General features: G+C 40.4%; 7 protein-coding genes and 1 long non-coding RNA gene across 8 annotated transcripts; 5 read left to right on the forward strand and 3 right to left on the reverse strand.

Annotated features, from left to right (window-relative positions):
- The first annotated feature begins 3,106 nt into the window (after positions 1-3,106).
- On the forward strand, positions 3,107-23,089 carry tbc1d25 (TBC1 domain family, member 25). Its single transcript, XM_006804306.3, has 7 exons — positions 3,107-3,269; positions 16,162-16,271; positions 16,362-16,516; positions 16,785-16,912; positions 17,000-17,188; positions 17,959-18,234; positions 18,980-23,089. Exons 1-7 carry the CDS (start codon positions 3,225-3,227, stop codon positions 20,675-20,677), a joined length of 2,601 nt encoding a protein of 866 aa, XP_006804369.3. The 5' UTR covers positions 3,107-3,224; the 3' UTR covers positions 20,678-23,089.
- A 2,248-nt stretch (positions 23,090-25,337) lies between these two features.
- Positions 25,338-31,487, forward strand: ndufb11 (NADH:ubiquinone oxidoreductase subunit B11). Its single transcript, XM_006804305.3, has 3 exons — positions 25,338-25,571; positions 26,789-26,919; positions 31,064-31,487. Exons 1-3 carry the CDS (start codon positions 25,398-25,400, stop codon positions 31,191-31,193), a joined length of 435 nt encoding a protein of 144 aa, XP_006804368.2. The 5' UTR covers positions 25,338-25,397; the 3' UTR covers positions 31,194-31,487.
- A 2,321-nt stretch (positions 31,488-33,808) lies between these two features.
- rtel1 (regulator of telomere elongation helicase 1) lies at positions 33,809-73,090 on the forward strand. Its single transcript, XM_006804304.2, has 32 exons — positions 33,809-34,120; positions 37,637-37,832; positions 42,667-42,760; positions 43,440-43,521; positions 45,810-45,870; positions 47,805-47,880; positions 51,412-51,496; positions 51,627-51,692; positions 53,006-53,162; positions 53,425-53,463; positions 53,541-53,616; positions 55,196-55,293; positions 55,408-55,463; positions 55,661-55,732; positions 55,906-55,987; positions 56,156-56,288; positions 57,068-57,181; positions 60,182-60,222; positions 62,238-62,323; positions 64,727-64,804; positions 64,953-65,030; positions 66,364-66,510; positions 66,601-66,716; positions 66,878-67,001; positions 67,473-67,638; positions 67,935-68,092; positions 68,209-68,304; positions 68,676-68,886; positions 69,929-70,066; positions 72,010-72,198; positions 72,291-72,419; positions 72,793-73,090. Exons 1-32 carry the CDS (start codon positions 34,019-34,021, stop codon positions 72,861-72,863), a joined length of 3,417 nt encoding a protein of 1,138 aa, XP_006804367.2. The 5' UTR covers positions 33,809-34,018; the 3' UTR covers positions 72,864-73,090.
- Positions 58,524-64,028, reverse strand: LOC148096960 (uncharacterized). The gene is made up of 3 exons (XR_015717020.1): positions 63,919-64,028; positions 62,208-62,348; positions 58,524-58,977 (listed from the first exon to the last, which is right to left on the reverse strand). It is a non-coding gene; the product is annotated as an uncharacterized LOC148096960 (long non-coding RNA).
- A 9,113-nt stretch (positions 73,091-82,203) lies between the features above and the next one.
- Positions 82,204-90,046, forward strand: icmt (isoprenylcysteine carboxyl methyltransferase). Its single transcript, XM_006804303.3, has 5 exons — positions 82,204-82,446; positions 83,988-84,076; positions 84,223-84,392; positions 85,049-85,266; positions 87,841-90,046. The coding sequence occupies exons 1-5, from the start codon at positions 82,228-82,230 to the stop codon at positions 88,018-88,020; spliced, it is 876 nt and encodes a 291-aa protein (XP_006804366.1). The 5' UTR covers positions 82,204-82,227; the 3' UTR covers positions 88,021-90,046.
- Positions 90,047-94,844: 4,798 nt separating this feature from the next.
- LOC102779970 (troponin C, slow skeletal and cardiac muscles-like) lies at positions 94,845-97,876 on the reverse strand. Its single transcript, XM_006804302.3, has 6 exons — positions 97,726-97,876; positions 97,029-97,059; positions 96,034-96,180; positions 95,790-95,904; positions 95,435-95,571; positions 94,845-95,045 (listed from the first exon to the last, which is right to left on the reverse strand). Exons 1-6 carry the CDS (start codon positions 97,747-97,749, stop codon positions 95,014-95,016), a joined length of 486 nt encoding a protein of 161 aa, XP_006804365.1. The 5' UTR covers positions 97,750-97,876; the 3' UTR covers positions 94,845-95,013.
- Positions 97,877-102,988: 5,112 nt separating this feature from the next.
- Positions 102,989-108,062, forward strand: LOC102779685 (large ribosomal subunit protein eL22). The gene is made up of 4 exons (XM_006804301.3): positions 102,989-103,096; positions 103,923-104,030; positions 105,365-105,489; positions 107,868-108,062. Exons 1-4 carry the CDS (start codon positions 103,085-103,087, stop codon positions 108,010-108,012), a joined length of 390 nt encoding a protein of 129 aa, XP_006804364.1. The 5' UTR covers positions 102,989-103,084; the 3' UTR covers positions 108,013-108,062.
- Positions 108,063-112,532: 4,470 nt separating this feature from the next.
- Positions 112,533-129,243, reverse strand: rcc2 (regulator of chromosome condensation 2). Its single transcript, XM_006804299.3, has 13 exons — positions 129,098-129,243; positions 127,837-128,058; positions 127,340-127,433; positions 122,814-122,957; positions 122,608-122,739; positions 122,273-122,361; positions 119,950-120,064; positions 119,128-119,294; positions 118,819-118,999; positions 118,019-118,124; positions 116,860-116,932; positions 114,570-114,647; positions 112,533-114,240 (listed from the first exon to the last, which is right to left on the reverse strand). Exons 2-13 carry the CDS (start codon positions 128,035-128,037, stop codon positions 114,136-114,138), a joined length of 1,485 nt encoding a protein of 494 aa, XP_006804362.1. The 5' UTR covers positions 128,038-128,058; positions 129,098-129,243; the 3' UTR covers positions 112,533-114,135.
- Between the last annotated feature and the right edge of the window lie 3,003 nt (positions 129,244-132,246).

The following is a 132,246-nucleotide window of genomic DNA, read 5'->3' on the forward strand; positions in this document are numbered from 1 at the left end:
GTTCTCATCCTGGTTGCAAATGGAATGCAAGTGTCAACCAAGAAAGGACAGTGCCGTTTCATCCTGTAACCAGCCACAACCTGCCCATAAGTACACCTCTCCACTCACAACAATATTACATGGGACAAATGCATCCGATCCTGTACAGGCAGCACAACCCATCATAATGACTAAGGCAAGATGTGCATATTGCTGCTCACCTGAACACCACATTAGCAAGTGCCCTGAGTTCATTAACAAGACAAAGGATGAGAAAATACACTGGATAAAGAGAAACAAACGGTGCTGGTGTTGTGCTAGAACTCATCAGGCTGCGAAGTGTGATCTGAGGAAAGCATGTGCCACCTGCATGGGAAGACATCTACAGATCCTATGTGAGGTGAATCAGAGACATAGAACTGAAGTTAATCCTGTAGTTAGGACACTGTACTCTGATAAACCTAGTGACTGTCCTAGTGTACTATTAAAAGTTGTGAAAGTGCTCCTGCGTAATGGCAAAAGAACCCTGGAAACATATTCAGTACTTGACGATGGCTCCCAACGTACCATGCTTCTCAGCATCTCCACCTAACTGGGAAAGCTGAAAAATTATCACTCAAAACTGTCCATCAAGAAGTTGAAACTATTCAAGGTTCTTCTGTAAGTTTCCAGATTTCTCCTATTGCACATCCAGAGAAAATTTACACAATTAATAATGCCTTCGCTACAAGTCACTTAGCACTTTCAGAACACACCTACCCCGTATCCTCTCTTCAACGGAGATACAAGCATCTTCAAGGTATCCCATTAACCTTTATTAGCAAAGCAGCTCCACTACTGCTCATAGGCTCTGATCATACCCACCTTATTACGCCTATTGCACCAGTTAGACATGGGCCATTTGGATCTCCTGCAGCAGTCAAAACCCGCTTAGGATGGACACTCCAAGGTCCAATCACAGACTTCCAACCCCAGAGCAGTTCCACGCATGCCCAATGTTTGTTCACATCTTCCAGTTCAGGTTCAGGAGAACCACTCCAGCACATCCTTGTGTCTGCTGATGGCTCTGAATTCATTCAGCCACCTCATACTCTACCATCAGCAGAGTATGAGGTGCCCCCAGCACCTGCAAAACTGCCCGATGGTCTGCAGGTCTGGGCCTGCAGCTGCATCCCACGCGGTTGGCATTTGGACCTGGTTTGCTGCCACTGCTGGCTACATGGTCGGCCCCCTGAACTATCTGGCCTGCGTTGTCGACCTCTAGGTCGACCCCCTAAACGTATATTAGACCCGTAGCATGTCTGATTCCTCTACCCTTGCTTCATGAAAAAGAGCATCTCTAATCCTTTGAACATATTTCTCAGTAGAAATATGGGGGCGGCTGTTGTAAAGGCTCACCTTTCAGCACATTCACTTCACCAAATGCACCTTGTTTCTTTTCCTCACCTTTGATTGGGTGTGGTGCTTGGCCTTAATTGCACTCACCTGTCACTTGTTATATAAGGACTGCACTCACCTACCCCCCCACTCTTTCTTCACTCTCACATGGAGCGGCAGCTGAGGTGAGTATCTCTTTGAGTCTCCTGAGTTCATGTATCGTTTCAAGTTACTTAAATCATACTTTGTCCTTTTTAGAGATAGCAGTCCATGTGTCTTTCCTTCCTTTATCCATTATTCAATAAAACGACAAAACCTGTAAAGGATTGACTGCTTATTCTCATTCTAATCTGATGAGCCCATGATGATGACTACTTAAACCCTGAACCTTCCTTCCTCCAAAACATCTGTATTTAAATAGACTTTGTGTCACATCATACTAAACCAGTTCCCAGGGGCAAGAGGGACTTAAGAAATTAATAAGTTGTATTTGGGGAACTCCTGACTGAGGTTTCCCTGAGTCAAATCACCAAGAACAATGACTAAGGAGTCCCTGTTTCTCTGCTCTACACAGCATTTGCTGAGCAAGCAAGCACTGGGCTTGAGGTTACATGTACACACAGACCAGAATAAATTAATAAAACTTTGCAGTGAATGAAAAAAAATATTCCAGATGACTGTCACCAAAGGAGTTGCTAACAGGGAGTCATATGATTGTTGGGTTCTCTGTTGTATTACTGTAGGGTCTGCCTTACAATACAAAGCACCTTTGGCGACTGTTGTTATGATTTGGTGCTGTATAAATAAAAATGAAACTGAACTGAAAGCAGTGTTTCTGAATAACACTGAGCATCTTCTTCGGTGTTATTCAGTCCCATCTCTGTAGAGTCCTCCAGCAGCTCCTAGAAAACAAGTTGGATACGTAAAGGTAGCATGTGTCAATTTCATGCTGACAATTTTTCCATACTTGGCTACATCTCTAAGAAGAGTCAAATCAGAGCCAACCCAGCTAAGGTCCAAGTAGTTCTGGATTGGCCAGAGCTAACCACTTGAAAACATCTTCAGCGCTGCCTCGGCTTCTATGCCTTTTATGTTGCTTCAGTTGTCCAGTCTTAGAATATACATTGGCCACACATGTCAAAATTCACCTGTCATCCAGCCAAAGTTCAAGTTGCTACAATGTTGTCATATACAGACAACACTGTAGCAACATTTACCCATAATGTGAATCCTTAGACCCGTGTTTCCCAACTTTACATGAACATATAGAAACTATACAGGTATATTAAAGAAAGGAAAATAATATAATAATAATAATAATAAAAGTCTCAGAGACGTCTGAGTGGCTGTCTGCCTGTGCCACCTGTCTTCAAAACAAAACTTCTCCCACTCTCCCAGCTGGTCTGCTGCATCATACCTGGAAGTGCCACTGGTCCCATATTGCACTGGATTTTGCTACCTGACTGCCTCCATCTGCAGGTAACACTGTCGTTCTCACAACTGACCATTTTTCACACGCTGTGTACTTCATTATTCTCCCTAAGTTCCTCTCTGGCCATGAAACCACCCACATCGGTTTACTTAGAAATAACTCAGGAAGTAAAAGTTATCAGCAATATTTTATTATCTTAAACAAACGCATTTGTATGATATTCCGTTGCATACTCCATACCAGTTGGTGGCGGTAATGCACCAATTCGTTGTTTGTCAACAGCTATTGAACACAAAGAAGAAGAAAAAGAATCAGCAGAATATCGTCAAGCATAGGAACTCGGCTGGTGCCACTTCCATCATGTCAGGATAGAAAAGCAAACAAACAGCAGACAAAGCTCGGTCGAACCATCCTTTTCCGAAACGGAGTCTTTACGATGGAAGGCGAGGAGGAGAGGGGTGTTGTTCGTGTCAAAGTCAAGGTGGGAGAATGATGGTTTCTTTGACTTCCACATAGGCTGCCAAAGACTGCTAACAGCGAGCAATCATATTATCGCATATGTTAAATTGGCTGTTTAGACAGACACGCTCCCGCGTTAATGTTAAACGTCGAAAATATGCACTCCGTAAACTGGATGTTTAGCAGTGTGCCATAACAGAGGGGGCCTCTTCTATTTATTTGGGGGTTTTTGGTAGCATTGCTTCTTCTCGATGCCGATCAGTCATTGTCCCTGTCAGTTTACACTGAGTAAACCTGTAACATACACCTGACACGGTTATCGGTCATAACACGTTGACAATATCCAATGCAAACATCGGGCTGTCACAGAGGTGAGCTGACGTCACTTGCCTGCCCAGAAAATGTGTGCGTATTGTGCCTGTAGGTATCCCCGGCGGTGTTTGTTTCCCCTGCGTCGGGAGCACGTCCGGTTGACTCCGCCTCCATTACAAACAGCGAGACGTGGAAGTAGCGATGTTTACTTTACTGCAAAACTGAAAGATGACTGTCGTTACGTTACCGTTCAGTTTGTGCGTTACAAACAGAAAATGATACATTTATTTTTCATAAACAATTCATTCATTTATAAAGAAATGTACACTGTATACCCTGCATCATTTAATTATACTGTTAAATTAATGGCTTTTTTGTGACACGTTAATGTTGTCATTAAGCCAAAAGAAATTCATAATACTGTTATAGTTGCATAAATAAAAGTAGGGTAGAATGTGTAGAAACTAAAAAGCTAGTTTCTACACATTATTTCTATCACATTATTGGATATCAAAAAGGTTTAATATTCGAATGTACATTTGAACAAAATGTATTCAAATATTGAACCAAATAATAATGTTGATTGATATAAAAACCAGAAAAAAAATTTCTTCATCCTTCAAGCTCGAGTCCTCTACCAGAGTCTTGGGAGCTCAAGGGTCCTGCACAGTATCTTTGTTGTTCCTAGTACTGCGCTCTGCTGGACACCACTACTGTATCCGGTTGGTCAGCCATCACCAGTTTATCTGTCTGTATCTGGAAGTCCCACAGAATCTTAACTCGGTCATGCTCAACCATGTATCCAATTTTGACCTCGTGACGTCCAGGACATACTCAGCACAGATGTTCCTGTATACTATGCCGGCCACTTGGTTATGGCGTTCCATGTTTGCCCTGCTTGCTAGCATCTTTACACAGCCTGCACCTGGGGTCTTGTCTGGTGTGACAGACCCCAGCCTCTTATGTGCTCAGTGCTTGTTCCTGTGCTGCCATGATTAGTGTCTATGTGCTGTCACTCCAGCTTTGTCCAGCCACTGGTAGGATTTCTAGCCACTTCGTCTATCTGCCGGTGGTACATACAGGGGCCTTTCCTTCATGATGGTTCTTCTTGCTCCTCTTCTTTCTTGGGTTTCTGCTGCCTGAGCTATTCACTAAGCACACAGTCAGTTGTGGTCATCTTCCTGATGTACTCATGGATGCTTGTTGCCTCATCCTGGACGGTGGTTCAGACACTCACTTGCCCTCTGCCTCCTTCCTTCCGCTTAGTGTACAATCTCATGGTGCTGGATTTGGGTTGAAACCCTCCACACATGGTAAGGAGATTGATGTAATCTCTCCAGCATGTTTTGGGTTTGCCTCGGTGCCTCTGTCTGGTGGGCCGTGCCCAGAACACCTCACCCAGAAGGCGCCGAGGAGGCATCCTAATCAGATACCCAAACCACCTCAACTGGTCGTGCTCCTTTTCCAGCTGAGGACCACAACCTCAGATTTGGAGGTGCTAGTTCTCATTCTCGCTGCTTCACACTTGGCTCCAAACTGCTTTAGTGCAAACTGGAGGCAACCACCAAGGCCACATCATCTGCAAACAGCAGAAGTGAGTCTCACTGTTTTTCCCATGTGAGCGCTGACGTTTTCCAGTAGGATGACAGAAACACCAGATGGATCACCCTAAAGTATCCCACTTAGTGACCCCAAGAAGGCTGGCTAGTCTGAACTGTCCATTGGCGCATAAGCACAGATGACAGTCAGGAACTAGGGATGCACCGATACCACTTTTTTGGAAACGAGTACGAGTACTTGCACTGTATGAGTACTTAATAAAAACATGATTTAAATTTACAGGTAACAGCTTTAGTCCTATAATTTAACAAAAAACAAACAAACAAGGGACTGGTTTGGAATTAAGAACATTTATTTAAAATGAAAAGCATGTTGTATGCAACATATTACAGAATAAATAATTATGAAAAAAAAATTTAAACAGTGACAGTGCAACTCAAGTATTGTTTTTAGTTTATTGTAAACTCTACCGCTTTGGACAACACAAGGGACATTAATAAACATCTTTGCTATTTAGTGCACAATATTTGAATAAACTAACAACATCCACCAACATAGAACTGTGGCAGTCAGTGCAACTGAGGTAGGTATTAACATCAAGTCTAACATGACTCACTTAATGGAGAGAAAAAGTGAGTGGCAGGGTGTTTTTTTTTTTTTTTTTTTTTTTTTTTTTTTTTTTTTTTTAAGAAAAGTAGCTTTTCTGCATTATCAGCAGTCAGACTGTTTCTGTTTTCATCAATAATGTGCGACACTGAGCTAAAAAGCCTTTCACTTTTGTTACGGATTCAAATATTGGGGATGGATACAAGAGGAAAACCAAAAATAACCACACTGGTCCGGCCGGGTCAAGTCAAACGATGATTTAATGAACACACGCGTGGGAGATGGACACCATACAGCAGACAGCATCAAATCTCAAAATGGTGGAGCCTTGATCAAACTCTTATAGCCTCTAGTGGCCCCCACCTAATCATAAAAGCCTAAACATTCACATTCTTTCTCACACAGCGCCTAAGCTACGACCTTGGCTCCCTGTTTATCTGCTCCTGCTAAGATGGGGCAGTATGCTCTGTTCTCTTCTAACCAGACAAATAAGGCGATGACTTTCTGCAAACAGTATTTCTTATAACTCAGCAGTATAATGCATCATAAAACAATATCATTCATTCACAATAAATCAACAGTCTCATGTAATGCAAATCAGTTTACCAAATGTAATCGTTATCACCTTCTTCTAATTCAGGAGAATAATACAAACTAAAACTACATAATAATTCACAATCTTTAATTAGGGGTCTAACATGGCATAAAATAATATCATAATCCGACAATTCCCCCTGATGAGCTCTTTAGACATAAAGAGCTCACTTCCACCCTGCAATCCAGTGTTGCCGGGTTCATTTCTTCTTACTCCTGAGGCCCTTTGTCCCCCTGTTGGGTAAACTATATGTTAGATGACCTCTGTGTTTGCGCAGTTCAGATGCAAGAAAAACTTTTATTACAACAACAACAGTAGGTACAGATGATACTCCCATCACTCCCCAGTTCTCCCACAGCTTTATTTCGGTGCTACCTTATACCCTCCAAACGTACTCAGACTAGAACCTCTGTCCGAGGAGCTTTTAACCTTTATTTTATGGCTGTAGGCACCAGTGTCTTCCAGTCGGGTGATCCTCTGCTCTTGTTTCCTTCAACATCAGGGGTTAGACAACCCTTCAGTCGTTGCACAGATCAGGGGATTATTCTGTCCCGCTTTCAAACAATGATCTGTGTATTCTGGGATCACAGCTGTGTTCCCCAGGAAAAGGAACAGAAAGGTGTTCTCCTTATGACCAACAGCCTCTCGAACGTCGTTGGTCTGGTGTTCCTGGATTTCCGCCAACCCCTTCATGGTTATTGCTGTGTTTATGGGATCCATCCTTTTGAGGTGACTAACTGGAGCCCAAAATGCCATGACATTTGAACCCAGTTGATGTTTCCGCAGTCACCGTATCTGTCTCTGCTGCGAAGGATCCTCGTATATCTGTGACCTCGTCTGGTGTCTGTTCCTTTCTCTGTAAGAGACAGAAAACCAAAACACCTCTCTTCCCAGCTCTAACAATCTAATGTTGCTGTCTACTGATCTTTTGGTGGTTCAGAATTGGTTTAGAATATTCAGAATGTCCCAAGGACTTATCCTAATTTAGTGTATGTGTGTGTAAGCGTGTTTGCATTTAGCCCGCTGCACTGGCATTTCCTACACTTTATCAGTGCGGACTATCGCCGAACGAAGCTTATGACCTTCAAAAGACCGAGTGCCAACTCATTATAAGCACATTTGCAAGATATATATATAAAAATGATTAAAACCACTCATTCTAATAAAAGACATCAAAAACAAATCAGCCATTTCTAATTCTAACATGTGTCAATTCAACGAAGCTAGAAAATTAAAAGAACAGGTTAGTGACCTCATATCTTAGAAAGTATCAGACTTTCTCCTGTCCAGTGTCGTTGCTCCAGTCTTGTTATCCTGTGTTAGAGAATGAAATCAATTTACTTGTCAAGTTAGATCTGTTTAACTCCTGGCTCCGCCCAGAGCCTGCGTCTTCACAATTGTCTACAAACAAAACCTGTATTAATATGAACTTCACTTCAACATAAACTTGTTGACTACTTTTGACACCTGTAGATAGAAGATTAACATGAAGTTATAACAATCACTGTAATACAAATGTTAATATGATATAAATGTTCAATGCAATGCTTGTTATATGATTCTGATGTAACAATAATGCTGATGCTACAATAACAGTAAAACACACCCTTTTTATCCCTTACTGACCACAGCAGGGGCATCTATGTTTTGATTCAGCCATGAATCCAGCTCACCTGATTCATCACTGAGCCCCACCGGCACTGGCATCTGACAGGGTGGTGCTGCATATTCTTCCTTTAATGTCACTATTTTCAATCTGCTAATTAGAGTGCTTAAACGTCCACTACAAGTCAATACAACTGTGAATGTGGCCAATTATCAATCTATTACCAATCAATAACAAACGACAGCTTTTATTTTATGCATGCTTTTAGTCAACCACTCACCCAGAGGATCTCCAATCCCAGAAAATTCCTTCTCCTCATTTAATGAGTCTGTCCTCCTTTCATGCCCTGGTAACTGGTCCATCCAGAGCCATAACATCTTGAAATATACATACAACAAGCCAAACCACACCTTGGTCACACCAACCCTTTTCCGCCCTGAAGATGTCCAACGCCATCTTAGTCTGGACTGTCAAAGGTGACTTTAACGCTGACTGTTCCGACAATCCATTTTATAACATTTCCTGGTCAGATTAGCCAATCTCTGCACACTGGAATAAACATAATCAACATGATCAACATTTTTCCTGTGTGTGATTTCACCATCTTATTGATTCCAACGCTCCATCCTTATGTGGTTTGCTACATTATGTTTATCTAGAACTCCACTCTGTCTCTAAATGTTTGAAGAATTTTTCATATTTGGGGTCAAGTTTTAAGAATTTGACCATACGTGAAATTAATGATGTTATCACCCCCATCGGGGCTTACCTTCCCCACTTCTGATGATATTCCTCCCTATTCTTTGCAAGTACCCCCTTTGGGTGGCGAGAAACTGTTGGTGTGGTCAAGTGGGTGCTGTAAAAACAAAAGCTCAGGACAGAACAGTTATCAGTCACGTACTTCATACAAAATTAGCATATATTGAATTTCATATTGATCCTCTGAGTGTAATGGTACATTTTAATTTGAATTTATCAAAGCTAAACACAATAATTTTTCTTTATTTAATGCTCTTGTTCTTGTGCAGCACCACATCTCAGCACATGCCCCTGTCGGTTCTATCCTACTTTTCTAAATTATTGACTATTTCAATGGAGAACCTAAATGACGTGGACCAGTGTTTGTCATTACATATCTCTATTTTGAATGTGACAAGTCTATCATTCCCCTGTTATTCATAGACATCAATAGAGTTTTTTTTGCTTTTTTTCTATCAAAATTAATTGACTTTTTACAGTGGCCTGCTATGGTTAATAATAACATGTTCAGTCATGAATGAAATCAAAGCTTCTCTCCATTTTAGCATTTAACATTCCCAACAATATAATGTGATACATTAATCGAAACACAGCTAATAAAACACAATTTTCTTGATGGAAACATCAGTAGCTCAAAATTAGCAACCAAAGGGTTAAGTCTGCAGTTCACACTCATGTGAAGCTACAGCCTCCCCCTTTAGTCTCTGTCATCCTTCTACTCCTGCAAAAACAAAACAAAGCGAGACAAAACATCCACCCTTCTTTTACAGGCTGGGTGAATTGTTTGTGGACATTTACTAATCCTAAAGTCAGTATCGTTTTTGTCTCAGTATCAAGTCAGTTAAAACTTTTAGTCGTCAGTCCATCACAGTCCAGTCACATGCATACATTCACACACATTCATACCAGATATTGCTGATAATGGAGTCTCACATGCAACCTATTCGAGGCTCCATCACCAGCAAGATGACGTCATCATTTTAAAGGAAAAACAGTTCCTTGTTTTTTTTTTTTAACTGGATTGACTCGCTGCAATCCTTTTAGGCTCAGGACTTCTCATGTGATCAATGTCCCATATAAGTGAATTTCTCCAGAGCCCATTATAATCATGGAGAAAAATACTTTGCAACTGTTTTCAGTAAGAATATTTTATAGCGCTTTAAAGTTCAATCTCTCAGGCCTGGATTAAAGAGCTGATTTGTTAAATCAGGAACTCACAAAATACCAAAATATCACCACCGGTGGATCACTCCTCTCAGATGTTCTTATTTCAGTGCACTGTAACAAAAGCAAAAACAAACGTAACCAATAAACTACTCATATAATAACAAATACTGGGGCCCGTTGGAAACATGTCCAAGCATAAAACCATCTTTCTCTCTCTTAGAGAGAGAAAACAATCCAAACCTCACTGATAAAATCAACCTAGTTTTAAGCAAAACCCAAAATCAACCAAAACTTCACCAGAAAGTTTTTCTCCGTCCCGGGACAATATTGTGTAGGAATACAGGTACCGTAACTTCTTTTGCACTGACAAAAACATGTTGGACTTATTTGATTCAATAGTGGACACTAGTTGCACACAAATGTTTTGCTTTGGTAGAAACTTAAACAACTGAGTTAAATCAACACAACCTTTTCATATTCAGTAAACCTGTGCATTTTGAGTTCATATTACACGATTAAGACATGTTCAGATGGAGTAAGTTGAGCTCCTGGAATATTTTAATCCTTCACAATTCTGTCATTTTTTCAACACTATTCACTAACTTTTATCCAAATTCTACTTGGTCCCTTAAATACTACATGTTGTCTTCATATTGCCTACGGTTCAACAAAGTCTAAATTCTGGTTACCATAAAAATTGAATGGGTCTACAACAACTACCATCCTCCTATCTTTATCCTGATTGCAGGAGGGCTGGGAAATAACCCTGAAGTGATAGGTTACGAGGCAGGGTGCACCCCAAACAGGTCACCAGTCTGTCACATAGAAACAAACAACCATTTACACTTACATTCACAGATAATTTAGAATCATCAATTAACCTAGCTCTAACAGCTGCATGACTTTTCACTGTGGCAGGAAACCAGAATACCCAGAGAGAAACCACTGCAAACTAACCAGACTGTGGACTTGCACCCAGGACCTTCTTACTGTGGAGCAACAGCACTCACCAGCATGCCAACAATGTAGGAAATACAGGGAAGCTATGATTTCCTGTTGAATTTTGTACAGATCTTTAAAGCCTGAGGGAATTGTGTTAAATACACGTGGGATGCTTATGTAAATCCAAGGGCTGGCCCCCTTTTCTTCTTTTTATTTTATATTTTATTTTTCAGTGTGTTCCTCCTTCAATTAAATCTCAATCACAAACATGTGACTCTCCGAAATAAGGCTCACACCGTTAATTCATCATTTTCACTCTGTACCACTGCTCCTTATCAGGCTGTGCGAAGCACAGTAAACAATTCAGTCGAGGCCTTGAGCCATAAACAGACATCACTCACAGACATTGTTTTCATAACCAAACTGCTTTAGACCCTGTCCCCTAAATCTGCACAAATGCCCTCTGGGTGACATGAAATGCATTTAACCAATTAACAATCAATGGCTTCTTGTTGTTGTAACAGATTCTGTATTTGGACGTTTGTGTGCAGCATTTTGCGTATCAGCATAGCATTTGTTAGTAAAGCATTCTTCATTGCATCAGCGTGTGTGTATCACTCTTCATTGCACAAACATGTGTATGTGTGTGTGGATCACTTCTCAGTGAATTGAATCAGCATTTTGATTTGTGTGCGTGTGTGTGTGTCATTTCTCAGTCAATCAACGAGTGCATATGTGTTCATATGTGTGTTTCTCTTGCTTCTGAGTCAGTGTATGTAGATGTGTGTGTTTGTGTTCATCACTTTCCTGTTCTGGTGTTCTGGGTAAACCATGGCCTGAAGCCCCTGGGGTCCTGCCCTCCTCCTTTTCAGTCTGTTTGGGTCCATTGGTGCTGCTGCCCAAAGTTCTGTCCATACTGGTTCTGACCCCAATTGAGGCAGTCCTTTTCTCCAGTGTCCTGCATCTTCTTCTTGTCCAGCTCCTCCTTAACTTGACCCTTTTTGCTTCTGTAGCTCCTTCAGGGTTTGCTCCTGCTGTTGGAGCTTCTCGTCAGGTTTGGCAACCTCCTGCTCCAGCAAGCTCCGGCCTGATTTAAAGTCCTGTATCTGGGACTCTAAGCCTGACTGATGGGTTCGATTAGCAGCCAGCTCCTCCTGAGCCATGCTCCGTTTCTGCTCTGATGTCTTGAGCTCTCACTGAGGGCAGAAACCTCAGAGTCTTTTCCGTACACGTCAGATTGAAGTTTATTGATGTTTTCCTTGCTTTGCTCCACGGCCTTCTGCAGCTCTGCTGTTCGGCTCTTCTCAGAGGTCAGCTCCTGACCGAGCCCCGACACCTGTGCCTTCAGCTTATGTTCTTCTGCTGCTTTTGTCCAATCTGAGGTGCCTTCTGACCTCAGTTACTCCTCGTGTCTCTGGCACGCCCTTTTTGCTGCCCGATCCTCCGTGTTGGTCCGTCACTGTCCTGCACAGTTTTAATGCAGAGTTGTTAAGGTCAGCATTCTTTTGCTCGGCCTCACTTTTCATCTGGGCTTAATAGGCGTCTCGTCACAGCTCTGTCAGCTGAAGCTGTCTGGAAATCTCCCCCGTGTAGTGAAACGGACCTTGGATTTAACGTTCTCCGTCTCCGCTGCATGAGATCGTTTTCCTGCAGCACTGTTGACATTCTCAGGCTGTTGTTGTGGGTCCAGCTGCTGTAGCATTTGGTCAGGGTCACATCAAAGATGGTAGAGGGGAGAGCAAAGATGGTAGAAGGGAGAGCAGGAGTCCAGGTCAGCCTCGGCTTTCCGGGCCGACAAAGCAGCCTGTAATTAAGCATAAAGAGAAAAAACAAAAACAAAACAAAAACAGACGAACAGGAAAATGATGTTGTTTTGGCTGTGTTATTCAGAGAGGGGCCAGGCCCTGTGTCAGCCTTCTCCCCCCCTTTTTTTTGTTTTTTCTCACTATATAATCAACTCCTAACCCACCAAGTTGACAGGACAACACAGGTACATGTTAAAATTCTTAAGATCATGTTTAATAATTCAAAAAGGAATTTTATTTCATTCAGTAATCACTTGTATTAATCAATCAGAGGAAAACATGTCACAATTTGACTCTTTTAACCACTAAATTTGTTGTTTCATCACTGGTTGGTTATACCAGTGTCTGTCTTTTTGAAGTCAAGTTGTTGTCCTGCAACCCAGAGAGTTTATTTGTTAGTAGTGGATAGACTTTATCATTTAACATCAGGTGTATGTTAAGTTTCGCTGCTTTAACCTTGCTGGAAACTCTTCACGTGTTCATGAATGTAAGCTGTTTCTTCATTGCGTGTGTGTGCGTTTGTGGGTGGGTTATTTTAACTTTTTTCTCAAACAAGGCATTTCTCTAATTGTGTGTGTTTTTAATTTTGTTTCCCAAATTTTGATTTCCCACCTTAAATAACAGCATTCCATGTCTTCAGCCAGGAATTAGAGCTTGCTTGTGAGATTCAGGGACACATGGTGCCAAAAACAATTCAGTGAAAAACTTGCCTGAAAATTTCCAGTGATGGTAGCCGATAACTGGAGGAGAAGATGTCCTTTAAGCTTCTTTTTCGGGTAGGGACAAAGTGAGAGGTCAAGCTGTAAAATTTTGAGCCAGAGCTTGGCCTGTCTGTCGTCCCAATTTTGTTAATCTATCCTTTTGCTGCTGTACTCAGGTCTCCTGGTTGAGAGAAATCCACCTGTATTAAGAGACTAAACATTCATTTACTATTTTTCTTAAAACATTCATTTGGTTCATCTGCCTAGATTTTACTCTCTCTCTTGGTGCATAGTTCACACAGTCAGGCAGTTGCCTTTTATGGGCATGCAAATTTCCGGTCACTTACCCCCAGCAGCTGCAAAGCCGTCTCTCCCATATCAAAACTCAGCCAAACATCAAACATTCACCGTAGTCATTCAAAACTTTATTTGTAATATTATAATCAGCAAAATCAGCGTTTTAATTACAGGCATGTATCATTGTTTGCAAATCATACTTATAAAACTCAATAACACGCTAAACAGGAAGTCCTCTGTGGGCTTCACAGCAGCCACCTCATTTGCATGTTCACATACTATCTAAAAATAGCTCGCAGCGCTGCAGCGCGCTGTCATCACACACAGCCTCGTTTCACACTCAACTCTCTATCTTATTTTACAAAGACGTCTTATATTTACAATCACTCTCAGGTCTGAAAGTTTTAGCGCCTACACAATTTTGACAAATTTAAGATAACGGGTCCAACCGAAGAAAGTCCAACTTTTTTGTAATCAATTAACCAGTATCAGACTCTAACTGTATCTGGCCTCATCTCTAGAGTCCCTAACTCAATTTAAAGTGTCCAAAAAAGCGCAGATAAGGAGCCTCTAACTCCTAGCTTGTTCCAGGATGCCCTGTACCCCACAGTCAAGCCAACTGAACTAACCCTGTTCGCCGACAGGTCAAGGTCGCGCGTCCGCGGCCAGGAGGGAGCGTAACCTCCGGGCTATGCGCCTCTTAGTGGACTCTAACCACCGTTCTAACAAAATTTATAATACTTTTAAACAACAGACAACACCCAAAAACAAGAGTATGACTGAGGCAGATGCAACGTTATGGACAATGGAGACTCTAACTCGCAACATGGCCAACACAGATGCAATCCTTAGACCAATGGAGACTCTAACTCACAAAATGACCAATTCCCTATCCAACTACCTGAGACTCTAACCCAGTATTATTACTTGTAACCTTACTTCAAATTTCAACACTCATGAGATTTTTCATCAAAATCAAAACAGACACTCACCGGCAACTTTTACTGAATAGACATTTAATTTCATCGTCCAATTCAGCACACTTCGGATCAAATCAACAGGCCTGTGCCTACCTCTTTTTTAAAGGCGCCTGTCCACTCAGTTCGATTGCCGGATAATGTCTGCCCGTCTGACCACCTCGGACCGTCCAAGCCTCCAAAACTTCCATCCCAATACCACAGGACGAGCCCCCAAAACTGTTACGGATTCAAATATTGGGGATGGATACAAGAGGAAAACCAAAAATAACCACACTGGTCCGGCCGGGTCAAGTCAAACGATGATTTAATGAACACACGCGTGGGAGATGGACACCATAAAGCAGACAGCATCAAATCTCAAAATGGTGGAGCCTTGATCAAACTCTTATAGCCTCTAGTGGCCCCCACCTAATCATAAAAGCCTAAACATTCACATTCTTTCTCACACAGCGCCTAAGCTACGACCTTGGCTCCCTGTTTATCTGCTCCTGCTAAGATGGGGCAGTATGCTCTGTTCTCTTCTAACCAGACAAATAAGGTGATGACTTTCTGCAAACAGTATTTCTTATAACTCAGCAGTATAATGCATCATAAAACAATATCATTCATTCACAATAAATCAACAGTCTCATGTAATGCAAATCAGTTTACCAAATGTAATCGTTATCACCTTCTTCTAATTCAGGAGAATAATACAAACTAAAACTACATAATAATTCACAATCTTTAATTAGGGGTCTAACATGGCATAAAATAATATCATAATCCGACACTTTCCACACTGCTACATGGGGCTGAGAGGTATTTACTTGTCTGTTTCTCTGTTTAGAAGTCTCACTAGCACAGTCACAGCTGGGATGACATCAGAGGCTAGTGCGTCGTACCTGCTCACTTTTTTAGTTAGTTCCTCAAAGGGGGCGAGGATGGCAACAGTCGTCTCCATAAGAGCCCATTGGTGAGCGGTGAGATAGTCAGGGAGTTCATGCTCGGACACCCCCAGCACTCACTTTTGCTCAATGAGGGACTGGAGCATGTAATACGTGCTGTTCCAGCGCATCTGTACGTCCTGCTGCAGTCTCTTTATTGGCTGGTTGAGCTGTCCCTGAATGTCCTCAAGGCGGGAGTAGGCTAAGGTGGAATGTTTAAAATGCCCAACTATTTTCCATCCCACTGCTATAGCATCAGCTATGCTCCTCTGTGCTAATAAGCATGGGTAAATAAGCGTGGGTAAACTCTTTGTACTCGTTGTCGTGTTGGGATTTTGGTGCTTGATTAAATTACTTGTGTTAAATGCGCTACCTTTTGAGCCTCCTCTGGACAATTATTCCATTAATTTTATGTGTTTTGTATGCTTTACATTCAAATAGACAAATTATTATGTATTTTGTTTTATAATAATTTTACAGTTATGGTCTAGTAACAATGCATTGTTTTTTATTTTATTATAGGGTGGTATAGTATCCCATTGACTTTGTTTGTGTCTCTTATTCTCTTACCATGGTTTAACCACACCAAGAATGTTTGTATGTTTACTTGTTTGTCAGTGATGAGATTGTAATATGATTTTTATTTATTTTTTCCTAGAAATGTGATGGGGCACTTCCTGTGGAGTTTCGCTCCTTTGCTGTTGATCCCCAGATAACATCGCTGGAGGTTTTGCAGCACATACTTATCAGAGCCTTTGATTTGAATGGGTAAGAATGGTCAGAATAGCCAAACAGACTTATAAACAGAAGTGCCCAAAGAATTTATCTAACATTGTTTAAATATCTTTCTTGAATTAGGAAGAGAAACTTCAATGTTGGTTACTTGTCTCGCGATCGCAGCGGGGCTGAAATGTATCTGTCTCTGGTCTCTGACTGGGATTTGGATGTTGCGTTTGTCAGTGCAGCCAGACCATTTCTGCAGCTCAAGATGGATATAAAACCTTCTGAGGACAGTAAGAACACCAGCAACTTAAATCAAGACTGAAAGCAAAAATGTTATCGATTTCTAATTTATGATATAAATTTTAAAGATCAAAACTACAGTCTGTGGTAGAACATTTTGTTGCCCATCAAATCCAAACTTTTAAAAGTCTGTTTGCAGAAGAGAAATGATTACAACAAAGAATACCTCTTTCAGATTGAAACCAGGCATCAAAACGTGACACAGGAAGGACTAAAACACTGTTGCTGTTAAATCTGCTTGTCATTATTTCACTGCAGGCCCTGTTTTGGAAGACTGGGACATCATAAGCCCCAAAGACGTGATTGGCTCTGAGCAGCTTCTCACAGAGAAGACTAGATCCTTGGCATCTGCAGCTCTTCCCTTCACCCAGTCTCTACTGTCCCAGGTTCCTTTACCTTTCCTCACTCTGTTTAACCTAACCACACTCTCTGAGCCACATTTTTGCTTATGCACCTGTTTCTATTCTGTTTAGGTGGGCCGGACCCTGTCGAAGGTCCAGCAGGCCTTCAGCTGGTCTTATGGGGAGGAGATCAAGCCTTTCAAGCCCCCTCTAAGTGACGCTGAGTTTCACAGTTACCTTAACGGACAGGGACAGTTGACCCGGCCTGAGGAACTCAGACTGCGAATCTACCATGGGGGTGTGGAGCCGTCGCTGCGGAAGGTTTAGCACCTGTGTTTGATTAATATTGTATATGAGCACCTTGTACGCTCTAAACAAAATAATCTGGTTATTATTTAAACTGAACAAATTCTCGTGCTAATTCTAGCTATCCTGCTATCCTAGCTCTCCCTCTTGGCTGAGAGTTTTAACAATCAGCCAGCTTGCAACCAGATTTGAACTGTGTTAGGAGAAAAACCTCAGGAAAGCAAAGAATCACGGGCCCAGAGTTAATTCATGTACATGGACGATTCCTGAGCACGGATCTGTCAACTACAGAGTCAGTGCAGGAATGCGCGCCAGGCATCTGCTCAAACTTTATTATATACTGTCTTACTCACGTAACACTCATGGGTGGAGTACAAGTTAGGAAAACACAACTTCTTATCTGGTGATTGCATACGAGGCTGCACAGGCTGCAGCCTTGCAAGACAAAGATGGACAAGTTGATTAACGATCTTGTAGTAGGTTAAAACAATACATGTGGGTGTTGTCTAAACTTGAGCAACTTCCTCATGTGGTCACTTTGTTCCAGTTAAAGAAATGCTGACACGCTATGTACAGGCATTTCTGTGAAATTCAAATAAGCTAAACATAAGCAATTATAAAAGTAAAATCTTTTAACAAACTGATACGTTCAGTCATTTGCGATTTTTTTTGATGAAAAGATGGAACTTGAAGGACAATTAAGAACATATATGTGCAATTATAGAATTTGTGTTTTATGACTTACATTTCTCAAGGATTAACTCCTCTGTTGTCCTCTGGGTTAGGTGGTTTGGCGTTACCTCCTGAATGTCTATCCAGATGGACTTAGCGGACAAGAGAGAATGGACTACATGAAGAGGAAGACGAGAGAGTATGACCAGCTAAAGAGAGAGTGGACAACCCGGGTTAGTCATGAGGACCTTGAATTTATCCGTGGAAATGTTCTCAAAGACGTCCTGAGGACGGATCGAGCTCATCCATACTATGCAGGCTCTGAGGATAGTCCACATTTGACTGCCCTCACAGATCTGCTCACCACATTTGCCATCACTCATCCACAGGTTTGTATTGGTGCATTATCTGGAACGCAAATCTTCTCTTGCAGTCTGAATCTCTTAACCCTCTGTATCGACAGAAACGCCAGAACAAACAAATAGAAGAGCATGTAAACACAAATGACATAAACACAAAGCACAGATTCCCTGTTTGCAGAGTCACACAGTGACATTCCGGAATGTATGTAACATTGAAAGCTGGCATCTCGCAGATTCCAAAACTGCAAGTTTCATCACGCTCCGACCAAAATTCACTGAACCAGCAGCAAAAGAAAACCAGACCACGCTTCGAGTTTGAAAAATAGTAGCATGAATTTTGTCTTACCTTTGCTGTCTTTCATCTAAAACCTATTTTGTCACTGTTAAAGTTCATTAACTAAATAACTCCATCTGCTACAATGCCTCAGAGCAGTTTTCCATCAAAAGAAAATCACAATTTTCTGCCCGTTACAGAGTTTACTGTCTGATAGTGACGGCACGTATGAGAAGAAAAGGAACAAACCAAGACAAAATAACAAGGCTGATATTTTTCTTTAAGAAAAGACTGATTTGCATGACTTTAGCTTTTCTAATGGTTTGCTCAAAGCAATCCAGTTTTGATTCCTTTAAAAGTATTTTAATGTCGGCTGTTTTAAGGAAGAAAGACCACAGTCTTAAATGATACATTTGATGATTGTGACGTGATATAGAAATGCGTTCTTTGTGCAAACTGTCATTTTTGTAACATTTTGCCATTGTGTTGTTTTTCCAGATATCTTACTGTCAAGGCATGAGTGACATTGCCTCCCCAATACTTGCAGTAATGGACAACGAGGCACACGCCTTCATTTGCTTTTGTGGCATCATGAAACGCTTAGAAGGAAACTTCCGGCCAGACGGGCAGCTCATGTCTGTTAAGTTCCAGCATCTGAAGCTCCTCCTGCAGTACTCCGATCCTGAATTCTACTCTTACCTAGTGTCCCGAGGAGCTGACGACCTCTTCTTCTGCTACCGTTGGCTTCTTCTGGAGCTTAAACGAGAGTTTGCGTTTGATGATGCTCTAAGGATGCTGGAAGTTACTTGGAGCTCTCTGCCCCCAGATCCTCCTGAAACTGAAGTGGAGCTTCTGGGGCCACCTCTGGAAGCCGACGAAACAATGTTCAGCAACTTTGAGGACAAGACGGTTGAGGACTACTTTCAAGATAAGGAACAAAAAGAGAAGCAGCGTCGACGGCACATGCTGCGACCTTCAAGAGAAGAAGCAGACATGAACATAAATGCCATCGCTGACGAAATGGACAGGCAAAGCGAGAGATCGGACAAAGCAAATCTGGGTGACGAGTGTGATATCCCTCAGGTAACCATGGCAAAGACAGATTTGAAAGGTGCTCCCTTTGAGAGGCAGACTAGTTTTGGGGAGTTTAAATATTATACTGCCCGAAATGAAGACAGCTTTGATATGGAGGAGGGTGAACAGCATCCTCCATGTCAACAGGGTGTGGTGGTTTCAGAGTCGATAACGAGCATCCAGAGGCGCCAATCCACAACTGACACTGAGGAGGACACGGGAGAGCAAACACCACTGTTTAAAAATTTTGATAATGATGTTTCTCCACCTCTTTTCCCAAGCAGCCAACCCGTCTGGAAAACTGGCTCTGTCTCTCCCATGTCTTCAGTGTCACCATCGAGTTGGCCTGGTGTTTCTCCAGACTCTCCTCCAAAGTCCACATCACCATACGTGAGCAACGAAAGTGAGGCCTTACCAAGAACTGGCCTAAACGTGTCAGCTTCTTCTACTCAGTTGCCCAGCAGTACACACATCAGTTCACCCACAACCCCCACTGCACGGACATCCGTCAGCTCTCTTTCTACTGCTCAAAACAGATCCCTGCTGTCTTCACCCATTTTGTCCTTTGGAAGAGGAACATCTTTGTCTGGTTCCAGGTTGTACTCAAACAGTCTCCTCTCACCTGGCAACAAATCCCCCAGCAGCGCTGCTAATACACCCAGTTCTCTAAAAGCCGAGACCACTGGCATCAAGCCGTGCTCCTTGCCACCTCCTCAAGAGTTTGGTAAAGGCAACCCCTTCATGCTGTTCCTGTGCTTGTCCATCCTGTTGGAGCACAGAGACCATATCATCAAGAACAGTTTGGATTACAATGAGCTAGCCATGCACTTTGATCGCCTTGTGCGACGCCACAACCTGAGCAGGGTGCTGCAAAGAGCCAAGGCCCTGTTTGCAGAGTACTTGCAAAGTGAGGTGTGGGACTCAGAAGAAGGGGATGAGGTTAGCTCAGACTCTCCAACAACAGCTACTGCTACTCAGCACTCCCCTTCTTCAGCCATCTCTGCTAAGCCCATTTACAGCCCTTTAGCATCTCCACAGTTGTCATCTCCAAACTCAACCTATAATTTGGCAAACACCATTCCTTCTCTGATAGCTCAAAATTCCTTTTCCACCAGTTCCTGATTCTGTTTTACATCACTGGCCTCCTTTTCCAGACTGCTTAGTGGATTCAGCTCTTTTAATTCTGTCTCTAATTAAATACATATATTCCTTAAGGTCAGTGTAATATTTTTCATTTTTCTTGCTTGTTCTCTGGAAGTCGGGATAAAGAACCTAACAAGCCTTTTTTCCATTGGGGTTGCTGATTCTTGAAGCTCAGTAATTTGGGAATCTGATATTTGACCCCGAGCCTGTCTGAATCATGCACTTGGTGCATTTAACCTGTGTTGCCACTTTTATCATGTTTGTTTACAATCTGATTTCCTCTCCAGGAAGCCATGGAAGTATCTTAATTAAAACGCGGGAGTTAAATTATTTAAAAACATAATGGGATGGTGGTTTCTTGAAATCATGAGTCAAGTCTTTGCTTTCACTCATCCCGAGTGCACGAACCACTGAATAATTGCAGAATTTGTATGTTTTGTTTTGTTTTTTGTTTGTTTGCTTGTTTATTGTTTTGTTTTTTTAATAACCTCAAGTGTGACTTGTTACTCATAAAATAACATGCTTGATAGGGATGTGACCCTGTGACCCCAATAATTTAATCCGATAATCTAAATTCTTTTAGTTTGGATATTTTAAATAAGTCTGTGTGCGTGAACAAGGAGCCACTCGCTGACTATTTAGTTGGCATGTTGTTTCATTTCTTTGTATCTTCAAAGCAAACATGCAGAAAGGCATTTCCAGTGACATTCACTGTGCTCGGGAGCACATGGTGCACCATCCAGGACTCATTTCTGCCTGAAATTGCTTCCTGTTGAAAGTAGGTTGTCCTCTAAAACACTCACTTGAGGCAACTAGTTGTGAACCTGGTGCCATACAAATAATATTGAATTGAACACATACTTGGCAATATTTGACACATAACACGACCATAACTGCATACTTATTGGCCAGTAGTTCCTCATAGAGTAGTTATGGTCCAGATGAACTGGTTTACTTATTACAAACATATAGCTGCTGCGTATGGTCGAGTCTCTGCTCTTTAGACGTTTTCCAGTCAATTTCTAGTTCTTTCTAATTCATCTTGGAGTTGTAAGACTAGCTCACCATAACCACAACCTACCCTATACTGGAGCAGACAGTGTGAAAGCGTAGGTTCTGATGTTGAAACTGAGATGGGGCCACTGTCTCTGATCCAACCTCTGCTAAGCCGCTGTTAAAACAAACAGTTGTGACGTCTCTTTAAAACATGTTAGCCCAGGACAAAAACTGGCTGCCATGCTGTGAACATCAGTGTGGTTTCAGTCTACTTTGTACAAATGCCTTTTTATTAAGAGACCTTGTGCTGGGGTCACAAATTAAAACTACATCAGTAGTAAAGTAAGTACTGCACACTGTAAATGTGTTTATTGAGTAATGTTTCATTTTAGCACTTTGCTTATTGCTCTTTTCCAAAGACAGTGTTTTATGAATGTATAGCTCGCATCTTCTTTTGTCCTTTTTGGGGGGAAACTTTAAGATCTGTGGTGACCTCACAGAGTGAACCCGACTAACAGCAATCAATCAAAAAGCAGCTGAAAGCTGTCAGGACACGCCCAGGACGATTGGCCCTATTTTGTTGTTTTCGGGTTTTTTTGAGTTGATTCACAGATTTGTTGATCACATTAGATATGTGCCTGTGAAATCAAAGCTGCATTGTGCTAGCTCTGACATAAACTCCACTTTAACAAAGCTTACATTCATCATTTTCTGTTATTGTTTGTGTCAAAGCAGTTATGCTCATGCTGTGGTTATAATAGGTGGTGATGATGTTCTGGTCTTATTTTTTACCAGCTCAACATAGGTGAAGGGAGGCAAAATACATATTTATGTTTTAGGCCATGACACTGTCAATAAACTGGGCAGCTGGAGAAATGCTTACTCTGGATGGGTTTTGGCCCCGGTCACATGAATCCATCCTTAGATCACATGCTCAACGTTCCAGACTTCAGCTCAGTTGTGTGCCAGCTCTTAGGGATATGAAGGCACAACTACAAATTTTGGGAGTAGATCTTAAAACATTCTTTTTCTTAGCATGGTTTACCTTACCTATTCTTACTTTTTAAGGGATAGATATTCTGCAAACACAGTACTCATGCAAAAGGTAACGCTTATTTGAGAAATACCTTCTGAGGACTATTTCTATTTAAACAGAATTTGAAGTGACTGATATCGTTGGAGAAGCTCGTATGGTTATGATTCTGGTGTTCTGTTTTGCCTCCTTTTGTATGTCAGTATTTAATATCAAAATAAACCAATCTGAAATAACTGTACTCACTAGACTGTGAGCTAGCAATATGTACATTTATTTAAAAAGATTTATCTCAAGTTATCTATGTAAACAAAAGTTAAAACACAATGTTACTGATTGTATATTGGACACAAATAAATATTCAGTGCAGCTGATTGCATGGAGGATGATTGTTTTGAAGTGATTCATGAAGGCTACAAAAGTCCAAGTGTAGAATTTGAAATACAATCCTGTTCTCAAAACTGCGTCAATTTTAATTTTACTTGGGTGGATCTAGTACTACTTTGTTAATTGATTTAAAGCAATTAAGCATTTTAAGTTGTTAGTCTACCTGATGCACACCTGAGGTTCACGCCTGATTATAAATTCTGCTTCACACTCACCATCTGATGACAAAGTTGAGTTGTAGACACAGTAGGGTTGAATTCGATGTCAGCACATCCGTTGCAGCTGTAACAGCATCAGCTCTTCTCGGAAGGCTTTCTACAACGTTTAAGAGTGTAATTATGTCAATTCTGACCATTGTTCCGAAAGCACATTTATTAAATCGGACACTGACGTTGGACCAGAAGGCCTGGCCTATTCATCCCAAAGGTGTTCTGTCGGGTTGAGGCCAGGACTCTGGCGTGGAAGAGCTTGACTAGTCAGAACAAACTCCCTCATATATGTCTTTGACTTTGATTTGTACATTGATGCACAGTCATGTTGGCACAGGAGGGGCCGTCTCCAAACTGTTCCTACAAAGGTGAGAGCATGAAATTGTCCAAAATGCCTTGGTATACTGACGCATTAAGAGTTCCTTTGACTGGAACAAAGGTGACTAACTCCTGAAAAATGACCCTGCACTGTAATCTTCCCTCTACCAAACTTTACACTTGGCACAATACAGTCACACTGGTACCATTCATCTGGGAACTGGTAAATCCAGACCTGTCTGTCCATTTGCCAGACAGAGAAGCACTGCTCAAGAGTACAGTGGCAGCGTGTTTTACAACACTGCATCTGGCAGTTTGCATTAAGGTTTGGATGCAGCTGCTCAGCCATGGAAATCCATTCCATAAAGCTCTGTGTGTGCTGAGCTAATCTGAAGGCCAGGCGAAGTTTGCAGGTGTGTATCCATTTACTCTACAGAAAAGCTCCGAGTTGCTGTCAATCCCAGTTGCTTCACTGTTATATTACCTGTATCAGTTGACTGTGGAATTTTTAATGAGGAAATTTAACATCTGGAATTGTTACACAGGTGGCATCCCGTGTAACAGGGTACCACTCTGAGCTCTTGAGAGCAACCCGCTCTGTCACAAGGAGCAGTTTGCAGACTTAGGTCCTTGCTTTTATACACCAATGAAGTGATTGGAAAACCTGAATTCAATGATTTGGATGAGTGTGTGAATTATTTTGGCAACAGCATCATTTATATTGCTCATGTTATGTTTGAGCAGGGGTAGCTTGTCGGCTATCACGATTGGCTGTCTACCTGCAGAGAGTGTTGTCAGTGGAGGGAGTGTGCAAAATAATCAGTCCACCGCGTCTGTGGGCTGCACTTCCTGTTGTTGTAGCCAATTGTAGACATAAGCAAAGTTGTAACTTACAAAAGAGTTGAAGTGAAATCAAGTGGAGGACTACACAGGAGCACATTTGCAGTGGTTGAAAGCCTCGTACATGGACCCTATGACAATGACAGATTTGCAGGATCATAAACCTTTAATACTTATTTTATGCTTGAACGTGGATAGTACAAAGGTAGCCTGTGGGCACTCACAGACTGATAAAAACGTAATACATCCGGTCTTTAGGCTACTCGTAATTGTTTTTGTCTGTCCATCAGCAAACTGCTGAGAAGATCAAAGTTATAACTTACAAACAGCTCAAGTAAAACGGAATTTTAAAACAATAAAAAAAAAAAAAGGTCATTGCAGCTACTATCTGTTATTTCCATTCTTTATTTTTCATCATTTATGATTATTTTTACATTTCAACTCCCTTCCCCGTTCAGTGTCACACAGTCAGCATTTTACTGACCAATAAATGATCTGCATCCAGCAACATGAATGCAAAACTGTTGAAAGCATGACAAAATCAAAGCTGAAGAAATGTTTTAATCTTGGGATTTATCAAAGAACATTTAAAAAAAAAAAAAACAACAACAAGCAGAGGACAAGGCTGTAGTGATAGATGTAGCTGTACTGAATGTCAGCAGCGTCAGGAAGAAGGAACACGAGAAGCTGGAGAAGAACCAAGAGCTGAGAGGAGAACAGGGAGAGCTGTGGAGCGTGAAGGTAACAGTAAGGGGTATGATATGTAACAGCCAATTTGTGTCATTTCGGTCCACACTCCATCACAGTTGGTGGCGGTAATGCAGCGTTTCGGTATTTGGTAACCGTAAACAAAAGAAGAAGAGTTGAAACCGTAGTTTCCGGTTCCGGGCTAACAGTATCCTTCAGAAGTGGCAAAATGTTGACCCGAATTTCGCGGTTTGGGCTGACTTTGCCCCGGTTACTTTATAATCCACCAGCCCGGTTGGTCTCCCAGTCTAAAGCGAACAGTGCTACAGGCTCGACCGCGGTGACGGAGCTCCACCCCGAGTTCCAGCATTCTGGTCACGGTGAGGTCAGCCCGTATGTCAAGGTGAGTTCTGCTCGATCAGATTTGAGGACAGCATGCTAATGTTATTTTTACACAGTAAAGGGCTTTACACACCGGACGCGTTCACTTCTGTGCGTTTAAATTATTCTCGGACATCCCCATTAATGCAGCCGTTCACACCGACCGCGTATTTTCACTGGACGAATTTACGGCATTTATTTTTTTCCCAACCAGGCTCGATTTTTGCGGTTCTTCAGATCCAAATAAACCGATCTGACCAATCAGATCGGTTTATTTTGCAACAAGTGCGCTAAGAGCTCAAATTGCGCACCAGTTCTCAATATACAATAGTATCGCAATGATTAAAAATAAAAATTAATTGATTAAAAAATACTATTTTTACCGCACACATACAGCTAGCCTGCTCTGGGTCAGTCGGTTCTCTGAAATGATTTGTCTGCTTCCTCAGATGTGCCCCCAGCTCTGCTAACAAGAGTTTAAACTGCCCGTGAGATCTGATCAGGTGTTCGTTTTGTTTCTGTTTGTTTGGTTTTTTTAAGCAGTGTATTTTGTGTGAGGACCATTGAATCTTACAAGGCCGCTTTAAACCTGGAGATGCAAACAATCTTAGCTATCTTCACAACAGAGAAAGGAAACAGGAACAATACAAAGATACAGATTGTACAAATATTAACATGCGTTAACATTAACATATAAAGATGCAAACATAACCCACCTGAGGTCTATACAGTACTGATCAGTACGATTAGTCTGAATTTGAAGGTTTTAAGGGAGAAAGAGCCGCACTGAGCTGCTAGAGCAACAGATGTACACGAAGCATCTTAATTTAAAATAAAACACGAATATGCTTATCAGAAAAACAATTAATATTTCACAAATGTGTAAATATCACAAACTGTCCATAATATTAGACTGATTTTAAAAGCTGCTTTAAGCTATTCTCTGTCAGAAGAGGTCACCTGATAATGCAGGAAAATGTCTGTGGGACATTTAAGCCTTTGCAAATTCTTCAGTTTATTCCTCAGGTTCAACTTTCCTCTGGCTTGTAGTCAGTTGTCTAGATGTAGTCAGATAAGGCGGTTTTAAGTCAGGTTCTCCTGAATAAAACAAAGAACTTTAGTTGTTCTGTTAACATACAAATCATATCAGAAAGTGTAGACAAGCCAGTATCATCCTTCCAGTACTGACTGAAAACATGTTGGATACTTAAACTGGTCCCCTTTTGTGGGTTTTTTCAGAATCCGGAATACCATGGCTTCTCCAGCGATCCAGTGGAGGATGAGTGGAATATGAAAGTGGGCTTCTTCTTCGGCATTTCAGTTGCTCTTGTCATTGGAGGAACTTTTATCCACTATTTACCCGACCATGGGTGAGTTCTCAATTTATGTTTTCATATCAGCTCATTTATACGGTGGCTAGGCTTAGGACTTAGCTATGGTTCTTTGTCAAAGGACAGAGTGAAAATGTCAGATGTCTTGTCCTAAGTTAAAATACACTACTTGTCAAAAGTTTCAGAACACCACAACTTTCTTTTTATTAAAAATTATGCAGTTTAATGTCTCATTGCACTCTGAAATGAAAGCATGGTACAAATAAGTAATTGGAGTTTAAAAAACAAAAACAAAAACAAGTCATGGAATCAGTTTATAGACCAAAATTCTAAACCTTTACTCATCAAAGTAGCACCTGATATAACAGCTGAACACACCCGCTGCATTCTTTCTACAATAGAAATCACATATTCTCCAGAAAGTTCTTCCCATATTCCCATCTTCCTTTTTTCCCAACATAGTTCTGGCACTTCTTGGACTTATGTTTTGGGTCATTATCTTGCTGTAGGATGTATTGCACTGCAGAATGCTGTTGTAGCTGTTTTGGTTCAGGGAGCCTCTCACTCTGTACAAGTCATCGACCCTGGATCCAGCAAACAGCCCCAGACCATCACACTTCCTCCTCCATGTTTGACAGACAATGCCACACACTGTGGAACCATCCGTTACCCACTAAACAGCAAAGATCCTGTGTGATGAACCGAAGATTTCAAATGTTGATCCATCAGTCCATAATACCTTCTACCTTCTTCCAGTCTTCAGTAGTCCAATGGTGGTGTTTCATGTCCCAGCCAAGCCTCTTTGTCTTATTCTGACGTCTGGCTTTCTTGCTGCAACTCGTCCTGTCAAACCTGCAGCTCAAAGTCTTCTCTTCACAGTTGAAACTGAGACTTTCTTACTACGACCACTGTTAAGCTGCTTGAAGCTGTTGTCCTGTGAGCCGCCTATCACACAGCTGTTAACTTGGCCTCTGATTCAGTCGTGTCTTTGGGTCTGCAGACCTCTTCCTGTCACAGTTTGTTTCTGAGCCTTTGGATGCTGAAGGAAACTGTACTCACTGACACCTTGACTTTCTTTGCAGTTTCTCTGTAGGACAGACCGACATTTATATGATGGTCTGTCTCTGTTCCATTGTTAATCACCTTTTTCTTGTCATTTGTGTACCATCACACTGCTTTCTGCAGTACAACACTGTTCAACTGATGCTGACGAGGGTATGGTACCACAGTGTGTTCCAACACTTCTTTAATGCAAAACAGAGGGGGAAGTAATCCAGAAAAGTTGGAACAGCTGTAGAAATTAGTAGCACCAGCTTTCAAGGCTTGATCAAGCTCCATTGTTGCAGAACAGATTAAATTGTTAATCCGTTTTTGTATAATTTTGAAATGTACATGATATTTCAGTTTTAGGTAACCTTACTATTTTTTTCCCTTTTTTTTAACCTCTGGCAGTTCACCGCTTTGTACCATTTCAAGCTATTTGAAATGGTTTAATTGGACTTGAATTGCAATAAATAACTGGAAAAATTGGGGTGTTCTAAAACTATGCGTGTGTGCATGCGTGTGTGCGTTATGTGTGTACACGGATTCTCTGTCACCACACCACCAACAACGGCAGGCTCCCAGCACACAATTTCAAAGCCCCTGCTGACCCTGACCTCTCAGCATAGGTTGAACATGGGATATAATTCAGTTTTACTAGAGTAAAAATAAAATCAGATTAACACCTGATTTGAATGTGAACCATTGACCCAGTAATGGCCAAGAAAAAGACTAAAGGCAGTGAGGTGTCCTTTCAATGTAAAGGTTTGATCAATAATGGTCGGCACCACCAAGACTTATATCCAAGTTTATTTGTATGCACTTGTATGTTACTGATATATTAAGTGTGATTATATTTCAGTATAGTGGTGTGCAATTCTTTACCAGTTTGTACCAGTTCCTACTTGGAAAGTCCACTGGTGTCTGCTCAGATCTGCAAACACTTTAAACAATATTCTTTTAGTTCTTATCCTTAGAAATGTGTTTTTTGTTTTGTTTTCATGTTTTTATTTTTAGTTAAGCGTCATGGTCAAAGGACGCTATAAACTAGTAGTGCAGGGCGATATAACCAAAAATATTTATCTATTTATAGATAATTATACCGGTATTACCGTGAACGGTATGATATGGCCCAGCCCTACAAACTAGTCACCAGTTCTTGAAATTGTCCCCATTTTGGCCTCATCAGAGTACCTTGTGATTAAGAACACTATAAATGCTGCAAAGTGAGCCGTCATTTCTGAGCCGTGGTTAAGCCAGCCGCTTACATTTTCTCACCAGGGTGGAAATTGGCACCTGCCACTGGCCAAATGTGGGTAAATTTCTGAAGTGGTGTGTAAATGTGAACAATGCACAAGCCACTGTGGTGGGTTTCACAGGAGGCTGTTGCTAGCATCAGCCTTGAAGAAGTGCAGGAGGGATGCAGTCCCTACAAGAGAGTGAGGAAGATGAAGGTGAAATTTACGTAAGAAAATCGACAATTCAGGCAAAATGAGTGGCTGCTTTGAACATGAGGCACCCTCAGTATCTAAAGTGTAGCAATTAATCCCCACATGGTTAAAAATACAACTGCTTAGATCATCTGTGTTTTTGTCTCGTAGTTTGTGTGTGAGCACCCGTGTGTACACTTGTGAGCGTGAGCGCGCTTGTATTCAAAAGGTTCCTTCATGTAATGATCTGCTAGAGGGTGTGGGGAGCCATACCCTGGAGGACGGGGCTATGTGGGGAGCCATAGCCCCGTCCTCCAGGGCATGAAGCAGGTATGGAGGAGATCCAGGCTCCAGACATCCAGAGGCCCTCAGAACACAGGAGACCAAGGAAGACCAACGCTTATATTAATAAGCAATACTTAGGAGCACAGCAGACGCTAACTGAATATCAAGTTAATAACACTTTATTTTTTTAAACAGTGACTTGAGATTAAGAAACTTAAATTTTACAGTTGGAATATTTTTAAAATGTAAATAGAATGAAAGTATTTGCAAAACTCTTTAGAATTGCCTCACATACTAGATTTAAAGAATAACATGAGGCTTGCAGACAGCAGCGTTTGTAATTGTAAATTCATGAAGGAAATTATCCCGCCTCCTTTTCCAATCAGTTATTGTCATTAATAACACAGTAATTTAAACTGTGGCTCTACTGAAGCAAGGTGCGAGCAGCATTATAGTGCATTAGTGACTTTGCATTATATCCATTCAAACAGCATAAATCAAAAGTAGCATCTATGTAACCAGATCAGTAATTTTCACCCACTGGTTTTTTTTTTTTAAATTATCTTTAAAAGAAGTTTGTTTCCATCTTTAGCATTAACGGTTTTCTTGCATATTTTACAAAGTGCTGCTTTGTTGGAGGCAGCTGAAGCAGCTTCCTTTTTAGGTACTAGCTCGTCGTAGGCTGGCACATGGCTCTTACTCTCTGACATGCTCAGGTTTGTTTCTATTTTACACTAGAGAACAATAATGCAAAACTTTACAATAGTAATGACATCACTATGACATTTTTATATTGCATAAAAACTTAGACTGATATTATTGTGGACAATATGATATAGGCACAGCCCTCGTCTATGGTACATCACTAAAACATCCAGACGGTCTGGACAAATCTCATTGTTCTTTGTTCTGCTGGAGATTTTGTAAATGTTCTTGTTCCTGTTGTTGTCAGAGTTTGTCCATAACAAACACAATGTCCGAATCTGAGTGTGTTCTTAGGTTGTCCATGAGACTTGTGCATTTATGTCGCAGGTTGATCGATTGATTTTTGTATCACTGGATCTGCGGCGTGTGTTCTAGACACTCACGTAAAGAGAGAGGGTGAGCTCTTAGTTGATGACTGCCCGGTGGTGAGCTGGATAGGTTGGTGGGGGAGGATCCAAGACAGGCCTGGTGCAACTTAACAGCTTCACTTAAACCATGCAAAGAAAAGATCCAAAAATGTACCTGTCAACTCTGATTTAACATGGATGGATGAAAGTTGTCCTGTTGACCAAACATCACAATTTAATATTCTTTCTGGAATTCATGAAGGTCTAAGTGGAATAATGAAATGTTTCCACCTAAACTTGAGTTAATTATTGTTTAATTATAGGTTTCATTCTGATTTTCTCACCGTCCATATCTGGTGTATTTTTGTGTTCCAGCATGCGGCAGTGGGCCAGAAGAGAGGCCGAACATTTGATTCGGCAGCGCGAGGCCGATGGTGGCCCTCTCATAGAGGAGAACTACTATGACACAAACAAAATCATTCTTCCCACAGCTGGAGGACAGTAACGTGTCCACTGTAATACCTGATTATTGTATTTCACTGATAAAAATAAAATACATGTGTGTGTTGAATTTTGTTGTTATTTTTTTGTGGACAGTGATGACGTACAGTGGCATTTTACTCAAAGCCCTGCTTGTGTCGTGAATGTTGATTTAGATGTCAGCCAGTCGTCACCTCTGTTTTTGTAATGGGATTGTTATGTACTGTAAGTATTGTAAGATGGTGACAGAAATCTTACAGTAGGAGGTGTAAGACATATTAATCCGAGCCAATAAAAACATAGAATATGTTTGACCGTACCTGTCAACTGTCAGCCTCTTCTATTTAAAAAATACACTGTAACTTCAGACCCCACATATACGTAACCATAATAACTGTGTACTTCTATGTTACATGACTTGTATAAAGCTCCTAGCTTGATATAATTCTGAAAATGAAAGACAATGAGGGAATATAATAAGTACTCTGAAACTTTTTTACAAACAAACCACTCATCCTAAAACACATTGATGAGAGTAATAGCACTACTACACATATTACACAAGTCATAGTTACTGTTGGGACCAAGTAGTGTTAATTATATTAATATTAATGAAAGACCTGAAATAAAACTCCAAAACTGTATTCATGAAATAAACTAGAACTTACAGCTAGACTTTCATAATCTGCATCTTATACAGTTTGTTCACTCCACAGACACGCAGAGTGAACTAACTAACAATGTCAAGCCTTTGTATTTTCCCCAAACACTAAGGATTTGAAAGAAAAGCTCTTTCCATGATGACTTTGTAGTCACTTTGGTGTACTAGTGAGTTACACGATTTGTATAAAAGTCTTATTGAGATTAAAATCTCTTTGCCAAGAGGGCAACAGAAGTCACAACATAGTATAACACATAACAATATTCAGTACAGACAAGTGAATCAACGCAATAGCAAACATTCAACATGGTTACAGAAGAGTGATTCTCTCGCTCCTTTAACATGGACCTAAACTCCCCCACTGTGGCGGCCCAACACTCCCACGTTTTGTTTAAACATAAGTACTGAGTGTGTAATCCATGTTTTGGATAAATACATTTGACAGCACGTTTAAATCTTTACACAAAGTAGCTATGTAGCCGTCACTCACATCACAGAGCCGTTGGTATTATGGTTTGTTTTTGATTAGTAAATTATCATAGTGAATTTCATCAGTCTGTTAGTTAAACGCGGATTCTGAAATTAAGTTAAAAAAATATGCTGGCCAAGTTTTGGGGGGATTGTTGAGAGGAGAGGAGAGAAGATGAGTTCAGCAGATTGGTGAGACACCGGAAGAGCAGAAAGATGAAGAAGGTGTGAGAACACCTGCTTTAAGGGGAAAATTTAGTTTTGTCTGCTTTCAACAGAAAATGTCATTTGCAGCATTAAGTGACTTCATCCTCACTACAATCTGTTACTTACATATGCGCCGCCATAAAGAATATGTTTATACTATAAAAAGAGACGCCCATAAAACTCATTCATTAATTACAGGCGATCTATTTCTTAACAATTTTCATGACAGATGTGTGTTTTTTTTCTTATGCAGGTTCACTATGACCAAAACTCCAGACTCCCAGTAAAACATCACGCCAGTGTCACAAGATAAAGTTCAGGAAAGTTTCTGCATAGTTCAGAGGCTGCTCAGCAGAGGATGAAGATGTGCGTGAAATGGACTGTTACGATTGGTCAGAATTATCCCATGAAAATGTTAACTTTTTTATAAAGAAGGAAAACACATGTAGTCTTTTCATTTAAATGTATATTTTTAAGTTAATTAAAATCAAAGCTAACGCTATGCCAGCTTCTCGCTTCGCTTGACAGTGTGTAAAACCAACCTGATGACATGAACTTCCAGAAAACCTAAAAGTCAAACAAACACATTCAACGTTTCAGGGCTGTGAGCACAAACGAAGCCGTCTGAGCCCAAAAACAGCTGTAAATCAGTGTGGTCGTTACAGTGAACACCGCAGACTTTTCTCTGTTTGTTTTACTATATAAATTGATTTATTGTGAGCAGCAGGAATATTAACAGATGGAGAAATTTGCTGAAGCACATCGATCACTATAGTCACAGATCTGTCTTTAACAGTCTCATTATTTTTTTCCCTTGTTTGTATGAAAACATCTGCTAATCACAATTACTGACAGTCTGATATAATAAGTAGCTTTGTTTGGAATTGTGCAGGGCATGTCTGCATCATTGTTTCACAGAAAGGTATTTTCAAGATGTAGTGATAGCCAAATTGGCCAGTAGATGTCACTGTGGAGATGGGTTTCAGATTATTTCAAAGCCTCGCTCATTTCATTTGCGGCACTTTTAGGTACAACACCGGCATCGACACGCGTTTTGTAGTCTTCTGCACGTTGTAGTTTCAGCGTGGCAGACATCAATACTTTGGAGACTGTAAAAAGTCGTTGCGATTCTCAGTGCACCGCTTTTCTCCTTATGAGTTATCCTACCCATTTTCCCCTGACCTGCTCACTTTTTCCATCGAAGGCGAGAAAAGTGGTTTAGAAAATTAAAGGTTGCTGTTGAAGTGTTCAGGATTCCGTGACCCTTTGAACGCACCAGTCGTCAGCGTCACAGTGCGCATGGGCAAGTTAACTGAAAGCTGGCGCGAAACAACAAGAGTTGGGAACTCCTTTCTACTGAGCCTAAACGAGCCAATGTTAAAAGTACATTATACCACAGTTCAGCCACTTAAACGGGTCAAACAGTAGAAGTGACTACAGCGCTAGAAGAAGTACCTCTAAACAAGAACAACTACACTTGTCTATGCTGCTGCCGACTGACGCCAGATGACAGAATGCCTTCACTGACTCTTAGCGGAGTGACTGTAAATTTCCCCTTTTCTCCCTACGAATGTCAGAAGGCATACATGAACAAAGTGATCGAATGTCTTCAGAAGGTAAGAATCGACTGTCTTGTGTATGTCTGTTAATAGAAACGAGCTGCAAAGGGCAGTATACTGAGTAGCCACAGCTATGCGGCCACCATGCTCACCGTTTGCCGCATGACAGAAGTGATCTCACATCTGCTCGCGTAAAACGTCGCTTCCCAGAAAGCACAACGGCGTATTGCCGACATATATCTGCTGTGTCTGTGGGGATAGGCGCCGTTTCCTCTTTGGGAACAGGTCGTTTAGTGCTGCTTTGCCTGCGTTTCAGGTGGCAGTCGCATCTACGTATCTTAGCATTGCTTTAGCGACTTCCTCCTGCTCTCTGTGCCATACTCATACAGGCTGATCTTCTCACTCAGGTCGTGGTGTAATGTGTGCATTAAAATACAGCAAGCATTCCTATATTCTTTAATAATAGAACATTATGTGTTATGTTTCCCCCTGTTGTGTCAGTACACTAAGCAGGAATTATAAAGAGCCAGACAGATACACACGTTAGCTGTTTACATTCCGTCTTCTTCTCTTTATTATCCTATTCCTGAAGAAGTTACACACACACACATAACATGGCGTGGTGCCCACTACTGGCGTTAGCTTTTATAACACACAATATACTTCGGCTCATACATAATATTATGAATTAAGCAAAAAAGCACGTGGATACTTAGTTCCTTTCTAAAATTCAGTGTAGGCTACTGCAAACATCTGCTTAGGAATGAAAAGTGACCCAGGCACATGTATGACCTGTTTTTGAAACCTCAAAACACACTGAAGATGACAGAAAGACAACATATCCTTAATAAAGGTGAAAGTAATGGTTTTGCATCTTGATTTATTTTCAACATATACATTCATGCATTAATATTTCACAGCAAGACTGTGACTGAAGAGGATTCTGATGCAGCACATTTAAAAAGAAAGTAATCGAGTGCAGCTGAATGCACAGATATCTTTCAGGACTGTACAAATACACAAAATGAATGAATTTTATATATAGCAGCTAAGCAAAGTTTTCTAACAGGGCGCCATCTGCAACAGGACATAATCATTAGGTGATCGTGGCTCAAGAGTTGGGAGTTCGCCTTGTAATCGGAAGGTTGCCGGTTTAAGCCCTGGTCTCGGTCGTTGTGTCCTTGGGCAAGACACTTCACCCGTTGCCTACTGGTGGTGGTCAGAGGGCCCGGTGGCGCCAGTGTCCGGCAGCCTCGCCTCTGTCAGTGCGCGCCAGGGTGACTGTGGCTACAATGTAGCTGCCATTACCAGAATGGGTGAATGACTGGATGTGTCAAGCGCTTTGGGTCCTTAGGGACTAGTAAAGCACTATACAAATACAGGCCATTTACCATTAGCTAATGTTAGTAAACTCTCCGTAGTTTTTCAGACAAACACGTTAATATGATATGAAAATTCACATTATTTTATGTAGATGACTGTTCATCTTCTGTGTCTTCTATTTTCAAACTGTTAGCTTCATTCAAAATTCACGCTCTATTTTCAAGACACACTAAATCCCCAGGAGGGATTGCCCAGAGAGTTAAAAAGCATTGGTGAAATGGGGGTAAATGATGTTGGCAGTATGTCGCTGTGCTATACTGGATGGAGTATGATTTATCGAATACGTTCCTATGTAATGCTGATGTTGCAGTGATGTGCACCACTGGATTTTTGTAACCTCTTCCATTGTGTTGCTACAGTTACAGCTGGGTTGAAGAAATGAGTGTACAATCATATTGGTTTTTTAGTTCAAGTTCAGTTTTATTCATACAGCACTAAATCACAACAACAGTCACCTCAAGGTGCTTTATATTGTAAGGTAGACCCTACAATAATACAACAGAGAAAAACCCAACAATCATATGACCCCCTATGAGCAAGCACTTTGGCAACAGTGGGAAGGAAAAACTCCCCTTTAACAGGAAGAAACCTCCGGCAGAACCAGGCTCAGGGAGGGGCGGGGCCATCTGCTGCGACCGGTTGGGGTGAGAGAAGGAAGACAGGATAAAAGACATGCTGTGGAAGAGAGACAGAGATTAATAATAATTCATAATTAACAGCAGAGTGCCTAACACCACTCTTCACAGTGAGTCAAAAGGGGTGAGAGATGCTGAAACACAGTGCATCATGGGAAGTTCCCAGCAGCCTAAATCTATTGAAGCATAACTAAGAATGGATTCAGGATCACGTGACCTAAAGTCAAAAGTCAAATTTATTTATATAGCACATTTAAAACAACAACCGTTGACCAAGGTGCTGTACAATTAAGATAATTAAAAGAAATAAAAACATAGGGAGATATGATAAGAGTTAAGAAAGAGAATCATGAAATTAGAAGATTTGAGTGAGAAAGAAGATAAATAAAAGTAATACAAACTCATTCTGATTTAAAAGCCAAGGAATAAAAGTGTGTTTTCAGACGGGTTTTAAAAGTGTCCAATGTTGGGGAGGTCCTGATGTGAAGGGGCAGTTCGTTCCACAGTTTTGGAGCAGTCACAGCAAAGGCCCGATCTCCTCTGCTTTAATCTGGACCTCAGGACAGCCAGGAGCAATTGATCCGCAGACCTCAGTGATCTTGCAGGAATGTACCAGTTTAAAAGATCAGAAAGGCATGAGGGTGACCTAGCCCTGACAAAAAAGGAACCTGACTTTTTAACAGTGGCACCAAAAGGCAGCACACACAATAATGTGTTTCACAGTGTGTTGTTTCACGTAAACAAGACACTGATTTTCAGCATGCCTCCATAGTAAAAGAGATCGGTGATAAACTGACTTGCTTATGGTCCAGATCTGTTTTAATACTTGATGGGGAAAAAAGATATGACAAAGGAGGCTTCATGTCATGGGCCTGTCCTTACAATTTCTGTATAGTTTCTATGTAAAAATAAATAAATAAAATAAATAGCACTCTGGTGATCTGTCTGGGGTGTACTCTGGCTCTTGACTGCTGACAAACAGCTGAAATAGCCCCCATGTTAAGTTGAGAACGGATTTTAAAATCAATCTTGAATGTTTTTGAATGATAACATATTACCCGAGCAGGGCATTTTGCTCTGACAGTGAAACCTTACTTGTGCTTCTTAGTCTAAATTTACCAGGCTCTTCTATTATTGAACTACCTCTAAGTTTGGGTTCTGTAGCCAGACGCCTTCCCTGCTTTTAACATTGGGCTTCAAACCATCCTCTTTGAACTGGATCAGGTGACCCTGAACCATCCTTAGATTAGGCTGCTGGGGGATGTCCCATCTTTGCACTGAACATTCTGGTTGTCTACTTGCTCTGATAGTTTGTTTTGTGCCATGGCGAGGTGTATGTCTTACCGTTCAGCTGATCTGTGCAGATAACTGCCCTGATAACTGAACCTGGTTCTGCTAGAGATGTCTTCCTGTTAAAAGGGAGATCTTCCTCCACACTGCCAAGTGTTTGCTCATAGAAGCATAGTCTAATACCTGGAAGTCTCTAATACTGCAATATTGTCACCATCACAATGTGTGGTTTTTCTGTTTAGCTTTATCTGTCTGGTTATTTCAGAAAGTCAATGGTGTTCTGGAGAGCCCCACAGGCACAGGTAAGACTTTGTGCCTGCTGTGCGCCACCCTGGCCTGGAGGGAGAACTTCAAGGACACCATCTCTGCTCGGAAGATAGCAGAGAGGCTGGGCAAGGAGATGTTTCCAAACACACCTCTGTCTTCCTGGGGGACAGCTGCCACTGACGGTGACAAACCAAGTATGTTTGTATCATCTGCACATCACGAGTCCTTTCTAATTTTACCGGTCAGAAAAGAGTAACAGATGCATATGCACACATACAGACATGCTGTGTGCTACATTACTGTGCAAAACAAAATGAGCTGGCACTGATTTCTTTATATTTTGGTAAATGGACTGTTTCCTATGTAGTGCTTTTCTACTCTATTTGAGTGTTCAAACCACTTTATATTTTGTTAGGAAAATAGGATTTAACAATTTACTGAAACATGCATATGTGTCCAAACATACACAGAAATATTGTACATAAGGCAAAATCAGCATTTGTACAAGTCTAACAAGGTGGAAGTCAATATTTGGTATGATGACCTTTATTCTTCAACATAGTCTAAACTCCCTCTTTGTGATTTCTTCAGGAATATTTCCTTTGGACTTTCAGTGCATGTTCCAAAGCTGTTCTTTAGTTGTCGGCTACTTTGTGTTCCATTCCCTGTCAATATGATCCCACACTTTTGAGTTATGGTGAGGTCTTGGGAGGTCAACCATGACTGATGGTCTTCCATTGTGACTTTCTTCTATTCAAGTATGCTTTTAAAGCATTGGCAATATGTCTGGGATCATTGGGAATGGCTTAAATTTTCATAACCAGATGTCTTTAAGATGGGATTGCATGCTGGAGCAAAGTCTGTATTCATAATTCCACCAGTTCTGACAAAAGTCCAACACAACTTGTTGAAATACAGTCCTAAGCCATAAAGCGTCGACTGTGCTTTACAGATGACTGTAGACACTTACGTTGTACTTCTCTCCTGACATCCTCCAAACATATTGACAATAATTTGAACCAGAACTTTGATATTTTGATTCATCAGACCTGTCACCATTGATTGTCATTGATTGTGTAATTTGGAATACTTTGTCCTTTTCTCTATATCATGTGTACACAGAATGTAGTGTAATTCAGTTCAGTTTTATTCATATAGCACCAAATTACAACAACAGTTCCTCAAAGTGCTTTTTATTGTAAAGACCCTACAATAATACAAGGAAACGGAGAAAACCCCAACAATCATATGACCCCCTATGAGCAAACACTTTGGTAGGGATGGAAATGGATAAGAATTTAGCAATTCCAGTTCCATAATTGATGTCACTTTTTGATTCGATTCCTTATTGATTCTCAATGGCTCTACTTTGAGGAATATATCAAAGACATTACCTTCATGCAAATCAGTTACATCCTGCATGGTCAAATGTTTGTGCGTGTTGGAGGTATTTGCTCTCTTTGCTGTGATCAGTGTTGGTGTCATTACTCCAAAAGAGTAAAGTTAAAACAACACTTTTCTTAAAAGTAATGCAGTACCTTACTTAATTACACTCAGGACAAAGACATTTGTTATATTACTCTGTTACAGTCGTAGAGAAGCTTTGTGACCAGGCTGCTGACAGTAATAGCAATCGAGGTTGTATCTTTGACTGCAATGTATAGGTTTCTTACCACACCTAGGGTCCAAGCTTTCAGCACTAGTTGCCCATGGAGGTTTTACCTCCACAAACCTTGGTCTCCCCACAGTCATCTATGGGGAACTAGGTAACATTCAGCCAGATTTGCAGCTTCCTCTTCTGTCTTTGGATTGTTCTCCTTCACCCATGTGCAGACATCTGGATGAAGCATGTGAATAAACTGCTCTAAGATGACGGTTTCCCCAATCTCTTCTTTACTCCGACTGTCACGTCACGTCCATCGCTTATAGAGCCCCTTTATCCAGTTGAAGGTTTCTCTAACACACAGTTCCTCTGGTGCTCTGGAACTGGTATTTGTAGGTCTCCTCTGTCACATTAAAGTTAGATAACACTGCAGCTTTAATAGCATCATAAGAATCAGACTGTTGTTAATCCATGTCAGCATAAGCCTCAAGGGCTTTGCCATCCCTTTGTTGTAGCTATGCGTTCAAATCGTACAAAGAAACGTTCAGGATGCTCACCTTCCTTAAAGTCTCGTATTCTTGTTGAGGCTGTGCACTGAGTGGTTGAGATGGAGGAGGCAGCTCAGCTTGGTGCTCCCACAGCTGATAGCTGAGGCTGCTGTTGTAGAAATGTCACTCTGGACAGAAGGCCGATAGAGAAGTTCAGAATAGACATCATGTTGCAGCTTTGGTATATTATTCCTCAGCTGTTTAATCTGTTCAAGCAGTATTGTTTTTGTTCTTTTGGTCATCGAATGAATTCTCTAATTTCATCAAAGATATCAAGTTCAGAAAGTTCTTTACCACTGGCTCAAAATCATCCTCGTCAGCCATCGCTCCTTCTGTTGGTGGATCTAGCTTATATGTTTTTCCACCTTCTCTTTCTTCAGTGTCAGGAAGGGAACTTTTCCTTGTCCCACCGGTTTTTCCACATCCTACTTCTCTCATTTAGTGTGTTTTCCTCTTTAATTCACTTCTGACACCACAGTTACGCAGAGAGGTATGGTGAGGATAACAGCAGACAGCACTCTGACTTAACAGAGAACAAGTGTAGTTTATTGGCCCATCTTTGGCACACACAGCAACTTCCTAAATAACGGCCTATCCATCTCTCTCTCCCACATCCTGCATCCTGAAATATATTTGTTTAATGTGCCCATTAAAGTACATATCTTGTTCAAAAATGACTCCAAGATTCCTCAGTGTTACCGGAGAACAAGATAATGGCATCTGGTTAGACACCATATTTAGCGCACGTAAAAAAAATATTTGCAGGTGCAAGTGTTGCATTTTGAGGAGAAATTTATTTGGAGCGAAGAAAAGCTAAATTTGAGTGAACAAAATGCATTGCTGCGTGCAAAAACTATATTTCAGTGTTTGCTATTATCCACACACACACACACACACACACAATAGTAGCCCCTCTCGCTCAGTTTTTGTATTTGCGCTTGCTTGTAATGTGTTGCTCACGCTCTCAACATTTCTGCCCGTGCACGCTCAACTCTTTCTGTACACTGTTATATTTGTGCCACAAAACCAGCCAATCACAGACTTGGATGCAAAAAAATCTGATTGGCTGTTCTGGTCTCCAATCAGCTCGAAATGACAAAATGCAATATCCCAGAATCCATTTTGTCCAAAACTCAAATGAGGCAGTGGTGGAGGAACACAGAGTGGCAGAGTTTGAAATATTACTCTTTCTGGGTCACAAAATAAACTTTTAAGATATTTTCATGCGAGAATGGTGCTGTGTAAACTTCAAATGTCTGCTCGATTCATCAAGACATCCCATATTTGCATAAGTGCTCTAATGTTTTCAGAGATGCCTGTTACCCACCAGCTGACCGGACTGGCCATTGGGCATACAGGGCATCTGCCCGGTGGGCTGATGGTGATTTTTCATTTTTATGTTTGTTTGTTTTTCTAACGGTATAAACAATGAAAGGTGGTGGAATAGCCAATTGGTCATGATCAGCTCTGGGCTGGACCAATTACAATACATCCGTATTGAGGGGAAAAGGAACGCGATTCGTCCCGGACTTCAGCGAGAATGAGAAAGACACAAAGCTGGAGTTATTCTGTCTTTACGCTGTCAGCTGCCTCTTCTCCTCTCATTCTCCCTCCCTCCCTCTCCTGTTGGTACTTCAATCATGAAACTGATCACTGATCAGCTGATCGTCTCTCTTGTTTGTTTATCGCCCACTTTGCGCCAGAAACAGGAAACCAGCGGATGTCGCGCTAAACAACAGCAGCACGTTCAAGCTTCATAAGCTGTTAGAATTTATTTAATATTATTTTCTAGTATCAGCTGATGCTTGCTGGAGCCACAGCTATAAAAGCTGCTGGTCATGATATCGTTTTGGAAACATGAAGGTGATACAAATCATACATATATACCAACAAGACAGTGTACGTCACTGTCACAACAGCGTTTGTTTTAGTTCAAAGGCTTTATGGTTTTTCCTATAATACCTGGTGGTGTAGTCGGCTGATTTTGTTTGTCAGTTCAGCCTTATATATTATGTTTAACCCGAGTGACCACCCGGTCAGCTGGTGGGTAACAGGCATCTCCGAAAACGTTAGAGCACTTATGCAAATATGTGATGTCTTGTTAATCGAGCAGATATTTGAAGTTTGCACAGCACCATTCTCGCATGAAAATATCTTAAAAGTTTATTTTGTGACCCAGACAGAGTAATATTTCAAACTCCGCCACTCTGTCTTCCTCCACCACTGCCTCATTTGAGTTTTGGACGGGTGGGCAGAAATGTTGAGAGCGCGAGCAACACATTGCGAGCGAGCGCAAATGCAAAAACTGATCGAGAGGGGCTGCTATTGTGTGTGTGTGTGTGTGTGTGTGTGTGTGTGTGTGGATAATAGCAAACAATGAAATACATTTTTTTTAATTACAAAATAATTAATGGTTTAATCATTGCCACTTCTGCTGAATAGTTGATAGAACAGCTGAAGGGCCAGATGCAGCTCTGCTGTGTCCTGTACTAGGTCTTTGATGGATTTCTTTCCCATTTCTCAAGGACATGACGTTTAAATATTCTTAATATTTAAGGTGCTGAACATGGTCCACTCGGACTGAATGTCCCCAGTCTCCTCGAAATGCTGTCTAAGTTCAGATCCGGCGGGCTGTTCCAGCGACACCCCTGCAGGTCTCGTTGCCCAGTAGGATGAAGAAATTCAGGAACGAAAATACTGATAAATCAGATCAGTGCGTGAAATGTTCATACACACGATTTGTGCGTACACACTGTTAGTAAATGAGGCCCAATATCCCAGAAGTTTGACTTGATGCTATACGATGTTAATAGGTGTTCTATTAGGTTTTTTCAGCAGTGTATAAAGCCCTAATTGTCTTTTCTTCTTGTTCTCAAGCTTACTACACTGATGTCCCCAAGATCGTATACGCATCGAGGACACATTCTCAGCTTGCACAAGTTATTAGTGAATTAAAAAACACTTCATACAGGTAAGCATTTCTAAAAACTATTGGATATAAGTTTTTGATTATGCATGATTGTCTGAATTAGAGCTGTTCGCAATATAAAACAGCTTTATTTTATACAATTTGGGGAGGAATTCAAAACAGCTGCAAATTTCAAGGTCATCAGTTCTTGAAACAATTGTACATAAGTAAGTTATTTGTCACTGCTGGCAAGACCCTGTTAAAACTGTTACCCTCCGATGAGAGGAAACTTGGTTAGGATGGACAACCCAGGAACCACAAAAGCTGGAGCCTACCATAACCTGGAAAGTTCTACAGCGTCAGCTTCACTGTTCAGTGAAGCGACTTTTACATTGCCATGCACTGAGGCTGTCAACCAATATGCTCTTAAATCAACATTTTCAAGCTCATCTGCAATTTTCAGCTACCTACACAGATGAGTCGAAACCCAAATCCATTTAAATTGTACATTGCACAAAGTTACAAAATTATCCCGAAGCTTGTTGAAAGCTACTAAAGGTGTATGATCAAGGTGCAACTTGCTAAGTGGCATTTGACCAAATATTAGTGGGACTTTAAAGGGTTATTACATGCTACATGCTACAATCATTTTGAGGCCTTACTGAGTCCAGCACCTCTTGTCCGTTCTGGTTTTGTTGGCTATTTATGGTAATCCAGTTCTCCAATGTCTCTGTTGATTCAGGCCAAAGGTGTGTGTGCTGGGCTCAAGAGAGCAGTTGTGTATTAACCAGGAAGTCATGCGTCAGGAGAGCAACCACGTCAAAGTAAGTTATAAATGCAGTTTTAAAGATATAAATATAATGGGATGTTTAAATTGTTATGTCCAATAAATTGTATTAAACACAAAACACTGAATGTCTGCAACCTCACTACTGATTTACCAAAAAATATCTACTTTTGACAGATTCACAAAGACCAAACATCAGTTGTGCCAACTCTACTCTATTGGACTTATGCTCAGAACAGTAGCTTCACTCTTGTTTTGCTCAGCAGCCTAAAACTATAGCATTACATAAACCAGTTCTCCATCTGCTGCAGGTTCTGGTTGGTGTGGGCCTTCAGTGTGCAGTAGATCTCAAGAACAGAGGTGCTACTGTCACCAGCTCTAGTTCAAGACGGTGGAGTTGCATTTTATCTGAGGCAGCTCAATGAAATCAACGACCACCTCAACAGCAACTTTAGATAATCTGTAGATAAGCTTTGTTGTCACTGTTGCAGGAAAACTGAAAAATAGTTTCTTTGTTCAAACTCATTGTTGGATCTCTTCGGTTTAGCATCATAAATCCAGAATAGAAGATGATGACGATGATGATGATGAACTTTTATTTTGGACATATAAAACAACCAAAACAATATATACACATACACACAGATACATGCATAAACAAAATCAAAATGAAATAAAAATAACAACTCATCATCAAGTCCAACCCCATTATCAACATTCTATTCACCATATTCATCATTACCCCCACTCCCCCTCAGATGGCTGTATACACTTGCCCCACACAAAAAAGAGGGAAAAATGTAAGTATAAAGATAGGTATAATAATAGATATGATTCCAATATCTATTAGCATAGTTGTATATAATATCAGTCATCAGTGCCATTCATTTCATAATGGCACAGATTTTGTAATCTATTGTTCCATCAGCTTTGAGGGATCACCTGATGAAGGCAACAGAACCACATCATCTGCAAAAAGCAAATGAGGTGACCTCCAAATCTGCGGCCATGTTATTCAGAAGGAAATGGATGGAGTGCCCACTCCGGGTCAGGGACGAGTTCCTGTGGAGGAGTTCAAGTATCTCAGGGTCTTGTTCACACAAGTGAAGGAGGAAGGGAGATCAACAGACGGATTGGTGCTGCAGCTGCAGTGATGCGGACGCTACACCGGTCCGTTGTGGTGAAGCAAGAGCTGAGTGTAAAAGTGAAGCTCTCAATTTACTGGTTGATCTACATCACGAGCTGTGGGTAGTGACTGAAATAACGAGATCGTGGAAATGAGCTTCCTCCGAAGGGTGGCTGGTTACTCCCTTAGAGATAGGGTGAGGAGTTCGGCCATCCAGGAGGGGCTCAGAGTAGAGTCACTGCTCCTCCACATCAAAAGGAGCCCGTTGAGGTGGTTCGGGCATCTGACAAGGATGGCTCCTGGTCGCCTCCTGGATGAGGTGTTCCAGGCAAGTCCCACCGGGAAGGGGCCCCGGGGCAGACCCAGGACACACTGGAGAGATTATATCTCTCGGCTCGCCTGGGAACGCCTTAGAGTTCCCCCGGATAAGCTAGAGGAGGTGGCTGGGGAGAGGGTTATATCATCTGCAGACAGAGAGAGAGTTGAAACCTTGTTTTTCCACTTAACAGTCACATGAAGATTTATCTTCCAAGGCCTCCCCCCGGAGGCCCCCTCACTCCCAAAGGTCAGAGAGGGGTCTCTTCCTCTCCAGTGTCTAATGGTGCCTGGGTGTGCCAGTCCACATCTAACTTACAATAACTGTGTGTGTAAAGCATAAAACACATATATGATGCTATCCTTTCTATCTCTAACTAATATCTCCATACGTATTCTATTGTAAAACACATAATCAATACACTAAGGTAAAAGAAATTTCCATCAAAGTACCAACGTGAAAAAAAATATACAATAGCAGATCATTAAGAGCGACAATACAAACAGTCACACTGCCTCATGGTAACCGTTCCTGACAGTTTCAGTTCCTTCTGCAGATTATTCCAGGAAACTTATGGACAAAAGTCATTAGTAGGTTCCAATTTGCACAGTTTTTTGTTTAAATAATTCTAATGCTTTAATTTGCATTAGCTAATATTTTTTTTATTTTATTTTTATTCTGACAGTCCTGTTGAGTAATGAAAAAGATTTGATTATTTTCAAATTTGTAAGTTTCCTGGGTCAATCTATCTATCTTAACACATTAATTTCGTGCACAACGTTGCCAGTGATCTAGCTGGTTAAAAAAAAAAAAGATAAGTAATGGGTTAGGGCTAGATAGTTAGTGGTTTGTCTTAATGTGGAATCATTTATTTGTTTTTCAGGTTCATATGTGCAGAGCCAAAGTTTCCACCAGGTCATGTGTCTACTACAACAACGTTGAAGGTAATGGTCTAACAGAGTGTAGCAGAATGGAAAAGCAGAGTGGAAAAGCATGTCCTGTTACCTTTTTATGTTTTACTGACTACATGTATAATTTAAATATTATATTATTTGACACTAATAACTCTCGAAGTATGGCACAACCTGTGAGGAAGCACTACTGTGAGAAAGTTTGGAGTCCAGGAATGTCCAAAATGTGGATATCAATAAAATATCTACTGCCTGCTTTCAGTTGATTTAAAAAGGGGGAAAAACTGTTATGTTAAGAATCTAGTCCATGCATTTGTTACTTTGATGACAGACTATTATAATTATTTATTATCGCGCTGTGTCCGCTATTTTTCTTGCTGTGGAAAATGAGATAGGCTTTCAGTGACTCCCATATAACTGAAAATGATATCCCAAGGATCTGGTTTCATTCAAGAAGTCTGACCTTACCTCACCACTGAGCGCATGCACTTCATGTCCCTGCTGGTCCGCAGCCTTAGTAAATGAATTTTGCCCTTGTATTTAATTTCCAGCTGCACCACAGGATACTTATGAAAATCCCCATTCACACACCTGATCTCCACCCACTCTGCCTCCAACAATGCCCCCGTCCAAACCAGGTTTCGATGGGCCAAGCTCTGCCGCGCAGCGTAGTCTGGAATGTACCCCTCTGGTACCCTACAGGAACGCTGTATGGCCCTCCAGAAATTGGGGACACAGAACACATGGCCCATCTCAATTAACAGACACTCGGAGGTTGTGCAACTGCAGCACTCCTGCCCCGACATCTGAGTGACCCATGGTAAATCGGGTGCAGTCGCCACCGGAATCATGGGGAGAGAGAGGGAGAAGAAAGAAAAGGGTCAGTAGGTCACCACAGCTGTCCCTCAGTGACTGGAGGTGATAGGACGGAGCCAGGAAGCTTCCTCGTTGGGGCCACAGGGGGTGTAATTGAAATACAGACGATTCAGTTTGCGTTTCTGTGTTTACAGTGATTAGTCTTTACCCGTTTTAACGTCCACAATTGTGGTTCCAGTTGCTGCCCAGCTTGGCGTCACGTCTTGTTCCTCCTCTCTTCCCAGGTCTTGGTGCAATATTAAAATACACAATGAGTGTTTGGAGGTTTTAATGTGAGCTGTGTTTGCTAGCTTCACCAGGCACTGCCACCAACTGATTGAGTGTCGGAGCTCAAAAGTAAACATAGAGCATCTACAAATACATCAAGATGATGTCTCCATGCGTGCGTCAGGCACCTGAAAACACATGGTGGTGAGGAGCCACCATGTGTTTTCTGTTTTCTCCTCTCTCGTTTCGTCTTTCCCGTGATCCCCCAACCTGTCATGGCAGATTGCCCTTTCTGAGCTTGATTCTGCTGAAGGTTTCTTCACTTGATTTTGTTTTATTATTGTGATTTTTCTCTTAAATATTGTAAGGCTTAACCTCGTAGAATGACGCACCTTGATGTGACTGTTTTTGTTAGTTCTATATAAATAAACATGAAGTGAACCAGCTCCTGTTTTGAGTTTAGGACACAGACTGGTGTGTGTCCCTCCTGAACTCTACATGTTTTTAATTTAGGCTTCAAACTTTAATTTTTGGATAAAGCTTGTAGTAGGTATGAAGTTAGTTATGCTGCTAGTTATAATGACACTCATACATTCTGAATGTCTTAGCATTGTAATAGTATGTATAATTAATTACACTTTATATTTTGATTACAGTCTAGCCTTCTGTACATAGTATTTGATTTATTATAGTCCTTCCAGGAAAAAAATCTGTTTGAGTCTGAAGGTTTAGGACCTGCTTGACCTGAGGCATTGTCTGGGTCAAACAGGTGGTGGGTGGGATGCAAGGGGTCACCTGTGATGGCCCTGGTTTTAATCACGTTTCAGTGATTTTGTATCCTATAAATACCAGATCTCAAGCTTGATTTTTTTTTCTTCTTCTAGATAAGAGCACTGACAGAGATTTGGTTAATTCTATCCTCGATGTGGAAGATTTGGTCCAATTTGGCACCAAACAGAGGTTTGTAGTTCGTGTGTTCATTTTTTTGTAGTTGTCTGTTTCAGTCTCTGTACTGCACTTTCTTTCTTTGGTAAGAAATAATCATTGGTAACATTGGCGGCTGGGTGTCTCTGTGTGACACCAAACTAATGTCTTAATATTTGATTTTTCTGCTTCTGAATCAATCTGTTGAATCATTTAAAAAGTAGTTAAAAACTTTTCTGTTTAAACAAGCCTGCTGTTGATCAACATTCTTTTTAAAAATACATTTTTATTTACATGTAACCTTTTGTATTGTCTATATTGGTATGTTTATTTTAACCTTTGTGTACAGCGCTTTGTTACTGCACTCTCTCCAGGGTGAAACCTCCATTGTGATCCATCTGTCAGTAATCTACAGATGGTCACAATTTAGAAAGCTGAAGTCTTGATCAGAACAGTGAAGTGATCCAATAAATATGTGACCAAATATGGGCATTTCATTAGAGTGGGTGGGTCTGCTCATCCACTTAAAGTGGGGATATTAAACATGCAGCAAGAACTAGACTTCCAAAGGGTCCACTGTAGCATCACCTCTGCAAATTAGGAAAATTGCAGATTTATTAATATATTCATATTTATTTAATAATTCTTGTATAAAACAAACAAACAACAGACACAAAAAAAATTCGATACTCTTGTTTAGTTACAAAATACTTGTGGATCCCAAGTAAATGACGCTGTGTACTGAGTGAGTGGTTGGAGGAAAACCGAAATGTACAGTTAGCTTCATAAGCATTTAGACAGTTATTAAATTTTTGTATATTTGACTCTGCATGCCATACAGTAGATTCTCACAGTCAACAATGAAAATGTGATTTAAGTGTACACTTGCAAAGTGAGTGGGGTTTAACAGACATTAAGTCTTAATTGTTTCAGAATTGCAGCCATTTTTAATGCATCGTCCTCTATTTTTAGCAGTTTAAAATAGTCTGATAACTGACTGGTGTGGACTGTTCTCTCATTATTCCATCACATATTAATCAGATAACAGATCTAGAGTTTTGATTGATTGATTGATTGATTGAATCTTTATTTTGAACATGTTAAAAAAGTACAACAACATAGAATTAAAAGAGACAAATAAACAAAGCAAAACAAAAAGAAAACGAGCAACCACAACTACAAATATCTTTTATGTTCAAAAAGGAGCAGGAAGAAGCATGAGCTTATTTAATCCCACCCCTTTTCCACTATCTAGTAATTTATAGACTACCGAAATACCTCCTTGCAATCACATTATATGTCATGTGTATTTTTTTTTTTTTTATATATATAATTATTATTCTTTTTTTTATTTATTTAATTTTTTATTTTTTATTTATTTTTTTTAATATATATACATATATGTTTCTATCTATCCATACATACGTATTTACACATACGCACATATACACATTTTCAATAACCCCATTAACACCTCAAAGGATACACAACCTACAAATATATATATACCCATACCAACATACCCGTGCACCCACACACACATTAAAATATTAGACAAGAACACCCTATCAAATCTCTACCTCTTCCCTGTACCCTGTAAAAACCATCTCCTTAAACCACTTTTTAAACTGTGCCATGCTCGGACATTGCTTTATATCTTTACTTAGTCTGTTCCACAGTTTCACTCCACACACAGAGATGCAAAAACTTTTTAATGTTGTACGGATACGAGGATGTTTTAAATTTAATTCCCCCCTCAAATTGTATCCCCGTTCCCTTTTAGAAAACATTTTTAGAATATTGTCAGGAAGCAGGTTATTTATTGCTTTATATATAATTTGTGCAGTGAGAAAATGAACCAGATCTGTGAATTTGAGAATTTTTGATTTTAAGAATAGTGGATTTGTATGATCTCTGTAACCGGTTTTATGGATTATCCTTATGGCCCTTTTTTGTAATATAAAGATTGATGATAGCGAACATTTGTAAGTATTGCCCCACACCTCTGCACAGTAATTCAAATACGGTGCAATCAGGGAACAATAGAGAATGTGGAGTGATTTGTGGTCTCAATCTTTACTCAAGATTGAGACACTTCTTGAAATTTTGTTATGTATATGATTTATATGAGACTTCCAGTTTAATTTATCATCTATGATCACACCAAGAAACTTATGTTCAAGTACTCTTTCAATTTCCACACCATCTATATGAATCTGCACTTGTGCATTTCTAAGGGAATTCCCAAATAAGATTATTTTAGTTTTACTTAGATTTAGCGATAGTTTGTTCCTGTTAAACCATTTTTTAATTTTGCACATTTCTGATGTAATTGTATCCAAGTGCTGAATTTGCATTTTGTAGCAGTTCACTAGAACTTTCAATATGAGGTCCAAAGTCATATCGAAGTGAAGGAGAACATTATAATGCTGAAAAACCCAAATTACTCTAAAATAAATAGGAGTGGTCAAATCAACAATCTACAAGTGCCTGAGTGTGCCACAGCTGAAATAATAAATTGGCCACTAGAGGATATATGGGCCACTGATATCAGGACATGAAAACTCCTCACGATGTATAGAGATCTCCATCAGACGCCCAGCACCACAGGCAACAGAAAGAGGCAAAGTCACAATGCAGGATGAAACACTGAGCATCCATGAATACATCAGCAAGATGGGCCACCCGAGGTGAGCTGCTCCAAGTATGCCAAAGACATGATCAGGAACCATCATGGACAATCCCTGCAGTGGACGTACCATCAACATGGTAGCTAGAAAAGGCCGGGTTAAAGGACAGCAGAGTCCATAACGGACAGGACCCAAGTTGCAGACTGTGCAAAGGTTCCCCGGAGACTATCCAGCGCATAGTAGCGGGATGTAAGATGCAAACTAGGGCAGGCTACACTGAGAAGGACAATCAAGTGAGTGGGAAACAGGAACATCTGTGCTGCATGTGTACTAGGAGTCCCCAGGTCCTGATGGGAGACAACACCAAAGGTGGTTGAGAAAAATTGGGCCTGTGTCCTGTGGGTCTTTCAAGTAACAGAAAACCGCAGCTGTGATAGAGTGGACAGCAACATCAGGAAGGAGCACAAGAAAATAGAGAAGTGCTAAAATAGAAAATGGAGAAGGGCTAAAGTAACAACTGGTGCAGATTTGAAATGAATGAAAAGGCCTTATCACAAATGAGCCATTATCATTTGAAGGATGCTTTTTGACTTTCTTTCAGTAGTTGTCCTGAAACTTCACTACTGAGAAACAGCACCAGAGGCATGATGTTTTCTTTCATTTTAATGTCTTTTTAACCCTTCAAATTCTCTGAGTCAAAATGCAACAGTCATCTGAGCAATAAATCTTAAAAGCCTTAACAACCACCTCCCCTAACAGTGCAGCAACTTGTCCAAGAACCACTGAAACTCAGTAACTGCTGGGCTACATGGTCACCGGCTAGTGGATGGAAACTATACCTTTTGTACTATGTTATCTCTTTAAACAGCTATCAGAATGAGTCAGTTTTTCCGTAAAGTTCACGTATTTGAATTCGCATTTGCAAATTTTTCCACAGAGTCTGTCCTTACTACCTCTCCCGTTCACTGAAACAACAAGCAGATGTCATTTTTATGCCATACAACTACCTGCTAGATCCAAAGGTAAGCTCTGTCATCCACATTACATCTGAGGCTGACATATGTGACCATAAATGAGCATCAACAGAGACTTTAGTGTTGTGATTGGCACTGTCATTTCTAATCTCTATGACATCCCTCTCTCATTCCACAGAGCCGCAAGGCACACAATATCGACCTGAATGGAGCTGTGGTTATCTTTGACGAAGCTCACAATGTGGTAAGGTTATACCCTGTCAAATGTATTCACTAAAAATTGGCATTGTTGTATATAAAAGCTTCGAAGACCACAAGTGACCCACTACTAAACGGGGATGGTCTACACTAGAGGGATTCAAATTCATTTTAACTTGCAGGCCACATCGAGCCTAATTTGAAATCAGAGAGGCTGGCCTACTCAAACCATAAGGACATATTAAAACCAATGTTTCCAGATTTTCCTTTTGTTTTAGTGTAAAGAAATACAAGTGCAAAAAAAACCATTCACTTTTAAAGAACTGTCCTTTTGAAAACCAGATATTGAACTAATATCTTCAGAAAAATGTGTGGTTTTTACTACATCCCATGTCATTAGTGTGCATTACAATTTATAGATCGCAGTAGTATTTTGCAAATGAACAAGTATTTTCTTCTATGAACTGAAAAACCTGTCAAAGTATATATTCTCCTGTATCATCAAGCCATGTATATAACTTGGAGATTTCACAGTGTAATCTTCACATTCTGTCAACTAAGCACACACTCTTTTGATTCACCCACTAATTATACTCACAGTATTCATTCACTGTATCTTTAGGAATTTGCTCACTTTGATTGTAGCCGACTCTCTATCAGCACGGCCTCTTCACCTGTCCCTCCTCCACATTCCTGCTCAGTATGTCAGAGCTTTAGTTACTCCTCGGCCCTCTTTAGTAATACTTGTAATAAATGTAGCCTGTTTACAGCTCTGGAGTCCCGGGTTCACACCCTTGAAAAACCTGTATCTAGCCAGGCCCATGTAGCAGGTGCAGCCAAAGCAAGCATAGCCACCGTTAGCTTTCGCCCAGCAGATTGTCCCAAGCAGCCGGGAAAACGGGACAGCTGGGTGACAGTCAGCAGGAAGCGTAGTCCTAAACAGAGGCCCCGGTACACCACCACATCTGTCTAAGTCTCTAGTTGTTTTTCCCAGCTTGGTGACACATCCTCTGAGGAGCAAACTCTAGTAATATGCTAATCTGTTTCGACACATGTGAAGCTCGAGACACAAGCAACAGATATAGAAACTGAACAATTTACAGGATCTCCTGAAAACCCTCTTTTGTCTGATCATTTTCTTATGACATTTAAATTTACAGTTAATGCACAATGCAAGGTGCTGCATATTTAAGGCATGATTCATTATTGAAGAATGTGATAAATACGTGACCATGAACTCAGGGTCAAGGTCAGAGGTCACGCTTTCTGAAAATCCTACTTACCCTGATGCTGAGGTGTAGCTGATAATTACTTTTGTTGATACTATCCCACCTGATCTGATGTCTCTTTTATTTGCAGGAGAAGACATGTGAAGAATCAACATCGTTTGATCTGACTCCCTATGATGTAGCCTCGGCCATCAATGCTGTGGACAGGCTGCTTGTGGAGCAGGCTAAAGAAATCAGCCACAAAGACTCTGTGAGTGAAGACGTCAACGTGGAATCCCTCAGCTCTGGTAAGAAAACCTTCGCTTATACACATGTTCCTAACAGAGTTTTCCATCTAATACTTAGAGTGTATAGTTGTTTATGAATGTCATGGTACTTTGGGCTACTTGTATACTTTAAAAGTTTGGATTTACTTCTACTTTACTATCCTTAGTTTTGCCTTGGCCTTAGTTTCATTATTACTAGTAATTTTAGTTTATTCTTTAGTAAAGCAAGTAAAAGATTGTCAGCTGCAGGTATTTTGATATTTTGTCTTTTGTTTTGTTTCAGGTTTAAAATTAGATTTGTCCACCATCGCTAAAATCAAACGTAAGTATTGTGGAGTGGGTCGTCCTGTTGGTTGGTGATTGGAGGTCTTTTTCTAAACTTGTTTTCTGCTTTAACAGAGATACTACTGGATCTGGAAGCTGCCATTGATTGCTATGATGTTCCAAGTGATAAAGGCATTACCAAACCTGGAATGTAGGTGACAGCAGTGCTGAGTAGGCTTTCAAAATAAGAGCGTATGGGTTGCCCATTAATAAACTGATTATACAGTTGTTCCAAACATATGAAAATGAATAAATAAATCTCAAAGCACACTTGGTGAGAGCTGGTCCAAGAAAATAATAAATATTGTCAAAGCTTTTCCACCTTCAACAATGCAGGTTTGAAATATGATGGCATTAAAATGTTTGAGTTTTAGCTTCACTAAGATACACATATCCTTACAGAACAGATAAGAACGTGTATCTGTTCATATTTATTTTGTTGGTTCCCTGAATGCCGTTAAGGTCATGTGGAAAAAGCAGACAATGTAAGAGAGAAAGCTTCTAAGGCAACAAAGCCAGACTTGGAGTGCAGTTAGTGTAAAACATCAGTAGGATGAAGGCAAGAAACAAGACTTTAAGTGATGACATCTGACCAGGATGAGAGTAAATTTCATTTTAAAGGCGTCAATTCGTCATTTTTCCAAAACAGACTGTCGGCATTTATTTCCACACACGTCTGAGTCGGTTCTGTTCCATAGAGTATGGTTCAGGTAAGAAAACACACGTCACAGGTTGGTGTGTTGTATCGTTCGTGTGTGTTTTATGCATAGATTTGTGCGTTTGTGCTTCGTATGATGTCTGATGTGATGTGATTATGTTTAAAGGCTGTCTACATCCAATTTTCATTCATGGGAATGCCCTGAGAACTTCCTGACATTTAGCATGTGAATTTCCTCTCTAACCCAAAGGTTATATGCAAACTCAATGAGAAATCATAAGTGACACGCACGAGTTCACGCTTTGACCACTGCCTCACTCAGCTCCACCTCCTATGTACTGCATGTATCAAACAAAAGAAAAATGCCCAAATTAATCTTTTAAAAAAAGGCTAAAACAATGTGGCCTCAAGAAAAACACCTGATTATAACTATTATTATAGATACATTGGTTCTTATATATAATGATCATATAGATTGGATTATAACTGGAATTTATAGAGTGATTAAGACAAATTGAACATTGGTGACATCCTACATGTTATATAATTACAGAAAACTTTTTCTGCACAACAGGAAAAACTGAGATATCACATTTGATTTTTAGCAGCATGAAAAATGCTTTTCTTTTACATCCATATATGAAATAATCGTCTATAATGTTTTGTGTGAATCAGTGTTAACTGCATACAAAAAACATTTTTAAAAAAAAGTACATTAGTCAATTTAACCGCTGTTAAAAATGGACACACAGCAGAACAACAACAAGCTCTGAGTCTGAGATCAGTTTTACTTATATTGTAATTTTTATCATACTTTATTGCAGGAAACTGACACAAATGTTCCCAAAATATTTTAGGGTAGTGTGGTGACACTGTGACAAATCTGTGGTTGGAGTCATGTATTTAAAATAAAACAAGAAGAAGAAAGTGGTCAGAGACTGTCTGTGTGGGTAGTCCTTGGACTACCGTGACATAAACCCTAGTGGGGTTCTTCCTTAGGTGGTCAGAGAATTATTCTGAATGTTAACTGTTATAATAAACCTGCACTGCATGTCTCTCTGTTTTGTCTTAGTTTCATCTATGAGGTGTTAGAAAGAGCTCATCTGACCTACAGCAACAAGACGGCAGTCTATGAAGCTCTGGAGCAGATCAGTGGATACCTGGCAGGACGTAGGACACATTATCACTTCATTTATCATCTGTAACATTTGCTGGGTGTATTATACAGATCATCTTAGTGTTACTAAGTAACAAATGACCTGTTTGATGCATGTTTCTCACCAGAGCCCGGAATATTCCTCAATACAAGTGGACTCCAGAAGCTGTCTGATATCATACAGGTACACTTTTTATGGATATTAAAGAAACAATGTTAAACTGCTTCTTTGTTTGGGTTTTTGGATTAGTCCCATAATATTTGTGCGGTCTACCAGAATTGATTGAGATCATTCAACAAAATGATAGACTTTATTACTATTTATTGCATAAAGAGTAATTATTTGATTACAAGCGATCCCCTCTGTTCTGGTGTTTTCAGCTGGTATTTTGTGGTGAACCGTCAGAAAAGGACAGACAACACCAGATGGAGACCAACACGGCTCATTTTAAGGTGTGTTTTTGTACAGTTGTGTTCATATTGGAACCAGCTAGCATATCTTTGCCACGCTTGATTGAGAAGTAACTGAAACTGTAACCATTGTTTCGGCATCTTAAATGTTTAATTTCTTTTTTTTTTTTAAATGAAATGACTAATGATGAGCTTGGGTCATGTGTTTGGCTCAGGTTCATATCCATCGGGACACCAGCGTTGACAAAAAGAAACGGAGTGTTGACGTGTGGGCTTCATCTTCATCAAAAAAACAAGGTAACGATGCACAGCGTGACACGTTGGTGGGTTACATGGAGTCACATGAACTGAATGTAATATCATGATATTTTCTTTATACATTTAGGTCAGAATGTGAACCCTGTTATGAGTGTATGAACTATTTGTACTGTAAGTAAATGTGATTTGTTTCTCTGCATATTGCAGGCAATATTCTGAGTTACTGGTGCTTCTCTCCGGGCTTCAGTATGCAGGACCTGGTGAACCAAGGCGTTCGCTGCATCATTCTGACCAGTGGTACCCTCTCTCCCCTGTCGTCTTTCACATCTGAGATGAGAATGTAAGTTAGCGGTCACTCTGACTGCACAGCTGCACAGTTACATTTTTCCCACCTGAATAGCAGCTCATTAAAATAAAACAAAACCACAATGGCCTTTATACCTGTTTAGGCTGAACACTGTCTACAGTGAACTATTCTTCAAATGTAAAGCTTTGGTGATTTTTGTAACAAGTGAACTACACTCACCATGAAAGTTAATGATTCGTTTTAAAGCAAGAAGACTCAGCATAAAAAGTGGTCTTTAACATGGATAAACCAGGAATGCTGATACATTATGTTGCATTTATCTGTCAATAATTAAGAATGACTCTGACATTAGACAGACCTGTGTTCATTTGTTAGCACCCAAAGGCAGTATGGCACCTGCTGATGAATTACATCTAAAACATGTAACATGTAGGTTTTTGGAAAGTTAATGTGTTTTGAAAATGTTGTAACCACACCTGGATTTTAAATTAAACAGTCAGAATGTCCAAACGATTGCATTATCTGTTCAGAGGTTTCAGGCAGTTTTTACCCCTTAAGGGTGTGATTGTCCCCAAACCTGGCAGGTGGATGGTGTGGACACACAGGTTTGTGAATGTGATAAATCATGAAGCGGTTGGTGTATGACTTTTAAATTGACACCGTAGGTGGATTTAATAACTCGTAACTTTAGTGTATTCACTTGATTGTCAGTGCAGCCCCTAATGAAACAGTGTTATGCATGTATCTGGGCCAAATATGTTTACTGTAATGCATCTCTATATGCCAGTGAGTTTCTGTTCCTGCTGTTACAGAGAATTCCCAGTACGTCTGGAGAACAACCATGTGATTGAGCGGGACCAGATCTTTGTGAGCATCATTGCACAAGGGCCTGATGGAGCGCACTTAAGTTCAGCGTTTGATCGGAGGTCGGTATTCTTTTTTAGCGTGTGATTACTTTTTAACGGGTCGGTCAAGTTTTGCCATGTGCCTAAATACAAATAAAGTTGCATGGCAAAACTCATTTAGCTCATGGTAGTCTCTGACCTCTGGGGAAAAGTTGTCAAACCATATTTTTTCACATCTTTTGATTTATTAGAAAGTCAAGTAAAATCCTGCTGTGTGTGTGGAAGACTTCAACTCACTTTTATATAACACTAGTTCAGGAAAACTGTCTTCTCAAGGCACTTTTGTATTGCACGACAAATATTAGAATGAACACTCCAACAATCAGACTGTTGTGCATTAGAGGTAAACTGTAAATAAGCTGATTCTTATATAGAGCTATTCAGAGATTATCAAGCTAAGCACATAAAGTGGAAGAGTCATAGTAGCAATAAAATCAGTGTTCACAAGACATGAGATTCCAGATTATCTACTTTGTTTCTACTATATTACCAAAAATGAAAACACACTCACTGAAATACTGACACACACTGAAATAAACAACTCGGCTACATCTGGGAAAAAAAACAGTTGCATCAGTCAGACAATTGCAGAATATGATCAACTGGAACTGAGACCATTAAGTACATGGATCCAGACTAACTTGCAACTGCAGCATTTGTTGGATGAGATAACTAATGAAATAATTAAATTGAAGCTTTGGCTTGATAAAGACAAATTGTCATTAAATTTGAATAAAACTAAAAATATGTTATTTGGAAATAGCAGTTTAACTAAAAATGTTAAGCTTCAAATAAATGGTGTTGATATTGAAAGAGTCAATGAAAATGGATTTCTTGCGGTAATAATAGATCAAAGACTTAACTGGAGAGCTTACATAAGATATTTATTCCAAAGTATCAATAAGTATTGCAATACTAAACAAGGCAAAGCAGGTATTAGACTGGACATTACTTCTACTGTTCACTGGTTTCACCTTAATTAAGTGGTGGGATTAAATACGTTTGCACTTCTTAAACTTCTTTTTGATATCTAACTGAATCTTTGCTAAATGAACTTTTGTATATTGTTTACATGATCAAAATAAAAATTAGCAAGCAAACAGAACAGCAGGTTAAACTTATTACTTATTCAGACATTCTCATAGATGCAAATCTGAAAGTGCTGCTGAGCCTTCACCTGTTCAACTTGCCTTTTATATTAAACCAGACATGGTCAGAACTGCTGTTTCTTTTCTCCATCATAGTTACAGCTTTCCTTGCTAATGTATTAAAGGCATTATTAACATTATTAATTTTTCACATACTTTGGTACGTTTTAATTTGTTTATTTTTAGATTTGACAAAGAAAGCACCACTTTGGCTTGCTTGTCCTGACAGAACACTACAGTGTTCAGTATATCAGAACGCCAGTGATGAGTTTAAAGCTTTTGAGGGAATCAAAGTGTTTGTAAGTTCAAGCCTTGGTCACAACCAGTCCAATGGACAAGGTGACAATGCAAACAAAAAAAGAAGCTGCTAAGGCAGTCACAACAGGACAAAGGAGATCATTTTATTGTAATTCTAGAATGCTAGCAAGGAAACACTACTATAATAATAATAATAATAAAAAAAAACCCAACGACCAGACTTATGGTTAGGATATACAAGAGACATACCTGGAAGCTAGCAAGCATTCTGGAAACGCATGAGTAGCTAAGATATTTCAGGATGCACACAAAAGATGAAGGGAGTACAAGAGAAATGGGAATTGAGGAAAAACAGAAACAAGCTTGCTGTCTGTGGTTGGACAACAGGTTGTCCTTTCAGGAAGATGAGTCCTACAACGACAAGGACAATAAAGGCTGTCAGTGGCATTGAGCTATTAGATCCACATTCACAAGAAGGAAAGATCAGTGTCACAGCAGGATACATAATAAACAGATACATAACACTTATACTGAACCGGGTCAGAAAAATCCTAGGAAAAAAATCCAACCTTATTTCCTGTTTATGTAAGAAAAGGGGCCTTCACATTAACTGACCATAGAACGTGTTTGGTTGAGTTTAAGTAACTCTTGGTTAAATCGAAATTGTAACTGGAAACTGTTATCTTATTATGAAAAACCTTTCAATATAGTGCTGATTCATTTGTAAGACATTAGACAGTTTTTGTTTGTTTGTTTTTCTTTCTTTCTTTTTTTTTGTTAAATAAAAAACCCCTGATTTGTTAACCCCTCAAAACCAGTGGGAGCGCTCCTGTAGGGTTTAGGTCAGACTTTTAGATCAAATTACCATAACTCTTAAAACAATGGGGCAATCAAAAAATTCCAGCAGTTTCTGAAAGTATCACCTTTTTCTGTTATATTAGAGTCATTACGGTAATCCCAGGCAGGGCACCACATCTAAATCTCAGCAAACAACACAGAAAACAACAAACAGCAAAACGGTAAAAAAAAAAAGAATCCAGATGCCCAATAAAATGTCAGTTTTCTGTAGAGCTTCATCACACTCACTCCCTCTCTCTTCTCTCAACCAACATTAGTCTTTTGGGACTGCTGCAGCACTGTGCCTGGGTTTAACGTTATGACCCAAATATCACTGTATCGCTGCTTTCAGGAACCACGAAGATGTCTTTCAATTGAACAGATGGGACAGGAGTTACAGGAGTTACAGATGTTGAAAAACAGGCTAGGCTTTAGAGGGCTAAAAGAGGGGGTGTAATGTATTAGAGAGATGTCCCTCAGAGGCACCCATACACTTTTCAATTTATGGAGGATGTGTCACTAGGAGATAAGAGCTGTTGTGGCTCAGTAAACAATGATGCTCTAAAACAGGGCTGAGGAACTCCAGGCCTCGAGGGCCGGTGTCCTGCTGCCTGATCTGCCTTATTTGTATGACACAGACAATCCCTTTGCAGTAGCAGTTGGTGAGAGTGGGAAGGAAGAACTCCTTTTTTATATGTTACCTCATATATATTTTACTGGTTCTGACTTTGAAGTTGTTACTTGAGTGCTAAACTCAAACTGTAAATTTGTGTGGCAGGTTTGTTCCTGAAAATATGGCGTCTTTAGGCAACACTGTTGGTAAGATCACAGTATACAGCATGGAAATCGTTTGATTGTGCTAACATCACCAACATTGTTAACTTTTAGCTCTGTTGTTCATGGTGATGTCATATTGCTTATTACCTTTTTGCTATTGTGTTTAAGAGTAGCACTTTCTACTACAGCTTGGCAATAACGGGGTCATAAGGTGGAAACAGAAGATACTCTTGTACCTGTGCCTATGAAGCAAAACCAATGACTGATAAGAATAGCAATATATTAATTAGACTTAATAATACTACTAATACTGGCTGATGCTGTGACATATAGCATATTACTATTTCTACACTATATTGCCAAAAGTATTGAAGACAAGTGTGCGATTGTTTTTATCACTATTTTAATGATGGTGCTCGTGTTAATTTGGTCGTTGGTTGTTGATCATTGTTCCTGAGTGCTGCTGGTTTCAGTCATTATGCAAATGTACTGTTTATAAGGTTGGGGAAACCTGAGCTGAGACAGTCACCTGAGTGACGAAATGTCTCTACTGCTGACAATAATACATCTATATGAACAGGATTAATGTTTTAGGACTGTCCATAAATTTATTTGCCAGTGATGTAATAAAAAAATAACCATAACATGATTATAACAGTTACATTTAACACACAGACATGTTTTTCTTCTGTTCTGTTTTTTAATTATAGGAATTATACACACAGATTGTGCAGATTGTTTAATGGTGTACTAATACGCCACATTAAATAATATTTAGATTGTTACCTTTAAACAAAGAGTAAGGTTGTGAACACAAGGCAGGATTAAAATCCAGCATTATAATACAGAGTATCCTACTTTTTAACCATTAGGCTACGTTCACACTGCAGGCATCAAATCCGATTTTTTTGACCCCATGCGACCCATATTCAATCATGGTATGACAGTGTGAACGGCACAAATCCGATATTTTCAAATCCGATCTGGGTCACTTTCGTATGTGGTACTGAATCCGATACATATCCGATGTTTTAGAAAGCGACTGCTGTTTGAACGGTCAAGTCGCAATAAATCCGTCTTTGATGACGTCTTTGATGACTGACACAAGAAAGACGCCAATTATCAGAACCAGAGAAGCGCCCGCAAAGACATCGCGAACGCTTTCTGGCTATCCGGTGAAACTGCTGGGAAGACAACGTTGGAGAAACGTTAACATTTTATTTGTTCTGCATAATCTGCAAATTCTGACAGAAATCTGCAACTATCCTTTGAAGCACTGCTCCTCTAAAACAGCAATAAGGATAATTATTAGGTTATCTACATTATTATGTAAATAACAAAATAACTTAAAGCAAAAATTGGGAAACGTGAAGTTCAAAGTCTTTATATTAAGGGCCATCAGTCAAATAATGTTTGCTCTGGGTCTAAACAGAGCGCGTTGTGTGTGACGTCTTCTTTTGCGCATGCGGGCCGCTTTGAGCGTTCACACTAGAGCGCGTTTGCTGTCACATTTTATTTGTAGTGTGAACGAGCAGACAAAAAAATCGGATTTGATCAAAAAATCGGAATTGAGCATTAAGACCTGCAGTGTGAACGGAGCCAAAGTTACTATTGCTTTGTTATTATAAGGTTAATGTGAGGGGCCAGTATATACATATTCAGATGCACAGATATAGGAATTTTATTAGTAGCAGGTATTGCCATATTGGCCATATTGCCAGTATATTACTGTAACTAATTGGTTTTGCCTCATTTTTCTATGTTATTACACCCAATTTTGGCCCGTTACCACAACTCGCCTATAACCACTGTTGATACGAGGTAAAAAATAAAAACTGCTTAGATATTATTCTGGTGATTAAGTCGTAGTAATTTGCTATTTCCATATTATTACAATCTTGGCCTTTAATGTCTCGTTATTACCACATTACTGCTGAGCTATCATAGGAAGTGCTACCATGTTGGATTGTATATGGAGTGTGAAATCTTTGTTTTGATTGTGATATATATTTGTAAGTTATACTCACATATATTTGTAACTTGTGTTCTCTCCTCAGCTAACCTGAGCCGTGTGGTTCCTCATGGACTCTTAGTATTTTTCCCTTCCTTCCCTTTAATGGAAAAAACATTGGAATTCTGGAAAGTAGGTGGAAAGTCAGCAGAGTCACCTGTGGAAAGAAATAATAGTTTGGGGGCGGTGTTTTTAGCTTTTCTAGTGACTTTTATGTTGATGTTTTTTGTTTTCCCATGAACTATATTTTGTATTTTCTAGCAAATTAGAAATCAATTTACTGGAAATTTAATATGGAGACAACTATGCCAATGCTTCTGCTACTGGTTGACTTGTCAGCAGCCAATAAGAGGTAATGGGAACCTGTGGAACCAGGACCCCAGTACAGGAAGTCTGGATCAGGTCTCTCTGTTTAAATAGTCCAGTCTCTGAGCCTACGAGTATTAAAAATTGCAGAGAGCTTAGATGGAGCCAATTGATGAGGGGACTCGTCCAGTTCCAACTGTCTCTTAGCCTCCCGATGTCTACTCTGCCTACCCGAAAAACCGGGGCTGAGTAGCCTTGCAGTGCAGAACACCTCACTCAGGAGCCATCCTTGTCAGATGCGCAAACCATCTCAGCTGGTTCCTTTCCATGTGGAGGAGCAGCGGCTCTACTCTGAGCCCCTCCTGGATGGCTGAACTCTTCACCCTATCTCTAAGGGAGAGGCCAGCCACCCTTCGGAGGAAGCCAATTTCCGCGGCTTGTATCCACGATCTTGTTCTTTCAGTCAGTACCTACAACTCGTCACCATAGGTGAGGGTAGGGACCACCAGTAAATTGAGAGATTCGCTTTTACACTCAGCTCTCTCTTCACCACGACGGACCTGTACAGCGTCCGCATCACTGCAGCCGCAGCACCAATCGTTTGTCGATCTCCCGCTCCCTTCTCCCATCACTCGTGAGCAAGACCCCGAGACACTTAAACTCGCTGGGAATGAGAATCGGCATCTCATTCTCAGCGCTTCTCAGTTGAACCATTCCAGTGCAAGCTGGAGGCGATCACCCAGTGAAGCCAACTGAACCACATCATCTGCAAAAAGCAGAGATCAGATTCCGCGACCATAAAACCAAATAATCAAATTACTTGAACTATACTTTTTCAGTTAACCTACTCGGAGCTAATGCTGATTCTCTTCTGATCTTTGAGAGGAGAGGGTTTGAGGAGAGAAAGAACCAAAGAATGTTAAGCCAAATTGTAAGTCCATAGTTTGGGCAGCAGTTGATCCCTCTGGCATCTCTGCTGGAACTTCCAACTGTGAACTATGAGATCCAATTTTTTTATTTTACTTTATTTTATTTTAACTGCTCATCTTCTAGATGACAGATGGAAAACCCTTTATTTGTTCTGCACTACAGTATTATACTTGGTTATTATGGTGCCCTCACACACTGACCATGTGAAGCTAGACAGCTAGCGAACAAAATAGACGAGATCTTCCACACAAGGCTTGCTTTTCTTGCTTTTAATGAAGATCCTTTAAAGCCTTATCCTCTCTCAAGGCTTCTCCTTGCTATTTCTTATTTGTAACTGAAATATACAGAAAGTGAAAATAAACTGCTAGCTAATACACATCTTAATGACAAACTTAATGATTAGCCTAGCTTAACACGTGCGTTACATTAGCATCACAGTTAACTCCAGGTAGACACATATAAAAGTTGTTTCTGAACACATTAATACTCACAAAGACGAACGTTTCCCAAGGTACAAGCGTGTAGGGCACTCTTAGTGTGTACATGAACTCGTTCACTCTTTTAATACCGCAGAAGCACTTTTCACAGCATTAACGGAGAAAATACGTCAAAGATAGGCGAATGATCAGAGCGCTCCCTCGCTCCCATTCCCGCACATACAATACAAAGATCGCTTGTGATAATAATGACTCACTCTGAGCAAATTTCGAACCCAGACATTTTAACTGTTTTTAGCATGAATTACTTATAATATTTCTTAACTTTGAACTTATTTATCACTTTGCTTATGTAACTTAATCAGACTATGCACTAACTACTCACTTTTGACCAAAAGGCATAACAGTTATCCTTTCTCCCACCTCTCTTCCTGGATGTCACATCTTCTGAGGTGATGTCTGGGCCAATCACTGTTGTTGGCATTTAATCACTACACCTTACCATCCTATCCTGTCTGTTTCTCTCTGTGACCTTACTTCATCATGATTTTAAGCATAGTTTAAACTTCCAAATTACTTTTTTTATTTTCTCATCATTATTTCAATTACATAAATACTTCTTCTTATACTAATTAGAAGCTAAGAATTGCTTTCTGAAGTGTGCAAGAAATACATAAGAAATGCATATTTAAAAAATAGCATGTAAAGATATCAAAAGAGTTAATCATTAAGTCAAAAGCCTTGCAACCTGTATGAACCAATTTATTTATGTTACGTTTATGTTACTCTGCAGTCAAATGAATCATTTATAACAATCTAAGATGCTGCTGTAAATCATTTCCTGCATGTGTGTCATCACCAGGCTAACGGACATGCAAACCGCATTGAGAACATAAAGCCCATGTTTGTTGAACCTAAAGGGAAGGGCACCTTTAATGACGTGAGTGTTTTTTTAGGTATCTAATCACTTGGCTGTAAACCCCTCTATTCACATTTTCACATGTAAAAATATTTCCTAAGTTGTTTATAGGAAAAAAAAGGAAAAAAAGTAAAGATCTGATTAAACTTGAGCCTCCGTCTATTCCCAGGTTATTGATGGTTATTACAGCAAAGTCAATGATCCAGCATCCAAAGGAGGATCCTTCTTTGCTGTGTGTCGAGGGAAGGTGAGGTGCTGTCCATGAAGTCTGTAAAAGTCCTAAAATGTTTTCTGTTATCATGTTTCACCTCAAAACTTCAGCTGTATACAGTGAGTATGCAGTTGTAGTCAGAAGTTTACGTACACTCATCGTGAGCATGAATGTACAACAGGCAAATCATCCCTCTGTATACTTGATAGTCGGCGCGGTGTTCTTAGGTTTGAAGGCCTCACTTTTACTCGTCCAGTCCAGTTTTCATTGTCTGTGAAGGTTCAGTCATCCAGGTTATCCTAGTCTAAGGAGTTTGGAAAGAAAAGCATTTGACCCTAGAACTGAAGAAGCTTCTCAGCTGAGAGGTGAAACGTCTTCAAGCAACTTAAGTCCAGACACTTTTCTTTCCAAGCTCCTTAGACTACCTGCTCATTGTCAACAACAACACAGCCGTTGTCTTGTTTGTCCAAAAAACTTTTCTCCAGAAATCATTTGGCTTCTCTGTGTGGGCAGCTGCAAATTTTGTTGGTGCTGAATATCCTATTTTCTCAATCTGAGGCTGACCGTTTGAGTCTCCTTCCAGAGCTTGATAAAGTGGTGAGACATCTGAGTAACTTGTATTTACTTAAAATTGTTTGAACTGATGATCTTGGAATTTGCAGTTCAGAAATGTTCCAATTGACATAAATCTACAGTTCTCATTATTAGCTCTTTACTGAGTTCCTTGGATTTTCATATTGTTCTGAGTATTGGTCAATCCAGACAAATCTTGTAGTTGTAATGGATCATGATCACTAATGAGTTTATAGGCCTTGACCTCATCAAGTTAAAAGACGTTATGAAAGATTTTAGCAGATGTATGTTAATATTTGAGTTTATGCTTTTGACCCAGTGCGAATAAGAGAAAATCTAAATTAATTTAAAGTTGTGCACTCAATTTTGTGAAAGTCATAAGAGATGAGTGCTGTAACATCATTCCACCCTGAATAAAGCAGTTGGAAGAAATCATTAAAAGCCCCAAATAATCATGACTTTTATACCAAATAAACCTCTGACCACACCTGTATATGATATTCAAAGGACATGTTGACACAAGAGGACAAGGGTGCCAAAGATGTGACATCATTTTTTTCTTTTGTTGGCAGACTGCATAACTACACAATGTTTTTGTAATGATGGCTTGTGAGTGTGAATGGTTGTCTCTCTTTGTTAGCAGTTTTATTGCTTTTCCAGGGTGCACGCTACCTCCTGTTCTGTGATGCTGGGACTAATTGGATAAACATTTAAGAAGATGCATAGACAGATTTTCTTTCATGTTAGTGTAGGGTTACACAAATAGTCGTTCTGTAATGATATCTTCTTGTGCTAGGCGAGCGAGGGTCTGGATTTTGCAGACACCTATGGTCGGGGTGTCATCATCACTGGCCTTCCTTTCCCTCCAAAGAACGACCCTCGAGTCATCCTGAAAATGCAATTTTTGGATGAGATGAATCGAAAGAAAGCTCGAGGGCTCAAGGTGAAAGAGAATTAACTATTGATGTACACTAAAAAGTTGCTCCGTCGTATTACGGTAGTTTGAGCTCTCTGTCTTTGTGCGTGTGAACAGTACTTATCAGGGCAAGACTGGTACAAACAGCAGGCTTTCAGAGCTGTGAATCAGGCCATCGGTAGAGTGATTCGTCACAAGGAAGACTATGGAGCGATCTTCTTGTGTGATCAGAGGTCAGAGCTGGTTTACTTCTGTAACATCACATCAGTGGGAACATCCTCCACTATACCACACAGCAGCACACAAGCTTCAATTAAGTGCTTCGGTCACCTTATTTATTATTTATTGATGATAAAAAAATGATTGTTAAACTAAAGGAAAACTTTCCCCACAGATTTAAAAGTGCCGATGCCCGGGCTCAACTTCCATCGTGGGTGAGGTCGTATGTGCGCCTCTGTGACAGCTTTGGCAACGTGGTCCGTGATGTCTCGCAGTTCTTCAGGATTGCACAAAAAATGGTGAGTTGTCGCACCTGCACAGTTCATACAATGCAGCAAATTCTTGCATTATTCAGTTTTGTTAAAGAACCAGCTCATAGTACTGATTCTGATCTGGAGGGAAGTTTGTTTTTTTTAAGCACTGAAAAAATGGAAAACTTTTTGATTTAAAACACAAAAAGTGAATAATTACCTGAAGAGTTTCCATTAATGGCTATGACACTGTTGTGTACACTGTGTACACTGTATGACACGTACTGAATTATAATTTGATGTCAAGTGTTTTCTGTGAGTTTCTGTGGAATAAAGGTGAAGATAAGGGTTTTTGTAACACCATGTCAACCTTATTACTTTCATAATAAATGTCTACTAACATATCTGCCAATGTTTATCTGGTTTTCATTCATTACATGTGCAGTAAAGGTGTGTAGACACTTGGTTACAGTTCAGGTTGTCAGCTTATACTCACAGTTTGTGCATTATACATTTAAGAGGCCTGTGGTTAAGAAGAAGGCTCCAGCAGACAGCTGTGCGGCTGTGTGTTCATCAGACACTCAGTCCTCCAGTTTCACCTCTTGCTCCTCCTCACAAACGTCTCACACCCAGAAGGCCAAAGTGCTGGACACCTGCCTTCCCAGCCTGAAGAGGAGGAGACTCAGTGAGTACACAGATGATGGATGTGGTTTGATGTTTTGCTATTAAAGATGAAGGTGTTCTTTTGCTATACTAGATACGTTTAGCAAAGGTTTTCACAGGAGTGTCTTTAGAATTCATTATGCTGTTGAAATGTAGAAAAACTACAGTAGAAACACAGAGTTCAATAATAAATGGTAGAAATTCAACTAAGCCAGTTAATCCTAAACCTACAGCTGGAAGCACTAGTTTTAAAATCTCCAGCTACAGCTGCTCTAAAGTGAGTCCTTGATTAATTTTAACCCTTGTTTTTGTGATCAGATGAGAACAGTGGAGCCAGTGGAATGGCCAGGATCTGCCTTGAGTATGAGAGTGAGGTGCAGGACAGTCAGAGGAGACCAGCCAACCTGCTGGATGCTTTGGAGCAAGGCAACCACGGCACTGGAGAGGACAGTGATTTTACCATGGGAGAGGAAAAGGTAGCTCGTTTTATTAACTCACATCGTGTGTGTGTGTGTGGGGTGGGGGGTGGGGGGTTACACTATAAAACAAAAAAGTTTAAATACCAGATTTTCCACTTGTTTTGCTTTTCAAGGCAAATCATTTGTCCACACTGTCTCTTCAATACGATAAGAGGATGGAGGATGAGTTGCGGGGTGGAAAACGTAAAATCAAGTTGGTCCAAGAACAGGTAAGTGGTGTTCTAAATAACACACAGTTGGAAAACGTCTTTTCTGACTGTTGAAAGTTGGGGATGAATCGTTAAAGTTTAAAGGGTTGGGATAATTATGTTTATCTGTGGCCTGCTGTTAACTGAATTTGAACTTTTAAGCAAATATTTATCTAATAAACCTATGGTGCACACACCTGATGAAAGTGCAGACGATTAGTAAGAATGATGTGAAGAGGATGAAAACTAGAAAAGCTGTTGGTCCAGATGACTTACCTGTAGACGCACAGAGATGTGTAACAGAGGGCAGTGAACTTTGAACCAGATTGTTTAACCTTCTTTTTGAATTTACACTGCTGCTGAGATTATCTTTTCCTCCATGGTTATTGAAGAAGCCAAGTGTCTCTGAGGATTTGTCTGAAGAAGGAAAGGCGAGCAGGGCTAAGAAATTCCTGGCGGACATGAAGAAGTCCCTGAGTCAGGTCAGCTTTGACCGCATCATACGGGCTCTGCAGACCTACAAAAAGACCGACGACCTGGATCACCTGCTGACTGAGACAGCAATTTTAAGTGAAGACGCTAATACTCAGAGTCTCCTCCATGGTAAATCTTCTGCTCTAATAAACACAAAGCGACCTGAACATTCAGACTCGTATCTGAACCTCGGTGTTGCATGTGGTAGCACTGCATGTTGTGTAGTGATACTAGAAGGTACAGCAATACACTGCTATTAAAACGATAAAATACCACACATAGTTAACACTGAAGAATGACAGTACGCTGCCACCTATAAAGTATACCTGCTTTGCAGACGTCTGAACTCTACAGAACACGTTTTCTCAATTTATGATTAGTCATTTTACGCTCTTTGTAAAATGTGTCTAACTAGTGCAACTATTTACAAATCAAATACAAGTCTTTGCACTCTTTTCAAAAAAGTGTTTTAAATTATTTTAATATGTATAATTAGTATGTTTTAAATCGTACACAGCACGATAGTTTGAATATGTGCAGAATGCATTAACAAGCAGGGTTTCTATGAAAATCACATTTTCTAAACTGCAACGTTCAGGTTGTTTCATTTGATATACAACTTACTGTGGTCGAGCACAGTGCAAAATTGTAAAAGTTGTGTCTCTGTTCACATGGTAAGGATGAGATAAGCTTTAATTCAAAGAGTTTAAGTATTGCTTTAACTGTTAAGGAATTATAACGTGCATTTTCAGAAGCTCAAAGTAGTTAGACAAACCAACATAATTTTAAATGAAGATTGTTTTTAATAACTGGGTGAAAATCTCTTGCAGTCAATGATTGCCTAAATTGCCCATGAACATTGCCATATTTAGATACAGTGCAGATCATAGTCGGTCAGTATGAGTTTTCAGCCTTGTGTCTTACAGAGATTTCTCTACAATAATAGAATCGTTCTTTGTAGTTGGCCCTGTTTTTTCACAGTAGTGTAAGAACACCTCACCCAACGTTACTTTTGAAAAACTGAACATAACTGTCATCATTATTAGTCTGGATATTTACACAGGAATAATATCAATGTCAAAGTCATGATTTCAGTATCAGGGCACCACTATAACAGTGTGTTAGTGCAAAACAGTTTGTAGTTGACTGCTGTTGCTGCCTTGTGTCACAGGCTTCTACCAGTTTGTTCGCCCACATCACAAAAAGAGGTTTGATGAAAATTGCCAGGAGCTGACAGGGAAGGGCTGTGGATACAAACCTGACCACACTCTGTCCAAGGATGAGAAGAAGACTGTAATGCTGCAGAACGGTATGAAACACACTCTTCATTTTGTTCTTGGAAATGTGTGTGAGATACATGGATTAGAAAAGAATGTCAAGGAAGAATTTTGGAAGAATAACACAATATTCCATTTTAAACATGAAAGACGAATTCCAGGCCATACTTGGCACAGATGTTCCTGTACACTATGCCGGCCACTTGGTTATGGCGTTCCATGTATGCCCTGCCTGCTAGCATCTTGCACCCTGCTGTTATGTGCTGGATTGTCTCAGGAGCATCTTTACACAGCCTGGGGTCTTGCCTGGTGTGATAGACCCCAGCCTCAATGGATCTTGTGCTCAGAGCTTGTTCCTGTGCTGCCATGATCAGTGCCTCTGTGCTGTCTTTCAGTCCAGCTTTGTCCAGCTACTGGTAGGATTTCTGGATGTCAGCCACCTCCTCTATCTGCTGGTGATGAGATGAGATAGCCTTTATTTGTCAGTTGCAGGTCTTTTGCGCACAACTGAGATGACAGACCTTGCCGACCGTACATACAATACACAAACATCACATTGGGGAGACAGATCAGGCTAGGTAGCGAGGAAAAAAACATTGAAATGTGTAACACAAAAGGATAATACAGGAATGCACAGATATCAACACACCATAGCACAATAAACACAGACAAGCAACATGGGAAAAAGTTCCAGTGTGTACATCTGATCTGGGACTGCTGCAATCTTTCGACTGCGCCTCCAACTGACCCGATGTCCACATCAGAGGGGAGGTGAGCGTTGGAGGTGGCGTTGGATTCGGGGTAGGGAGGGTGATGCGTCAGTGAGTGCTTATCAGTATCAGTATATGTATGTGTGTGCGTGTCCATAGTTCAGCTGAGACAGTGTCCTTCGCCCTGCCAGGCTAAGTAAACAGTCTTCCAGCCAACCCATACATACCGTGGAGTGTTCTGGCCTTTGTTTGTTGTCTCATCCTGGACTGTGGTGCTGACACTCACAGTCCCTGGCCTCCTTCCTTAGCTTAGCGTACTGCCTCAGGGTGCTGGACTTGGGGTGAAACTGTTCATGCATAGTCAGGAGCTTCCTGGTCTTGATGTCAGTGGCTTCTATCTCCTCCTTTGGGCAGCTTATTATCCCAGCAGGTTATCTGATCAGGTTTTGATAGCCCGGATCTTGTTCTTACTGTTCAGCTGACTCCTCAGGACTTGCCTGACCCTCTGCAGGTACTTGGTGGTTGCAGCTTTCCTAGCAGCTTCTTCATGGTTCCCATTTTCCTGTGGGATCCCCAGGTACCTGTAGCTGTCCTCTATGTCTGCAATGTTGTTCAGTTCTCACTACCTTAACTCTCTTTGTTACCATCCGACTACACTTTTCCAGTCCAAACGACATTCCAATGTCATTACTTTAGATCCTGGTGGTGTGGATCAGTGAATCGATGTCTCGTTCACTCTTGGCATACAGCTTGATGTCATCCATGTACAGGATGTGGCTGACAACTGCTCCGTTCTGTAGTCTGTATCCGCAGCCAATGATCTCACTGAGGGGGTTTAGGCCCTATGCAGACCAGCAGCAGGGACAGAGCATCTCCCTGGTAGATCCCGCACTTGATGGTGACTTGTGCTATGGGCTTGAAGTTGGCCTCTAGTGTTGTCCGCCACATTCCCATTGAGTTTCTGATGAAGGCTCTTAGGGTCCTGTTGGTCCTGTACAGTTCTCGGCATTCCAGTATCCAGCTGTGGGGCATTGAGTCATAGGCCTTCTTGTAATCAATCCAGGCAGTGCACAGGTTGGTGAGCCTGGTCTTGCAGTCTCAGCTGACTGCTCGGTCTACCTGTAGCTGATGTTTTCACCTATTCTGCATATCATGCTGCATTTTTGTCAAACAGTAATGATGTTTACTTGATACATGCCCATACAAAAAACTTGTGTCATGTAATGTGTGTCAGTGGTGGTTAAGCATAAAACTATGTTGATCAGGTTCTGCATCAAAGAATGAAGTCCACACTACCTTTCTGACTGATGTGAAAAAAGCTCTTGGGGCAGAGAGATCGACACAGCTCTTTCAGGCTATTCACACCTACAAAAACACAGACAACTATGAAAAACTGGTGACCACAGCAGTGAACTTATTCACTGAGAGAGATGAGAACTTCGGCCTTCTTGTCAGTAAGTGTTCTTCCAGATCATGAGATGTTCTCTGCTATCTTCCTGTAAATGTTTGTGGTTTGAAACAACTTTCTTGTGTTCCTTTTCTTAAGGATTTGGTATGTTTATTCGTCCTAACCACAAGAAGCAGTACAAAGACATGTTGGGTGGCTTGATAGGTCAGCCAGTCTCTGCTCCTGATGTTCCTGTTATGATTGAGGAGCAGCAAGAACAACCTGAAGGTAAACCCCTGTGGTTTAGAAAAGTGTGCTTTACCTTGTGACTAATCATTCTCATTCATTCAGTTTTATTTATATGGTGCCACTTCACAATATACTGTGGGCATATAACTTTACCCACCCCACAAAACTGAATATTCAGTTCTGTTTCTGTCAGCGCCTTAACACATGACAGATACAGATAACTCTTTATTGTTATTGCACAGTCATACATAGAACAACAGTACAACGAAATTGGAAACTTGTTTCCATGTGTCATCCTGTTGTGTGTTTGATGTCATGTTTTTTTAAGTAACGAAAAGGATTTTAAATAATAAAATGAACACGACATCTGACATATAAACATTTCCTTTTGCATTTTTTCTTTGTTTTCCAGCTTCTCTTTTGTCTCCTTTGAGGTCCCAAAGCAAGATATCCAGTTATTTCTCAAGCAGCCAAAGAAGATAGAATGCAAGTGAATACTAAATGAATGGTTCCTTATTGAGTTCAGGGTATCATAGTTCAAACTAACGTGAGTTAAATTTCCGTCTGTTGTCTTCAGTGACCATCCCAGGAACAAGTCTGTTCCTCTGCTGAGTAGATCTTCTTTTTTTAACTTGTTCTTGATGTTTTTTCCATGTGATGAAATGTAACTCTGATATGGATAAATAAAATCTTTTTCATTTTTAAGACAATTGAAATATTCTCATGACCTGAGTTTCATTTGTATGTCCAGCAATGCTCGAAGCAATAAAGTGTAGCTTATTGATTTGTAAACAAGTCATACACCAATGAAAATAATTAGTATTAGCATTACATTTATAGAAAGCGGAGAGTGCCCCCAACACACACACACACACACACACACACACACACACACACACAGTTTCACAAGAATAAATCAGATCAAATCATGCCTAACATACATAACAAATCATTTGTGCTGCCTGTCTGAACTCTACATTCCTTCCTGGCTGAAGAATTAAAATATTTCTCTGCATAGTTAAGTAAATATTTCCTATGTTACCAAAAATATTTGTTATTAGCTGAAAATGTCAAGTAGTGGAAGAATTTTATTCAAATCATTCTATTAGGAAAAGAATCAGGAAAAACACTGTTACAACTCAGTACACTTAAAACTGTATTATTGTAAAAATCCAACATCAAATGGACTAATGTCACTGCTGCATATCTTTGACACGTGGATTGAAGTTGAAATCATTTAAAATATTTTATATTTAAATTCCAGAGTCATATTGGATAAAGTGTGTGTGTGTGTGTGTGTGTGTGTGTGTGTGTGTGTGTGTGTGTGTGTGTGTGTGTGTGTGTGTGTGTGTGTGTGTGTGTGTGTGTGTGTGTGTCACTTGGTGTTCGCTCGCTCTGTGGTATAGTATCACTTCCTGTTCCTGCTCAAACACAGTGGTGTTTCTGAGTAGCTTATTTGCTTAGCAGTTTAATTAACAACTTCTAAATACATTCTTTTTTTCACAGTATAATCTTCACGTGCTTCATCCGAAGCACACTTTCTGTGTACTCACTACCTAATTTATAGCCAAAGTATTCACTCACTGTCACTCACTGTCTCTGTACTGTTTCGCTAGCTTAGCTCGTAGCCGACCCGTTAGCACCATGGCTACTTCACCTGTCCCTTCTGCACTTTCTTGCTCATTGTGTCAGATGTTTAGTTACTCCTCGGCCTCCTTTAGCGGTAATGATATCTGTAACAAATGTAGCATATTTGCAGCTCTGGAGGCCAGGATTACTGATCTGGAGACTCGGCTTCGCACCTTGCACTCACCCTTAGCTAGCCAGGCCCCTGTAGCTGGTGCAGCCGAAGATAGCGTAGGCCCCGCTAGCTGTTCCCCGGCAGACCCCAAGCAGCTGGGGAAAGGCTGGGTAACGGTGAGGAGGAAGCGTAGTCCTAAACAGAAGCCCCAGGTACACCACCAACCCGTTCATGTGTCTAACCGTTTTTCCCCACTCGGTGACACACCCGCTGGGGGTCAAACTCTGGTAATTGGTGATTCTGTTCTCAGACATGTGAAGCTAGAGACACCGGCAACCATAGTCAATTGTCTTCCAGGGGCCAGAGCAGGCGACATTGAAGGAAATTTAAAACTGCTGGCTAAGGGTAAACGTAAATTCAATAAAATCATAATTCACGTCGGCAGTAATGACACCCGGTTACGCCAATCGGAGGTCACTAAAATCAATATTGAATCGGTGTGCAACTTTGCCAAAACAATGTCGGACTCTGTAGTTTTCTCTGGTCCCCTCCCCAATCAGACCAGGAGTGACATGTTTAGCCGCATGTTCTCCTTAAATTGCTGGCTGTCTGAGTGGTGTCCCAGAAACGATGTGGGCTTCATAGATAATTGGCAAACCTTCTGGAGGAAACCTGGTCTTGTTAGGAGAGATGGCATCCATCCCACTTTGGATGGAGCAGCTCTCATTTCTAGAAATATGGACAAATTTATTAAACCCCTCAAAACATGACTATCCAGAGTTGGGACCAGGAAGCAGAGTTGCAGTCTTACACGCCTCTCTGCAGCTTCTCTCCTCCTGCTACCCCCCCAAAAACCCATCTCCATAGAGACTGTGTCAGCTTCCAAAAAGACAAAAAACAAACTAAAAACCAGCAACAAACAACTTAAACATTTACAAAGAAAGAACAATACAGTATCCACATCTGAACCAAAGAGTAAAACAGTGAAATGTGGATTATTAAATATTAGGTCTCTCTCTTCCAAGTCTCTGTTAGTACATGACTTAATAAATGATCAACAAATTGATTTACTCTGCCTTACAGAAACCTGGTTGCAGCAGGATGATTATGTTAGCTTAAATGAATCAACACCCCCGAGTCATTCTAACTACCAGAAATCTCGAAGCACAGGTCGAGGGGGCGGTGTGGCAGCAATTTTTCACACCAGTCTATTAATTAATGAAAGACCAAGACAGACTTTTAATTCATTTGAAAGCCTGATGCTTAACATTGTCCACCCCAGCTGTGAAACTCAGAAACCAGTCTTACTTGTTATCATCTATCGTCCACCTGGGCCTTACACAGAGTTTCTGTCTGATTTCTCAGACTTTATATCTGATTTAGTTCTGAGCTCAGATAAAATAATTATTGTGGGTGATTTTAACATCCATGTAGATGCTAAAAATGACAGCCTCAACATGGCATTTAATCTGTTGTTAGACTCAATTGGTTTCTCTCAAAATGTAAAAGAACCCACCCACCACTTTAATCACACTCTAGATCTGGTTTTAACATATGGCATAGAAACTGAACATTTAACAGTGTTTCCTGAAAACCCTCTCCTGTCTGATCATTTCTTGATAAAATTTACATTTACAATAATTGATTACGCAGCAGTGGAGAGTGGACTTTATCAAAGTAGATGTCTTTCTGAAAGCGCTGTAACTAAGTTTAAGAATATAATCCAGCCACTGTTATCATCGTCAATGCCCTGTACCAACACAGAGCAGAGCAGCTATCTGAACGCTACCCCAACAGAGGTCGATTATCTTGTTAATAATTTCACCTCCTCACTACGTACGACTCTGGATACTGTAGCTCCAGTGAAAACTAAGGTCTCTAATCAGAAGTACCTGACCCCGTGGTATAATTCTCAAACACGTACCCTCAAGCAGACGACTCGTAATCTGGAGAGGAAATGGCGTGTCACAAATTTAGAGGATCATCATTTAGCCTGGAGAAATAGTTTGTTGCTTTATAAGAAAGCCCTCCGCAAAGCCAGAACAGCTTACTATTCGTCACTGATTGAAGAAAATAAGAACAACCCCAGGTTTCTCTTCAGCACTGTAGCCAGGCTGACAAAAAGCCAGAGCTCTTTTGAGCCAACCATCCCTTTAACGTTAACTAGTGATGACTTCATGAACTTCTTCACAAATAAAATTTTTATCATTAGAGAAAAAATTACCAATAATCATCCCACAGATGTAATATTATCTACAGCTACTTGTAGTTCCATTGATGTTAAGTTAGACTCTTTTTTTCCAATCGATCTTTCTGAGTTAACGTCAATAATTACTTCCTCCAAACCATCAACGTGTCTTTTAGACCCCATTCCTACAAAACTGCTCAAAGAAGTTCTGCCATTGATTAATTCTTCGATCTTATATATGATCAACCTATCTCTAATAATCGGCTATGTACCACAGGCCTTCAAGGTGGCTGCAGTTAAACCTTTACTCAAAAAGCCATCTCTAGACCCAGCAGTCTTAGCTAATTATAGGCCAATCTCCAACCTTCCTTTCATATCAAAAATCCTTGAAAGAGTAGTTGTCAAACAGCTAACAGATCATCTGCAGAGGAATGGTTTATTTGAAGAGTTTCAGTCAGGTTTCAGAGCTCATCACAGCACAGAAACAGCTTTAGTGAAGGTTACAAATGATCTTCTTATGGCCTCTGACAGTGGACTCATCTCTGTGCTTGTCCTTCTTGACCTTAGTGCAGCATTCGATACTGTTGACCATAATATTCTATTAGAGCGATTAGAACATGCTGTAGGTATTACAGGTATTGCACTGCAGTGGTTTGTATCATATCTATCTAATAGACTCCAATTTGTGCATGTAAATGGAGAGTCCTCTTCACACACTGAGGTTAATTATGGAGTTCCACAGGGTTCAGTGCTAGGACCAATTCTGTTTACATTATACATGCTTCCCCTAGGCAGCATCATTAGAAGACATAGCATACATTTTCACTGCTATGCTGATGACACCCAGCTCTATCTGTCCATGAAGCCAGATAACACACACCAATTAGTTAAACTGCAGGAGTGTCTTAAAGACATAAAGACTTGGATGGCCACTAACTTTCTGCTTCTCAACTCAGATAAAACTGAGGTCATTGTACTCGGCGCTGAAAAGCTTAGAAATTTGGTATCTAACCAGATTCTTACTCTGGATGGCATTACCTTGGCCTCCAGTAACACTGTGAGGAACCTTGGAGTCATTTTTGACCAGGATATGTCCTTCAACGCACATATTAAACAAATATGTAAGACTGCGTTCTTCCATTTGCGCAACATCTCTAAAATTAGAAATATCCTGTCTCAGAGTGACGCTGAAAAACTAGTTCATGCATTTATTACTTCCAGGCTGGACTACTGCAATTCATTATTATCAGGATGTCCAAAAAACTCACTGAAAAGCCTTCAGTTAATCCAAAATGCTGCAGCAAGAGTACTGACAGGGACTAGAAAGAGAGAGCATATTTCTCCTGTTTTGGCTTCCCTTCATTGGCTTCCTGTTAAATCCAGAATTGAATTCAAAATCCTGCTCCTCACATACAAGGTCTTAAATAATCAGGCCCCATCTTATCTTAATGACCTTGTAGTACCATATCACCCTATTAGAGCACTTCGCTCTCGCTCTGCAGGCCTACTTGTTGTTCCTAGAGTATTTAAAAGTAGAATGGGAGGGAGAGCCTTCAGTTTTCAGGCCCCTCTTCTGTGGAACCAGCTTCCAGTTTGGATTCGGGAGACAGACACTATCTCTACTTTTAAGATTAGGCTTAAAACTTTCCTTTTTGCTAAAGCATATAGTTAGGGCTGGACCAGGTGACCCTGAATCCTCCCTTAGTTATGCTGCAATAGATGTAGGCTGCCGGGGGATTCCCATGATGCATTGAGTTTTTCCTTTCCAGTCACCTTTCTCACTCACTATGTATTAACAGACCTCTCTGCATTGAATCGTATCTGTTATTAATCTCTGTCTCTCTTCCACAGCATGTCTTTATCCTGTCTTCCTTCTCTCACCCCAACCGGTCGCAGCAGATGGCCGCCCCTCCCTGAGCCTGGTTCTGCTGGAGGTTTCTTCCTGTTAAAAGGGAGTTTTTCCTTCCCACTGTCGCCAAAGTGCTTGCTCATAGGGGGTCATATGATTGTTGGGCTTTTCTCTGTATCTATGAAGCGCCTTGAGGCGACATTTGTTGTGATTTGGCGCTATATAAATAAAATTGAATTGAATTGAATTGAATTGAATTGTGTGTGTGTGTGTGTGTGTCTCTCCAAGTATATATCAATTTTAAAAATCAGCTTAATTACAAGACTTGAGCAGCATGACATTAAGTGTCCATATCTGCAGGTTGGATTAAACAGATGTATTACTTTCAGTCAACCAAGTAATTTGTCATAGACGTTAATCTGTGAGTAATCACACACTTGGTCAGCTTAACTCATTGTTAACAGGAGACAAAGGTTTATGGAAGTATATTTATGTCAAAAGTTGTACATGAGAAAAAAATCTATTCAGTGTTATTTATACGGCACCAAATCATAACAACAGTCGTTGTGGACTTCGGGAGGTCCAGAGCAGGTCCACTACCAGTTCAGATAGAGGGGGAGGAGGTGGAGGTGGTCAACACATCCAAGTACCTCGGGCTGTGGGTGGACAACAAACTCGACTGTTCATGCAACACAGAGCACCTGTATAAAAGAGGCCAAAGCCGACTGTACTTCCTCTGGAGGCTGAGGTCTTTTAACATCTGCAGGAAGCTCCTGAGGATGTTTTACCAGTCGGTGGTTGCTGGAGTACTTTTCTATGCTGTGGTGTGCTGGGGGAGCAGCACAGCAAAGAAGGACTCATCCAGGCTGGAGAAACTAATCAGGAAGGCTGGCTCTGTGGTCGGCATGAAGCTGGACACTCTTGTGGCAGAGAAAATGACACTAAAGAAACTGCTGGACATTATGGACAATGCTGGGCATCCTCTGCACACGGTCGTAAACAATCAGAGGAGCCTATTCAGCGACAGGTTGCTTCTCCCAAAGTCAAGAACCAACAGACTTAAAAACTCCTTTGTCCCACACGCCATCAAACTGTTTAACTCCTCTCTAGAGGGGAGAGGGAGGGCGGGAACAACTGAGCTGCAGTGCTTTTTTACACTGTGCAATATTTGGTTTTTTTTCTTATATTCGACTGTGCAATAATCACTGTGCAATATTCACTCAAATGTGCAATCCACTGGCATTCCTATTTATCCATATTATATATTCTGTATTAATATATGTGTATATATGGTATATTTATGCTTATATCCTTACTCTCATTCCCCTTACTGTATCTGTAACATGCAACTTCTGTCGGTGTTGTGCTACTGGAAACTGAATTTCCTGGAGGAACCCACCCGAGGGATTAATAAAGTTTCATCTAATCTAATCTAATCTCTACTAATGGGAAACGGGCTTTAGATCCATAAATGACACATTCTTCACTAATCAGGATAGTTGGAAAGCTTTCTTCTTTATAAAGGAGCAATACATGTTTTTATTAAACATTTGAACATAATGCAACGCAAATTCTTGCAGAGGATACAAAGTCAGAGAGATACAGTTGAAAATGACAAGTACATGTAGAGCGGCTGCAAAAAAATGACATACAAGCAGAGTGCAGCAGCCAGCACAACACAAACATTGGGCCCTACACTCTAGCTTAAAAGCGAAGGACCCACTCCTGAGTATCATAGTATAAACCCTTTTGAATTGAGGCCAGTAACTCACATCTATCCCATCATTTCCTGGGTCATCACTGTGTGAAGTAAGAGCAGACTGAACAAAACCAACACTTCTTAGTTTTGTCTAGTTGTCTAGTCTTGCTCTTTGTGTTGAAGTGACTGATAACTGGCAATGAGGTGTCCAGTTTCATGGCGTCAGGACCAAACTGGGTTTCCTGGGTTCAGAGGTTTGCAGAAGCTTCCTCCCTTTGTTTCATCACAGCTGTCCTGTTGTTCTGTTGGCCCACTGAGAGCGACTTCATTTCAGAAACATCAGGAAGACTGACGCTAATCTCCGCTGTAGGCCTGCTCCAGAAGATGGACAAATCCAGGACTTTATGATCGTGACCTTTGTTTGTGTGATGCGAGAAGTACTCCACATCATTATCAGATAAAGCACAGAGGCTCTGGACTTTTACATAATGATGTTATATTCAGTCCTGTAAAAAGTTATATGTTTATTAATATGTAATATCGTCCCTGGTTACGCTGATATGCATGACTTGGTGGTGATGGTGAATAACATGTCATTAGCAAAACACAGTGTGAAAGAATTCCAGATTCCATTTTTAGTTCAACAAACAAGTGAAGACCTTTGACCTTACATCGGGTTTGATTTAATGCTTCATGTCCTCTTTATGCAGCTGACTGCATTCAGGATGTGTCCTGGATGAAATGTGGGAACACCAGATTAAGGACGATATTCCAGAAGGTATTTGTGATGAGCAGATCCCGTTTGAGCGCGTTGGCATAGACCTGATTGGAACATTTCACCAGAGTGCACAGGGATATCATTTTGTAGTAGTTCTAGTGAAAACTGCAACACAATATCCTGAAGCACTGCCAATGCACACCATTTCCACAAAGTGTATGGCACAGGCACTGTTTCAGGTCCTGGTTGACCAGGACACTTTGTTCATGTCTTGCAAACAAGAGGAATTACTGGGCATTAAATTTGTTTGGACCAGCATCTACCACCCTCAGACTGACGGGTTGGTGGAGCGGCTGAATAAGATGTTAAAATCTATGATTTGTAAGTTCATTCATGAATGATCACAGTTGTGATGGCTGGTTAGACCCTGTCTCCCCGCTGCCCAGTCACACCACTCTCATAGTGCATTTGTAACGCATCCTGGCTTCTGTCAAAATGTAAAAGAACCCACCCACCACTTTAATCACACTCTAGATCTTGTTTTAACATATAGCATAGAAACTAAACATTTAACAGTGTTTCCTGAAAACCCTCTCCTGTCTGATTATTTCCTGATAACATTTACATTTACAATAATTGATTACACAGCAGTGGGGAGTAGACTTTATCAAAGTAGATATGTTGTATTATTGTAGGGTCTACCTTACAATATAAAGCGCGTTGAGGCAGCTGTTGTCGTGATTTGGTGCTGTATAAATAAAACTGAATTGAATTGTTTCAACTCAGACTGTAGTATCATTGTATGAGCTTCGTGTTTAACAAGCATAAATGTCATCATAGAATTTCCTCCGTGCTCCTGCAGAGCATATCTATTCCTGTCACCAGCACATAAGGTTTGTGATTTTTTTTAATGATGAATGCCCCACAGCTATGCACAAATACAGTGTTCCAAACCAGCCTCATTACCCCCCCCCCCCCCAAAAAGGAAACTCACATATAGCTCCTATATAAGGAATAGCGAATGACAGCTATCATTGTAATAACTCTGTCTTAGTTTCTGATACTCTAAGTATCAGAAAGTGATGGCGTAGCATCTGGACTGATGTGTTTACAGACAGCATTTTAATCATGATTTTAAAGGCTGTAGGTTGCAGTCATCACTTGAACACTGTATAGAAATGTAAGGGCTCAGTGCTGATTCTTATAGTTGCATCGGCTTCAAACTGTAAGAAACATGCGAAACATCACAATACTAAAAACGGTCGGCAGGTAGGAAGCACCAGGTTAAATCTATATTTTAATTTGGAATTCGAAAATCGTTTTTGAAAAGACGTTTTTATTGAGAGTTTAATTCTTTGTTTGTGAATTTTATTTTCAATTTGAAATATTCAATCAATTTTGAAATATTGAATTATAAATAGTGCTTTCATTGTTAATTTAATTATTAAATAATAAAATAATTTTTAACAAATGCATGTATTAACGCATATTTTATTGCACAATTCATTATTGAAGCACAAAACTGTTTATTTGATCCGCATGACTCTTCTGGTTTTCTGTACTGGCAGCTGATAAAGGCAGTCACATGACCTCACGAGGTTGTCATTTAGTTCTCGCGATATCTCATTTTACCACTGTACAGTATTTCCATCATGGCAGGCAGTAAGTTGGTATTAGAGGCTAGAGTAAGTATAAATGGCTTTATCTTAGGGCTTAGCGTGGTTGTAATTCCTCTGATCAGAACCTGGTTTGGACGTCACGACTGGGTCTTTGATTATCTGACCGAGACTCCCGGGAAAATTGCGATTTCTTCTCATATTGCCCTTATTAACGGCCTCTTACTTCTGATATACAAGGGACCTCTGTACAAGGTAGGTGCTGTCATAAGGTTACCAACTTCCTGCTTTTGTGCTGAATCTTATGCTGAAGTCGTATTTTTTGTGACCTCAGTTTTTTTTTTGGCATCCTGCAGTTAATATAGCAATCTAGTTTTACGCCATTTAATATTAAATGCTAAATCTTGCTGCTAATGTTATCAAACTGAGTCGCCTAGCTAGCCTAGCTAACACTGAGTTAATCTCATTAGCAAAAGAAGATAGAGGCTGTTGGTATTAATGTGCTAAACATAGAAGTCTGTTAAGCTTAGGAACTTGCTGATTTTAGACTGTTGAAATGGCTAAACTCGATAACTGGTACTAACAGTTACTTTATGTGCTGTGACAAGAAAGTAATACAGAAGTCCATTCAGAAATCTGCTCATTTAGTCCTGTATTGGTTTGTATCTAATATAATTTACTTATACAGCATTGCTTGAGTTGATGAATGGAGCAAGAGGCAGTGATAAATTACAAAATGAGAGAAAGGAGGACAGTTACAGGATTAGGAAGCGCATAGGATTAGCAAGGAAGATGTGAGGGCTATAAATAGAATGAAAAGTGGAAAGGCGCTTGGTCCACATGACATACCTGTGAAGTTATGGGATTGTCTTGGTCTCCCTGAGAGAGCAGGGCAGCGGACTTTGCAAACACATTGTTTAATGCAATGCCTGAGAAATAGAGGAGGAGGATACTGGTACTGCTTCTCAAGGACAAGGGTGATATGTAGCACAGTAGTAATAACAGAGCGAGAAAACTGTCGAGCCTTACCAAGAAGCTATGGGAAAGAGTTTTTGAACTAAGACTGAGAAGACCCCTACAGATTGTATGTTTGCATTGGAGAAGTATAGATAAGGTACTGTCTTTCTGGATGTAGACAAAGCATATCTTAGGATGCTAGGAGACACATTGTGGTACTGTATGAGTAAAGTCAGGAGTGACATAGAAGTGTGTGAGGTGTGCAGCTGGAATGAGTTCCAGGGGATACATGGTCTGGTACTTGTATACTGTGCACTCAAAGCACTTTTTACTACAAGACTTATTCATCCAATAATACACACGTTTATTCAATCGGTTTTCCTACCAATGAGTGCGTTGTCTGTCATTCACTCACACTCTGCATTGTGGATGCACAGGGGGCAGCTTGCCCATGGATCATTTGACATTCAGACTGGAGGAGCTGTGAAACAAACTATCGATCTGGAGATGACTCCTTCTGAGCCACAGGTGGGGCTGGGATTTGCCTTGAGCCCCATCTTGTTCACAGGTTGAAGATGAAGTCAGGCAGGAGTCTCCCTGGACTTTGATATCTGCAGATGACATTGTGATCTGTAGTGAGAGTACAGAGCAGGTGGGATAGAGTTTGGAGAGGTGGAGATATGCTCTGGATAGGAGAAGAATTAAAGTCGGTAGAAGCAAGACAGAATACATGTTTGTGAATGAGGAGCAGACAGGTGTAATAGTGAAGGACGAGTTTTAAATACCTGGACAGTGAAAAAGTGAGTGCAGAGTGGGTTAACAGCATGTCCTCGTTCTAGGTTGCTGTGAGAGCCTGCTTTTTGGGAGTGACCTTTGGCTGTGGTTTAATTATAACCTTCTCTGAAACCACTTGGACACATTTTGGCTGGTATGTACATTTGTTATGTTGTGTAACACTATATATATGTCACACTTTCTTGGTTAAATTCTACATAGATTGCATACGTTGACATCAGGATGTGTTTTTTCCTAATATAGGCCAGCTACACGTGAAGTAATCCTGTCTCTCTGCAGGTACATGTGTTCCCTGTCGTTCTTCCATTACTCCGAGTATCTGGTAACGGCTATCATCAACCCTCGCAGCCTGTCGTTGGACTCATTCCTGCTCAACCACAGTGTGGAGTACACGCTGGCTGCTGTCTCATCATGGGTGGAGTTCATTGTGGAGAAGCTGACCGTTCCAGGTTGGTGTGTCATCTGTGTAATGACCTGCACTCAGTCCACTCAGAACTGTTGAGAAGGGAGGTTGCCTGATCCAGTATATTAGCTCATGCTGAAATAACAGTGATCTCAGATTACATCCAGACTGTGGAGCATGTGCATGGGCTAATGGATTCATGGCTGACTCACATCCTATGTGCAGAGCTTCTGGCCGTGTCGTAGTACCCAGTATGATGCTGGCTGCTGCCAGAGATGTATCACTTTCCTTGCTGTCACATGGGTATGACAATCAACAGTTCCAAAGAGGGGTTGGAGATTCGTGTTTCAAAATAGGAAGTAAACATGTCTGTTAAGTTTAAGTAACATTATAGTTTAGCTGGGAACCTGTGGCGACATGCAAAATGCATGAACAGCTATTCATGTAACCATCAACATCAAAGAAATGTAATAATCTATTTTTTTAATAGATAACAGAGAAGGAACGAGAAAGAGGCCAGCCATCATCCTTTCATGGGAACATACTGACACCTAATGTGCTCACACCTCTGTTGAATAAAGGAAGTGATGTACCTTGGTTTCCTGTTGGCCTGCAGACCAGCAGCTGGTCAGATCCTGATCTGCGCTCTCAGGCTTTTTATGTGCTCACCAGTATTTCATCGGTCGTTCTTATCTCTTATAGAACTGAAGCAACTCAGCTGGTTGAGCTTCTTGGGTCTCTTCATGGTTCTGTGTGGTGAAGGATTACGGAAGGCGGCCATGTTGACAGCCGGTTCCAACTTCAATCACATTGTCCAGAATGAGAAGGCCCAAAGCCATGTGCTGGTCACCAGTGGGGTCTACGCCTATTTCAGACACCCCTCCTATGTGGGCTGGTTCTACTGGAGCATAGGAACACAGGTGAGCTGCAGCAGCAATCATTAGTGTTTAACTTCAGCTCATTTTTCCACCTGGTGTGGTTTGTTTGTGCAGGTGTGAACACAGTAATCGCGCTCACCTGCAGACCAAAGCAGCCTCAGCGAGACTGTTTGGTTCTGTGGTTCCAAACAAACTCCAGAGTGACTCTGGATCACAGTTTATGATGTGAACGTGCTCACACACTAATCCGAACAATCTACCAGGTGTATGGTAGAAGTTTGATCTCACAGGAAACGTCCTGTAGCCACGTATGCTTCGTATTCTCAGTGCAGGAAGGCGCTATAAGCTCTGCATGGGCTAGCAGCTAGCTGTGAAATGACTAAAGAAGTCTTCAGGCTCTGAACGTTTCTCCCACTGTAAACACTACGACCAGATGAACACAATCAACTTTCTGGGGATAAAGAAGTCTTTTGACTTTCTTTCCAAGCTCTTTAGAAAACCTTTGGGATGAATTAGAGGAGAGACTGAATCAGGCTCATCCAACATCAGCCTCACAAATGCACTACTAGGTGATTTTTAAAACATTCCTAGACACACTCCTAAACTTTGTAGAAAGCTTTCCCAGACAAGTTGAAGCTGTTATGCTGCAGCGTGTGCCGACATCCTAAATCCTTAAACCCTGTAGTTTAAGAATGGGATGTCAGTTAAGTTCATATGTGTGTGACGGCAGATGAGCAAATACTTTCAGATCTGGAAGCTACGTCCATCTTTTATAATGCTAAGCCCACGCAGCCCCCAACAGCAGCAGTGATGACGATGCTGGCGCAGTCTAACGTGGAGTCTGTTTACAAACTGTAAAGAGCGAAGATGTCGTCCAAGATTTATGTCGTCCAAAACGGCAGCGCTGTTCCTGTGGTCACCATTAAAACCTTTACTGGGAAAAAAGCAAGTGTGAGTCCTTTATCAAAGCAGCTGATCAACAAACTCCAACATGAAGAAAAGCAACTCAGCAGCTGTTTGTTTTATACAGAGAAAAACCTGCAGATGAACTGTGAACTTAGTCCGATAGCATGTTTAAATGATACTGCTGAAGGATGACGGCAGCCATCCTATTTTACATGGAAGAGAGCAGGGGTGAGCCTAAAGGGGGGCATGGGGGGCACTAGACCATATTAATTTCAATGCTATCGTAACACGTTTCAGATTGAAAGTACAATAATATAAAAATTTGTGTTTGGTACATTGCATTAATATTTTTGTACATGGGCCAGTAGAAGATGGAGCCGCTGACCTGAGGGTTGTTAGGTAGATGTTGGTAAACTTTAAAACATTGCAATTTCTAAAATGGAAACCAGTAAGCAGTTCATTTAAAAGCCTGTGTTGTTTTTTTCTCTTTTGAATATTAATTATTGCTCGTTAATAGAGCTCGCTGAGTGATGTAATGAGATCGCTCTGTCTCCACCTTTCATGGATCTTCTTAAAAATAAAGAATGTAATTCTTGAAAAATGTAAATAAGCCCTTTTGACCTATAAATAAGTCAAGTGGGCTTATTACTTTATATTGTTTTCAAGTGCTGTTTATGTGCAGCGGATCTTCAGCAGTAGTTTGTTCATCAGTGAATTGAATCAGAATTTGTAATGAACATATTAGAAACCCTGAGATGATCTAAATGTATATCTCAAATGATTTAGATGCAGTTTTCTATGCATCTAACAGCTCTGTTGTATCTAAGAGTAATGAGCAGCACTACAATAATTAAGGTAAAAGAAAATATTGATACTGTGTATTTTTACAATTAGGATCATTTTATCTTCTTGTTTGTTAAACACAAGGAACACAGTTTGATCAGAGTATAGCATCAAGTCAGTTAAACGTGGGATATGGATCTGGTCAGTTAGGTAACGAGATTATTCAGTTTCAGCTGCTTTGGAGTTAAAAAAAAATGAACAAAACAGGAAGTTTTCCAGGTGGAGGCTATTTTATTTTATTTATTTTAAATTAGTCTGTCATTTGGCCAGGGTCAGTGTCACTGCTAGCAGTATGAAGCAATGCCTGTGCCCTGCAGGTACCACCTGCAGTCCAGCTGCTCTGTGATGATACTGTGTGTGCCATTGCCAGAAGTGTTGCTGTGTGGCACCGATAGGCTGCTACTGTAGAAGAGCTGGACAGGGCCATAGAAGGTCCTTACACCATGAGCAGGACCAGTATCTGTTCTCTGTAGGAGGGATGCAGTGAACAATTAATAACAAATACATTTGTCAAGATTTAACGCTGAGATCCAAACTTAAAACAAAACAAGCAAAAACATTACAGAAGACGTAACGTTTGATGTGATCGGGCACACAGAACAGGATATGAAGGGTTACTGCTCGGCTGCTTTAATGCAGCTGTCAGTGTTTGAAATGCTTCATTTGTGGTTTGTATGTTTTGGAACACTTTGTATAGAATTATGAAAGATTTCTTAAAGTACTAACTATGAACTACATGTCCCACTCCTGCTGGTACACAGACCTCAGTCACTGGTTATTTGGTTTACTATTGGAGGGGTTTTCTAAATCAGTTTAATGAATTGTTTGTTGTTGCTGACATCTGTTGTCTTTTTCTGGCTGCTGCAGGTGATGCTGTGTAACCCACTGTGTATCCTGGCTTACACAATAGCCAGCTGGCGGTTCTTCCGGGAGCGGATAGAGGAGGAGGAGCTCTCCCTTATCCATTTTTTCGCCGAGGACTATGTTGAGTACAAGAAAAGGGTTCCCACCGGGCTGCCCTTCATCTCAGGCATCCGTGTCAACTAGACCGAGGAGGTGGATGCTGGACGCAATAGACTTAAAGCTCTAAAGCGAGTCAGACCTGATGGGTGGGTGTGTGTCTGGGCACGGCCCTCCCGAGGTAAAACCCTGCAGCTGACTGAGAGTCCGTAGCTCACAGGCAGAAACCATGATAGCTGCGACAGTGTCAGGCTGCTGGACTGCTGTTTTTATATCAACCTCCAACATTCAGTTTAAGGCCAGACAAGCTGCACTCTTCTACATGTGTCCCGTTTCATTTATTTCTCACGTGTCATTTGTACACTTGTAGCACGCTTTGTGTTCTCACTGATTACCTGTGTTGTTTGAGAGTGATATGATCATTCTCTCAGGGGTTAGTAGCAAATGTTTGGACAGGAAATCAACCAGGTTCAAAATCATTAGTGTACAAATTCTTGTAGTACTTCTCCATTAAAGCAAACTATTTTTGATATGAGACAGACCCACACAGAGACTCATTATATTCAAGTCCTGATGTCTAAGTCTGTGTTTATCATCACCATGTTTCCAGTGGCAGATGTGCAGAATAAATGTCTGTTTATCCTCTGAATCTGGATTTAAATGAACAAGTCAGATTGGTTGGGAATGTTTACATTTTCTTTCTAAACATGTCCAATTCCACATCGTCCCTGCTAATCCCAGTTTGTCCAATCACACCTCTTCATGTGAAACCTGCAGTCAGGCGTTGCTATTAGGTGTAGTGTCAGCATATAAATAAAAAGACTTTTTGTAGCCTCATCTGTAGTGTGAAAAGACCAAAATTACAAAGAGTGAAGTTCAGTAGCACAGGTTGGCTCAGTGCGCATCCTCAAAACATGTGATCTGGTTTAAAAGGAGTTGGACAATAAAACATGTCATGATTTATGGAGACAAATAGTCCCAATTCTCCCTTTGTACCTCAGCTTTTCTCCTTTTTTTTGAGCTGTGAGCAGAGAGGAAGATGAGCAGAGGTGTTTAATAAGACCAAGGCCTCACTTTGAAGTGACATTTGTTCAATTTTAAATGTTAATGAGCACTTTTATATTTACTCTTAGTTCCATTTACAACATGACACAGTGTGACAAGAGCGTACGAATACCATACAGTTCGGTTTAGTTACACTCTTACAGAGCATTTCATCGTCATATATGACTGACTGCAAACGTAGACCTTCATATGTATATTGTTCCTGTTTGCGCCTCCTGTAAACCTGTGATGTGACTTAGAGGCAGGACAGGCAAGAGAAGTGACAAGGTAGAACAGAGTGGAGTCACAGGAAGTGCTCACAGAGAGCAGTTTATCACAATAGGACAAACATTTTTGCAAAAGGGGAAATATAAGAGCTCAACAGGTCGATATAGGTTGAGTGATGAATATGTGAAAGGTTGTTTTTTATCAAGTTAAATATACAAAAGTGTTTAACAGAATTTTACTAATGCATGGACCGATGAAATAAATGAAGCTATACAGGAATCAGCCCCAACATTAAATCTACTTACAGCTTAAAAATCATTGAGTATTACTAAAACATGTGATGCATGGAGACTCAAACAATTCACACATAAATGTCTCAGAACCAGAGACCAAGTGACATCACCAGAGGTCCTCGGCCACAGCTGTTTACAGCTCAGGTGGACCGACACAGCACTGGGCACATGGCTTTAATGTTGTGGCTGACAAAAACTTGATTAAGGATTGTTTCTAAGCACCTGAGTACAAGAATGACGTGTGCATACAGCATTAAACAAGTGTTTAGTGCTGTATGCTCGCATTATAAAGTACCTGAGGCTGTTAAAGTAACGTGAGCATGATCTGTATTCAACAGGAAGTGCTAGCAGCGCTCCAGTGCTGGAGCTCCTTTTGTATTTTAGGAACTGATTTTTCTTTTTGTCTCTCCTGTCAGCCTGTGACGCTCAAACTGTTATCCAAACCAACCAAATGACTTTATACTGTCAGCTGTAGCCGACAGTATAAAGCGCCTTTAGGGAACAGTTGTTGTTAATTGGAGCTACATAAATAAATCTGAGCTGAATGACTGGGTTATATTTGGTGTTTTTGTTTTGAGGAGAGATTGGATTACCCTTATCTGACTGTGTGTTTAAGGCTTTAGTATCAGATTTCTACTCATGTAGTAAAAACAGTAAAACCACAATATTGTCTGTAGATGCAGAAAAGTGTTTACAGAGTTAACTGGAAATTTTTATTTGCAGCTTTACACACATTTAGTTTCATAAACTGGTTAAAAATAGTTCCCCAACAGCATGTGTCAGGACAAATGAGCAAACATCCTCCAGCTTCTGTCTCCAGGCAGGGATGCCCACTCTGCCCTTCACTGTTTGCAATTTTTAACCAACCACAGCATCAATCAGACAGGCTTTAGTGATTAAGGGCATTAAAATCAGACTTTATGCAGATGATGTGTTACTTTTTCTCCAACAACAAAGACATACGCTCATAGATGAGCCTGGCTCATCAGAACAGGCACTATGCAATAATATAGAGACCATTCATTACCATTCATCAGCTCAAACATCAAACGATGCTGTAAAGCATCAATATTCAGCTGCTCTCTGACAGCAGGGTGTGAGTTTCTATAATGATAAATGGTAAATGTCCTGTATTTGTATAGCGCTTTTACTAGTCCCCCCTAGGGACCCCAAAGTGCTTTACACACCCAGTCATCCACCCATTCACACACTGGTGGAGGCAAGCTACAGTTGTAGCCACAGCTGCCCTGGGGCAGACTGACAGAAGCAAGGCTGCCATATCGCGCCATCGGCCCCTCTGGCCCACACTAGTAGGCGGTAGGTGAAGTGTCTTGCCCAAGGACACAACGACCGAGACTGTCCGAGCCGGGGCTCGAACCGGCAACCTTCCGATTACAAGGCAAACTCCCAACTCTTGAGCCACAATCGCCCCATAAATGAAATGAGATTTAAAGACAGTGTGTCCTGTTTTCTGTTAGCAGTGAAAACGTCAGTGACGCCCTCATGAAAGGGAAATGTTTTGAGGGGAATGTACTCGTGAGCCGTGAGCAAGTTTAACAGTGTAATTCTGCTGGATAGAACTGACATCTGTATGCAGATGACTCAGCTACGACAGAAAGAAAAGCTAAATGGGAGGAATGATGGTACTTTGATGAACCGAGGTGCAAAAGGTGAAAACTGTAGAAAGTGTGTGTGCACAATAAGTTAGCATTTTTTGTTTGTTGTTGTTTTCCCACATTCTCTATTCCATGAATCACATGAGCTGCTTTTCTTTTTCTCTGTTGGAGTTTAATGTGAAATATTTTACTTTAGGTGTGAGATGACAGTAATGTTACAGTACTGTATACAAATGGTATATTGAAATGGATAAATAAGGAGGGTACCATCTGGTTCAAACAACCAAAACACCACAGCCATTATTAAACAGACCTTCTGCCCATAGATGCTATGTGACCATCAGAAACTGGGAACATGGCAACACTAAGAGCGTAGGCCTTGTACCTGTTTCAGATGTTTTGACATTTCACCCTCACTCAACATGGTGTTTGATTAGCTTCACTGTTTAAGTGGTAACTTATTTGTATGTGTGTTAACGGAGACATCCATCAGGGGAGTCAGCATGAAGACCCCCCGCAGTGAGACAGCACCCTGACCTGAAGCTTTACCTGCTTCTTATAATAAACCAAACACTACGTTTCCAGGTGTCCAGTGGTGCTTGAATCCAATTAATTTGTTAATGTTTTAATACCTCATGGTAGCAGTGGATACCATAACAGCACACGTGCAGCACATCTGGAGAGTATTAACACAAGTTTAATTGTTCCACGTTTTGTCATGTTACAGTCTTATTCCAAAATGGATTCAATTAATTTAAGGTTCGACACACAATGGCCCATAATGCAAAAATGAGATCAGATCATGAATGAATCAGATTTTTCTACAACTTCATTGGAGTCCACCTGCGGTGGAAAATGCACACACTCAGTAGTTGAGCGTGCATGTCAGAGCACAAACTCAAAGCCAAAGTCCAAGAAATTGTGTCGAGGCACAGATTTGGGGGAATGTACAGAAAGATTTCTTCAGCATTGAAGTGAGCACTGTGAACTCCAAAATCACTTAATGGAAGAAGTATGAACCATGCTGCCAAGAGCTGGTCGCCCCGACATGCTGAGCGATCGGTGTAGAAGGGCCTTAGAGAGGAAAATGACCTGGTTCTTAGTAACACAGTAACACTGTGAGGAACCTTAGAGTCATTTTTGACCAGGATATGTCCTTCAATGCACATATTAAACAAACATATAAGACTGCTTTCTTCCATTTGCGCAACATCTCTAAAATTAGAAATATCTTGTCTCAGAGTGACGCTGAAAAACTAGTTCATGCATTTATTACTTCCAGGCTGGACTACTGCAATTCATTATTATCAGGATGTCCAAAAAACTCACTGAAAAGCCTTCGGTTAATCCAAAATGCTGCAGCATATTTCACCTACACTGACTTCTCTTCATTAGCTCCCTGTTGAATCGAAAATCAAATTTCTCATCCCATACAAGGTCTTGAAAAATCAGGCTCATAATAAAGACCTTGTAGGCTGTTAATTTACTTGTTGTTCCTAGAGTATTTAAAAGTAGAATGGGAGGCACAGCCTTCAGTTTTCAGGGCCCTCTTCTGTGGAACCAGCTCCCAGTTTGGATTTGGAAAACAAGATTCCCTCTCTACCTTTTGGATTAGGCTTCACATTTTATTTTGCCAGTTTAAAAATGATTCTATCCCCAGGTCAAATACATAAATAAGAAATACACTATACATATAAGTTAATATATAAATAAATATACTTGTTCTCTGGTTAATTGCTGGTTAAAAACTGAGCTGCATCAAGTACTGACTAACATTATTAATGTCATCCAAAAAAACGTTGATTCTGTTCATCTGCACGTAGCGTTTCAGCAAGAGAAATGTGTCGTCACTCATCCAGGTGACTTCTTCAGTCTCAGCTGACTGCAGGTTTCCAACCTTATAAACAGAAGCTCTCCCTTATCACCTGTAGTAATCCCGTATGTGTCAGGAGTGTCAGAACAGTTGAAATGCATTTTTTCTAAACACTGCAGGCTCTGTGAAACTCTGTGGTTTTGTAAACCCCAAAACACGCTGTGCCAAAAACTGGTCCACCCCAAAGATCCCCCAACACAAACAGAGTAACAGAGTGTACGCTGTTGGAGGATTGCCAGGATTTATACATCGGGGAAACCAAACAACCTCTGGTGAAGAGGATGGCACAACACAGAAGAGCTACCTCGTCAGGCCAGGACTCTGCAGTCTTTTTACACCTACAGGCTAGTGGACACTCTTTCAAGGATGAGGATGTACACATCCTGGCCAGGGAGGAACGCTGGTTTGAGGGCGGAGTCAAGGAGGCCATTTACGTGAAAAGGGAAAGACCATCTCTGAATGGAGGAGAGGGCCTAAGGGTACATCTGTCACCATCTTACAATGCTGTGATTGCAGCGATTCCCCAACTCTCTGTGAATGGTACTCATGACCACTGATCAGTGCAGGAAACCTGCAGTCAGCTGAGACTGAAGAGGTCATCTGGATGAGTGACGAAACGTTTCTCCCACTGAAAATGTCCAGATGAACAGAATCAACCTGATGATTGAGCATCAAGACATTTTCACTTAGGTGTAGAAAAAAGTGCTTGTATGAAAGGGTCTGAATGGGTGAATGAGGCATGTTGTATAAAGTGTGTTGAGTGCTCCAACAGTTTAAAACAGCCATATAAGAACCACCACATGTACCGCTTAAAGAAGTCCAGTCACGTCCTTTTTTCAAACTCTTAAGAAAGGATCAGGTCATTGAGCAGTATTAATACTGTAGCACTATAACTGATGATAAGGTTACCTTTGAGCTTTAGGTGGATGCTGTCTGTAGAAATGCTTCCCAGCACATCTAATTTTAGGTTACTGTTTTATTAAATCTGCTCTTCCACTCTCTTTTTTGTCTGCTGGTGCAGGCACAATGATGCTTCAAGATACAGTGACAGAGTCCAGCACAATCGCAGGTGTGACCCTGAATGAGCTTCCACACCTGTAGAAGGTTATGGCAGCTCCTCGACACTCCTTATTAGAGGAGTTTGAGTTGATTCCATCTGGTTGTAGAAACAGTATCCCAGCATACAGGACTGCAACTCCCCAACCATTCGTCTTTTAAATAACTCACCATGTTCTCAATGGTCATATTCCTTTGTTGTGTATTTATTGCACATTATTGCATTTTGTTTGATGCTTGTGTGATTTCTACTGACTGCACAACAAATTTGCATTTGGGGATAATAAAAACCTCCCTGATCCTCCAGAGTCAACTTATCCTTCTGTCCTCCACCCGTTGTCTCTGTCTCTGTGTCTTGCCAAGTGCGTGGTGTATATGGACGTGGACATATGAATGGCCACAGTCATAATATATATGGACATACAGTAATAAGTTGAGAGATGTGATAAAGTGCCAGGCTTCTTCCCGCTAACCATCAGAGCATTCCACCGGAGTGTTGAATTCCATGTTTTGTTTCTTGTGGCTTGTCTTTGCTGTCATCTCCTTTGTGCATAGCCTCATGTACCAAGGAGGGAAGCGAGTGGAAAACTTGGAATTACCTGCCCAGTTTCTTTCTGTGGAGCCTTGGAAAAGCCACTCGAACTTTTATTCCTGCCTCATGTCCTGCGCTGGAGTCCAGTGTCCCATTGAAACTATAACACAACTGTGCAGCTCAGTTAAGCACCATAGTAATAATACTAATTCACTTTCAGTTAAGCTAATTTACACAAAATTTTATGACAGACAAAACAAACATCTAAGTATTTTTATTCAGAAAAAATATTTTATTCAATGAAATCTCCTGGAAAAGCTGTTAAGGCCTTGAAGGTACAGTATTAGAAAAACCGGTGAAGATATCTTCAAGAAGGCCTTCGATGATGTTGCCAACGCATGTAGAAGATAGAAGATGTGAAGCCTCCGGCAGAATCCTTTATTCAACACCTTTCATGAACTCCAGGAACTCTATCAGAGACAACGAACAGGTCAGTACATCAGTCACATCAGCAAAGCTATTCATTACTAACTATCCATGACTGGATACAATGGAGGAAACAACGTTATTTTGAACTTTTCTACACAACACTGTTTGATTTAAAATCTATGGGTTTTAAAATCAAAGTCCATAAATATCATTTTCACAGTTACTCCTTTGGATTTTGTTTAGTTGCCTTTTGAACTCAGTTTCTGGTTTTGTTACTTTATGCACTTTGTCAGCCACAATAAAGAGCTCGGTGACTCTGTAATCATTCTCAGTGAAATGGTTTGTGAACGTGATGAAAATATTCTCCTTATGTTGTCAGGAGTCAGCTGTTTTGTGCACATTTTAATTGCAAATAAACTGCTTCCCATACCATCATAATCAATTTTGCCATCATTGTTTTTGTCTCCATCCTTCATCAACTCTTCGATGTCATCTTCAGTGATGGCCTCTCCAGTGGACTCCAGCATGGACTTCAGCTCTTCTAAGTCTATGTATCCATCTCCATTCCTTCACATAAAAATACACTCATCAATCCTACGTGGAATACTCGCTGAGCTCTTTTGGCATTAAGATTTTTACTGTATGTGTACTTTTCATACGCAATAATATTCAAAACATCCCGCAATCTCCTACTGGCAGTCAGCAAAGATTTGTCTGGTATCCGGCTGGTGGTATTTTCTTTGTATTCTGGCTGCGTGTGAACAAAAAACGCAAAAGAGACCTACTTATCAAACATGCGAAAAAGTTCAGCCAACTCCTCCTCAGATTTTCCTTTGCTCTCCTCCTTCATGCAGCGGACCATCATAACCAAGAACTCATCAAAATCTACCGTCCCACTTCCTGTGAAAATACAGCAAATAAATAAATCAGGACTATAATGTCTTTTTCACCTTTTATTTTTTTTTAAATAGGCAAACCATGTCATGAAATAAACATGTTCCTGATGGCAACATACTAATACTGACATACCATCTTCATCCACCTCGTCAATCATCTCCTGTAACTCTTCAGGAGTGGGATTCTGTCCCAGCATTCTCATCACCTTTCCTAACTCCTTGGTACTGATGCAGCCGTCCTCTGCATCCTGAATGAAGATATCAAACGCAGCTTTGAACTCTGAAAAAACACATCGTTGTTGTTACTGAGATTGTTGTTAACGTTGCACACAGCAACAAACAGCCGATGCAGACCAGACTGATGCTGAGAATATAACATCTGTGAAGACAAAACGAACTTTGAACTGTTTCTATCAAGGGCTTGTTTACAGCATCTAATATTACAGGAATTCACTGATTATCCTTTGTTATGATAAAAGCTGTCATTTAAACACAAAGATCCAAATCCTATAATCTTATAATTTATCCACAATGGAAAACAGAAAACAAAATAAAATATTTACACTGGAAAAATACTGTTATTTATTCTGGCACCATTTATGGGAAAAAAAATAGGCTTTCCTGTGGTGTGAGGTTTATTGTCAAACAATGAAATAATCCAACAACCACAAATTTATCAATTTAGTTTTATTTATTTTGTTTGTTTTCTGTTTAATCATCTTTGTTTTGTCTAAAATATTTATTTATGCTTGCTTGAAAACGTAGCTTTACGTATCAGACACTTTACAATCTCAGGCCTTTTTTCACACATGGAAATCTGAGGCAATGATCATGAATCCCTCAAAAAGTATTTAAAATAAAAGCCTGAAATGGTTCATTGGTTTCTCCTGTCATGAAAAATCAGGATCTGTAATTGAAACAAAATGAACACAAAAAATAATGAAAACAAAACATATTCATATTATTAATATAAAGTGCTTTGAGGTGACTGTTGTTGTGATTTGGCGCTGTAGAAATGACACTGAATTATAATTATAGAACTTCTTTCTCAAAAGTGGGACGAATAAAGCATTTTTCATTTCATCTAATAAAGAGAAAGACAACAATGAAAAGAAGTCGTTTCCTCACCATTTTTTTGCTCCTCTGTTAAGTTCTCAACCTGGAGGAAAACATCACATTTTAATTGACATGAAATTCATCTGACTTGTGTTTTTCATTTGGTGATTGTTTGTGGTACTCAGCAGCAGCAGAGGTTCACGTCTGCAGCTTCACTCCTGCTCTCAGTATGGACTGCAATGTGACACTAATTTCTTCACTTGCTATTCTTGTTTATGGAAGTTGAGTTGACGGAGTCAGCAGCTGTCACTTCTCTTCTTCCCTTAAACTGTCCAGCTGTTCTTTGTTCTCTTGTCACGCAACATTTATTTATACATATAAAAGTGACATTTTCAAACCATTTTCAGACCAGCGGCTTGACTCCAACATGAGTTTGGTGACCTCGGGCAAATATTCAAATGAATCCCTTTTTCTTTTTCTATGAACTTTCTCCTAAAATTCTTCATTGAACTGCATTGTGAAGTTGGTCAAATATATCACACTGGTACACAAGGCTGACTGAACCCGGATTTCACTGTAAAGCTACAATAACGCAAAGCTTACAATAATAACATAACTTCACATTTTCAGGAGGACACTGACAGTTGTTAAAACTACTATACAATCTGTCTTATAATATAATTATGTAATTGTCCAATAAATATGTATATCATAGAAGACATGTTATAGAAGGAAATATAACAGCATACTCGGCATTATCAGTACTCACCGCTGCTTTATATACATCATCCATGGCTGCTTATCTGATCCTGCAGTTGAAACAAGAACACACTCAGACACAGCACGAAGACTGGCAGTTATAACTCCCTCTACCTTTATTGTGAGAGGACTGTGAAACTAAAAAAAGGCTCTTGACCTATCTCATAAAATTCAAGGAGGATGGTGGGAGGGGTGACAGAGGGATTAAAAGAGAGAAGTCTATAAATAGGAAACAACAGAAGGCAGCAAAGAACAGTGAAACACTGTCAGTAGCCCCTCAGCTCTCCACTGCAGCACATTTGAAACATATCACTGCAGGCTTCAGCTTTTTCTTTTGGTCTTTGAAGGTTACTCCCAGTAAACACCAGGACTGCTGTAGTTCCCAGTGACCTACACTTACAGGACTGTAATGAACCGTAATATCTTAAGAGCTTCTTTGATTTTAGAAAAGACATGGTGTCATTGAACCGCTGAGTGCTGGAGGGAGCTTTAGTCGACTTCCAGTGAAGAAGAAGATAACGTCCTGCCATTAAGAAAGTAAACGTTAAAATATTTATTGGTTAGAGGTCAACTGGGACATGGCAACATGGGGGGAAGGTTTAATGATCACTGAAAATGTCCTTTGCATGAAATCAAAATAATTCTGCCAAAAGTGAGTAAGTGATGAGCCAGAGAGTCAGTGAGACTGGGATGGATCTGTGACAGTCAGGTTTTAGAGAGAGCAGGACTGTATGAGAGAAAGCTGAACGCAGACTGAACCTGTGTGATTCTTTTAGAGCATTGTCTCACCAGTCACCCCCCAAATTTAGACCCAATTCACGTTCCCAAGCAGCCTTTAGTAACTAGTGAGGAATCAAAAAATGACATTTCATTATAAACTTTAGAGATAATTGGCTTTTGAAGAGGGTCTTGGCTCATAAGCTTCTCCCACTGCTGTGGAGAGAAAAACTGGGAATAAAACTTTGGCACAATGTCTAATCTGAAAGCACTGAAACAGGTCGGAAGGATGGAGATCTGAGAGAGAGAGAGAGAGATCTGTGACGCTGCGGAAAACACCATCATTGTAAAAATCATTAAAACATGCCAGCCCCTTATTATATCATGCTAAAATGGTTGAAACAGATGATTCCTCAATAAAGGAGATAACATAGATACTTAGAGAGTTAAATTTGACATGCCTCCTAGACTGATGCCAAATTTTCAGTGTGGAGTGAACTAAGGGTTCTTTGTGAAGCCAGAGAGGTTGGATGGAATAGGAGAAGTAAAGCATTTAGAGAGGATGAGAAACAGGACGGGGGCTCTACACTGCGCCATAGAAGGTCCAAAGATCTGAACCAAAAGGAGATTTTGTGGATATGCGCTGTCCAGTATGGAACAGGAAGTTAGGAAGTGACAATCCGCCTCTGAATTTTACATCTCTGAAGTGTGGATTTGTTCAGATGTTCATTTTAATCACACTGATTTTACCAATAAGTGAAAGAAGTAAGCTTCCCTATCTTTGGAGGTCCTGTTTAATTAGCAGAGAAAACAGCATTTAATGTTACATTGATCCTTGATGTTTAAAGTCAGAGGGGCCTAATTTAAAAAAGGGACATCAGAATGTGTGAGCAGTAATGATGATAGGCTAGCATTCACTTTTAGCGATGGTCACTCTATAATCAGAGAATGAACCAAATCTGTGAAAAGCAGATAAAATAAATGATTTGGAGAGAACAGGATCTGAGACATGCAGCAATAAATCATCAACACAAAGCGATAACTTAAATTCTGTGCCTAATTGGGAAATTCAGCTAAAAATAGAGGAGGACCTCAGAAAGACTGACAGGTGCTCTATGTGAACAATAGGGGGGGATAATGGGGACGCCTGTCTCGTGCCACAGGAAAGACTAAAAAAGCCTGAGTGAATGCTATTGGTGGAGATGCTGGCATGAGCAGATGTATAAAGGACTCTTATAGAAATGAGAGCAACAGATTTTGAAATTAATCCAGTTTTAAGTGAAACTACTGCAGTTGTCAATGGTGACAAAGGCACCTGTTTGTTCATTATGGAAACTGTTAGCCAATAAAAGTCTAATCATAATCAAAGTGCTTCTTTCTGTCACTGACAGGCTCTTGTTATAAATGTCTACAGCTGCTTAGAGAGAGATTTTTTAAAGAGCCTGATCATTTTGGTTTAATCAGAAACAAGTGATTTATGCCAGAACGTCCTGTCCTCCCTGTTTCTCCTCACTGCTTCCCTGATATCCGCCCCTCCTCCTCCTCCTCACCGCGTATTTTCATACCTGCTGTGGCGAATGAAGCCTTTGGGCCAAACCACAGTTGGTCATTGAACAGTGTAAAGGTAAACCAAAAAAAAATTTTTTTGTTTCTGTCAATCTTGAATGAAGTGATGCTAAAATACTGTTTCTGTAAATGGAGCTCTGCTTTGAACAGAGAAGTAAAGATGCTTTTTGTGATAGAGGAAAATTATTTTATTCATTTCACAAAAAGATGTATCTTTGTAGACCATAGTGCTGTCAAACACTCACAGCTGTACATGGCTGTGATAAAACAAGTACTATCAATGAAAATACTTTGATGGCATGAAAAAATGTAACAAAAGGGCAAATTATTATGTGTAAACACAATACTGATGTAAAAAACAGTCTGGCGTGCTCAGTCATCCAGATAAGGAAATTCTGCCTGACCGGAGAGGTGATGAAACGTTTCTCCCACTGAAAACATGAAAATAGAACTAAAAATAAAATATTAGTAAAAGTACAAATTTATGACAGCTCTTGCATTGCATCAGTTTTCCTAATGAACTGCTTAATAAGTGTATATTAATGTTACAAATGGTAATAATGTTACAGACGTTCTACATATTCATATTTTTATGCACATAGCAGTGTTTGAAGTATGATGTTGTTTTTCAGAGAGTAACTTATAATTGTGCTAAATATGCTTGTTGCACTCTCCTTTATAAATAATCTCAATAGGCAGCTGGAACAAGTTGTCCTGGTGGCATCTTCACCATCACTGTTGAGAGAGGCGATGCCAGCACAGACAAAGCATTGTTTCTTACATGGATTCTGCATGTGCAGATTCAGGAACACTGAATCTCATTTACCCTCAGCACCTGAAGCCAGCTGTGAAGTACTTCAGAACATCTTCCTTCAGCTGGATGCCAGCAGGCTCTTGACCAAAGTACAGATGCTCAATAATAATGTGTATGAATGAGCCAACCATTCATTTGGATGCTGAATCTTCTGACAAATGGGCAGAATTTTTTTTTAGACTGAAAGTGAATAAAATGATCCATTGGTTGAAAACAGCAGAGGAGGGAAAAACTACACTTGAGAAAATGTTAGCAAACTTTGTAAAGTTTGTTGAAGGTTGGTGAGCAAGTTCAAATTATATGTTTATGAGGTATGTCGTATTTATACTCCATGCAACAGTACGTAAAATGTAATTGCAATACAGACAAAGAGTAAAGAAAAATATGTGATTTTGACTGCAGGGTGAATGTGTGTAAACATACTTACGTGTGCACGACTAAAGTGTCATCTTATTGACCTCTTATGTTGGCAGAAATGTTGTCATTTTCATTTATCTGTCCATCAGTGTCATGTGGTTTGGGTTTTTCTTTTAAACTCACCTACAGTGCAGGCATATATTGATCAGTATTACAGTTAAAATCTACACAGATTCATAAAGGAATACATCCAACCAGTGTTCCCTCTAAGCTGTGCGTGGAGACTGTGTCAGCAATGCGCGATTGATCCAACTAAAGCAGGATAACATTTATTGTTCCTGAGCTTCATGTCAAAGTAAGGAAAAAGATCAGAGATGGATCATCAGCGCAAGATTATTATCAGAAATGGTTTCCATACTGTTAACTGTCGAGTGGTTTGAAGATGCAAGATCATTAAGATCGGTGATATGCTCAGACTCAAGTTCATCATTGGCTGGTTTGCAAGACAGTCACTCAGATAGCAGGCCACACAATCTGATAGAGATTCAACAAACACTATGGAGTTGATACGATGGGGCTTATGGTCACCTTCTTGGGTACCAGCGCATCATGAATCAGGGGAAATGAAAAGGCAGGTGTTATGGGGAATCTTATGCTGAGTAATTGTATTTGTAATGTTTTATTGTAAGTTTGGGGCACTGAGAATTTAATTCATAGAGTCCCCAGGAGACATTGAAACAATGTTTAGTCAATATCAGGTCATTCTATTGAATCAACGTAGTGAATTCACTACACTCCCCTCAGAAAATAAATGTGCTTTTGTTTTATCTTTGTTTTAAGACAATGATCAGCTCAAAGTGCTCAAAACATTTCTCATGCTGAAATAAAGAGCACTTATCAGCCTACTGGAAACAGATTATTTCAGCCCGGTTTCCTGTTTGTAAGCTGACTGATCTGCTGCCCAGTGTCCATCACTCCCTCCTGTTAAATCCCGTTTGTCACTTTTAACCCAGATCAGTCACTCTGAGGGGAAACAGGCTCCAGCAGCTCTGCGCTGAGAAAACGGGCTGCAGTTGCTTATTTTGTGGAGAATATGGGATGACGTTACCAGGGGTGTCCAACCCCAGGCCTCCAGGGCCGGTGTCCTGCAGGTTTTAGATCTCACCCTGGGTCACCACACCTGAATCAAATGATTAGTTCGTTACCAGGCCTCTGGAGAACTTCAAGACATGTTGAGGAGGTCATTTAGCCATTTCAATCAGCTGTGTTGGATCAAGGACACATCTAAAACCTGCAGGACACCGGCCCTCGTGGCCTGGAGTTCCCCCACCCCTGCGTTACATTAAACAGCAGCTGTCCACGTTAAACCATCACTGTCACGTGGGCGTGTTTCCTGTATCAGCAGCAGGTGTTTAACAGCTGACAGGTAAACCCGCGGTCGTTGTCGTGAGGAAAATGTCGACTCGTTGTTTATGTTGCAAAAAGACGGACCAGGCAGAAGGTGTTTTGGTTTTTTTTAAAAAAAATTAAAATAATTTAATTGTTATCTGAATATAATATCGATACGTGTATATATTTGAACGAGCTGGAGATGGAGACTTTATTTTGCGGAGGTCTTTAATCTTGTTAGAGCGATCAGACGGTTCCGTGAAAATGACGAATCTGCGGATGCAACATTTTTAACACGGAGAGTGGAAAACAAACAAATCTAACCAGTTAATGTAAAAACTAGTTAACAAGGAATACTGGAACTATTGCGATGTTCTATGAACATCCATTGCTGTTTAAAAAAAAAGTTTATTGGATGAATGGAAATTAAGCGATTTTGGGACAAAACGAATTCCATCAATTTTTCGGCGTATGATGTGTAGCGCATGCGCAACGCTTGCTCTTCCTTTTTGATAGCTTCTTCACCATGGCGCCTATTGTAAGTAAAAAGTCGTGCTAAAATCTATCGAAGTTGTATCTTTTCCTATATTAAATCTGGGAAAAACTGGCTTGTTGCAGCTACATGGACTAAAATGTAGGGTTTGGGTCTGTTTGTGATGGTTTTTTTCTGTTACACAGCTGAGTTTTTTGTGGCCTATGGCTGTCTGTGAGTTAACGTTAGCTTAGCAGCGTCGCAGAGCTAACCACGTTGCTAGCCCTATAACGATACCCTTGTTTAATAAGGTGCGCAGATAAGGTTTTGGAGGCTGACAGTATCTACGGAGCTATGTTTGTTTGTTTGTTTGACCTGTTTGTTAGTTAATCGCTCCGAGACGTGAACGTTACTAGTCGGGGGATTGACGCAGAGCTCAACTCATGGAGATGTTTTTAATTACTTTTAGTCGTACTTATCAAAACATTAAAGAGTCGAAAATAGCACTTATGCATACTTAATGTTGTCATTGAACGTTCTTATAATTAAAATCGAGCTTTGGCTAGAAACTAAGTACAGTTGCATCATCACGTATATTAAACTGTTATGCTGAATACATATAACTGCGTAGGTAAAAGCAAAATCCGCTGTTGATTCAGATTGCAGGATTTTTGAATTAATCAGTTGAATGTGACGGTGACCAGATTTTACTAATCGCTCTTCGGACCTATGTGCTGCACAAACAACAATTAACATTTTGATACATTGGAATGTTAACAGTTGGTTGTTGTTGGGGTTTTTTTTTTTTTAAACTAAATTTCGTTCATATAAATGCAGTGGACAGCCTAGAGGTTCTTTGCAGTGAAGTAAATGTTTGTCCTTCCATTGGCAGAAGAAGCAGAATGCCAGCAAAGGTGGTAAGAAGAAAAAGCAGGTCCTAAAATTCACACTGGACTGCACGCACCCTGTCGAAGATGGCATCATGGATGCTGCCAACTTTGTAAGTTTTAAGCTGTAACTTTTTCTGAGTTATTTTATTACCAATTTAAGACTAAAGGCTGTCCTGCACAAGCTGCAGGGCCTCTTTGAGATGACATTCCTAGCCAGATCTGGCTCACTCTACACCCTTTTTGAGTTCAGCCTCCATTTGGATTAGCTCGTGAAACCACACCTTTACACACACCTAAGCTTCGGACTATATTTTTTCTTCTTCTCTTCAGTCGGTAACATTTCTTGCTACAGATGTCTTTACGGCCACTTGACGCTAAGGATGAATGTCATTAGCATTTTCTCAGTACTGGTAGTTGTCAGCACCTAGTTACTGATACTCACTATAATTTAGTGTGAAATGCTTAGTTACGGGTTATACTTATACAAGTTGTTAAGAACAAACTAACAAGGCCAATGTGGTTATGTATTACAAAGCTGAGGTGGTGGCATTTTTTCTGGCAAGAAACAGTGTTTTTACATGTTTAAGATGATATCTAAAACAAATAAGAGTAGGGTTTTTTTTCTTCTCTTTTAAGCAACAAGAAAATTGGTAAGTACCAACCAAGTTTCTGCACGTTGAACAGATAATGAGGTAAAGGTCTCCTTTCTGTGTGGCTCCTGTCAATTGATGAAGCTTTCTAGGTGCTAATTAGCTTTCTAAACTGCAGTCATTGGTTATTGCTCACGAGCATTTTGATGTCAACACAGCAGAATAACAGCTGTGATTGGAACACCTGAATTCAACAACTTGGGTGGGTGAGTGAATACTCAATGTGGTTTACGCGCCACCAGAATAGCTGCACCAAATATCAACAAACTGGGTGGTGGATTAAAAGCTGTGCACAAGGACAAACGTTCTCATAATGCCAGTAACTGTACCTAGGATAAAGAAATGCAGATCTATTGCTTAAATAAAAATAGTGCTCGTTATTTTGACTTGAGGTGGAAAAACACTTGAACATTTAGTTTGAACATTGAAGGCTTTGCTGGAAACACAGGACTCTAAAGCAGTTACATGAATTAACACCGAAGGAATAACCCCAGAAATGACTGATTTTTGAATATGTAATTATCTACTTGGGGACAAGTTTAATACCAGGGTTCTGTAGCCATCGAACTCACAGCCATACAATTGGAAAACAGCTCGTAATAATCCATACTACTGTTAGCTTCATTTAAGCAAAAAGGCCTGATGCATTTAAAATCCACAAACTCACTCACCCAAACAGATTTGTTGGTTTTATTAGAACTTTGCTTGTTACTCTTCAGTGAACTTGTTGCTCATGTGGAGCATAAATAGAGCCGTCGATATAAAGTAACATTTTTACCACGTGTTAATTGCAGGAACAGTTTCTGCAGGAGCGCATTAAAGTGAACGGCAAGGCCGGGAACCTTGGTGGCGGTGTGGTCTCCATTGAGAGAAGCAAGAGCAAGATTACAGTGTCCTCTGAGGTGCCCTTCTCCAAAAGGTATCAGGCACTCACTGTGTTGTTTGTTCCTAATGTAAAGTTCTGAGTAAGATGACGAGACCACATTACTAACAGAAGCAAATGTAAAGACCAGTTAACTCAACATCTACATATAGATCATGTGACGTTACTAAAAACTGCTATTGGTGATTTCACTGTGCTGAAGGGTTCATGCAGCTGCAGCCATTCACAAATACTAACATTAACATTTTCATTTTAAGACATTAACAATATGGTGGCATATCAGTGTCAAACGACAGCTGACACACATCTTTAATCCTCAATGACTAATAAATGTAAAAATAATGAAACGATGTCTAATAAAGTGTCAAATATATTATATGAAATGTAACTTTCTCTCTTGCTGTGCAAGAACAAAGCTGCACAGGGTTTTTATTGAGTAGAATCATCATGTGACGTGAGCTGGGATATTACAACTGAAGACTGGAACCTGTAGTAACTCTTAAAAAAACATGGAACATTTCACAGCTAGTGAACTTATTAGTCATTTTTTATTTAATAGAGGATTCCAGAAAAGTTGAGTCTTTTCAAAACTAAAAATGGATAAATGTATTTGCCACGTAGGCAAATAGTTTAACAATTAATGATGATGTCAGGGAATGGATATTTAGGGAGTTCATCATCATCATGATCCATGAGAAAACGGCCCATGGTGAACAGGATTCAGTTCTTAAAGGTATAATGGCAGTTATGAGTTCAGATGTCGCCACACCACCACTCTGTTGTGTTTGTGGGGGAAAATGTGCTATTTTCATCGCATTGTTAAAGCAAGGTTTGCATAGCTTTTTGTAACATTCCATATACCAGGAAGCTATCCATTAGAGATGGACCGATCCGATATTGCGTATCGGTCCGATACTGACCTAAATTACTGGATCGGATATCGGAGAGAAATAAAAAATGTAATCTGATCCATTAAATATCAAAAATCACCTCACAAAACTTGCGACATGGCATAACTCGGCTCATAACCGTAGCATGTCGGAGCAGTATGCATCACGTGATAGAGCGGCTGTGGCGTGCGGGACCTGTCCTGTCTGGTTGAGCATTTAAAGCCTCGCTACCAAACTGGCATTTCATCTCTGAGAAAGTTATCCCACAGAGAGGCAAAGCAAGTGTGTAAGTTCATCTCTGAATGTTTGTAAAGCATTCCCGTGTTAAGCTTAACAACCGATATATGGAGCGACTGCCTCTTCTCTCCCTCCCTCTCCTGCTGCTACTTCAATCGTGAAACTGATCAATGATCAGCTGATCGGCTTTTCTGTCGCGAGTCCGTCTCTCTTGCTTGTTTTTGGCCCACTTTGCACCAGAAAGAGGAAACCAGCAGCTGAACAACAGCAGCACGTTTAAGCTTGATAATCTGTTGTTAGAATTTATTTAATATTACTTTCTAGACCAGGATCCTTTTCTACGTAGCTGACGTAACTGTGCAGGGGCGGATCTAGCAAAGTTTAGCCAGGGGGGCCGATAGGGCATGAACAGGGAAAAGGGGGCACAAAGACATACTTTTCTTTCTTATTCTCATTTAAAATGTCTAGCTTTGAATAAATAATTATCTGAATCTTACACCCAAAGTTTTAATTTGATGTAAAATGTATAGAAGTCCATTACTGTATATAGTAACTATTAAGTCTAATATACCCTAGTAAACTATAGTACTTTTTCCTTTGGGAAGGTACCATCTGTGCAGTCTGCAGTTCTGTCGAAGAAAGATGTTGAATCTATTTAAATATTGTAGAAAAATAATTGATTTCTGTGCATTTTTTTTTTTTTTTTTTTTTTTTTTTTTTTTAACATGTAATCAATTTTAATTTGATGCAGTCAATTAAGCATCATGAGGTGGAGGGTGGTTCCCTTTTTTTTTTTTTTTTTTTTTTTTTGCTGGGTGTTTTAGAACCCTATTAGTTAGGTTGTTTAATATTTCTGCTAAGTACTCTTTAAAATACCAGAATAGGGAGGATGGAGCAGGTTTAAGTTTATTAGATTGATCAGTATTGCTGAACTATGAAATATTTTGGGTGCAGTGTATTTTTTATTTTTTTTATTTTTTACATACAGGTGTAACAGAATAGCTTTAATGTTTTGATTTTTGTTGTTGTTTGTTTGTTTTTTAAACTTGAGTTTGAACTAATACAAAATGCAGCAAGATATTAAAAAAACAGTTTTATTGATTAAAAAACACACTATCGACTTCATATCGGTATCAGCCGATATCCAAATTTATGATATCGGTACCGGACATAAAAAAAGTGGTATTGTGCCATCTCTACTATCCATAACCCACCCACTCACCCACCGTGCTGCTGTTCCCTGAAGGGGATTCAACTGATGATGGAATTCATCTCTTGTTTTTCCAGATACCTGAAGTATCTGACAAAGAAGTACCTGAAGAAGAACAATCTCCGTGACTGGCTGCGTGTTGTTGCCAACACCAAGGAGAGCTATGAGCTCCGCTACTTCCAGATTAATCAGGATGAAGAGGAGGAAGAAGATGATGATTAAAATGGCAATTAATTGGATTTTGTGTATTTAAATAAATGTTGTTTACAATACAGAGTTTTTGTTTAAGGTTCTTTTTCATAATGTGATGACAGATCTGGAGAAACATTATTCATTCCAGTGTTACTGCACTGTAGAGCACTCACTGTAGGATCTACATAGGACCCAATGAATCATGGAAACAAGATTTAAAGAAATTGCAAATTAAGCAGCTCAGATAGGCTGAAATAAAACTGAGCGATGTGATTTTGTTCATTCTTCATTGTTATGAAGTGGGCGGAGTCTTCATATGGTCAAATATGAGTCAATTACTGCTGGAGTTGAAAACAAACTGTAATTTAATGTAAGAGTTTCTTACTGTCCTGTGACAAACCCGATACACCCTCTGACTTATTAGCTTGTAGATCCAGCTTTAGGAGGAAATGTTTTCTGTTTGTCTTGCGTTATTGTAGAGCAATTTTGGCCCCACTACAACAATCTGTTGTGGATTTGCTGGTGTGTTTGGGGTCACTCTCCTGTTTCTCAAACCAGTTTTGCTCCATATTAAATGGCGCTGTTTTCGTAGTCTTGATGGTGGTGATTTGGTGGCTGAGGAAAGGCACAGACCAGTTTCATGTCATTCCACATGATACCACTCAGCCAAGTGTGTATTCAAGTGTGTATTCAGCAAACACTACGACTGTACAGTACAGATAAGATTTAGAGGCAAATGATGCAGAAAAAGATGGTAGAAAGCAAAAGAGTGATACATGTAGAAAAAAAGAGCGATAGAGTAATGAAGTACCAATACTTCAGGTTTCTGTACTATTTTTTTTTTCTGACAACGTTTTGCTTTTAATCCCTACAGTTTTAAACCGGTATCTGAACTTTCTACTCCTTCTACTCCTTTCAAAAGTGTGTGTGTAGGTCTGCTTAAGTCAGACCTACACACACACCCACCCACTGCTAGCACGGGGCGCCTACACAAACGCAAAGCAGGAGATGAAGCATCGCTGAATATGTTTCCAAACCAACTTCATTCTAAGCCAGAGACTAAAAAAATATGGTGAAGCATATCTTCCCTTTGGTTTCACCTGCACAAGTGCCAAGGTAGGTCTCCCCGACAGAATTGGTTTTCCCTGTGTCGGGAGCAGCACTGGGCTCTTCAAAATGTGAGTGAAGTTGCCCCCCCCCACCTTCTTCAAATCCAACAAAAGTGGTATCAAACGTTTGTGCTGGTTTGTGCTGCAAAAATTTTCGTTTGTGCTACTATCATTTTAAAGATATTAATAAAAATTTCTAGAGGTCATCAGAGGTCAACCAGCCCCCCCATTATTAATGGAATCAAACAAAATTGGTGTCAATCAGTTGTGCTATGTTTGTGCTGGTTTGTGCTGCTAAAATTGTCGTTTGTGCTGCTTCTGTTTTAAAGATATTAATGAAAAGGTAAAGGTAAAAAGGTCAACCAGCCCCCCCACATTACCCAAATCAAACAAAAATTGATGTCAAACGTTTGTGCTATGTTTGTGCTGCAAAATTTTTTGTTTGTGCCGCTATCATTTTAAAGATATTAACAAAAATTTCTAGAGGTCAACAGAGGTCAACCCTCCCCCCCACATTAATGGAATCAAACAAAATGGGTGTCAAACGTTTGTGCTGCAAATTTTTTTGTTTGTGCTGCTAACATTTTAAAAATTTTAATAAAATAATGTCTTGATGCGTGCTTAATCATGCAGGTAAGTAAATCCCAAAAGGTTGATTCTGTTCATCTGGACATTTACAGTTGGAGAAACGTTTCGTCACTCATCCAAGTGACTTCTTCAGTCTCAGCTAACTGCAGGTTTCCCCAACCTTATAAACACATGTGAGTGAAGTTGGCCCCCCCTACCTTCTTCAAATCGAACAAAATTGATGTCAAACATTTGTCCTGCAAATTATTTTGTTTGTGCAGGTTATGTTTCCCTAATTTTATAAACAGTACATGTACAGTGAGAGAGAGATGTTACATCTGTCTTCACTTGCATCCCAGTCATAGAAGCGTTGGAGGTAGTTCATAAGAGATTACAGGATCACCCCAACCTCAGCAACAGGACCACTCTCAGCACTGATCAGTTGTTTGCTTTTGGAACTGTGTCTTAATTCCACCTATTTTGCATAAGGGTCAGTACAGGCAGAAACCTTGGTGTGCCATGGGTTCCCACAGGCCCCTGGTCAAAGTCACCAAACCAGTTCGTAAGCAGGTACAGGTGTGGCCAGTAGGGTCCTCAGAGGCACTGCAAGACTGCTTTTCCACCACAGGCTGCCACACACGACAACACCAGACTTTCAGGAATATACAGAAACTGTTACTGCCTATATCCCAAAATGCATCGATGATGTCACAGAGACCAGGTGTCACGGGTTGCTTAGAGGATCCACTCACAGGACTCATGAGTAGCGTTTAAACAGAGATGGTTTATTTACAGATCTTCACCAAGTGTATGTACAGACAGTGCGGGGTTAGTGCTATATACAAGACGTGAGGGGCAGGGGTCCAGGGCTCCAGGGAAAACGGGGAAATCACACACGCGCTCAGTTCAACCTCTCTCTTCTCCTCACTCCTTCCACACTCCACACGGGGAAACTAGGAACAAAGAAACACTCGTTAAGTCTCTGAGACGGAGGCACAGGAAACTTGAGCTAGACGTGTACTGACTAGAGCCTTCACAACAATCCAGCGTCGAACAGCTGATCTCCTCCTAATATACCAGCTGGTCTGATGAGGCCCAGGTGTTCCCAATCCAGGAAGGCGTGGACCGAGGGCGTGAAGCTGCCAATCCAGGAGTTATGGTCAAAGGTCTTAAAATACCCCAATTTGTCCTGTTATCTACTGTAATTCAAGTTGTTGTTACAAAGTAAGTGGTGAGCTGGCAGAGGTTTAAAAAAAAAAAGGTAAGGTTACTCAAAACTGAAAAATCATGTACATTTCACAATGATGCAACATGGGTTAACAATTTAAAGCTGTTCTGCAGCAATGGAGGTCGATCAAGCCTTGAAAGCTGGTATAATTCCTACAGCTGTCCCAGCTGTTGTGGATTACTCTGTCTGCATAAAAGTTGAACAGTGTTGTACTGCAGAAAGTAGTGTGTTGGTACAAAAATGGTGAGAAAAAGGCAATTAACAATGGAAGAGAGAAGGACCATCATAATACTAGCCAGCTGAGTCTAATAATATGGGGTGATAACAGGAGGAAAAACTGCAGAGGCGTGTAAGACTGGTCTCCACTATAGTCACGTTTTGGGTAGGTTCAATAAATTTGTCCAGATTTCTAGAAATTAGAGCTGCTCCATCCAAACTGGGATGGATTCTGTGTCTCTTAGAAATACCATGTTTTCCCCAGAAAGTTTCCAAATGATCTATAAAGCCCACATTTTTGGACACCACTCAGACAGCCACCATTTTAAGGCAAACATGGACCCTAAAGATCTTTAAAATATGGTTTATCTAACCAGATTCTTACTCTGGATAGCATTACCTTGGCCTCCAGTAATACTGTGAGGAACCTTGGAGTCATTTTTGACCAGGACATGTCCTTCAATGCACATATTAAACAAATATGTAAGACTGCTTTCTTCCATTTGTGCAACATCTCTAAAATTAGAAATATCCTGTCTCAGAGTGACGCTGAAAAACTAGTTCAAGCATTTACTTCTAGTCTGGACTACTGTAATTCATTATTATCAGGAAGTCCTAAAAACTCCCTGAAAAGCCTCCAGTTAAATCATGCTGCAGCATATTTCACCTACACTGACTTCTCTTCATTAGCTCCCTGTTGAATCCAGAATCAAATTTCTCATCCCATATAAGGTCTTGAAAAATCAGGCTCATCATAAAGACCTTGTAGGCTGTTAATTTACTTGTTGTTCCTAGAGTATTTAAAAGTAGAATGGGAGGCACAGCCTTCAGTTTTCAGGCCCCTCTTCTGTGGAACCAGCTCCCAGTTTGGATTTGGAAAACAAGATTCCCTCTCTACCTTTTGGATTAGGCTTAAAACTATTTAAGTGCTCAATAAAGCATATAGTTAGGGCTGGATCAGGTGACCCTGAATCCTCCCTTAGTTACACTGCTGGGGGGCTTCCTTTGATGTGAAGAACCTTCCCCCCCCCTCTCTGTTTCTACACTACTCTGCATTAAATCAGTCATTATTTCTCTGTGGTTTTCTTCCACTACAGTGTTGTCCGGTCTTCCTGGTCATGAGCGCCCCTCTGAGCCTGGTTCTGCTGTAGGCTTCATGTTAAAAGGGAGTTTTCTTTCCCACTGTTACCAAAGTGCTTGCTCATAGAGGACATCAGATTGTTTGGATTTTCTCTGCATCTTCGAATGGTCTTAACCTTACAGTGAAGCACCATGAGGCAACTGTTGTTTGGTGCTGTACAAATAAAACTGAACAAACAGGCCACCATTCACACACCCCTCCCCATCAACCTCCCCACCTCTGAGGTGGATGGATGGCTGAATCGTTTTTTTCAATCTGACCTGAGTAGAGGTTTGACTGCACAGACAAATTCATTTACAGGAATCTTTATTCAACCATTTCAATGAAATAAAAAAGCAAGAAACAAACCAAACAAAAACATAATAACCCAGAGAAATTTCACCATTAAAAAGAACGCACTGCACCTTATCACGTCGAACGAGTTTAGACAGTGCATTGGTGGTTTTGAAGGTTCAGACCTGTTTGTGAAATTGCTTAGAGCGCTGTAAAAGTTAAACTTAATGAAATAAGCAAGAGAAAAAAAAGAGCTAAGAGACTCTGTGGTCTTGGAAGGACTGAGGCGTGCATCATTGATGCAAACATTGAAGAAACAAGGAATGTAACATCAACATGAAGTGCACAGAACATGACTGCTGTGTCTCAGGTAATATTCTTCCATACACTTACTATTTAATGCATAAGTGTGCTCACAATGACAAGTGCGACTGCATAGAGTAAACAGAGTACCTGAATGGTATACTCAACAGCTGGACCAGGATGCATACGAGCCATCCGTGTTGTTGCACCAGATCATCTTTTCTTAGTTTCCTGTGTATCCATAACAACAATCAGCTTGGCATTTTTCAGACTTTTGGCAGTTGTTAATAAAGCTGTGGTGTTGTCAAACTGCACATGGATACTCCAAGTATAATTTGCAAAGAAAAAAAGTATTTTAAACCTCATTCTGGGGCAGTCTCCAAAAGTGTTTTAATCAGATTTGACTCGTGATTCTATGCATGCAGTTTGGTCCTGGTGAACACTAAAGTCAAACCTTCAATTCAATCAAAAGAAGCTTCAGAATAGCTGCCCAGAGGCATTACCAAGATGGCTGCCAAACATCAAGACAACTTCAGTCAGTGGAGAGTATACAACCAACTGTGTTTAATCTGGGTAAACACTATCCTGTCGACCTTAATGCAGTCTGCAACAAAGTACTTAAGTGCACTATATGGAAGTGTATTACTGCAAGTATTCAAAATGAGACACAGTGTATGTTCCAAATCCTGATTATAATTTGCAGCAGTCGCATACACTCGGTCACACTGCCACAGACAAGATGGATCAGCTGATCCTCGGAACCAAATAAACAAGAATTCCATAACCTGAACATACATGTAGAAAAAGGCACAGGTATGGAGCGTTGGTCTTTAAAATGCCCCCAGTAGGAAAAGACCGAGGGCTCCTGGAGTAGCACCTGTAAATGTCACAACTATCAATACTGAAACAAACAAACAGAATTAAGAGACCCGACATGAATGAGAAAAGAAACTGGAATGGGTTTTTTGGGAAGCACAACTTTGCTGGACGAGATGTGCTTAGAACAAACCGTTGCAGGCTCATTGGGAAGTAAAGATATCTTGACCATTCATTGTGAGAGCTGGACCATCCAGAGCATCTGTCAGTCTCCAGTCCCATCTTCTCTGATTTGAGTGTCCAAATTATTGTGGAGTCTGTTGGGAGTCGAGATGTGTGGATAACCTTCAGACTCGTGAACACCTCTCCCCTCAACTCAACCATCCCACTAGCACGATGCCGTGACTAGTAGCGACTGAACAGGTCAGGTATTCCTGCTGATCACATGGTTGTTCCTCTGCTCTGTGAAATGGGTTGAGGTGTCACTGCTGGTGGGCCCTTCAGATTGTTCGGGGGTTGTACTCAGGCAGCTTTTTAAGTTTCTCCTGTTCCTGCTCAGTATCCTGTCTAGCAATGACCAGAGAGTGAGAGTAGCCCATCACCACCTGGAGAAACAACACGCACGTTATTTGAAAGAGAAGGACATTTCCCTGCTTCGTGGTAAATAGGTTCTTATATTTCAAATCTACCCGAGTCCTCAAAGCGCTTTGTACAACCTGCCTCATTCACCCAGTCTCACAGGCACTTTTGTGTACCCACCCAGTACAAATCCAAGACTGTCTGAAACTATGCATCAGATTTGGATCGGATCATTCACACATTCTAATTATGTGAAACTTTGGCACTGCTTAATTTGATCAACGATTGATCAGCGATTGTAACAGTATGCATCTTAATGACTCTACTTCAAATAGTTACCACCTTGTCCATTTACCTGCTCAATGTAGATGCCATCCAAGGTCTTTACCTCCTGGGCGGTGGTGGAGGATTTGGGTTTGGTGTCTCCATATCCCTGCAAGATCAATGACAGATGTGATCAATGTTCATCTCCTATCTTACAACAAAACAGCCAATATCACAATATTTCACTTGCATAAACATTGTTCGAATTTGGAAGCAAGTCACTGGTCAAATTCATCTTCAATGGAATGTCAAGAGATTTTGACAAGACTGTAGCAAGACTAAAGCACACTACAAAGTTTCAATGTAACACACGACAGTGGAGTCTTATGATCGTTTTCCAATTCATCCTCCAACTTTAATTTTCCTGTGTCCCACTTATTTTAAGTTATAAAGTAATTTAAGTACTAAGTTGTTTTGCATCCTTTCCCCCCATTTTCCCTTGCTGCTTACTGAACAGCCATCGAATGGTCTTCTGGTCTTTCGACTTCACAAACTATACAACACACTGATGGCCCTGGATACTCATACTACAGTCAAAAACAAAAATGCACAAGGTTGGAATCAGCCAGTGGGATAAAATTGTCCTTAGTATACAATGAAGTGCAAGCTGCGCCAAGTTGCAACTCTTACAGTTTAACTAGTCCATTTCAGTCTGGACTGTCAAAACTGATTCCAAAATAACAGACCAATGTGACAGATGCAATGCCTCTTCTTGCAACCTGAGCCACATGTTTCCACTCCTGATGTAAAATGAACAAATGTTGGACTGACTACTTCATGATCATGTCTAAGGTTTTAGGGACACGGGTAAATGCGGAGCTTTTCATTGCTATTTTTGGGGGTTCCACTTGTTCCCCTGTAGATTACAAGTCGTTCTCTGTTAGGAAGATATATCCTCCTTCTCTGGAGTTCACCTTTGACTTCCCCACGTTTTTGTGGCTCAAAGACGAGATTTCTTTAACTGGAAAAGATCAATTTCACATTTCAAAGGTAGCTCTTAATTTCTTTCAAATTTCTTTTATTGGTTAAATTTTTTCCAACTATGTCTGTAGTTTGTGTATACCCTGTAAGTTGATTCTGTTCATCTTGATGTTGTGTTTTCAGTGGGACAAACATTTCTTCACTTGTCCAGGCGACTTCTTCAGTCTCAGTTTCTCCCACTGAAAACCCAGCATACAGCAGGGGTGGGCGACATATTGAATATAATCAATGTATTGCGAGTTTTTCCATGCACAATGGCTAAAATGACTTTATCATAACCACAGAGTAGAAATTGCCATGGCAATATTAAGTTGTCTGCATGTAATTCACAGAGTTTTTTTTCTCCCACACGCAGTGAATGCATCATAAATCCCCCCCTCCCAACTGGAAAACTTGCTACCTGGTGCACTGCTCTGAGCATGCGTGTTTAAATACTGTCAACGCGCGTTTCAGACGAGCAATGAATGAGACTCGCTCGTCGCTTGGATTTTAAGGAGGATGTCAAACAAAATGCGGTAATTTCCAAAACATGCTGTAAAACTATTGCTGCAAACGGAGCAGTGGCATGAATTTATTCCACCAGCTGAATCATCCACTGCAGAATTAAGACTGTTTAACACTCTGCATACCAGCGGAAACGTTAAACCAGCTGTGACACCTGTGACTGTTCTCGGTCAGTAGTTTTTACACTCAGTATCTAGAATGGTAAATGGCCTGTATTTGTATAGCGCTTTTACTAGTCCCGCCTAGGGACCCCAAAGCGCTTTTACACGTCCAGTCATCCACCCATTCACTCTCACATTCACACACTGGTGGAGGCAAGCTACAGTTGTAGCCACAGCTGCCCTGGGGCAGACTGACAGAAGCGAGGCTGCCATATCGTGCCATCGGCCCTTCTGGCCAACACCAGTAGGCGGTAGGTGAAGTGTCTTGCCCAAGGACACAACGACTGAGACTGTCCGAGCCGGGGCTCGAACCGGCAACCTTCCGATTACAAGACGAACTCCCAACTCTTGAGCCACGATCGCCCCCAGACTTTTTAGACTTTTGTTTCTGTAATTTGAGGGCATCACATTATTTATTTGACAGATTTTATGTTATTAGCACAAAAGAGCACCTGTGTAATTTCAATCGTTTTATTTTGTCTCACAAAATATTGATATTTTCACTAACTAAATTTTAATTTTATTTTAACTAAATGTTACTATTTTAACCAAACAGAACTATTGTTCTGTATGTTTTTTGTTCAGGTTTAAAAACAAAAATAACGACAGATTATGTAGACGATGGCCTACAAAGCTGTTAACACTGGACATGTGATGTCTCATAATGACTCTTACCAGCTCTCCAAATGTGGGTGAGGGTCCCCAGCTGATTGTACTCTCATCTGCAGCAATGATGATGCTGCTCTTCCTGATCGATACAAACATGCAAACAGAGTCAGAGCTACGGATGTAGATAAGAAAACAACAAACAGTCCCAAAAGTGTATGTAAAACACTATTAAAAGTGCTTTACTTACATTAATTGTATTGTAAAGTACTATACATACATATTACACATAAGGTGTTGAATAATGACCCATCTTATCTTAAAGACCTCATAGTACCATATCACCCCAAAAAAGCATTTGGCTTTCAGACTGCACGCTTATTTGTGTTTCCTTCAGCTTCCTGGCGCCTCTTCTGTGGAACCAGTTCTCAAGTCAGACACTCTCTCTACGTTTACTGCAACAGGTCTATGCTGCTGAAGGCTTCCCATGAGGAGTGTGACGAGTGTTTTTTCTTCACTCTCTTTTTTCATTCACTGTGTTTTTACGCCACTCTTCATTTAATCAGTTATCCCTGAACCTTGTTCTGCCAGCGGTTTCTTCCTTTCAAAAGGAAGTTTTACCTTCCCACTGTTGCCGAAGCGCTTGCTCAAAGGAGGTCATGTGACTGTTGGGGTTTTCTCTGTATCATTGTAGGGTCTTTACCCAACTGTTGTTTTGATTTGGAGCTATACAGGTTAAATTGACTCTAATATGCATATGATAATATATCAGTGTGTGTGTGCACAGTGAACCTTCAAAGGTGAGTCTATAAATCAAAGCGTGAGAGAACTGACCCTGAGGAACTGTTCAATTAGGGCAAGATAATCCCAAAACCAAAAAATACTGCCGGCTGTGAGTGGTACCCCTTAGCAACACCTATGGCATCAATATGAAAAAATCCTAGGCGACTTCCTTCCTGACTTATCACATTCACAATATTTTAGGAAAACGTGCCTTGTGATCTTGAGGTGGAGGTTTAAACTTATCTGAGGTTTCTAGTAGATACATCTATGTCTACGAATCTACGTCAGCATGTTCTTGAGTTTTCACATCAACAAACCATCCACGCTGTCCACCCACCTGGTGGGGTCCCCACAATACTTAATCAGGCTTTTATGGCTGAAGGGTAATAAAAACCAAAAGAAAAAAACAAAAAAACAAAACCAAACAAGTAACGACAGCACTCACCCACATGCCAGGCTGCGGATCTTCCAGCCACAAAGATCCTGCACAGCTTTGGGGTACATGGTTGACTCTCTAGAAGTATTGGTCACCCCCCAGAAAAACAGCCCACCTGTAAAATACAACATGTACAGATTTATACGTGTGCTCCTCTCACACCTCTCATTAAAATTGTAGTTTCTGTAAACAACCTTGCAAAGAAAAAAAAAAATTATTTTCTTTAGAAGACAGAAAGTTAAAGAAGCTTTTCTTTTTCACAATTACTTCTTTATGGTTTCAACAATTTGAATACATTAAAAATGGAAAATAATAATCGCAGCTTGTAATGGCTTTTTGTAGCAGGAAATAGCCATAAAACAGTTTTTGTCCACTAGGGCATACACGTCATCATCTGCTAGGCTTCTGCTTCAGTGATGTCTGAGGGAGTCCATCCTCTTTATATTGAAGAACTGGTTTATATTTAATTGATTTAATTCTTCGTTCTGCCAGTGTAATCTTATGCAAATGACTATAACACAAGTCTAAATTATGAGCAGACTGATAGGCGCCTCTTTTATGCTCCTAATTTCCTTCAAACAAATTTACTGTGCAGCTACAAAGTTACATTTTAACTCCATGAGACTTGTTTCTAAAATGCATTCGGTTTGTCTAAACTGTTGATGGAATGGACTGGTGGGCAATTCTGCGTGCCACATGACTTCCTGAACATCCAAGTTAAACAAGAAACTGTGAAAACTAACAGTATCAACGTTCATGCAACCTACTTGAGCGAGACTGTTCAGAGATCTTGTTGCAATGTGACATACCCATCTCGCTGACAGCAAACGAACATTGGTAGCCTGCATAGATCTGACTGGCACCACGGCCAGGAAAGTCAAACAGCTTGACCAGCCGGGGAACCATCTCATCCTTCTGCTCGGTGTGACCGAGGCGCCCATAGCCGCCAAAGCCCCAGGTGAACACACGCTTCTGAGAGTCCAGCACCAGCTGAAAACACAAACAGCAGCAGTTTTTAAACCCTTTTGCAAAATTAAAAAAAATCAATCAATCGATCAATCAATCACTGGCCATCTAATTTGATTTGCTCCTGATAAGACTTCTGGGAATCCTCTCACCGTGTGATTAGCCCCGCAGGCCACGTCTCTCACAACCACGTTAGGCACAGGCATGATCTGGCCATCCTTGGACTTCTCAATGAAGATCGCGACACGACGAGGGATGAGCTCACAGTCAAACTCTATGCGCTGGGCACGAGCTATGAACTTTCCATCACTGTTGTGGCCTGCAGTGACAGAGATGCACAACAATAAAAAACTAAGAATGGAGTTTATCGTTCCCAACACATCAGTGCTTTCCAGTGCACAAACTACACTACTGTGTCTACATGATACATATCCCGTGGTATGAATTTCAGAATTCTATGCCGCCTCATTCTCAAGTTATCACATTCACAAACTTGGATGATCATGCTGTCAAGCCCAAGTCTAACCTGGGAAATTCACCATGATGGAAATCATTTGCGTGCATTTAACTACAGTTTTCTAGAATAAATCAGCAAGAAAGGTTTTGTGAAACACGTCAGTGATGGTGAACTGTAACGGGCTCGATATAAAATGTCATTTCATCTTGAAGTGTGTAGTTTGTTAACATATGAAACACTTTATTTACCAACCCAAACAGATGCACCTATGGTATCAATTTCAAAATCTCGAGTTAACACATACACAACATTTTTGGAAAACTTGACCCTGAGGTTGAGATCGCTGAAATTAAAACTGCTCTAAGAGTTTTAGTAGATGCACCTATGGTAACAATTTAAAACTCCCAAATCGCTGAGGAGTGAAAACTGGTGTCATTGCAAACAATCTTCTACAGCCTTAAGCAGTTTTAAACTGTAAACAATGTTAAAATATGAAAACACTGTGCTGAGAGCTTACCCAGCTGTCCATACTCTGGGCAGCCGAACGAGTACAGGTTTCCTTTGCAGTCCACCACCATGCTGAATTCAGCACCACAAGCCACCTTCACCAGGGGCTGCCCATTGTAGGAAATCTAGAGAGAAACACAATTCAGTTTTATTTATATAGCGCCAAATCACAACAGTTGCCTCTAAGTGCTTAATACTGTATGGTGGCACCCTAAAATAATGGAGAAAACCACAACAATCAGACAACCCCAGCAGCCTAACCCCATCACAGCAAAACTAAGGGAGGTTTCAGGGTAACCCGATCCAGCCCCAACCAGCTTTATTAAAAACGATGCTTTAAGCTCATCTTAAAAGCCACGAGTGTATCCGTCTCTTGACTGACTGGTTCAACAGAAGAGGGACCTGAAACCTGAAGGCTCTCTCTCCCACTCTACTTTTAAATAGCCTAGCAGGCAGTCTGAGAGGAAGTGATATGCAATAACTTTAATTGTGTATCACAGTTTAAAACTGAATTTGTGCTTCACAGTTTGAATAAAAGACACACATTAAAAGTATACATGTTCAGACATACAGACCAACCACATGGGGTAAAACATTCATTCCAACACACTTAGATGTAAACTATAGCCCAAAATAAAGAGGAAAAGATTAAGGGAACGCTAACCTATAAATGTGTTTTCAGCAGTCGTTTAAAAGAAATCTCACGCTCAACCTGACAGGGTGTTTGGGCACCACAGCCTCACCAACATGATCGCCTCTGGTGGGACTGTTAGGAGATCCTGGTTAGAGGATTGGACAGGTCAGCCGCAACGGTAAGCTCTCTGAAGTTTACCATTGCGGCTGACTAATCAAAGGTCCTGGGACCCTGTTTCTCAGCTCATTCCAGGTGCTATATGTTTGTTTTTTATTACAGGTACAGCAGTTTGCCGCGCTCGAGACTAACTTTTTGCCACGGTTGCACTGGTGCGCCCAACTTTTTTTCTTAGGTGCACCAGCCAAATTTTTTCGACCGCATCGTTACTTCTTTACTTTGAAAGGGCCTGCTTCATCGCTCCACTTAAGATCAAAGTGGGCGGTATGTGGCCCGTGATGTAAAATGAATTTGATACACATCGATCATAATTTAAGACCAATGCATTAATTAATCAAAGGAGTAATTAATCATATGATTATTGGGGTTTTCTCTGTATTATTGTAGAGTGTTTACCTTACAATATACAATATATGTGCCTTTAGGCAACAATTTGCTACATTTATACAACCCTGTTTCTGATGCTGGGTTTAAGAAATAATTTTGCTTTTAAAACATGTAAATGTTTTGTTCTTATGTATCACTTTTCTACTCTGCAGGAGCGCTCAAAGTTCTTTATACAATGCCTCATTCACACCTCTTCACACAAGCACTGTTTCAATGCAGAAGTGCTTTCTATCTAACATTCACACACATTCATGCTCTGATGGATGCAGCAGAAAGCCACTCCTGTTTGAGGATTCTGACAAGAGGAGGCAGCGGTGTTGATTCATTTAAATTAACCACCTCACTGCTGTAACCAGGTTTCTAGCAAGCAGAGTAAATCAATAACTTGATTAAATAATTAATCATTTACTCACAGAGACTTGGAAGAGCAAGACCACTATAGAATAAATTGTGCACAAGAAAACTATAATCCAGGCAAATAATTTCATTTCACAGGATCAATTAAATTCCTTGCATGTAAATTCAATAACCTGCATGTGAACTTAGCAGCCACATGCACAAAGAAGCCACTGTCTACGTGAGTATGTCTCCTTGGTGCACTGCTGCAGTTTCACAGTCTGTGGGTAGCTCTCTGCGCTCTAAATCCTGTATGCACAAATCAACTGATTTCTGAATGTTGGAGGCAGAGCACAAAGGAAGGAGGTGTCCTGCTGTGGTCACTTTGATGGACTGTTCAGGTTACGGCTTTAAACTGAGTTACATCGCGGCAGCGCCGTAAGCGCCGTTTTAAACCATATTTGTTTACAATTTGGAAAATAAAGTTAGCAGAATTAACGATCCACAGTCATTGTTTGCTGTGTAGCAGAGGAATTGCTGACAACCAAAGGATTCTAAGGTAAACTATGAAGCCACTGCACTGCTGTCCCATTAATTAGCAATTTTGTTTTTGTTTGATAATTTTATATAATTGTTTTGAGTTTGTTTTTGTTATTTTGAAACCATAAAAGCTATGGAATAGCAGATTAACTGTATTCATTTCCTGTGACTGACGAGACTTGGACAGCAGTGACACCTACACCAGCACACTTTATCAGCTGATAAAGGAAGGAAAAGTACGAGTTACACCCTGGCTTACCAGTGCTGGGGTGAGGACTGCATCAGTCTGGTTGCCCTGACCAAGCTGGCCCAGCTTGTTCTCTCCAAATGAATACACAGCGCCATCCTCTGAGGAGACAGAGTACCATCAGCAAACATGTTAAAAGCACAGACCATTACAGACTGGATTTTAGTTTGGAAACCTCCTTCGATGACCTGTGCAATCAAACCAATAATGCGTAATCCAATCCCAGAATACACTGGTGTTTCATTTCAACAAACGGCTGTATTACACGATCTTGTGGCTGTTTTGCACAACCACTGAAAACAGCTGCTGTTGTGCAAGGAAAACCCACACTCCCCAGTTAAGCCTACCCGTGAGTGCCAGGGTGTGATTGCGTCCACAGGCTACAGAAACAATAACATGCTCTGCCAGGGCCTCGATTAACTTGGGAGCTTCCAGGCGCTTGGTGTCTCCATGACCCAGCTGACCTTTGTCATTACGACCTAAGGAAGCAGAAAGACAAGCTCAGTGTCTGATAACACAACCAACACAGACAACCACTGTGCATGTTACTTACCCCAGCTCCACAGCTTGCCCTCTGTGGTTATGAAGAGACTGTGAGCAGCACAGGGGCCGGACACCACGCAGCTAACCTGGACGTCATTTAGGCAGCCATAACGATGAGGGCCCCAGAGATTTTGGCCCAGGTTGCGGAAAGCAGCTAAGAAACACACACAGAACCCGTGTCAAGACCCCACACACACACACAAATGCACAACACCGGCACAACGCTTCCTCTGTACCTTATTCTGTTCATAAACACTGCATTCTTTAAGAATGCTGACGTTTGATCATTTCTTGTAACAATGCTTCTTCGTAATAACTAAGGTGCACGGTTGGCTTGGAGAACTTTAATAGTCTAACTGCACACAACACTGTCAAAAAACAAAACAAAAACAGCGTTGACTGTATTTATGTGCCAAGTCAAAAATATACTTTCTAAAGAAAATATTTTTGTTAAATGCAAAAATATATAAATAATCTCGAGTGCAGTCAAAGCTCAACATTTTTATTGGTCTGTGGAAAAAAAATTATATTTTTAAATAAATGCAATTTCATTAACACAATATTTTATATTATTTCAATTTATTTTATTCAAAAAATATTTCAAGTGGATGTGGTCTGACTCTGCCCATGGCCCCCTTTAGACCCACCCTTGCTTGGCCTTCAGTGAGCTGTGTAATATAAACAGTTCATCTGCTGATTTTAACGGAGGATTTTTCACTGTGTAAAACAAACAGCGGTGGAGACAAAGTTTACTTTTCTTCAGGTCAGCGTTTGTTGATCAGGTGGTTTGATGAGGACTTTGCTAGCTTTTCCCAGTAAAAGGTTTTAATGGCGATTACAGGAATAGTGCTGCCGGTCAGCGCGACCTCCCGATGTTATCGGCTTCACCTCTCTGCTCTTCTCCGGTGTGTAAACAGACTCTAGAGTCACGAAAAACTAATAAAATGCACCTGGAAAATGTGGCGCATTTTTGCACTATTCAAAAATTCGTGACAACCACCTCAAAAAACCAACTTATCACACATCTAGTTTCCTTTAAAAACTGCAAGTGGCCAGAGTCAGGAAAGACTGAGAAATCCACTGCTGCAGCTGAGCTGTGGTGTCTTTCAGGGAGAGCAACAGCTTCCCACTCCTGCTGATACACCAGGACAGCAGTGAGAGGAGCCAGCCAGCTGAGAGATGGAGAGCAGAATATACACGCTGTTCTGCCTTTATCAAAGACTGATAGTTTAAAAATAACTAGTTACCCGTTTTCAGGTAATATTTAAATAATTCTGTCATTAAAATGGGATGTTTTCAGTCGTGCTCAGGTCCTACAAGCAAAACATAAACAGGTACTTAAACGTTCGACAACACTTGAAATGAAACATGGTGTATTCTGGATTATACTACTGTTACATCTATGTATTTGTTGCATGTTATTGTTGCAGATGATAAATGCTTTATATATTTTACAGTAAGTTCACAATGATGATATTCATTTGTATCTTCGCTGTGCTGTTAGAGCCGTTTAAGACTGATATCTTTTCCATCTGGCTTGAAACAGTGCACATATACAAGCACTCCCAGTGTCACGCGAACTTTTATTTCCTAAACAAAACTTACACTTTAAATTTTTTTTTCCATTTATACTTCCTTTACAAAAAAAAAATTTGTAAATTCTGGATTTGACATAACAAAATTGATTGGAATATATATACTCACTTCATGTAGTTAACACCATCATCAGCTGGTTAAATAAACAAGCCCATTCACTCATTTGGGGTCCAGATGTCAGCATGAATGAACCTATTTCAGACTCTTTGGCTGCAATGATTTTTTAACCCCAGGATCACACAGACTGTGACATGTATGGCCGGTTCATAGTGAACAGGCTGCATCATCCACTGACTTCTCTACTGCAGATGCAAACTAATCAACCACTTATTGATTTTGTCTGGGTCTGTATGCCCTTGCATCAGTTCTGCACCATAATTATAGCAGCAGTCAGGTAAAGACAAGAGCATCCACACAGTAAACAAAAGCACTCACATGCACAGAGAGTGCTTTTTTTGGAGCCAATTTCTTTTCATGTTGTTTGGGAAACGGTTGCAGTCATTTATTGAAAATTTTGCAAATATAAATGAAAATACAGGAAGCACAAAGTCTATGCAGTTCTAATGAGCTTGAAATGAATATTTGATACGTCTTTGTTCTTTGCTCTCCTCTATGAAAATAACACCACACACTGCTGCATCTCTCTCGACCTCCTCCATAGATACCACATATTGTAAATTTGCATTTGTCACTCCTTAAGACCTGCTGTCACTGAATTTTGAGGAAGCTTGTGAGAGCTGGTGACGACAGGATTCAGGAAAAATTTACTCTAGAGGGTAAAGAATGGCTTCTTGACAGCCACACGTCTACTTCTGATGAGGCTTGGCATACAGTAGACTGATCAACTGACAGGCCAGATGCATCTTTTAGATCCTGTGTTGAGTCTTTGCTTGATTATGTTCCTATTTCTTATGGACATTAGTTCTTGAAGATCTCTGAAAGCTTGGAGGATTATTGTTTACAACTATTAAGCAAAGTATAAAATAGAAATAAGACGGCTCAAGATTTTTGAGGAATCATTTTCAATGAGTAGTTAGTACTTTTAACTGGTTGTAATGAAAGATACAATCAATGTGACTCAAACTGCTCCAATGTTACAGGCTTAAAGCTTTCAACATGTCCTGATGTTGTCTCCACACTCTCAGATGTCCAACTAGGGGCTAAATTTGACGAGTACCTGGAATCTAGTTAAGTGCTACTGGTTCAGCTTTCAGTGCAACAAGTCTGCAGCAGTATATCACAGCTGATAACATTTGTCTAGATGATGTTCAATGATTTATCTGCTCATGATATGCCCCTACTGCCCCTAAAGACAACAACACAGGGACTTGATATCTACAATATGGTGAAGAGATTCTTCATGGAGGAAAAAAAGAAGATACCAGTGAAAAAGCTGTTGACGTAACTACAGATGGAACAGGCGGACGTGCAGGCGTCATTGTGCAATGTAAAAATAACACAGATTCCCCAACATTTCTACATTACCCCTGCATCATTCAGCAGCAATATGACGACTCCCATCATAGAGATCATAATTAGCATCTGGAACTTTTTATGGTAACCTGTTACAAAACACAAAGATCCGATGGTGCAGGCGGGGGTGAGTTTGGCAGTGTTTTTGTCACTTTTGAATTCAATGAGTTAATGCAAACCCAAGATGAAGACATCTCGCTGTAAATGCATTTAAAGCTACGATGAAAATTCTCTCTGTACATTTACAGAGGAAGAAAAAAATCCCTGCACCTTCCCTCTGTGCAGTCAGTGCTGAATGACAATGCTTCTGCATCTGGGGCTTTGGACGAAGCTGCAGACAAGTACGCTCAAGTCTTAAACAGACTCGGACAAGAGTTTGAGAACAGGTTTAGTGACTTTGATCGACTTGAGCAGTGTGTGTTAGTCATCTGAAATCATTTCATGTAAGTCTACACGACATGCACTGCTGAACAGCTAAGTTCAACTTGGATACTGGACAAGATTAAAATCCTAACAAAATGACCTCCACACATCTACAAGACTCACTCAGAAGTGCAGTGTTATTTATATTGTAATTATAGCCCAGATTACAGTTCACTGGTGTACAGCATATCTGTTAGTGGGAAACCAGGCTTCCCACTAACAGATATTTACAAAGACGTTTTCAGTAAAAGACACCGTAGTTCTGTTAAACTCAAATATTGTACAAAAATGTTATCAGCTCAAATAAAAAAAAAATGCTACATGATTTGAAGTTGTGACAGTTAATGGTTTCTTAAAGAAAATGCTACAGAAATTGTTGTGATTTTAGACAAAATGCTACAAATGCGTTCATTCATACAAAACTGTCAAAAATATTTACAAAAATATCACAAGTGGAAACAGACTTTCAAATGTTGATACAGAAGACTCGCACAAATAAATAATGTTGTGTATTTAAATCTGCGTTTCCCAAATAATTGCAAATATTAATTCTGGGGAGTCCTCAACACTACTGTGATCAGGTCACACATATCATACAAGTAGCACCTCGTACTACTCTGTATGCTTCAAGTAACTCTCAGTTTAACAAAAGGTCAGTGACCCTTGACCTAAAGCGCAGTATAGGTTGACCTTAAAACTACCAGCACCATGGAAGCTCATGAAAGGTGTGTTTGTATCAAACAACAGACGTACTGTTTGATAGAATAGAAAGGTAAAAATAACATTTTGTAGCTTTGATTATGCACTGAAGCCTTTTCTTGATAAAAATAGTTTCTCTAACAGGCTCAGGACTACAGTGTGCGCTCTCTGTACAAGGACCTCAGGAAGCTTCTTAATCACGCCATCATCACCAAAATATTAAAAATGACTAGATGAGTCATACTCCCTAAGAAAATGGGATACACGTGGCCATGCCAACATACAAAAAGTAGACTATCCTGTGACACAGGTACATCATAGGATAGCCATTTGAATTGTGTTTACCTTGCTGTTTGGGAACCTCCTTTCTTCCAATCAAATCCCAGTTGGTTGCCCCAAAGATGAGCAGTTGGCCCTTTACCTTTGGGCACTCGAGTTTCTGCAAAAAGAGGACAATAACTATAAAAAAAAAAACAATGAATAAACAAAAAATAAATCTAATCTAAATTTCCTGGGTCAAAGGGAAAAGTAGGTTTTATTTTGTATTATTATTTAGCAATCACCAAACAGGAACAGCTTTAACACAAACTTTTCATACAGCGAATATTTCTTTTTAAACAAGAAAAACTAGTTAAAAAATGCTGATTAAATTTCATATTACAGGTCAGGCTGTACTACGAGAAGGGAAAAGCATAAGCACACATGCTGATGAAAAATAACAAAGAAAGGCGAACGGTTTGACTGACGGTCATTATCAGGTAAAAACTGAGAAATGTTTGTAACACAGAACACTTCTCTTTCAACTTTCAAAAACCAGTCAGTCTTTGTTTGATCAAACGCACTATTTTCTCTTTCACGTCGTCTGCCACAGTGACCGGTTGGAGACCAGACTTGGTGGTGGGTTTGCCGGATTTCTTGTTGTTTTCCTGCTCAAAGTCAAACTCGTCATCACTGCTGAAATCCCTCTCTCTCCTTTTCCCGCTGGCTCGCTTCCTTTTCATCCCACCATTACCTGAGACATCTGTCACCTTCTTGCGTGGCATCTTTCAAACTCAAGCTGTTTTCTGTGGAAAAGAAGAAACCACATAGTGTTATTCAGACCACATGGAAACTTAATTGTCAAAGAAACAAAGGCTGTGGAAAAGACCAAACAAAGGCTTGTTGAATAAAACTACTAACGTGTTAAATTACAGAAACATTTATTTGAAGTACAGCACAACACAATAAGATGTGAATGAAAAATCCTGTGCAGGAGTTAATTACCAAAAACTTCAACTCATTAAACTCGTGGGTTGGTTATGGCGGAATGGACGTTATTAAAAATAACTAAATGTTTCAAATCGGTCTTTTGTTAACGTAAACTTAAGAATTGGCGAACTTCACTGGCTACAAGTTCACACGCTCGAGTTGATGCTGCCAGCACTATATGTGTGCCGTTATATAAGTTTACTACATTCAAGAAGCCCAAATTCATCTCTATTGTTACGTACAAGCTAATAAAATCTCTCCGGATTTCTTAAATTACATTCTTAGTGGCTGTCTAATACTCGGCTATTCGACATTGGCGTCGGGGGAAATACACAAACAAAAACAACCACCTAGCTTGTTATGCACACACAAAAAACAGCAAACTATAACAGTGCACCGGTTTAAGTTTGCGAGCTAGCTGCTAGCCTCATTAGGCTGAGCGGCTAACCTCTGTCGCTCTTTGTTCACATAATGGTTGGGTACCAAGCTAGCTGATGTGCTAACACACGGTGTACGAAGTTAAATAGTTAGCCGCTACACAAACAAGCTGCGCAAAGTTTGTATATTGTACAAAAACACCAACACTCTCGAACCCACCGTAAAATAATGTCGCATAAAATGGGAAAAATAGACGACTTGATAGGTTTCATTAAGCTAACGTTACCTCTCTACTGTATGCTAACACACATTCTAAATAAAGACATAAACACAAACACTCTATAAAACGATGATACAACATAAAACTTTATCCACGTTTTCTTGGCTGGAAATATTTTTTAATAAGCCTAGGTACAATCTGTGTGATTTCGGGAAATATCATTATTAATTTTAGACAACTAAAAATAAATCAGATACCGGCGATTTCCTGATTCAGCGGCTCTCTGTCCGTCTCCGGTTTGATTGATTTGAACAAAAGAAGCTGCAGTCTGCTTTTACACCACGTGGTCTGTTTTTCGTATTCATACAGGAAGCCGATACACACAGGGGTGCCGCCGGGTGATATGGGGCCCCGTGAAGAAAAACAGCACTGTGGACCCCAACACGTTCATATTGCAAACCATGCGAGCCCAAAAATATAACACTGTGCAGACATCAATATTCTGCTTGGATAATTACATTTTATGACTCTGTGTAAGCTTGATGAGAGATTTTTAATGTTAATGTTTGCTAATGGTTGGTACCTTATACTAAAAACAAATAAAATATACCGTAACTACTGTTACTATTTAGGAAAAATATATATATATATATATTTACTTAATGCAAGGTTGGCGTGAAGCACCCATAATTTTGCTATACATGTACAATGACAATAAAGGGCTATTCTCTTCTATATAAATTAAATAATCCTCTGGATATGTTTTTTTTTCAAACAAAGTATTGCAACATGAAATTTGTCTCTGTCCTGAGACCCGGTGGAAATAAAAATAGATTTTAATCTGTTTTAGCTTCCTGAAAGCTCTCACCACCTGCAACAGTCAAAGGCAGTGTGCAAAATACACCCAGAGCTGTACATCTCTAAAAGTTCTCTGCTCATGTTACAAAATAAATAATGTGTAGAAAAGTATATTTCCCAAAGGGCCTCCTGTGACTTTGGACATCACCTACTTCTTGGGTCCTACCTCTGCTTGCCACACAGCACAACCCTGACAATAGCAGCCATGGCAGTTTGTCTTCCTGCACCTGTTGGCTGTCTTACAACAGTCCCAGCATGGGAATAATCACTGCCTAGAATAGAAATAAAAACACCTTAATCTGTTTTGTTTTATCTTATTTTATTTTTCACTGTGGTTCATTCATTCATCTAATTTGTTTTTGATTAATCTGTGTAGACATGAGTGATTGTGTTTATGAATACTGCTGTGATGGTAACTGTATTTATTTTATTAAGAAATAATATTCTTTCCATATGCTTGACTCGGGTGTTTTTTGGCAATAAGCTCTCTAGCTTTGGAGCAAAACCCTTTGACATGATACTGAAGCTAGAAGGGTGATAGAAGTGTTGCACAGCAAGCCTCGAGGGCTGGTGTCTGCAGGTTTTAGATCTCACCTTGGGTCAACACAAATGAATCACATGATGTTGAGGAGCTAATTTAGCCATTTAAATCAGCTGTGTTGGTTCGAGGACACATCTAAAACCTGCAGGGACACCGGCCCTCATGGACTGAGATTGCCCACCCCTGTGCTAGAGTATAAACTCCACAGTATTTATAAATCCATTGTTCGCCTTTGGACTTGACTTCTCTTCTATTGGTTATCCCTACACAGAAGAGAGAGGGGCGCTGGTGGCCATTGCACACTTGTTCTCTCTAACCTTCTTCCTCACAAGGATCAGCACATAGTAAGCATTATAGCATAGAATAGAATGGAATAGAATAGGTCTTTATTGTCACTATTACAAGAACAATGAAAGGCAGTTTGGCATTGTTCCATGTGTGTGAAGTACACAATAGCGTAAGTATTTACACAGTAACACAGACAAATTTACATTTACACAAGAAAGATATGTACAAGTTATACATACATCTGCATACATACGGATACATTGATACATTGAGCGTGTGTTTGTGTGTGTGTGTGGGGGGGATGCTGCTGTTGCACATCGAGTGGGGTGGGGGTGCTGTTGTTACTATAATAATTACAGTTTAAAAACGTAGGAATGTTGATTGCAATATAGTAAAAATAAAAATACGGTTGTGATGGCATGCCACACATGGTAAGCTCCACACCTCACCACCCGTTGATCCACTTTAGTTTAATTTACAGTCACTACTTTAAAATAGTCTAGTCTATTGTTCAATATTGTTTCTTTATTAAATGTATTTATTTTTCCATCACACCTTCCAATGTTTATATGGCGTGCACACATATTAACCTTGCAAGGTCAAAGTTCTGTTTTATGTTATATTAATACATCTTTGTTTGAGTTACCTGGGAGTTGGCTTCTCCGTCTGTCTGGCAAAAGGTGTGGCAAAGGGCTGGTAGACCTGAAGTACCACTGACAGCCTAATTGGATTGCACCACATGCGTCATTGTCTGGGGGGTGTTTCATGTTTGTTTAATTGTTTTGTATTAGTTGCTTATATGGCAGCCATTTTGTTTTCCCCCGTGTCTGTGTCATTTGGTTTAGCTAAACCGGTATTTAAGTTCCCCCTGTGTCATTTCAGCAGGTCAGTTTATCTTGTGTTTGTTTGAGGTTTTGTTAATTATTATCTTCAGTTTAGTCTATTGAGTTGACCTCTTTTATTGGTCTGCCTATTTAAGTTTTGGCTTTGTTAAATATATTTTCATATTTTTTGGGTTAATAAAACCCCCTTTTTGAATTAAACACCTGTGTCCTTTATGCTTTACTGCTTGGTCCCTGACAACGGTCTATAAATAAGGTGTAATGTCCATGAGTGTTGGCAGTGCAGTTATCCTCCAATCAGGGTGGAGGTAGGGCATGTTTGCTAGCCTGTGGGTAAAAACTTCTATTGAGTCTGTCTTTGAGATGATGGACCTGTAGCATTTACCAGAGGGAAGGAGAAAAGTGAGTGTCCAGGGTGCGAGGGGTCCTTGATGATGATGCTGCTGGCTTTCTGCTGAAGTCTGCCTGTATAAATGTCTCTCAGGGGGGTTAGTGATGTGCCAGTTGCCCGCTCTGCTGCCCTCACCACCCGCTGCAGTTTCCTCTTGTCCTCTGTGGTGCAGCAGTTGAACCAGAGTGTGCAGCAGTAAGTCAGGCTCTCGATGGTGGAGCGGTAGAAGTTTACTAGCAGTCTCTGGGGTAATTGGGCCGGACACAGCTTCCTGAGAAAGTACAGCCTTTGTTGTGCTTACCCTACCTGGTGGGAAATGTTTGTGGACGAGGTAAGGTTGCCGAGATGTGGACTCTGAGGAACTTAAAGCTTTCTAACCTTTCTACCTCCTCCCCATCAATGAAGAGGGTAGAATATCTCAGAGTAGGTTAATTAGGTTAGTATAATTTCAGGTTTTGATTATTTTTTATTTGATTCTGCTTTTGC

This window comes from Neolamprologus brichardi, chromosome 20 (genome assembly GCF_056152115.1).
Source record: "Neolamprologus brichardi isolate AB-2024 chromosome 20, ASM5615211v1, whole genome shotgun sequence".
Lineage (NCBI taxonomy): Eukaryota > Metazoa > Chordata > Actinopteri > Cichliformes > Cichlidae > Neolamprologus > Neolamprologus brichardi.

Coding starts and splice junctions, on each gene's coding strand:
- LOC102779685 (XM_006804301.3), top strand. Junction 104,031..105,364: donor TCATGGATGCTGCCAACTTT/GTAAGTTTTAAG, acceptor TGTTAATTGCAG/GAACAGTTTCTGCAGGAGCG. Junction 105,490..107,867: donor GAGGTGCCCTTCTCCAAAAG/GTATCAGGCACT, acceptor TTGTTTTTCCAG/ATACCTGAAGTATCTGACAA.
- tbc1d25 (XM_006804306.3), top strand. CDS start 3,225: ATGGAAGGCGAGGAGGAGAGGGGTGTTGTTCGTGTCAAAGTCAAG. Junction 3,270..16,161: donor TTGTTCGTGTCAAAGTCAAG/GTGGGAGAATGA, acceptor ATTTTTTCCTAG/AAATGTGATGGGGCACTTCC. Junction 16,517..16,784: donor TATAAAACCTTCTGAGGACA/GTAAGAACACCA, acceptor ATTTCACTGCAG/GCCCTGTTTTGGAAGACTGG.
- LOC102779970 (XM_006804302.3), bottom strand. CDS start 97,749: ATGGATGATGTATATAAAGCAGCG. Junction 95,905..96,033: donor TGACGAGGTGGATGAAGATG/GTATGTCAGTAT, acceptor GTATTTTCACAG/GAAGTGGGACGGTAGATTTT. Junction 95,572..95,789: donor CTTTTTCGCATGTTTGATAA/GTAGGTCTCTTT, acceptor TTTTATGTGAAG/GAATGGAGATGGATACATAG.
- rtel1 (XM_006804304.2), top strand. CDS start 34,019: ATGCCTTCACTGACTCTTAGCGGAGTGACTGTAAATTTCCCCTTTTCT. Junction 43,522..45,809: donor AGGAGAGCAACCACGTCAAA/GTAAGTTATAAA, acceptor TTTGTTTTTCAG/GTTCATATGTGCAGAGCCAA. Junction 53,617..55,195: donor GGCATTACCAAACCTGGAAT/GTAGGTGACAGC, acceptor GTTTTGTCTTAG/TTTCATCTATGAGGTGTTAG.
- rcc2 (XM_006804299.3), bottom strand. CDS start 128,037: ATGCCACGCAAGAAGGTGACAGATGTCTCAGGTAATGGTGGGATGAAA. Junction 122,958..127,339: donor GGAGGTTCCCAAACAGCAAG/GTAAACACAATT, acceptor TGTGTTTCTTAG/CTGCTTTCCGCAACCTGGGC. Junction 119,000..119,127: donor CCTGCGGGGCTAATCACACG/GTGAGAGGATTC, acceptor TTGTGTTTTCAG/CTGGTGCTGGACTCTCAGAA.
- icmt (XM_006804303.3), top strand. CDS start 82,228: ATGGCAGGCAGTAAGTTGGTATTAGAGGCTAGAGTAAGTATAAATGGC. Junction 84,077..84,222: donor ACTTGGACACATTTTGGCTG/GTATGTACATTT, acceptor GTCTCTCTGCAG/GTACATGTGTTCCCTGTCGT. Junction 84,393..85,048: donor GGAGAAGCTGACCGTTCCAG/GTTGGTGTGTCA, acceptor TATCTCTTATAG/AACTGAAGCAACTCAGCTGG.
- ndufb11 (XM_006804305.3), top strand. CDS start 25,398: ATGTTGACCCGAATTTCGCGGTTTGGGCTGACTTTGCCCCGGTTACTT. Junction 25,572..26,788: donor AGGTCAGCCCGTATGTCAAG/GTGAGTTCTGCT, acceptor GGGTTTTTTCAG/AATCCGGAATACCATGGCTT. Junction 26,920..31,063: donor CACTATTTACCCGACCATGG/GTGAGTTCTCAA, acceptor TTTGTGTTCCAG/CATGCGGCAGTGGGCCAGAA.